Here is a 144,179-nt window from a genome sequence, read left to right on the forward strand (position 1 = left end):
TTGAAAATGTCCTAAAACTAACCATCAAGAGCTGGTAAATAAAAGGGAGAAAGAAATAGGGGTTGGAAGACATGCATCACACACGCGCACGCTTATTACAACAGTTGTGACCTCTCGATGGAGGGTCCGAATAATAAGCTAACTAGCTATGCTAATTAAACTACTTATTACAAATCAACTAATTAACTAACTTAGCTAATTAATTATTACAGAACTTTAACTAATTAATCAAATTAATTAAACTACAAAACCAACTAAGTAAGAAACTAAAATAGGCTGCCACAGCTCTACCTCGGAATGATGAATGATGCATGCTCGGTCGCATTCTCCCGAAAATCCACTACCGTGTCTCGTGATGCCTCTATTTGCACTGTTTTAAACTTCTAAAAATTGTGCCAACCTCCAAGATACTTCTGACCCACCTTATGGACATGTTGAGAAGTGGTCGGCCAAGAGGAGTGGCCATCGGCCAAAGATAATGGTCATCGGCCAACTTTGATAGCCGATCGGCAGATTGGATGGTCGATCGGCCACTGCTTCCTGCAATTTCCTCCTTCTGCTGCAACAGAGCACTAACAGAGGCATGGCAGTGTATTTACAAGAAAATGTGTGTGCAACCACACTCCTTATCATGCCACATGCTCAAAGGAGTGTAGTGCTCGGCTCTCGAGCCATCAATCACACATCTCAATGCATGATGGCCAAAGGAGTCAAGTGTGCACAAATCAATGTCAAATGAATGCACAAAAACACATAAATGCCTTAACCTCCATCATGCTTGATCAAGAGGGTCAGCGACCGAGAATTGAGGCACGTTTCATCACTTCAAGTATGAAACATCCCTCGTTCCTCGTGTTTGGGTTGACACCCTATCCAAACACAATGCAATGCAAGGCATGCACACACAATGCAATGCAATAAGCATGCAAAAATCATGTAATGCAACAACATGCAATGCACCAAAAATGCAACAATATCCAATGCCATAAGCATGCAACCACATGCTATCTAATCAACATGCTAAACATCATGAACATGCAATAACATGCAAATAACAATGTCATGCAACAATATGCAAACAACAATGCAAAGGGCCATGTAATGCAATATTCAATGGACCAAACCAACCTCAAACAAGCCTCATGCATGCCAATACAATGGTCAAAACATGCTAAAGATGAGGTCCAAGAACAAATGCAAGCATGCACACATATTGATTCGCAAACAAGGCATGGAAATAACAACTCTCAAGCACAATGAAAGAGTGGAATATGTGCGAGTGTGACGATGAAATAGGTTCTGAAATCATGCAAGGAATGATGCCAAATCATGCACATGACACAAGCATAGCATGTTAAGAGGCCCAAAGCTTAAGACTAGCAAAGGGGCTTGCACCATGGCCATAACAGGCAAGCCCCAAAGGGCCAAGGTGACTCGAAATAGTCCTAAGGCAAGTCAAAACAAGACCCAAAACATGCTTGAACATAGCCAACACAAGCTAGAATTAAAGGCATGAAGCATGGAGTATACTAGGCCAACAAAGAAGATTACACTACACCCACCAAAACCAAGCATGAGATGACTTCACCCACTAAAATCAGAGTTATGAGATGTCAAAATAGGACCAAAAACCCACTGAGATGGCGTTCCAAAATCTTAGGCAATAAGGCATGCATATACACTCATACTTAAGGCATAAAGCATGACTCACCAAAAGCATTGAAATAGTAAAGCATGAGAGGGTATGGTCACACTATACATACTGAAATCATGGTTGAAATGAGACCAAAGCATGTAAACACCTCAAGTAAGCCATACTAGAGGCCATGAAATTCAAAGCTAACAAGCAAGAATGCACTATGGCTATACAAAGCATGGCATGCATGACCAAAACAATATCAAACAAAGCTTAAGCATGGTAAAACATAAGGAAAAGTTTCTTGGAGTTAAGCCAAAAACATGCTAGAATGATATCCAAAAGCATGATGTATTTTAGGGTAGTGAATGGATTTGCACTACAAGTGCAAGGAGCATGCATGATATGATCAAACCAAGCCAAAACATCGTTATATCATGGAAAAACAAGGCCTAAGGCATGCTGAAATAGAGCCACAAAGAGGTAGAAAAACATGCCAACTTGGTGAGCCATCAACACAAGCATTCAAGAGGAGAGGAGGGGGGACCACCCCCTCCTATTTAAGGCTTCAAGACACACATTCTACCACTGAAAATCCACTGGATTTCAGTGGCTAAAAGGCCAAAAGGAGATGATCTCGAAGGCCTAAAGAGGTGGCTCAAAACAAGGCTAAATAAGGCACAAGGGGGGGTATACCACCCTCCAACACCAAAGAGGCCTTAAACAAACAAGTTAAGCACTTCAAAACAAGACTTTTTTCAGTTGAAAGCAAAGCCTAAAACAATATGCAAGGATGGCCAATATGGTATACAAACACAAGCTTAAAAGGGAAATACACTCACCCTTGAAGCACAATTTTGAAACCAGCAGCTTCTGAGGCAAAAACCAACTTTCAGAGCTCAAATAACACTCCCAAGAATCTCAGGTCAAAGATGGTGGTGTGTTGCTAGGTGTTGTACTGCAAAAGTGAAGACAAAACGCACTTTAGAGCACAAACTCACACAAATATAGAGAGAGAGATAGAGATATATATACATATCTTGTATATCAAATCTTAGAACCTCTGGAAAGGGAGAGGGGGCTCTCTTCTTATAGAAAACCAAGTCCCAAGCTTCTTGAACAAGCTAGGACTTGGTTTCAATCCATCCATAGACGTGTATGGAGGATATACCAAGTGACCAACATCTGGCACCAGGTGGAAGAAAAATATCTACAAAAGCAGAAAAAGAGGTCTCGGCCAAAAAAATGGCCGATCGACCAAAAAGAGTGCCGACCGGCCAACACTGATGGCCGATGGAGAGAATACATGGCCAATAAGCACAAGGCTTGGCCGATGGGTTGTAGGGCTGGCCAACAAGCCACCCTCTTCCCTCAGAAACAAAACCACAAATCGTTGGTCCACAACCAAGCGCACAAAACAGACAAGTTAAGAGGTTCTAAGGCAAGGCGCGCAGCCGAGGCCTTCAGGAACTAAAAACAAACACGAGCATGGATGATCATCGAGTGTTCAAACGATGACATCCAAGTCTTGAGGACGGTCAAAAATGGGGTGTCTACACTAACCATCAAAAGCGGTTAAGTAAAAAGGAGAAAGAAATGGGGGTTGGAAGACATGCATCACACACGTACGCTCATTACAACATTTGTGTCCTCTCGACGGAGGGTCCAAGTAATAAGCTAACTAGCCAATCTAAGCTAATTAAACTAATTATTACAAAACAGAACTAATTAACTAACAAGTTAACTAATTAAGTACAAAACAAAGCTAATTAACTAACAAGTTAACGAACTAGTTATTACAAACGCAAATGAATAGCTAAGTACATTAACTACTTAATTACAGAACCAAAGCATTAGCTAGCCAAGCAAAGTAGCTAAGTAAAGCAGTAAAGAGATGTCATCAGGGTGAAGAGTGCATGCATGCTCGGTCGCCTCGTTCGGAAATCCACCGCAATGCCCCAACTTGCCTCTATTTGCATTTGTTCTCAGAACACTGTACAAACCTCCAGATAGCTTCTGCACCACCATGGAGACCTCCAGGAGGGCTTCCGACCACTTACTGGTGTTGTAGACCACCTGCCGACCACTTACATTTTCTGCAGACTAGAAAATTCTGCACACTTCCAGTTTGCTACAACAGAGAACAAGAAAGGGCACAGTAGTGTATTTGCAAGGTATATGTGCACAACCACCCTCCCTATCATTTCATGAGCTTCAAGGGAGTGCGGTTCTCGACTCTTGCACCACCAACCGAGCATCACAATGCACGATGGCCGAGAAGCCAAGATTGCACAATCAATGTGAATAAATGCACAAACAAAACATAAGGGCCTTAACCTCTATCATGCATGATCAAGAGGGTCGGCGACCGAAAAATGAGGCACGTTTCATCACTTCAAGTATGAAACATCCCTCGTTTCTCATGTTTGGATTAACACCCAATCCAAACACAATGCAATGCAACTTAAGCATGCCAAACACAATGCAATGCAACATGAGCATGTCAAAACAAAGTCCTTAAGCATTGAGGCACACAACACTAAGGCTATATAATGCAAGGCACAATGGACTAAACCAACCCTAAATAGACTTCAAGTATGCCAAGACAATGGCCAAAACACTCTTAAAAGATGGCATGAAAGGCTAGAAAATGCATGCTCATGCATTGACTCACCAATTAAGCATAAGAGCACAACTCTCAAAAGTGCTCAAGGAGTGACAAATGTAAGAGTGTAGCCACACTATAAGCACTGAAATCATGTATGAAATGATGCCAAATCATTCAAACAACATAAGCATAGCATGCTAGAAGGCCTAAGGCACAAGGCCACCAACAGGGACTACACAAGAGGCATGCAAAATATGGCACAAATGAATGAACTAGCCATAGATAGAGCTCAATTAGGTCAAAATAAAAACCAAAACATGCAGAGATGGGGGCTCAAAAGTCTAGGCATGCATGCATACAAATTAGGCCATAAGCGAGGCACAAATGCACAACTCTTGAAAGCATTCAAAGAGTAAAAGAAGTGAGAACATGGCAATGTTATATGCTCTGAAATATCATGTGAAATGATGCCAAATCATGCACATGTCACAAATGAAGCATGCTATGGTGCTCAAAACTCAAGGCTAGCAAGGCCAATTGCACTACAGCTATACAAAACATGAGTCATATGACCAAGGCAGCCTAAAACAGTCCTAGATCATGTCAAAATGATGCTAAAACCTGTATGGACTAGAGCTAACACATGCTAGCATGAAGGGCATGAAGCATGGAGTATGCAAGGCCAATAAGGAGGATTACACTACACCTACCAAAACCAAGCATGAGATGACTTTACCAATAAAACTTAGAGTTATGGCATGCCAAAATAACACCAAAAATGGGCTAATACCAAGTCAACACATGATAGAATAACAAGCTCACTCATTAGGTATGCAAGGTTAGCAAAGAGGACTTACACTACAAGTGTAAGAAGCAAATGAGGGATGCTCTAACCAATCAAAAATAGAGTTGTATCAGGGCAAAATAAGACCCAAAACACACTGAAATGGTGGCCCAAAAGCCTAGGCAAGATGGCATACATAAGGGCTCATATTTAAGGCATAAAGCACAACCCCTCCAAAGCATTGAAAGAGTGACACATGTGAGGGCATGACCACACTACATGCACTGAAATCATGGTAGAAATGAGGCCAAAGCATGCAAATAGGCCAAGCAATGCATGCTAGTGACGTGGAAACTCAAAGCTAGTGAGCTAGAATGCACTATGGCTATAGAAAGCGAGGCATGCATGACCCAAAACACTTAAATCAGACCTAGAGCATGCTAAAACATGGCCATAAACTTGCTGAGATAGGACCAAAACCTACTAGAAAGATGAGCTATCAACACAAGCATGTAAGGCTAGTTTGCAAGGTTTACACTACAAGTGTATATAGCATGCAAGGGTGACCTAAACTAAGCCAAAACAGAGGCATGCCATACTGAAATAAGGTCAAAAATAGGCTGAGGTGGAGCCAACATATACTAGATAAACATGCTCAAACATGAGGCCAATAAAGCAAGCAACCAAGATACAAGGAGAGGGGATGACCCCCTCCTATTTGGGGCCTCAAAACGCACTTTCCATCATTGAAATTCCTCTGAGTTTTAGTGGTGAGAAGGCCCAAAAGAGGTGGTCCCAATAGCTAAAAAGGTTAGCACAAAACAAGGCCAAACAAGGCACAAGAGGAGGTAGACCACCCCTAACACCAACAAAGCCTTAAACAAACATGTTCAATACTCAAAAATAAAGCATTTTGTAGTAGAAAGTTAGGCCTAAATTAGCATGCAAATAGGGCCAAAGACTTAAACAAAAACAAACCTTTAAGGGGTTAGGAACTCACCCTTGTAGAACAATTTCAAAGCTGCAACTCCAGCAACTTTTTTGAACTAAAACCAATCCAAAAACTCCAAAACCAGCCTCAAAGTGCCTCAGCTCCAAGAGTATGGTGTTTCACTATGTGTTTGTGTGCAAAAGTGTGAAGAAATTACACTTTCAAGCACAAATATGGAGCAAAAGAGAAATATAGAGATAGAGATATATTTATAGCTCTCAGCCACTTTTTCTCAACCTGAGACATGAGGGAGGAGGTTCCCTTTTATAGAAAAACATGCAATAAGCTTGTTGAACAAGCTTTAGGCTCCAAGCAATCCCTCCATACACGTGTATGGAGGATGCCTTCTGTGCCCAATAGCTGGCACAGCTAGCAAGAAAATATCTACAGGAAAACTGCCGACCAATTGAAGTGGTCGGCCAACAACTTATACTGGTTGGCCGACCAGCACAAGTGCTCTGTAAGGAAACCAAGTGGTCGGCAATGGGGGAGAGGTGGTTTGCACCAAGAAAGCAAGGTGGTGGCATGGCTGCCGACCACTTTTGGTGGTCCAAAGACCACCAAGACCAGTTGGCCGACCAGAAAACTGGCTGGCGAGGAAGAAAAGTGGTTTTCAGGGAGGGAAAATGGTCTACGACCCTTATTCCACCCTCCAAGCAAGGAAAACAAGGTTTGTGCCAAAAACAAACCAAAAAGGATGAAAAACGAAAGCCCACGAGACAAGGCACGCAGCCGGAAGCCTCGAAAACTAGTCTATGGGCACCAAAAGTGGTTTACGGGAGAGAAAAGTGGTCTACGGCCGCAAAAAGTGGTCTACAAGACCTCTGTGTCCCTCTAGGAAAAGGCAACAAGGCATGGTTTGAAAACCAAGCCAAGAGGAGAATGTTAAGTGGTCTCGAGACAAGGAGCGCAGCCAAAGACTCCGGAAATCGAAAACTAGCCTACAAGAAGGAAAAGTGGTCTACAAACCTCTCTCTCCCTCCAAGAAAAGGAAAACAAGGTTTGGTTCAAAACCAAACCAAAAGGGAAAGAGTTCAAAGGCCCGGAGACAAGGAACTCAGCCGAAAACTCTGGAAACTCGAAACGAGCACAAACATGCACAATCATCGAGCGCTCAAACGATGACGTCTGAGTCTTAAGGCCGGTTAAAAATGGGGTGCCTACAGTTTTCCCTCTTTGACAAAACTCAGAAGTCAAGAAGTGACGGGAGTGAATATCAAAGCCTAGAGACGACCCATTTTTGACAAGGCCGAAGACTTAGACAAATAGGCAAGATAACAATGCACCCGTAAGCAGGGGCAAAATGCAAATGACATGCATAATGCCAAACATAACTTATGATCATGCAAAGAGGACTGATCTCACCTAAAGTTCCTCTGACTGAACTGCACATACAACACTGTCTGGTTGTGCCAGTTTCAAATGAACTGTACATACAATATCGTGCCTGCACAAAAAGAAACTTTGACAGATACAATATAGTAGAAACACATGTAGGTAGAACGCGCATAACAATGCAAGTCAAACGGTTGCATGACAATGCAAGCGAAACAGGCGCATAACAATGCAGGTCGAACGTGCATAACAATGCAAGTAAAAAGGTGCATAACAATGCAACTAGAACGCGTGTGACAACGCAAGTGAAGAAGTGCATAACAATACAAGTGAAAAGGTGCATAACAATGCAACTGGAACGTGCGTGACAACGCAAGTACAGTGTGCATAACAATGCAAGTAACGTGCATGACAACGCAAGTAAAGTGTGCATAACAATGCAAGTAACATGCGAAGTGAAAATTGCAACAAAAATATTTTAACAAGTAAAAGTAGTTGCAAAAGAAGTGCGAAAGTAATTCAACCAAACATGAAAAAAAATAATTGCAAAAGCATGGATCAATTTACATAATTACCCTTTTCATTTTTACCTTAATCCCTCTTTCTTTCCTTTCTTCTTCTTTCTCTCTTTCCACCATCTCCAATTGTCAACCACCCCTTCACACCCCTCCCTATCGGAGCCAACCTCACCACCAGCATTCTTCGTCCTCCTTAGCCTTTTTCCCACCCCTAACCCCTTTTTCCCACTGCCATCCTTCTACACACCCTAACCCTTAGCACCTTTTTCTACTCCTCACTGCCACCGCCACCATCTCCAAACACCCTTTGACCTTCTCTTTACCTTCTCACCCTCTTCATTCCCTCTAACACCCTTTTTCCCTCTTTCCCTTCCTCTCCCCACCTTTTACAAACCCTAATATGATAACTCTATTTTGTATTATGCTAAATGGTCCTTATTATAAATGTGATTATGTGTTTGATATAATTTTCTGTGCCATTATGTGAGAATATGTGGTTTTGAATTTCTATCTGTTCACCGTAGGAATATCTGTTTGATTATCCGCTTTGGAAATTAAATTAAAAGCCTTATCGGCCACGAAACCCAAAATTGATTGTGCCATTGTGATTAGCGTAATATTTAGAGCCTACGGTGAAATTTAATTAGAAATTATTTCAGATCAAAATAATTAGATTCAGAACGATTAATTAAGTGCCAATTATTTAATATTAATAATTTTGACTAGTGGGACTTACATAAGAGGGCACAATGCACTCAATTCCTCTCTTTTATCCATTTGGGCTGAGATTTCTCTAGAGAGGGAGAGAGAGGGCCGGTTCTAGAGAGAGAGGAGGAGGAGTTATGCATTTTGATTCAAGATTGTGAAATTGGAAGTTGAAACTCAAAGAACATTGAGTGTTGGAAGCTCCTAGGTGAGTAATCAATTCTTGATTTATGAATTGGGTATGTAATTTTGTGAAATCAAGTGGTATAGTAGCTCATGGCTAAGATTGAGCTGAATTTGAAGTTAAAATGAACATGCATGTGCATGATTGTTACAATTTTGGGTGTTCTAGCATGTAGCATGTTAAATATGAAGAATGGAGCATCAAACCTTACATGCATGAGTAGTTTTGTGTAGCTTCATGATTTGGAGCATCATTTGTACCATTTGTAACAGAAATGAAGTCAAAATTTGACATGGATGCATGATTGAAGAAGTTATGGAATTGGTATGAAGTTTGAATGTTTGGATTTTGATCATACGAAAGAAATGTCGATCTATTTGGGAATTAAATGATGACTTTGAACAATTTGGGGTCATACTTTTATACTCTCATGTAATGTAATGTGTTTGCATGTTTTTGAACTGAAATCATGTGTTTTGGAACCTTTGAATGTCAAATTTTGGCTCAAGAACATTGCTGGAAAACCCAGAATTTTTGCTGTCCGCTCGAGCGTGGAAACTGTTGCTTGAGCGGGAAATACGTGCTCCTAGAACTTTTTGCAGACTTGGTGTCCGCTCGAGCGGGGAAGTTCGCACTCGAGCAGGGAGCTATGTAGACAGACCTTCAGCTCAAGCGCCAGGCTTCACGCTCGAGCGTAAATTCGATGCATCCAGTACTTTTGCAGACCTCATAGGTCCGCTCGAGCGGGTAAGTCCACGCTCGAGCGGGGACCCTGTTTTCTGAAATTTTGAAAATGCATTATGTGTTCCGTTTTTCGTTCCCTTTCAATTCTAAGCACTCTTAGGCATACATTGAGCATTGTAAATGAGTTAGAAGAATAAGAATTAAGCCTAAAGAGGAATATGTGAATTAAGAACGGATTAAATCGGTTGTGACCCATGTGTGTTATGTGATGTGTAGGGTCAAGCTCCAGGGTAAATCAATCATCCGATCACTGTAAGTAATATCTTAACAAAGATATCTGAAATATGTTATTGTCCAATTGCTTACGTCCATGTAAGTTTTATAAGATTCGTTGATTCGATTGGTGGACAATGTTGTTATACAAGAATGAATGAATGGGCCAGAGACCGTTTTGACAAGAACGAATGGATGGGCCAAAGGCCGTTTTGACAAGAACGAATGGATGAGCCAGAGGCCGTTTTGACAAGAACGAATGGATAGACCAGAGGTCGTTCTAACAAGAATGAATGGATGGGCCAGAGGCTGTTTTGACATGAATGAATGGACCAGAGGCCGTTTTGACATGAATGAATGGGCCAGAGGCCGTTTCGACATGAATAAATGAATGGGCCAAAGGCTAGTTTGACACGAATAACAGTTTGACATGAAAGTACGAACGGGCCAAAGGCCAGTTTGACCTGAATGATACGAATGAATTGGGCCCGAGGCCATATGATGTGTTTGGAACCGCAGTTACTTAACTTACATATGTCTATGTATGTGTGTATTAGTTAGAAATATAAACTGCGCCCAAGGCCGTTTGGGGTATATTGTTCCAATGCATATTCTTTATTTGGTATTATTCACTGGGCTTTCGCTCACGCTCATTCATGTGTTTGTAGGTGAGCCTAGAGAGGTTCAGACCCAGCCTTAGTGAAGTCTGTATGGAACAACCAAAGTTTTGAAGAGTCAGCCCTTGCGTCTCGCGCACGAGACACGTCTTCGCCCTTTTGCCATTCTGTGTATTTCGTCATGTTGGCGAGGACTTCGGTATACGTCTGTGTATAGTTTTGTTTGGCTGACTTAGATTTGAATGATCCTGTCTGTACAGAACCTTATGCTACTATACTTTCTGTTGTGAGTTATTAACATATGTAAATGTGGAATGTTATGAAGTGCATATAAGCACGGCTCTATGGACAAAGTTTTAAATTTGTTTCCGTTTGGCCCTTTTACTCTGATGAGTTTTGTCTAATTTGCTGTGACGTCGTAGGTAATCGTGTGGTTACTGGCCGGTTATGGCCTTAACCCATAGGGGCGGGTCCAGGTCGTGACACCTAATGCCTACCCTTATCACAAACCAGGTCTGGCACGATTGCATCATTGCCTCCATTACCACCACCATCGCAACCCGCAAGCATCGCTTCTCTAAACTAGATCTTCCACGATCTCAATCTCCCTCATCTCTCTTTCACCACAATCTCACTCTCTTTCACCATGCGATCTCATGATAGTGGCAAACGATGATGGCAGTGAAGATGGGGGTAAAAAGAAGTCTAAGATGGTTGGGATGGCAGGACATAGGTAAAGGAACAAGGGGTTAGAGTTTGCAAAATGATAGCAGTGGCAAGAAAAAAGGCTAGAGTTGGGAACAGGTGTATCTGGCACGAATTGAGAAGGATGGCTAGCAACTATAAAAAATGTGGAGAAAGGGTAGTTGTCGCTAAAAGAGATGAGGAAGAAGAGAGGGAATAAGGAGGGATGAATGCAAAAATGTGAGGGGTAATTATGTAAATTGGTCTATGCTTTTGCAATTTCATTTTTTGTTTACATTTTGGTTACATTAATTTAGATTCTCACCTATTTTGCAATTACTTCTACTTCTTCCAAATTTTTCTACAATTTTGCATAGTTTGAACCATTTGAGATTGATTTGCCAGTTAAATTATTCTTTTTAAGCAACCATAAATACACATGTAAACTCTTTAATTGTAGTTTGTCAGAATATGGCCAATAATGGTAGGTTTTTATTTATTTTTCTCAAGACTTTTTTGATCTTGTATTTATTTTTTGTAGACCTTTTGTCCAAGCCTATATCTAGGCTTATAGCCTTTGGTAGAAAGGTGCAAAATTTTGGCTGTATCGGTGTGCTAATTTTCTACAATGTAATAATGTTAGGATAGACTAGGATGACTTTATGGTTTTGTTTGTATATGTAAGATGTCTTCTATAAATTGGCTTTCAAGCCAACATAATAAACAATGTAAATTCTCTCTATCCTTCTGTTTCCTACTTCATCTCTAACTTCTCTTAACTCCATAACTCCATCACAATTTCATAATAAAAATAGTAGAAAGCCTCTTTCTTTTTTTGTTGTGTAATTGGTATTAGAGCTTGGTGAAGAGCTTTTGAAAGTAAGATCAAGCTATGTAAGTATTTCTCTCTACGTCTAAATTTTTGATATATATAAGTGTGTATGGTGTGCTTTATGCTATATAAAAAATAAATAAATAAAATAAAATAAAATAAAATTTTCAAGTTTAATATTTAATTGTGTATCCTTTGTATTTTATATCTTCATAATTATTTGTTTTATTTATAGTTGTTGTAAAAGCTATATGCTTAGTGTATGTCAAAGCTCATATACTCATTAAGATCTTTTGACTATTGGCCATAATTAAGTCTTTAAGATCATAAAGAGATGTTTTAGGCACAAGATAAATACACTAAGAGGGTCATAGGTACCAACAACAATCTATAATGGCAATTAACCCTGAAGATATAATATGCTTTAGAAATACAAAAAATAATGTTAATAATAAATATGACCATAGTTTGCATATTACAAAAGAATCTGCAAATATAAATAGTGTGTGTTCTAATTTAAATAATATTACTGATATTATGTGTTCTTGGTTTTCTAAATTAGATAAAAATCAAAAAATAAATCAAAATTATCTAGAAACCAAAGTTGAGTCTATAGAATCTAAAATAGACAATTTAGGTTCTATAATAAATATGAAGTTAAACAAAGAAGCAAAAAACCAAATAAACAATTTGGTAACAAAATTAGAAACTATATGCTTCATAAACAATGATGGAATGAATAGTCCAGGAGATAACTTCATTCCTAGGCTATTTTATGCTACGAAAGACATTATGTTACTTCAAACCAATACCTATAATAGGACTGAATATGAAAATATTGTTGAAATATTGGTTTATTGGAGAAAATTATCTAAAGACCCAGATTTAGGTATTGATGAAAGAACTAGGTTACTAGATTAGATAAGAGAAACTTATCTAGAATATGAAATCCTTTTACAGCACTTTAATTATGAGATTAATATTTCAACTAATGATGATGATAGTCAATCATCCTCATCTAAAGAAACAATAGATCAAGATGTTTCACCAGAAATAAATAAGGAAAAAAGAAAGACAGAAGAGCCAATTGATCTCGAATTATTAGGCACATGGAGAGATGGAGAATTGGTCGAAGGAAAAATTCCTTGATTGTATTGCAGCAACTCTCCAAGGAAATGTGTTGCAATAGTTCAGGCAGTGGGAAAAATCTGAAATTGGAAAAAGCCAAAAAACAGCTTTGTTGGCAAATTTTCTCACACTTGATACAATCTTATCCAAGTTTGCAAAAATCATAAAAGAAAATTTATGTGGTTTTGCAGGAGATACTAATTTGCAAGCCGATGCAAATTATATTTTGACAAAATTAGAATTACATAATATTTGTCTTTTTGAAAACTATGTTCAAACTTTTAAAAAATATTATTATGTTATTGATCCACCAGCAAATTAACCTTGACTAAATCATTTTTTCCATAAACTCCCTAATCCATAGGATAAGTTATATATTAAAACATATCCTGATTTTCTCAAAAAAATGGGAAAGGAAGAATATGATAATCTTGGTTTTCGTATTAATTATGTTCCAAGACTGATAGCAAATCGGTATCTCGAAGCAAAGGCGAAAAAATAAATAAAAAATCAAATTTCCAACTCACAATATGGTCAAAAATGTTATGATAAAATTTTGAAAGAAAGTCGAAAAATTGGTTGTAATACATTTCCCAAGCGAAAAGGATTTTCCAAGAAACGCAGAAAATATAAATAGAAACCTTGGAAAAAGAACAAAACTTTTTTCAAAAAATAAAAAGTATATTCGAAAAAAGAAATCAACAAGTATTTCAAAAAAGAAAACTTGTAAATGTTACATTTGTAACAAAGAAGGTCACTATGCACCCGAATGTCCAAAAAGGGGAAAAAGTGCCAAGAAAATGATCAAAGTTCGTGAAGAACAAGATTTTGAAATAATATATGGCGAAGAAATTTCTGATGAAAAAGAAATCTTATACGAAATTTCTAGTGATGAAGTAAGTTCAGATGAAGAACTAATCTTCATGATGACTAATATTAATAGTCAAGAAATATCTCAAGAAGCAGATAGTATATCTCCAGAAGAATTACATGCCATTCGACTTGGAGATGTAATCGGAGAAGAAAAAACTTTTACCGAAGAAGAATTAACAAAATTCGAAAAAATACAAGAAGTTGCAATGCCAGAAATTTACAAACTTTCAAAATTCAACTTCTTTTCAGCAAGAGTGTTTGAACAATATAGTGGCAACACCCAAGCAAAATGGTCAAAAGAAGGAGATATTGGCATTTCTTTTTTTGACAAGAACAAGGTTGCAAGATGGAAAAAGAAATATTCTGCAATTCAATATATTTATATTGGATTAATTCAAGTAACCATAACAGTCTTATTTCGCCAAGTGATAGATACCCCTATTTTGGCAGTGATTTTTGATAAAAGATTTGCTGATCCAATGAAAGCAATCATTGGAGGAATTCAATCTAATTTGGCTAATGGAGTAGTTTGGTTTAATGTTAGACCAAATTTCTTTATTTCCATAAATAATCCTAATCTTGAAGACATATGTAGAATAAGAATTAAAATACAAGGATTAGGAATGAAATCTAATTCACATGATTTGGCTATTCGTTGGAAAATAATTCACGAATTGACCAAATTCCTAAAACAAAAACAAGATCAAACCATAATAAAATCGTTGAAATGTTTGAACCACGACCATTTGACACGGTAATCCAACCAGTGATTTAGAAGTCCTTCAACAATGGTTAATCCATTAACTAGTGGAATAAGGAGAATCTTCAAAAACAAAACAAAAAAAATCTGCCAAAATACAAATACAAGCGTTAGGAAAAAATTTATATATTCAAAATACAGTTTCAAAAATTAAAAGATCAACTTCTATATTTGAAAAAGATTTTCCTAACAAATCATTTTCAAATTTAAGCATTGGTGAATCGAGTAATAATTCGAATCAAGAATCTATTACTTCAACAAATGTTCGAATTCCTATTTTTTCAAGAACAAGCAGACAATATGAACATATTAGGTCTGCATATATGTATCATTTTCAAACAAAAAATGATGATATTATGTATTGGGAACATTTAATTTTGCAGGTTATAAAACTTATAGTCTCAGTGTTCTCATAGATACAGGATAAGGATCATTTAAACCCTATAGTCTTAGTTTTCTCATAGATGCAGGTTATAAACCCTATAATTCTTATTCTAACTGTGTCTTCAAGATTAGGATCATTTATGGAATTAAAGAAATTTGGTCTAACATTAAACCAAACTACTCCATTAGTCAAATTAGATTGAATTCCTCCAATGATTTCTTTCATTAGGTTGGCAAATCTTTTAGCAAAAATCACTATCAAAATAAGAGTATCTATCCCTTGGCGAAATAAGACTGTTATGGTTACTTAAATTAATCCAATATGGATATATTGAATTTCAGAATATTTCTTTTTCCATCTTGCAACCTTTTTTTTGTCAAAAAAAGGAATGTTAATATTTCGTTCTTCTGACCATTTTGCTTGAGTGTTGCAACTATATTGTTCAAACACTCTTGTTGAAAAAAAAGTTGAATTTTGAAAGTTTGTAAATTTCTGGCACCGCAACTTCTTGCATTTTTTTGAATTTTGTTAATTCTTCTTCGGTAAAAGTTTTTTCTTCTCCGATTACATCTCCAAGTCGAATGGCTTGTAATTCTTCTGGAGATATACTATCTGCTTCTTGAGATATTTCATGACTATTAATATTAGTCATCATAAAGATTAGTTTTTCATCTGAACTTACTTCATCACTAGAAATTTCGTATAAGATTTCTTTTTTATCAAAAATTTCTTCGCCATATATTATTTCAAAATCTTGTTCTTCAAGAACTTTGATCATTTTCTTGGTAGTTTTTCCCCTTTTTGGATATTCGGGTGCATAGTGACCTTCTTCGTTACAAATATAGCATATACAAGTTTTCTTTTTTGAAATACATGTTGGTTTCTTTTTTCGAATATACTTTTTCTTTTTTGAAAAAGTTTTGTTCTTTTTCCAAGGTTTCTATTTATATTTTCTGCGTTTTTTGGAAAATCCTTTTCGCTTAGGAAATGTATTACAACCAATTTTTCAATTTTCTTTCAAAATTTTATCATAACATTTTTGACTATATTGTGAGTTGGAAATTTGATTTTTTTAATTTGTTTTTTCCCTTTGCTTCTAGATACCGATCTGCTATCAGTCCTGGAACATAATTAATGCGAAAACCAAGATTATCATATTCTTCCTTCCCCATTTTTTTGAGAAAATCAGGATATGTTTTAATATATAACTTATCCCATGGATTAGGGAGTTTATGGAAAAATTGATCTAGCCAGAGTTAATTTGTTGGTGGATCAATAAAATAGTAATATTTTTTAAAAGTTTGAACATAGTCTTCAAAAAGAAAAATATTACGTAATTCTAATTTTGTCAAAATATAATTTGCATCGGCTTGCCAATTAGTATCTCCTGCAAAACTACATAAATTTTCTTGTATGATTTTTGCAAACTTGGATAAGATTGTATCAAGTGTGAGAAAATTTGCCAACAAAGCTGTATTTTGGCTTTTTCCAATTTCATATTTTTCCCACTCTCTTAACTATTGCAACATATCTCCTTGGAGAGTTGCTGCAATATAATCAAGGAATTTTTCTTTTGACCAACTATTTTTATAATTTGTAATAATGATGGACAATGATTGTGCCCAATTATCAATTGCTTGTGGCTTATCCTTAAATGGAACATGTGACAAGTTTAAATAAGTACCATTTTCAGCTATTGGGTACTTATGATTATTATCTTTTCTAGATATTATTGGCTCAGGTGTGGAATTTGAGGTACTTCCAGTGTTAGTATCATTTTTAATTTCATTTGTTTGAATAAAGTCAAAATTTTCTCCATCTCTCAATGTGCCAAATAATTGGGATCAATTGGCTCTTCTGTCTTTTTTTTCCCTTATTTATTTCTGGTGAAACATCTTGATCTATTGTTTCTTCAGATGAGGATGATTGACTCACCATCATTAGTTGACATATTAATCTCATAATTAAAGTGTTGTAAAAGGATTTTATATTCAAGATAAGTTTCTCTTATCTGATCTAGTAACTTATTTCTTTCATCAATACCTAAATCTGGGTCTTTATATAATTTTCTCCAATAATCTAATATTTCAACAATATTTCATATTCAGTCCTATTATAGGTATTAGTTTAAAGTAACATAATATCTTTTGTACCATAAAATAGCCTAGGAATGAAGTTATCTTCTGGACTATTCATTCCATCATTATTTATTAAGGATATAGTTTCTAATTTTGTTACCAAATTGTTTATTTGGTTTTTTGCTTCTTTGTTTAAGTCAATATTTATTATAGAACCCAATTTGTCTATTTTAGATTCTATAGACTCAACTTTGGTTTCTAGATAATTTTGATTTATTTTTTGATTTTTATCTAATTTAGAAAACCAAGAACACATAATATCTGTAATATTATTTAAATTAGAACACACACTATTTATATTTGCAGATTCTTTGTAATATGCAAACTATGGCCATATTTATTATTAACATTATTTTTTGTATTTCCAAAGCATATTATATCTTCAGGGTTAATTGTTATTATAGATTATTGTTGGTACCTAAGACCCTCTTAGTGTATTTATCTGGTGCCTAAAACCTCTCTTTATGATCTTAAAGACTTAAACATGGTCAGTAGTCAAAAGATCTTAATGAGTATATGGGCTTTGACATACACTAAGCATATAAGTTTTACAACAACTATAAATAAAACAAATAATTATGAAGATATAAAATACAAAAGACACACAATTAAATACTAAACTTGATTTTTTATTTTATTTTATTTTATTTATTTTTTATATAGCATAAAGCACACCATACACACTTATATATATCAAAAATTTTGACATAAAGAGAAATACTTACATAGTTTGATCTTGCTTTCAAAAGCCCTTCACCAAGCTCTAATACCAATTACACAACATAAAAGGAAAAAAGCTTTCTACTATTTTTATTATGAAATTATGATGGAGTTATGGAGTTAAGAGATGTTAGAGACGAAGTAGGAAACAAAAGGATTGAGAGAATTTACATTGTTTATTATGTTGACTTAAAAGCCAATTTATAGAATACATCTTACATATACAAACAAAACCATAAAGTCATCCTAGTCTTTCCTAACATTATTACATTGTAGAAAATTAGCATACCAATATGGCCAAAATTTTGCACCTTTCTACCAAAGACTATAAGCCTAGATATAGGCTTGGACAAAAGTTCTACAAAAAATAAATACAAGATCAAAAAAGTCTTGAGAAAAATAAATAAAAACCTACCATTATTGGCCTTATTCTGACAAACTATAATTATATTAGCCATAGTCTGACAAACTACAATTATATACACTGGCTTTGATACCAATTACAAAACAAAGAGGAAAGGAGCTTTCTACTATTTTTATTATGGAATTATGATGGAGTTATGAAGTTAAGAGAAGTTAAAGACGAAGTAGGAAACAAAAAGATGGGGATAATTTACATTTACATTGTTTATTATGTTGGCATTAATGTCATTTTATAGACTACAACTTTGTATATACAAACAAAAAGTCATCAAGCCTAACCGTAGGCTTTTTTGGTTTTCCAATGGCTAGAGGCTAGAAATCAAAAAAGTCCTAACATAATAAATACAATTGACACAAAAAGTTTAAACACTAATAATTATAATGACTTTTCATTTCATATCTTTTGACAATTTCTACAGTTTCTACAATTATATACACTGTCTACCCTGCCCGATTTTCAAAGAGATAGACAGAAATAAATAAGATTTGGCTGATCTTTTCTATCTTGTAGCATCAGCTGAAAGGATTTGTCTGACCACTTTCCGCCAAATAATGCAGGTTGCTCTACGTGTCCTGGACAAGGTTGGAGTCGATCAAGAGACAGTTTTGCATATGATAGTGGGGTCCACTATGCTTCCATCCTTTGATGAGATTGTGATATTCTTTATCAGTCTCTGATGGAAGGAAATCAGGATCCTAGCTATATTGCTCATTCTGAAAATGTTCTACATCATCCGCGGTCATGGCTAGTTCTAACAGAAGATCCAAATTATTTCTCTTTTTGAGATTTAATAGCATGTCAAGAGCCTCATTAATTTGTGTAGGAGACCTTTGATATGTTATGGGAAATTGGGCTACAAATAGTATTCTACCATCTGTGACCATAAATGGCAATTTTGCTGAGCCATGGATGTTGGACACTGCCTGTGAAACAAATATTAGACTGTCTATCCAATATTCTGTCAAAGAAAGTTTTTGAATATTTTCCAATTTCTCTCTCTGGCGATCTTCATCTAAATAATCATCTTCAAATTCAAAATCTTCAGTTTCTTTAAGATACCAAATCCGCTATGGTTGGAAAAAATGTTCATGTTCCCGCCAACCAACAGTGTTGGAGATCCAAAAAGTAAAATATTTACTCCATCGGAAGCCTTCTACTACCCATGAGAGCATTGCTTTGCTGATCATCGGATATTCTATCCATTGGATTGGATCTAAAATTTGGAAAATAGCTTAATTAGTCATTCCCCAATCTATATCTTCAAAATACCACATGTCATTATTAGCCATGATCGTTATTTTGAGAATTCCATTTTTAAAATTTAATTTATCATAAGATCGTTTTAAGATTTGTCTAATCTTATCACCATGATCCTCAACTCGATTTTTGATTAATAGAAAATTTTCTTTTGGGAGCAAAGTTCTTGTTTTTCCAAAAAGACAAAAAAAAAATTATTTGTTAAAAAATTAGATCATAAAACTCATCTGATATGAGGTCTAATAGCTGAAGAAAATTATTTATTTTTTTAAAATTAAAATCTTCATTCCAATTCATTTGTTTAAGGATATTGAAATAAAGATTTTGCAAATCTTTTAATTTAGCTGTTTGCTGAGCTAATTTGTTGGCCAGAACTCCTATGTGTTTTCGAAATTTCACTTTGTTGTCTACAATGTGAGTTTTCCAAACTCTATTGAGTTTGGTATAAATTTCTCTGGATATACCAAGGTTGAAAAAGTCTTTTATTTCAGATTCATCTGCTTTAAATGTCTAAATATTAGTTGAAACTGGGTTAGTTCTCATTTGACAAAAACTCTTTTGATAAACAGGCATAGCTGGTGCACTATAAAAAGCTTTTTTAGCTTTGGTCATACTATCATATGATTTATAACTTGTTCCTAAAAATCTCCAAACTTGCTTATTGCACTCATTCCATTCTGTGTAAATTCCAGGTTGTCTTCCTGTAAACACAACATAAACTTTTTCTTGTTTGGGGATTGGTTTTTTAGCAATTGTCACCCAATCTCCATAAGCAGGTTGTTTACCTTTGTCCATTTTTCCCTCTTGGTCTAGAGGTCTTCTGCAGAAATTAAAATTACTTGTTTAGTAATTTAATTTTTTGAAACAATTTCTATTAAGAAAATCTACAAGAAAATTGTTAATACCTTTAAGATGTTCTACCTCAAAAGTGTATTCAAAAATTTTATTATATTAGGCTAATCTTCTTCCTTGCTCAATAGTTTTTTTTATTGATCAAGAAATCTCTTATTGCCTTATTATCAGTGCGTACAATAAAATTTTCTGGGCATAAATAAATGTGAAAACTTTTTATTGTCAATTTTATTGCCAGTAATTCTTTTTCAAAAATAATATATTTTTGTTCATTTGGTTTAAATGTTCCAGAATTATATCCACAAATTAGTTCTTCTTTTTGTAATTTTATGGGTATTGGATTTTTTCTTTGTCTAATCCCATTTTTTGATAAAGGTATCTCTTTATCATGCCATAAATTACTTGGTATTGCTATAAGAACACATCCCCAGCATGTTTCTGAGGCATCTGTTTCTAAAATTAATTTATCACCTGCTTTAGGAAGATACTTTAAGAAGATGAACATCTGGGAAAGTTTTAACACTTTCCTTAATTTGTTTAATTAAAGCGACATCTTCTACTGTCCTTTCAAAAATAACATTTTTCCTTAATTTGGTTAACTAAGGAATTTCTATTTTTGAAAGATTTTTGATAAAATTTCGTCCATAATTTAAAATACCTAATAAACTCTGTAATTGTGTTATATTTTCAAGAGTATCAGGAAAATCTCGTACTTCGAACAAAAATATGTTCTTGTAATTTTAAACCTTTCTGGTCTAAAATTATTCCCAAAAATTCAATTGATTTTTTTTCTAGTTCAATCTTTTTTGGAGACAAAATAATTCCATGTTTTTGGAATTTTTCACAAAGTAATTTTAAATGTTACTTATGCTCCTCCTTGGTTTTAGAGAAGGTAAGTATATCATCAATATAAACTACACAACAATCTTTAAGATCTTAAAAAATTGTATCCATCCACCGTTGAAATACCTGTGGTGCTATATTTAATCCAAAGGCATAACATTCCAGTGGTAATGTTTCCTAGGTGTACTGAAAGCTATCAATTTTTTTGACTCTTCGGTCAATTGAATTTGCCAAAATCCACTTTTACAATCAAATTTACTAAAGATTTTTGATCTTTTGGTTAAATTAATCAAAACATCTTTTCTTGGAATAAAATATCCATCAAATTCTAAATTTCTATTTAGCCGTTTATAGTTGACTGCCATTACTAGAGCGAAGGCTTCTAGTTTCTTCGATTAACTTTTTGTCTAAAAGTTCCTAAAGTTGAATATCAAATTCATTTATATCTTGTCTAATATAGATCATTGGTCTTACTCTAATGATAACATTAGGGTCTTTTAATTTCAAACTACAATAACGCAGACTACGTTGACATAGTTTTAATGGATTTTCACTAAAATTTTCTTCTAGAATTTTATAAATCCAATGTGATTCATCAATAGTTTTGATGATGGGAGTTAAATCACCACGCGGAACGGGCACAAACTCTTTATCACAAATATATTTATGTTGTTCTAATAAGGGAATATGAATTAAGACAATGTTTATGCTTAATAAAATGGCTTTTTCCTGTATTTGCATTGCAAGGTATTTATAGATAAAATTATTTCCAAGAAGAAAATCGCCATGAATATACGGAAAACATAAAATTTTTGGTATAATAAACTTACTATCATTTAACCAAATAGCTATATTTTTAGCCTTGAATTGTATAGAATTATGGTTGCCATCAATTCTAGTAACCAAAATTGGATGTTTCATTAATGTCCATTTTTCTTTTGGTATGGCATTCCATTTACATGAGCTTATTGTAGCTTTTGTATCTATAAGAATACTGAGGCTCTAGGATTTATAACCTACAAAATTAAATATTCCTAATGCATATGTATATCTTCTTTTTCCTTCGCTAGGAGAAAAAATAATATTATCATTTTTTGTTTGAAAATGGTATATATATGCAGACTTAATATGTTCAGATTGTCTTTTTGTTCCTGGAAAAATAGGAATTTGAACTGGTAGGTTTTTATTCTTGGCAATTCCATGTAACAAAACTCTTTTCAGTTGTAACTATATTCGATCTTTTTATTTCAGTGAGACTATGAGTTTTAGATGCGAATCCAACCCGAGTTGTGCCTTGCAGAGATGTTTCAAAAATTAATTCTTTTATGTTTGCCACTTCACTGACTATGCCAGGGATCAAGCTACCCAGTCAATCCGATCTGTTTTTTATAAATATGTGTTTCGGTCTGATTTTAGGGTACGTCTTCCAGATCTTTTTCTTGGGTATTAGGGTTTTCATCTAGAGCTTCTTTACTTGTTTCCTTTGATATCTGTGAGAGTTTAATTATGAATTGAGTGGATTATATCAAATGGTTTGTTTTATTTGTTTAACTATAAAAGAGAGAATTGTTCTTCAGTAGATTCCGTGGAATTGGGCCTAAAGCTTTTGTGGATTCTAGAGTGGCTCATCTCTGTGGATTCGACATCGACGTTGTGGATTCAACGTTGAGCAAGACAATTCCGAGGTGAAGACCGTGGTGAAGAGGCATATAAGGTCGATTCAATTCGGGTGTGGATTCGCTAGGTAATTGAGAGTACACTTGTGTAATTCCTTTAGTCTTCTTAGTAGATTGTTTTGTGGCTTTGGCCCGTGATTTTTTTATCACAATTGGAGGTGCTCCAATTGTGAGTTTTCCACTTTAAAATCATTGTGTTGATTTGTTTTGATTGTTTGATTGAGATTGTTATTTACTGCTTAAAATTGATACATAATCATAAATCAATATCTAGGGGATTTCTAAATTTTTCATTTGGTATTTGAGAAAGTCGCTCTATTTTTTAAAATATATATATATTTTAGAGCGAGATCTTATTTGATTTGTGATAATGGATTCAATTCGTAGGGAAAATTCTATGGTTCGACCACCCCTACTTGACGGCTCCAATTATTCTTTTTGAAAAACTCGGATGAGATCGTTTTTAAAATCTATTGATGAAAAAGTTTGGCAATCTGTCATGTATGGATGGACCGAACCAACGATTACCGTTGATAGAGTAACCTTCCCAAAACCAATTGATAAGTGGGCTACAATTGATTACCAAAATAGTAGCTGGAATAGTAAAGCTATCAATTCACTTTTTTGAGTCGTCACACCTGAAGAATTTAGTCGTATTTGCAATTGTGAAGTCGTAAAAGAGACTTGGGATATATTACAAACTATTCATGAGGGCATTCCTTCGGTTAAAGGCTCAAAACTTCAAAGGCTTGCGTCTAGTTTCAAAAACCTTTCAATGAAAAATAATGAAACCTTTGATGAATTTTATGCAAAGTTGAGTAACATTGTAAATTCTAGCTTCAATTTAGGTGAAAAAAATACCAGAATCCAAGATTGTAGGAAAAATTTTGAGGTCCTTACCCGATTGCTTCCAACCAAAAGTTAAGGCTATTGAGAAGGCTCAAGATGTTGACAACCTCAAGCTGGATCATTTGGTTGGAAATCTTCAAGCTTATGAGGCACATAGAAATTTCAAAAAGAAAAAAAAAGAAGATGATATTACTTTAAGTAATGCTCATAGAGTTGGAAAGGATTCTGATGAGGATTGTGAGATTGGTTCCAAGATTACAGATGCTTTCGTAAAAAAATTTAAAAAATCTTTTCTGAAAAAGAATCCTAATCTTTTGGAATCAACTCATAAATACAAAGGCAAAGATAAACTCAAAATTAATTCTATAACCAAGAAGGAGAAAGGAAATATACGAGAAAACTCTGAAAGAGTCCAATGCTATGAATGCCAAGAATTTGGCCACTTTGCTCAAGAATGTCCTAATCGTTTGAGGAAGAAGAAATCCTTCGCTATCACATGGGATGATGAATCCGATCTGATATAGATGAAAGTGACAACGAAACACAAGGTGAAGAGGAGCATGAACAATTCCTTACTTTCATGGCGGCTTCTGAAACTGAAGGACAAATAGAGTATCCGAAGAGGCCGGTTAAGAATGCCACCGATAATGAATCCTGGAGGAGTGATGATGAAGAGTTTCAGCAAGCTTATGAAAAGTTGTATAAGGAATTTCTTAATTTATCTAAATTGAATAACAAACTCACTATGAAACTCAAAGCATGTGAAGTTAAGAATGTCAAACTAAAGGATGAGATTTCTGAGGCTAGAAATGATGCCATCAAAATATCTAATGATCGACAAGTCCTTTGTGCAAAACTCTTGACTTGTGAGACAGAGAGGTATGAGCTACAACAAATCTATGCAATATATGAAGAAAAGATCGAAACTCTTGAGATGTCTCAAGGTGACTTAGAAGAGCTAATCATCAAGAAAGAGAAAGAGCTCAAGTGTGCTGAGGCAACCATTGGTCTTTGGAACAAATGATCAAAGACTTTAGACAATATCATTGGGTCTCACCAAATTTGTTCTGACAAGAGTGGCATTAGCTTTGGTGGTAAGAAAGAGCAAACACAGAATGTATCCACATCTCATGATACTGAAACTGAAGGGTAAGGAGAGCAAAAGATTCAATGGGAGGAAGGACATCTCAATCTTCCTAGAGTTGGTAAGGTCAAAGAAAAGAAGGTACACCCTATTTTTATTTGTCATCATTGTGGTATATATGGTCATATTCGCCCTATTGTTATGAGTTGCATGGGAGAGTATCTTATAGAGATAGAAAAAATTCCAACATCTCATGGGGTAGGAAACACTTGATTGGTCGTAATGAGGTTAAGGGTCATAATAGACTTTTCTATTTTGATTTGCTTAAGACCAAACATGGAGCGAGTTTGATTTGCCTAGACCTAGGAATAGGAAGTTGGAAACCACGTCAAGACGGGTTCCCATTGAAAGGGAAGGGAACTACAACATCAAGATACCACCCAAGAACCGCAATTCTCACAACTTTGTTCATACTAAAGTGGTCTAAGTGAGAAAACTTGACTTGTGTTAAGTTGTTTATTCTTTTTTTTTTTTTTTGGGTTTTTGTGTGTTTTTTTTTTCTTTTTGAGTTATTTAATGTGTGGTATCATTTAGTGTGTGCTTGTTCATTTTATGTCTTGCTTTCTTTTAGAAAAACAAAAAAAAAACAAAACAAAATTTCTTAGTATGGTTTTGCAAGCTTGAAATTTTCGAGAAGTTCTTGTGGCATATTGGAATTGATGAGAATATCCATTACATGTTAATATATATGTGTTTTCTGTGGTCATTACTCACTTCGGAGTGTGTATTATTTGATTAGTATGTCTTATTCTGTACACACTCTTGGATTAGAAAATATCGGAGTCTTTCGCCTTAGTGATCATTTTTCTCTATGGACTTCTTGCATTGTGTCTTTTGCTTTTCTAGAGGAATTGACCTATATTAGCATATCATGGGTGATGTTGAGTCTCTTAACCACCTTTCACCTTTTTGCATCTCCACGGCTTTCCCCTCAGTTTTTTGCAGTTAAGGCATGAGGAAAAGGGCTACCTCAGAGTCACCAATCAGGCTTTCCTTATTGTCTCCATGCTTCTCTGGTTCGGTTCCCATACTCTTGGGCGTGTCAGCCGCCAATGAGTGTGCAAAGGAAAGAAAAAAAAATGTGCAAAAGAAAGAAAAAAAAAAAAAAAAAAAAAAGGAAAAAGGAAAGATTCATTGATTGAGGGAGAGCCTTTGCTTTTACTCACCAAATACCCTTTGATTTCTAGTGGTTTGACTTTCCTTAGTTGTGTTTAGATTCTCGTACCGAAGGTCCAGTTATCAGATCACTACTAGGATTTGAATCTAGTATTTGTCGAACTCCAAGAGTCACACACACACTTTTTTCATGGGATTTATGCTTTTCACATAATGCATCACTTTCTTTTATGAGGAATCTTCTAGAGGCTGTGCACATTGTGTTTTCAAGTAATTATGCTTTTTGGATAATCTTGTGTGTTTTAAGGTATAAATTTGAAATTCCTTACTTGCTCCACAATATTATTTTTGTCATTTTCTTCTTATTCATTGTTTTCAGTGTTTGTGGTTGTTTTTAGTGAGGGAGAGTTTGGTTTATCATTGCAAGAGTTTGTTAGCATGAACACTTTGATTTGTTTGGTAAGGGAGATGGGCATTAGTTGGTTTGTATGTTGCTATCCACTACTTGTTTATTGCTTACTTCTCGCAGATTCTTAATTTTTACATCATCAACATCGTCTTGTCCTTGCTTGTGTGGTTTATGCTCTTGCATTCATTGATTGAGCTTCCTTTGACATTTCATGACAAAAAGAGGAAGAAGTTTGAGTCATAATCAAAATGGTTTTTGAGCGTGTTTGCATGTTTCTTAGGATTGTCATCTATTCATGCTACATGTTCTTAAAATCTCCAATTTATGTCGATTCATATTTCCATCTCATGCTTTAAGATAATCTTGTCATATGTCTATTACTTTTTCATATACTCATGTGGCACTAATAGTTGTTTTGGGGATTGTGGCACTAATAGCTGTTTTGCAGATCATTACCGTGAGAAAGAAATTTGTTTTTGTTGGTTGTAATGGGTTGAGGTGATTAGGATTTTATTTGTTAGGTGTGTTTTGTCACGGCATTGCCAAAAGGAAGATTGTTAGGTTTTTATTCTTGGCAATCCCGTTTAACAAAACTTCTTCCAGTTGTAATTGTATTTGATCTTTTTATTTCAGTGAGGGTATGAGTTTTAGATGCGAATTCAACACGAATTGTGCCTTGTAGAGATGTTTCAGAAGTTAATTCTTTCATGTTTGCCACTTCCCTGACTATGTCGGGGATCGAGCTGCCCGGTCAGTCTGATCTGTTTTCTATAAATATGTTCTTAAGTCTGATTTTAGGGTACGTATTCCAGATCTTCTTCTTGGGTATTAAGGTTTTTATCTGGGACTTCTTTGCTTGTTTCCTTTGATATCTGTGAGAGTTTAACCACGAATTGAGTGGATTATATCAAAGGGTTTGTTTGTTTTATTTGTTTAAATACAAAAGAGAGAGTTGTTCTTCGGTAGATTCCCTAGAATTTAGGCCTGAAGCTTTGGTAGATTTTGGAGTGGCTCATCGTCTTGGATTCAACATCGGCGTTGTGGATTCAACGTTGGGCAAGACAATTTCGAGGTGAAGACCGTGGTGAAGAGGCATATAGGGGTCGATTCAATTCGAGCGTGGATTCGCTAAGTAATTAAGAGTACACTTGTGTAATTCCTTTTGTCTTCTTAGTAGATTATTTTGTGGCTTTGGCTCGTGATTTTTTTATCACAATTGGAGGCGCTCCAATTGTGGTTTTTCCACTTTAAAATCATTGTGTTGATTTGTTTTGATTGTTTGATTAAGATTGTTATTTACTGCTTAAAATTGATACATAATCACAAATCAATATTTAGGAAATTTTTAGATTTTTCATAAATATTTGTTGAAGTAACAGATTCTTGATTAGAATTATTACTCGATTCACCAATGCTTAAGTTTGAAAATGATTTCTTCTCTCAAACCTTACAATATAGCAAGGAGGTGATGAACCATCATCTAGGCACGGGCGAGGGACATCTAGGGATGGCAATAGAAACCGTACCCAATGGTTACCGATGGAGATCCTACCCGAAATAAGTGGGTTTCCCCTATTTTTTTATCCATCAGGTTAGTGGGTAATCAAATTTAATTCCCCATCGGGGAATGGGGCGGGGAATGGGTCAGGCTCATCTCTCCGTATGTTTTGACATCCTCTCTTCACAGCTAGGGTTTTCTCACTCTCTCTCACCACTCCCACTCCCACTCCCACTCCAAATCAGAGTTAAGCATCGAAAGCAGCTAGAGTTCCCCGACGGTCTCGTTGGCATTTAACACAGTTCTCTAGCGTGGTGAGTTCTCTCTCTCGTTTCTCTCTCTCTCTCTCTCTCTTTCTCTCTTCTTCGGCTATTTTTGCTTTGTTTTTGGGTCTGGTTGAGAAACCCATATGGGCAAATACCTATTTGATGATTGATTTTTGGGGAAATTTATTTTTAAACTTTTGATTGATTGTCCTGGTTATTTACAAACTTTTGTTCTTCAACCTTTTGTTCTGGTTTTTTGGAACAGGACACTTTGGTTTTCATGTACTATGAGGATTTTGTTGATTATCGTTCTTCATTTCACATCCTCTTCTCTTGTGCAGATCACTCCATTGCATAAACAAGAGAAGTCTGCTCTGCATTTCTCTGGTTGAAGGTATTTCATTTCATATCTTTAAACATGTTCTTTATTTTTGTTTTGTGATTGTTTATTTATTTATATTAAAGGAAAGAATATGGAGGTTTTGAATTAGATTTTTTTTGCGCTTTACCCAGTAAACTGGTCCCATCTGCATTTCTCAGGCTAACTTTTTAACATTATTTGCACAAAGTGGCTACAAAAATTATATTAAATTGGGTATATTGTATGATGAAATTATTATAGTTAACTACTAATGTAAAGATGATCAACAGTTTTACAGGGAGGACGTTATAAACATCATATAATTAGATAAAGTGGTGAGTTTGATTGAGTTGTGATAAACTTTTTGACTGTTTTGGTGAGTTTTGGATGTCCTTAATTAGTATTTTTATTCTCAGAGTTTTAATGCTATTCTTGGTGTGTGGTGGGGGAATTGTACAGAACAGGATTTGTAGGTGTTTTAATGATGTTCTTAAGATGATACATTGCTAAAGTACAAGATGTGTTCAAGTTTTGTGGATGAGTGCCATAATATCCTTTATTATGAGAACTTTCAGTGTTCCAAAGGCTTGTGATTTTGACTAAATTTTGGACATTGAATGGTTCAATGCATTTGACTAAAACAATTTATAATCTCATGGTTATTTGGGAAGTGGAAGCAGGAAACAGAAACATGGCCCAAATTATTATGGAAAATGGGAGACGATTCGTGATATAGACGTTTCTTCATATTATGCTATAGTGTTATGTATATTTTAATTTCTCACTGTTAGATAAGATAACTAGAATGATCATAGGATTGAAACTAATTTACAAATATATAGTTGAAATTATTAATAATTATTAATTATTATAATTATTAATAATTATAATTTTGGATGAGTTAAACCAAAAAGGTGCTCCCTAGATCCAAGGTTGTTCCAGTTTGGTGTGAGATCTGTGTGTGAAGTGTAGTATATAATAATAAATGTTCCCACACATGGAAAAGCCTTGGCTTTTGCCTCACTTTTAATACAATAACCAAGCTATTTGCATCGGTATACTTTGTTTTGCTTATCTATTAAAATGCTCTGTTTAACTGTCTTAATAATTCTTGTTTATTTTTTACATTTCACTATCCCTTTCCCTCTCCCACCTTATGATATAACCAAATCCAGCTCAGTTATTGATATTAAGTGAATAGATCTTCCATTTGTGTCTATGTGAATCCAATTTTAGTTGAATTGAACTTGTTAATATAAATTGTTGGATGTTTGTTCCTTATATGGGTATGAAATCCATGTTCTAATCATTTGGTGTAACTCAATTTCCTAGAATTTGTTATTTCTTCTTCTCTTGTTCTTTCCTTTTTTATGCAAAAATGTTGTTAGGGAATATCAATATGATTGTGTGTGTTCTAATTTATGTTCTTTAGGATTTTTAAGCATTGATAATGTCGGAAGTTGGAGCAAACTCTCAAGCAAACTCCCAACTACCCGTTGATGGTTTACAACCATCAATATCGGTTGAGAGTGAGACCTCTCTACCATCACAGCCTCCCCTCCCCAATCAAAATGTCCTTGATGTAGATGATTCTGATTCTAGTTTAGCTACTAGAAAAAACCCTAGTTTTGTGTGGCAACACTTTAAGAAAGAAAAAATTGATGGCGTGTGGAAAGCCATATGTAATTATTGTAAGAAGCATCTTGGGGGGATTCCGAAGCATGGAACTTCACATTTGCGTGATCACTATAGAAGTTCTCTTAAGAAAAGGGAGGGAGTGGACATGAGACAAAGAGTTTTAACTAGCAACTTTAACAAGGAGAATCCGAAAGTCTCTTATAGTTTTGATGAAGATATTGCTAGGAGAGAGCTTTCAAATGCCATAATCTTGCATGAATACCCTTTGTCTATTGTGGATCATATTGGGTTCAAAAGATATTCGATGGCACTTCAACCATTGTTTAAAGTACCTTCTCGAAACACAATAAAAAGTGATATTTTGAAGATCTATGAGAATGAGAAAGAGAAGATAATGAGATTGGTACAGAGCAATCAAAGTAAAGTAGCAATCACAACTGATATGTGGGCTTCTAGTAATCAAAAGAAAGGGTTCATGGCAGTCACGGCACACTTTATTGATGATTCTTGGTCATTGCAAAGTCGTATTTTGAGGTATATTTTTGCATATAAATTAATTTATGCTTTATTACAGATTGTTGTTGCATCATATATTATATGCATATAAATTAATTTATGTTTTAATTTATGATTTTAGGTTCATTTATGTGCCATGTCCACACACAAAAGAAGTTCTTTGTGATACTTTGCTCAATTGTTTGATGGATTGGGATCCTGATAGAAAAATGTCTGCCATCACTGTTGATAATTGTTCCACCAATGATGCGATGATTAACATTTTGTTTGATAAATTGGATAGTAGTTCTCTTCTTTTGGGTGGGACTTTGTTTCATATGCGTTGTTGCGCACATATTCTCAATTTGATTGTCAAAGATGGATTGGATGTGATAAGAGTAGGTGTAGAGAAAATTCGGGATAGTGTAGCTTATTAGACAGCAACTTCTAAAAGAGTAGAAAAATTTGAAGAAACAGCTCGTCAAGTAAAAAAATTGAATACTAAAAAGATGGAACTTGATTGTGCTACTAGGTGGAATTCAACATATTTGATGCTTCAAACTGCCTTGTTATATAAGGATGTATTTTACCATTTGAAATATAAAGAGACCCAATATACAACATTGCCAAGTGAGGAGGAGTGGGAGTTCGCTCAAGAAATTTGTGGGAGATTTAAAATATTTTATAGAGCAACTGAATTGTTTTCTGGAACTAAATATCCCACAGCTAATGTTGCTTTTCCAAATTTATGTGAGATTAGGATAACTATCTCCCAATGGCTCTCTTGTTCAATTGAGGTTGTTAGATCAATGGCATCAAAAATGTTGGGAAAGTTTGACAAATATTGGGTTATTATACATGGTCTTATAGGGGTTGCTGTTGTACTTGATCCTAGGTACAAACTTAGTGTGTTGAAGTTTTATTTTGATAAACTTTATGGAGATACAGCTGAAGAGGAAATTGCGAAGATTTGCCAACTTTGTTATGATTTGTTGCAAGAGTATCAAGGATGAAAAATCTAGAAATCCCCTAGATGTTGATTTGTGATTATGTATCAATTTTAAGCAGAATATAACAATCCCAATCAAACAATCAAGACACAGAGACACAACGATTTTACGTGGAAAAAAAACCACAATTGGACACCTCCAACTGTGATAAAAAAACCACGGGCAACAGCCACAAAACAATCCACTAAGAAGATTTAAAGGAATTACACAAGTATACTCTCAATTACCTAGCGAATCCACGCCTAATTGAACCAACCTCTATGTGCCTCTTCCAACCCGTCTTCACCTCGGAATTGTCTTTACGATGAGCCACCCCGGAATCCACCAAAGCTTCAGGCTCGAATTCTTCAGAATCCACCGAAGAACAACTCTCTCTTTTATAGAACTTGTAGAACAAACAAAACCTTTGATGTATACTCTTTAAAACATGAGTTGAATACTCAATCAAAACATCAAAGAAAACTCACAAAGTATCCCCAGATATAAACCCTAGAACCCAAAAAGAAGATCTTGAGTAGTAATCCTAAAATTTGACCCAACACGCGAATTTATAGAATCTGTCCCGCGATCTCCGCTCGAGCGCCCAACAGCCCGCTCGAGCGTCTTTAGCAAAATATGCGCGTGATATAACAGAGGTTCGCTCGAGCGCTAGAGAACCCGCTCGAGCGCGAAATCACACATCTCAGTACTTTTGCAGGCGACCAAAACTGCTGGAACCAGGGATTCTCCGCTCGAGCGTGGGTATGTCCGCTCAAGCGGACAGGCAATTTTGAATGCATTTTTGCATTTTGCTTCAGGGGCGCTGCCCCTCGACCCCGCCGTGGCGCTGCCCCATACCCGCCAAGGGGCGCTGCCCCCTGGACCCCCGCGAGCTGACCGGGCAGCTCGATCCCTGTCATAATCAGCGAAGTGGCAATCTTGAAAGCATTATCATCACAAACTTCTCTGAAAGGCACAATTCGAGTTGGATTCGCATCTAAACACTCATAGTCTCACTGAAATAAAAGTGCGAAAATAAATACAACTGAAAGGAGTTTTGTCAAATGGGGTTGCCAAGAATAAAACCTAACAAAGGAAAACTTAGTTTGGGAACTGATGCTAATGTTGAATCTTCTACAAGTTCAAATTTTGGGGATTCAGAGGTAGTTTCAGATTATGATTTGTTTATTAATAGAAAGCGAAGAAAAAAATCAACAATGTAACATCAGAGTTAAACCATTATTTAGAAGAGGATGTTGTAACAAGAACTCCCAATTTTGATGTGTTGACTTGGTGGAAATCAAATGCATCGAAGTATCCAACCTTACAGGCAATAGCTAGGGATTTTTTAGCTATTCCGGTATCCACTGTTGCTTCGGAGTCTGCATTTAGCACTAGTGGTAGGTTGGTGAGCCCATATCGTAGTAGACTTCATCCAGATACTTTGGAAGCATTGATGTGTGCACAGAGTTGGTTGTGGGCTATAGAGATGCAAGTACTTAAATAAATCAATATGTAATTATTTTTAAAATAAATATATTTTCATTGAATAGTCTTAGTACTTAATTTTTTTTCTTATTTTTCAGGTAATTCAACATTGGAATCAGTTGGTTATGCTACTATATATGATGAGATGGATGTGAATTAAAGTTGATCTTTCTTTTGCATTTCTCTTGTTAGACGGCTCAAACTTTCATAGTAGGATCTTTTTACATGTTATACATTGTCTTTCAATATATGAATGTGAATTAGAGTCGAGCAACATTTTTTTCTTTGATCTTTATTATTCTTGTGTAGGTTTTGTTGCTGGAGCGTTGCTGCTGTTGAAATGCTGCTGCTGCTGGAGTGTTGCTATTGTAAGAAACTTGTAAAGACTTAGAGGTGAAATGTCAAAGAATGCACTTTGTTGAATTGGGAGCTGAAATGCCAAAGAATGTGCATTGGGAGTTTAGTGTGTTTTGTTTCTAGTTGAATTAAGCCTTACTATGAACATCTAACTACTTTAATAATTTTGTGCAATTCATTTATGATGTTTACAATTACACAGTTAGATACTTTGACATACATGTGTATTTAGAGTGAAGTTATCCGTATGTGGGTTTTGGTTAGCAAAATGTTTTTTGACATTATTTTGTTGGTACTGTCTTTAAGATCTTTGTTGTGCATTTGGATTTGTTACAATTTTTTTATTTTTTTGTGCGCGCATTAGGATTTGTTACAATTTTTTTATTTTGTTGGTACTTTCTTCAAACAGGTTCTTTCACATTTTATTTCTTCAAACAGGCTCTTATAACATTGTAAACAGGTTCTTATAACATGTAGGGAAGAGAGTGAGAGTGAGAGAGAGAGAGAGATGGTTGTAATTTTTTTTTTAATCTTCCATGTTCTTCTACATTTTTTTTTCAATTACTAAAACTTATTTGATTGTCTCCAAATTATATATTTGATTATTATAAAACAAACTTTTTAACTAATTAATTAATATTTATTTGATTTTGTTGTTGAACCAAATAAAATAAAATAAGATTGAATGTATATTTAGATTTTGTTGTGAACCTTAAAAAAAATAAAAAAAATAAGTTGTTAACATTAAATATATTAAAAAAGAAAGAAAAAAGATTGAAGGTATATTTAGCTAAAACCTTTAAAATAAAAAATAAAAATAAAAAAATTGTTAACATTAAATATATTAAAAAAGAAAGAAAAAAGATTGAAGGTATACTTAGCTTTTATTGTGAACCTTAAAAAAAAAAAAAGGGGGGGGGGGGAATTAAAGTGGGTTGGGAAAAATCCAAACCTATAAAGAAATGGGAAGAGTGGTACCCATGGAAAATGAGAAATGAAAATGGAGAATTAATATCCACCCCCGTTAACTCCCATTGCCATCCCTGTCACCCATTGCCCTTGACATGGATTTCCAAATATGGTTTCTTGGATTTTATTTTTTTATTTTTTTTGGGGTGAACATGGTGCGAAGATGTATGTTAATAAATAGAATCTAGCCACTATTATCAAAATGATTTTGTTTAATTGGGCTCAGAAAAGAGAATGAAATGAATATGCATTTCTCAATTCTTTTTCATTTGATTACTTGTAAAAAAATAAACAAGTTGAATTTTTTCGTCGCTTAATCAAATTCTGATCAAAACATAGCATTAGAAAATAACAAAATTTCCACCTTGATTGCCTACCACAAAATCTCACCAGTGGCCTGGATGAAGCCTGAATATGCATAATTGAAATCAAACAATTTTCTTACAAACTTAATGATAAGAGGAAGATTCCAATATTGGGCATAACATCTTGATGGTGGATAGGAGTGATCCAAAGGAATTTAACAAAAAGGTTACTTACACTTTTTACCCATGTAATTTGATTTAAAGCCAAGTTTGACATCTCAAAAATAATTTAAAAAGTCAAAAAGTTACACAAAAAGTAAAAAAGATATTATTATTCACAAATAAAAAATATTAAAAAAATATTTTATATATTGCAATACAACAAATGGACTGAGCAGCTATTTTCAGCCGTCTTGTAATAGAGACAGGCATTACACACTTTGTTTGGGTCAAAAAAAAAAATTATATGTAAAGTCACAAAAATGTTGGGCCCTTAGGGCCCACTAAGGACTCCCTTTTGATAATCCGAACCGTTCAACATGTAAAACTCGTCTATATTCCTGTAAGCAATCACATTGATCGAATATCGTTAACTATATGATTAAATCAGTTTTGTATAAACAAAACGGATGGTGTGATAATTAACTGTTGAAAAAAAAACTAATCTGATCGTATAGCTATCGATATCCGATCAACGTAATTTTTTACAGACATATAACACTCGATGAATTGTACATATTGAACGGTTCAGATTATTAAAATGGAACCCATGGTGGCCCCACGAACCGACCATCACTGTCCAAAAATTATTTACCCTGAAAGAGTTGATTATTTTTCTGTATAGACATGTTGGGCAGCCGCAGGCAGCTGTACAATCAATCACCTTTCTTCCACTACACATTTTATTTATACAATTTTTTAATACACATTTTTTCATAAAAAGACAAAATTAACCTAAGCATTCATATTTTTTTTCTTAACTTTTTAGTCTAAAAAGACAAAAAGTGTACTTATTGAGGACACCCCAAACAACCCTTCACTTTATTATTTTAACTAAAACAATTTAATCCTTACACTTTAAGTTCAATTTCAATTTGATCTTTCTATGCAAATTATTATTAATTTTTTACGTGTACACGTCTAGAAATTGACACATGCTACAAAATCATTAATTTTAACATCAAATTTGAATGGCAAGACTCAATCGAAACAGAACTTAAAATGTAAAGACTAAGACCTAGTTTGGGAAGACTGCACTTTTTGACTTTTTATGAAATATGGGTTGGATTTGAAGTGATGTGTTAGAGAGGTGATGTGACTTAAATAAGATGATGTGACTTAAATAGGATAGTGACTTTTTGACTTTTTGTCTTTTTTCAATTATGCCAAACTTGGCCTAAATTATTTAAATTGAAACAATTGGTAAGTGAAAATTGGGTCAAAGTATAGGGGTTAAAAAAGTATAATTTACCCTTAGCAAAGTCATCGTAAGGTTTCCTTTGCATTAATTACAAATCCGTCCCCAACCACAAACTCACGCTAAATAAGACAGTAGTCACAGCATGGGTATAGCCGAGGTAACCCACCTTAATGTAGGTTGGTCCTGTTCATCCCTTTCGCACAACTTTATTGAAAAATGGTCAGCATCCAAAATAGAACATAACAAAAACAAAAACAAAAAAAATCAGGAATTCTAAGTTACAAACCCCTAAAAATGAGAAAATTGCTTTTTGTTTCTCAGCAATGTGATTCAATAAAAATTTGCCCTAGAATTTAGGGATACAAGCTAAGATGATCATCGGCATCTAACAATATCTCGACCATTTATATGGCTCTGCATTCTACACAACCTATTAAAGAACTGTACTCGAGACTGAAAATTTGATATCAAATCTAAGTTAAATGAATAATGTAAGAAATGGATCAGACCCTGGTCAGTTCAATGACAGGAGCTGATATAATCGCGCTGCTACAACAAAGACAAGACAACAATGGCCTAATGTTACAGAGATGTAGCAGCATACCTGTGGGGGTGAATCTTCTGTCCTAAATCTTTTTACATCTCTTTCTCGGTCTTTGGTTTTACATTCCCATTTTTGCGGGGGATGAAATCTTTGAAAACGGGTCATTATTTGAAGCAGTGGTTGATGTCATGGGTGTAGGTGGAACAGTAGATTTTGCAACACCGTTCCTAAAGGGTTCTTGTTGATTTCTTGTTTCTGTTCTGGCATTTGCAACGCCGTTACCTAATGGGTCTTTTAGACCTCCTGAATCGGTTCTGGCCAACGAAGAACACTTTGTTTCTGTAATATGTCAAGGACGACCATCATTAGTTTCAGAATATACAAAAGAAATAATAATGTGGATCATGCAGCTAAAATATGTAAGCCTTTAATCCCCTGGCACTGGGAAATAACTAGGTTCAGCTCTTCCGTAATCAGAAAGTCTAAAACAGACCAAGTATCATGAAAGATGCATTGCTGCATCAAGTTACAAACTGACACCACTCTGGTGATGCCAAGTTTTCATGGTGGTAATGACATTGGAGCAATGGAAACTTTCCAATTGCAGAGAAGCCATTGACAGTCTTGTAACCAGGTATTGAGGAAGGCATGATTCATATTTCATAGTACGGGTACAACTATCCTAAACATATGGAAACTTTGTAGCACACCACCATTTATCTCATCACGCACCATTACTCAATAAGGTTGGGCCGGGGGGGGGGGGGGGGGGGGAAGGGTGGCAGTGTGGGGAGGGGCAACAAGGAAGGAAGGGATCACTGTGGTAGTGGTTGTACAGAGGAAGGTGTGTTCCATCGTCCAAAATGGTAATTTGATTGAGACAAAATTATAATTCAAAAAATGGTGTGATCTAAGAGTGTGTGATGTGCAAATAGAAACTTCCACAACATAAACTTGAGAAATTCGGTAATCAACCAAATTGAATGGTCCTAACAATCTGAGTTCTGACTTATCTTCCTTGTTCTAACATCTGACGAATAATGGTCCCAAAGGAAAACTAAAACATTAAACTAAGATTCAAAAGTTTTTTCACATCTTTTAAACAGAGATATTCATAAAAATAATTTTGGTCACAAATGATTTTTTTTCCTGTTCAAGAGTAGCTAAATAGCTTTTTATCTTCACTATCCCATCAATTGGGTTTCAAATTTTCAAATGAGGACAGAGGAGAGGGAGATAGAAACTTACCTTTTATTTCTCCTAAAGTGATGAGCCTGTTGAGACAATCTCGAAACTTTGTCAAAACTATCCTTTCTTGCTCTGCATAAACTTCTGTCATGCCTTGCCCATTAGGCAACTGTGAAGATGCATTAAAACCATGGTTCATTAACCCTTTAGGGGAAGCAGCAGCCATGAACATCGCATCTTGTTCATCACACATCAATGCCAAAGTTCCAGGAGACATTGGCCTTCCTTTTGATATATCCACACCATCTGAATTGGACTCATCAGAACTGATTTTCTCAGCATGGTTTCCACTTGAGCAATCATCAGCTACAGTGTTCTCAGCTTCGGATCCCTTCTGGCTTTGTAACCGGTCTTGAGCTGATGAAGCAACAGAGCTTTCCATCCGATCTTGTGCCTGGCTCTCCATTGCATTTCTTTGGTCTGGAAGTATTAGAATACAGTATTAAAATGAAGCAATTGGGTTGAAGGATGCATTTTTGTTGAGCTCACTGAAAAGGTTGACAAAAATGTTCTCGTCAAGATACTAATCCGATTAGTCATCAGTTTTTAGGTCAATAACCCACTTAGATGAGAAAAATGTCATCTAGGGAAGTTTGCATATCCTGCAGGAGGTGGCAAGCTCCAAACTTTACTTGTAACCAAACTAGCTTGAACATAATCTCCATGATGTTGCAAATTAATTAAAAAAATGAAACGAAAACAGAAGAGGATAAAAGGAAAACTAACAAGATCTTTAGCTTTGCTGCCTTATACTGCCATTTTTGATTCAATCCCTCCCCCTATCCAACTTTCGCCACCTATATCTATTTTATTACATGTCCTTTGCTCTATAAAGCACGCATATGGATACAAATATGGATATGGATATGGATACAGATGTTGGTATGGATACACCAATATAGTAAAACCTTATAAAAAAAAAAATAAATAAAAGGCATGGCTGGGGTACATCCATAAAATAATATTGTTTATAATTTGTAATAATACACGATATATAACAATTAGAAAACCAAATGCAAAAAAGTAGCTAAACCAACGTACAAATTAGAATTTTATGCCAAAATTAGTTCAGGATCTAACCTACAAACCAGAGTTTAATGTGGGAGAGAGAGAGAGTTGGAAAGGACATGAGAACTTGCCATAAGGCGTTAGCGTTGGATGGATGTTACGTTGGAGTGAGATTGTGAGAGTGCGAGATCAAGAAAGAGATTCACTCTGCCGTGATGAAAAAACCCCATAAGTTTTCTATGATTTGAAAATTTGTAGAGATTCCCTTCATTTGTTTTATATAAAATAGACACAAATTATTTTTTCTGCTACCCTTATATTTTTAAGAAAATTATATTTAAGCCTCGCCATACTCATATAAGTACTTGGTGTGTACCCAAGACATACCCGAGCCATACCCTACGATCAAAATTGGATATGTATTTCACATACTCGATACACATGCACCCATATCTAAGCCGCACTCATACCAAATACGTACCCGATAGTCACACGGCATCATTCTCGGAGTATACCCATCCTTCATAACCTTCGTTTAATCATTTTCATGTACCTTTTATTACTTTCTATCAGTTTGGTTTCTATCTGGATTACACATCTAGAGTTTTAAAGCTCTAATTTTACAAAGATCTTGTGATGTGATGGATAACAAATTCATGTCATGGAACTATAAATGTCATAAATACCACTTTTGCTGTTATTTTTGTTGCTGATGCAGCAAAGTTTCTGGGTCTTTTTAAATGTTTTGAGCTAGTAAATTAAAATGTTGCCTTCCAAGTAGCATTCTTGTCTAAATACACCCAACAAGTTTCTATTTACACCTACATTTAGAGAGAAATTAAGTTAGTGTATTTGGAAAACAACGGAGGTCCATGTAATGATCACAAGCAATGGGTACAAGGAGAAAATTCTTGAAATTAAAAGCACTATACATATGAATGAACATTGCAGCTCATTTAGCGCCCAAAAGGACATGCTTTCATACAAAAAGAAATTATTGGTCAATCAGGTACCACAATTAATTTAAGCTTAAAACTCAAGTTTTCTGCATAAATATCTGCATATACCTGTTAGAGTCTTGGCAGCTTCTGCTGAATACACCATCAAAACAGAGCAAAGCTCCCTCAAGTCCTGTTGTTGGATGATGTCTGCTAAAAGTGACCTTTAAACATTGTGCGCCAGTTAGTTCTGTAGTTAAGTACTTAATTAAAATTTCCATGAAGGTAAGAAAATTTACCTGTACGCAAATTTTGAAGGGCCCAACGTTGCACTGCTACCAACACGCAAAATGGGAATGGAAGACAAGGAAGGGGAATGAGAAGAAGCTTTTATGTGGTTTGTCTGTTAAACATATAAAAGACACCGGTAAACTATAATACATTTTGATGGGGGCAAAAATAAGAAAGAACATTAACACTAACCCACAGAATAAAATTACACGACAGGAAAATAAAGATATTGCAAAAAATTTCCACACCAAACAAATGTATTTGTTCCCAGAAGGGGAGGAAAAAAAAAAAAAAAAAACTAGTTATTAATTAATGATTAGTCTACTCATTCGTGTTAAATCATGCAAACAACTAAGCACAGAAGATAAAATGTGAAACAAGATTCAAATAATAATTATCAGTTATTGATTTTGCTTCAACTAACCAGTCGAGAACTTGTCTATAATGGAGGACACAAGTATCCAGTTTACCTGCTGTAATTGTCCAAGCCTATGAATGGATGGATCTTTGGCTGTTGGCCTATAAAAGAACTCTTGACCTTTTCTTTTCTTGGATACTGGAGGGGATCCAAAACCGGAGGAGCCAATAGCACCAGTAATGGCAGCATTTGCTGCCTGCTGGATATATGTCATGTCATTGGCATGGTCTCCATGGAAGAGAGCTTGCCTCTCTTCACTACCTTCAAAATTTTTGCAGTCAATGCACTTACAGTTTTCAGAGCAGAGTATATTGGCTTGGAAGCACTCGCAGTACTTTTTAAGGCACCCTGATTTCTTGCAATGGCATCCCTTGTTGTGCTTTCCCAACACCAACACTTCCCCAGCCTCCTCCTGCATATATTTTAAGCCATTTCAGATGCATGTCAGCAGTAGCACACAATCTCTACACATATATTACTAATAACAAATATTCACATTTATGACAAGACCTCATACTTGATACTACTATCTTAGTTAAACTTGAAATTTTCCTACCCTAGGATTTCTTCCTACCTGTTATAGCATTAAGACTCTCCGACCATCAATGAAATGCTCACTCAAAAGAAAAGGATAATCAAAACACCATCTTAAAATTCTGCAGGTCTAACTTGATTAGAGAAAATGCATCATTTTGTACTGAGATGGTAGCAATTGAATGTATTAATTATTTTGTAACTTGGAGACAAGCAAGCAGCTGTTCATGGACCTCTAACAAACCTTCAATTTTAACAATGATTTTCCAAATACAACATAATAATACTATGGTATGAGAGAATACCACAAAGGTGTCAACACAAACTAGTCCACTTTTCTTTCCCTAAAAAATTTTTTGTGCGTCAGAACCATGCTAAATTCAATGGTGAACAAGTATAACTGATTATATATATGTAAAATCAAAATGCTTAAAGATAACCCTGGCACTCAAAAAAATCTCAAGGGGAAACTGAAAGTGAAATTGTGCATGTCAAAGCCTCTAATCCATACAAAATTTGGATGCTCATTTAATTTAGACTCTTCCTAGTCATAAAGAACTTTAATGTCCTTTTAAATTTGAACAACCCAAAATGGGTGTAGAGGAAAACCTTATTGAACACAATAAGCACGGTAAACAACTGATGATGAGCAAGGAAGAACAAAAATGACAAATCCGAAATTTGACATGGGATACTCTTTGGGATTTATATAATAATTTTCTGGTCAATTTGAGTCTTGTTTTTATGCATATGATAGAACGCTGCAAAACAGATTTATTAACTTTTATTAGGTTTTAGCAGTTAGGTATTTTAATAATTTTGTAAATTGGTGGACATGGGCTGCAAGGGTTGCACATGAATCATCTTTTGGGTCAAATTACACTATTGGAATATTATCTCTAGTTTCTTTTTGGTCTAAAATAGTCTAGTTGTCAAAAAAGTCAAAATTTCCTAATCTTAAGTCATAGGCCTATTAAGAATTAGAAGAACCAACAGCCTATAAACATCTATGCAATTCTTCTATTCTAGAGAGTTGAGTTTATGAGAATTACAAATTGTGTTTATGTGAATTTTTCTAATGCTTGCCAGGATGAATTACTTTTTTCCCTTTCCTTCTCTTCTTATTCTTCTCTTTCTTCCTCTCCTGTGGAATATCCAACCAATAATATCATATTACAATTCACAACCCTAGAAAAGTCAACTTTCATCCCCCAACAAATCAACCTTAAACACTTCCCCTACCTATCGGCCTTTAATATAACCATCAAAATAAATTACTCACTATTTTGGCCTCAAATAGCCTCTATTCTGAAAACCCACAGTTACCACTTTCAAAACCGAGCCAAATTTACCCATTTTTCATCTAGAAACCTGAAATCTTGAAAGCCTTCTTCTACCTTATAGAAAACCCTAACCATAGCCATTTTTCTTAGCCAAAACCCACCATACATCCCATTATTGGTAGCATTAAGCCAAGTTTGCTAAGTTGTCCAACATTAATAAACCTCTCTAGATAAGAGTACTAACCCAACTAAGAAGCACAGACACACAACACACCGACGCGGTAATTTTCAAAAAAATACAAGATATGACACGTGGGAACACTCGCAATATATATTTTTTTTAATTAAAAAAGAAAAGGTACAACTAGTTTAGTCCCCATTGAAACGGGTTTTGAAGGGGCAGATTGGGTACATACAAACCTAACCTTTGGCATTATTTGCACTAAGTGGATGCTCTTGGGGTTCGAAACCACAACCTCAAGGTTGATAGGCCAAATTTTAAACACTGAACCAGAGGTTAATATTTATCCCCAAAAAAATTAAAAAAATACAACATAGCACTAATTACTAAATTTTAAAAGATGAGTGATATATGTGTCTAAATCTATATTATTTTACTTTTATTATTGTACCACAAGTTTTTTTGTTATAATTTTTAATGTGTTAAAAAATAATAGTACGTGTCCATCAAGTGTCAACATCCAACACGTGTCCAACATAGACATGCCACCTTAGAAGTGATGGTGTTTCGTAACTTCCCAAATTTTGACATCTTACAAAAAGCCCTAGAAAAAATTTCTTACCTAAATTATACCAATCATTCAAACTCCAAATAGCGATCATAACAATTTTACCAATCCTAATCACTCCAAGAATCACAAACTAAAAAGAACCGTGATATGGTAACTTTTTCATCATTTAAAACTTTGGATTGTATAATTCTTGTAGCCAATAAATTTACGAAAGCACACAAATACATTGCTAAATTCAAAAAACAATGCCCTTTCTCAGTGAGGCATTGAGGGGGAAGTGTTCATTACAAAAGGGATTTGCTTAGGATGAGAAAAATGTGAGCATATAATCGTATATATTAGGCATTGTATATATTAGGCATGATTGCATATATATTAGGAGAGGTTGTGATGTCAATCTTGTATTTTCCTTTTCGGTTTAGGCATTAGGATTCTTGTATTTCCGTTTTGGTTCATTATTAGGGTTATATAAACTAGTCTTGATGTAATTGATATACACGTTGAATATACAGAACATTCAGAATTTCTTAAATGGTATCAGAGCTTGGTGTAAAACCCTAGTAGCTGTAGTAGGTTTGCTCCGTCTGGCTCTTCGTTTGACTTAAAAGCTTGTCGGTTTTGAAGACTCTTTGCAGTTGACCCAGAGCTCTCTTTGTTTGGTTCGCAGACTATTCAAAGTCGACCTAGAGCTCTCTACCTCTCGATTCAAGCGCGACTCCTTGTCGCGACCCATTTGCTTCGTAATCGTGATCGATCATCGCGTCTCTCTCTGCTCTCGTCGTCTTCATCAGCATCGTCTACCCGGTTCCTTCTCTTTCTATCTCTCTCTATTCGTAACTATGACCATTTGTGCCCTCAATACTTTTATTTGGATTAAAACCTCTTATTTACAGTTTGGCCCACTTAGTTGTTATTATTTATTATATTTCAACCTGTAAATCTTTGGTTTATTACAATGACGGACACCAAAACACAAGCCATTAGATGTAAATTCACTAGTGCCAATTATGCTTGTTGGGCTAGTATTATGAAGAATTTTCTTCTTAGTCAGAAAAAATTGGGCTATATTTTTTGTTCTATTCCTCGTCTATTGGACCCGAAACAAGAAGAATATTTGACTTCTTGTGACACTTGAGATAATGATAATGTCCAAATTCTGACCTGATTTCATAATTCTGTGGATGACCGTATTGGAATGATGTTTTTGAACCTTGAGTAACGAGCTTAGGGTTTGATAGGATATCATCCCCTATTTATAAATGAAGATTAGGGTTTACAAGATGAGACAATTACAAGATGAGCCCCGAGGGCATAGAACAATTACAAACCAATAACTCAGATAATAATATAATATGTAATGCTAACACTCCCCCTCAAGCTGGTGTGAAAATATCTCTCATGCCCAGCTTGCCTAATATGTCATGAAATGGTTTATTCCCAACCCCCTTGGTGAGAATGTCAGCAAGTTGTTCACCAGACTGGACAAAAGGAGTACAAATGGTACCACTAGTGAGTTTCTCCTTAATGAAGTGGCGATCAATCTCAACATGTTTTGTCCGGTCATGTTGAACTGGATTGTGAGCGATGTTGATAGCAGCCTTATTATCACAGTATAACCGCATGGAGTCCGTCTGCTCAATACCAAGATCACTCAACAATAACTTAATCCATAAAAGTTCACACACACCTTGTGCCATAGCTCTAAACTCAGCTTCTGCACTTGACCTGGCAACCACATTCTGATTCTTACTCCTCCAAGTAACTAGGTTGCCTCTAACAAAGGTGCAATACCCTAAAGTCGATCTCCTATCAGTTACTGACCCAGCCCAGTCAGCATCTGTATAGGCTTCCACACAAAGATTATCATACTTTGAAAAATAAAGACCCTTACCAGGAGCAGACTTTAAGTACCTCAAGATTCTCATGACAGCCTCAAAGTGAATCTGATGAGGAGCATGCATAAACTGACTAACCACACTGACAACAACAGCAATATCAGGACAGGAGTGAGATAGGTAAATGAGCTTACCCACTAATCGCTGATAGCTCCCCCTATCAACAACTTCTCCTCCTTCATCATCACCTAATTTCTGATTGGGTTCCAGTGGAGTGATACATGCCTTGCAGCCAAGCATCCCAGTTTCCTTCAACAGGTCAAGCACATATTTTCTCTGTGAGATAAATATCTCATTTTTAGAGCGAGCAACTTCAATTCTCAGAAAATACTTCAAGCTTCCCAAGTCTTTGATTTCAAACTCACTAGCTAAATATTTCTATTGAATATTTCTTCAATAGAGGTATTTTCCCACTATCATTGCCCGTAAGAACTATGTCATCTACATAAACAATAAGTGCTGTAGTCTTACCACGTGAGGAATGTTTCACAAACAAGGTGTGATCTGCCTGACTCTGTTTGAAGCCACATTTAAACATAGCCTGAGTGAATCTCTCAAACCAAGCCCTTAGAGACTGTTTGAGACCATATAATGACTTCTGAAACTTGCATACTTTGCCTTCTGTCTAATGATCCTCAAAACCAGGAAGAATGTCCATATATACCTATATACCTCTTCTTCGAGGTCACCATGGAGAAAGGCATTCTTGACATCAAGCTGATAAAGCGGCCAATCTAGATTAGCTGCTAGAGAGAGAAATACTCTGACTGAATTCATCTTAGCCACAGGTGCGAAGGTCTCCTGACAATCAATGCCATATGTCTGAGTAAACCCTTTTGCCGCAAGTCTTGCCTTGTAACGCTCAATAGACCCATCTGCTTTGTGTTTCACAATATATACCCATTTACATCCCACAGGTCGTTTGCCCGTAGGTAACTCAGTCAATTCCCAAGTGCCATTCTTCCTAAGTGCTTTCATTTCCTCAATCATGGCTAGCTTTCACTCAGAGGTAGCAAGAGCATCCTGAAAATGGTTAGGAATGCTAACAGAGGAAATATTGAACAGAAACGCTCTATATGAGGATGACAAATGAGAGTAGGACACAAAATGTGAGATAGGATGTTGAATACAAGATTTCACACCCTTCTTCTTGGCAATAAGAACATCAAGATCAATGGACTCAAGAGATTCAAATTACCTAGACTCTCATCAGAAGCAAGAGATGGCAGCGGAGGAGCAGAAGTGGTCCTTTGTATCCAGTTAACTTGTTGTCTGTCTATGTCCCGAACATAAACATGCCCGTCCTTATCCTTGGTGACATTGGGTTCTATAGTCCCAGTAGAAGAAGGTGGTGCAAGAACAACTGGTTCTACCATAGGAAGCACAGTAGAAGAGGGTTGTACAAGAACAACTGGATCCACCATAGGAAGCACAGGACTCGGCACAGGACTCATTTCACACCAAGGCTCCCCCGGAAATGAGGATGGTGACACCGGAGAGGACAAGAAATGGGACTGGGACTCAAAGAAAGTAACATCCATGGACACAAACCACTTACGAGAAGAAGGGTGGTAACATTTATACCCCTTTTGAGTAGGAGAGTAACCAAGGAAAACACACTTGAGGGAGCGAGGGTCCAACTTACCACGAAAAGGAGAGTGATTATGAACAAAATAGACACAACCAAATATTTTAGGAGGAATAGAAAACAAGGACTGGGAACCTAGAAGGACGTGAAGAGAAGCTTGGGTTTGCAAGACCTGGATAGGGAGACGATTAATAAAATGGGTAGCAGTGAAAACAGCGTCGCCCCAATAGGGCCGAGGCACACTCATAGAAAAACACATGCACCGAGCCATGTCAAGAAGATGCCGATTCTTGCGTTCCGCCACCTAATTTTGTTGAGGGGTATTGGTGCAAAAGGTCTGATTGATTATGCCACGAGTAGAGAAATATTGTCCTAACCCAGAATCTATGTATTCCCCACCATTATCAGAACGAAATAGTTTGACAGTGGCCCCAAACTGAGTACAAATCATCTTATGAAAATTGCGAAACACAGAAAAAAACCTCACTCTTATCTTTCATGAGATACACCCAAGTAGTACGAGAAAAATCATCAATAAATGTAACAAACCATCGATGACCTTTCACGGACATAACACGAGAGGGACCCCAAACATCAGAATGTATTAATGAAAAAAGAATTAAACTTTTATTCAAACTGGGAGCAAAAGAAGCTCTGTGTTGTTTTCCAAGTTAACAAGACTCACAAAGAAAGTCAGACACATGATGATTTGCAAAACCAGATGGAAATAAATGCTTAAGTAAATAAAATAAAGGATGCCCAAGACGCTGATGCCACAGCCATAAATCAGCGGAGGTAGTATAAGACGTGGTGGAAGAATAAGCAAGTTTGTCCGGTTGATCCAGGAAGTAGAGACCATTTTCTGCACTACCACTGCCAATCGTCCTCTTCGTGACAATGACCTGAAAAAGACAATGATCAGGAAAAAACGTCACACTACAATTCAAATCCTGGGTAAGACGACTCAAGGATAACAGATTAACAGAAAAATTAGGAACATGGAGAACAGAAGATAGATGTATGGTAGGAGTGACTTGGACTAAACATTTTTCAGAAATAGAAAAATCAGTACCATCTACAATCCTAACTTTGTCCTGACCTGAAGAGGACTTATAGACAGAGAAAAGATCAGAGGAGCCAGACATATGATCTGAGGCACCGGAATCAATAATCCAAGGCAAAGACTTATGACACAGGAAAATACAAGGAGAAGATACTAAGTTACCTGAGCGGGCAAAGGACGAGGAAGCTGTACTGAGAGCAGTAGAACACCGGCGGTCCAACAATTGGCGCAAAGCATCCTCCAGCTCAGCATCAGAAGCTTGGCCAACAGAGGCAGAATTAGAATTAAGTGTATCAACGGCACTAGATTGATGAGCCCGGAAATAAGAACCACGTCCTCTAGACTGGCCGGACCAACGTCCTCGAGAATCAAACCGATCACCTCGACCCCCGGATGGAGTCCCATGAAGCTTCCAACACGTCTCACGAGTATGCCGCGGCTTCTTGCAATAATCACAGAATACAGACTCCTTAGCAGCAGACGGCGGGATGGGAGTTAGGCTGAGGCCATCCCGAGGAGTAGACGGTAATGCTGAACTGTCAGTAGAGACAGGGGTCATCATAGCAGACCGGCGACTCTCCTCATTCTGTACATAGGCAAATGCCTCCTGAAGTGAAAGAAAAGTGCCCATACCCAAAACTCGACCCCTAACTGGATCATACTCCACATTTAGGCCTGCCAAAAATTTAAAGACCCGTTCCTGTGCGATGAACTTCTTGTACCCGACAGAATCAGCAGGGCAAACAGGCTTATAGTCTTGCAGGTGGTCAAGGCGTTTCCAGCCGTTGGTGAGGAAAGTGAAGTACTGAAGAACAGTCTGCTCCCCCTGAAGTGAGCTCTCAATAGAGCGGCGTAACTCAAATGCCTGTGAGAAATTCCCTTTGCGGGAATAGGTGGCAGCCACAGCATCCCAAACATCCTGGGCAGTCTCCATAGACAAGTAGCCCTCACCAAGTTCTGGAACCATCAAATGGAGAAGTCAACCTATAAGCAAAGAGTTGGTAATCTCTCATTGGTCATAACCCGAGTCAGTGGTACTAGGTGCCTGTATCCTGCCATCAACATACCCCATCTTCCCTCTGCTCTTCAAAAACATAGTCAAACTTTGAGACCATGCTAGGTAGTTTTAACCATTAAATAGAGAGGTGGTGATTTTCAAACTAGGGTTGGGGTTCTCAGTCATGGTAGTAGGTATAATGGGACTCTCACTCCTCGGTGTTTTGAGAAGAAGGGGACACACTGGTGGAATCTGTCATGGATACTATACTTCCGAACCCGCAACAAAACTAGTGGCAATCACAAACCCGAAAGGTGGTAGTGAAAGAACAGGCACAATAACCACTATAAAGGCATAACAAATTTAAGAAAGCATTTTCATTTTTTTTTTTTTAATATAATTATTTATTTATGTATTGGTACGGTGTTATACACGACATAGGTCATATCATACCAAATAGGGATGAGAGTATGAGAGTATACCAGTGAGATCGACGGTCGACGAAGGCGACAGAGGAGAAGACGAGCGACGAGCTGACGAGATGAAGACGAGCAACGAACTAACGAGCAGAGAAGAAGATCGACGAACTGTTGGAGGAGATCAACGAGCTGAGGACGGCTGAGTGACGAAGGCGACAGGAAGGCAGCTGAGTGACGATCGACCGAGAGGCGGCTGAGTAACGACGGCGACTAAGGATGAAGACGAAGTACAGATCGACGAGCTGAAGATCGACCCAGCAAATGATCCACCTAGGTAAGTTTCGAACCCTAGAGTGAGGGTGTGCCGAAACCCTAGAGGTTCTGCTCTGATACCATGAAGCTTGAGTAACCAGCTTAGGGTTTGATAGGATATCATCCCCTATTTATAAATAAAGATTAGGGTTTACAAGATGAGACAATTACAAGATGAGCCCTGAAGGCATAGAACAATTACAAACCAATAACTCAGATAATAATATAACATGCTATGCTAACAGTTTTCCTAATACAGTACTGCCAAGGAGGTGTGGAACTATTTATTTGGTGTGTATCAACAGTCCAACTTCGTCAAACGATATGAGTTGGAAACAACTATTCAGAGTGCTCGTCAACGGGATCAATCTATTCAGGACTTCTGCATTAAGATGACAGGTTTCTGGGATCAGTTGGCTCACATAAAACCATCTAGCCTCAAGGGACTGACACTTTTGTTGAGTTTCGGGAGCAAGGTCGTTTAGTGCAGTTCTTAACGGCTCTGAGGCTATCCATGGTGGCATCCTTTATCGTTCTACTTTCCCTTCTGTGAATGCTATTGTTCGTGAGCTCCTCTCCAAGGAAACTCGTCTTAAGACAGCCAGTCAAACTCTATCTCCATCTGTCTTCTTAGCTCCTACTCAGCCTCCTCTGTTGTCAATCCCACCACATCATCAGCTTTAGACCACTGCGAAGCCCAAGAAAGGGCCACTAGCCTCTAATAAGTGTGCTTTTTGCCATCAGAAAAGCCATTGGAAGCACAACTGTTCCAATAAGGGACATTAGTCTGCTCAGTCGCCTCAAACACAATTTCGACCTCCTGCTGTTTATACTACATTTGCTCCAGCTTCTAATCCTGACTTGGCTTCCTTGCGTGTCCAAATGGCTCAGCTTCAGCATCTCCTGTCCACCTCCCAGCCATCCTCATCTGCCTCTGCTCTCACCTCTCTTCATTCAGGTTTGTTTGGGTCCCCTTCAGGTATCTCCTCTTCTGTCTGGCTTTTTGACTCTAGTGCCTCTCATCATATGACTCCTCACCTTTCCTTACTTCAAAACTATATCTCCCATCCCTCCCTTATTACTGTTAATACTGCTAATAGGTCCAGTATGCCTGTTCTATCTATTGGGTCTGTCTCTTACCCTCAGCCATGTATGTTGTTACTATTTCCTCTGTTCTTTATGTTCCTCAACTATCTGTCAGTTTATTATCTATCAATCAACTTGATACTTCTGATTTGATGTTATGTTTTCCTCTTCTGTCTGTTGTGTGCAGGATCGGGTGTCCAAAAAGCAGATTGGGACCAGCCATAGAGTTGGAGATCTGTATGTGGTAGAAAGCTTGCATCTCCCCCTATTCACCTCTCCAGTTGCTTTTTCCTCATTTCAATTAGATTTTCAGTCGAGTCAGTTTTACTTATGGCATTCTCGCCTAGGTCATTTGTCTGTTGACCGCTTATGATCTTTAACTCAGTCAGGATTATTGGGTAAAATTTCTCCTAGTCAAATTGATGCATGTCAGGAGTGTAAACTTGCCAAAATGTCAACTTTACCTTTTAATAACAGTACTTCAGTTTCTGTTTCTCTATTTTCTCTTATGCATACTGATGCCTGGGGACCCTCTCATGTTCTCACTAAAGGAGATTCCGCATATTATGTGTCTTTTGTTAATGATTACACCCGTTATACTTGGGTTTGTCTTATGACTCATAAATCTGACTTCTACCAAATATATCGTACATTTCAATCTATGATTACAACGCAGTTTGGGGCTACCATTAAATTGTTACGATCTAACTTGGGTGGGGAATATTTTAAAACTGGGTTATGTGAGTATTTGGCCAATTTGGATACCATTCACCAAACTTCTTGCACTGATACACCTGCCCAAAATGGTCGAGCCGAGCGTAAACACCGCCATCTCCTTAAGACAGCTAGGTCTCTTCTTCTCTCTACCTCAGTTCTAGCTTTATTTTGGGGCGAAGCAGTTCTTACTGCTGCTTTTCTTCTTAATCGCATGCCTACTCCCTTTCTTTCTGGTCGGTCTCTTTATGAGGCTATGTTCTCTCAACTTCCCAATTGCTCCCTCCTTCGTGTGTTTGGGTCTGCTTGTTTTGTCCTTCCCCGTAAAGATCAGACCAAACTTAGTGCCCGATCTGTCCTATGTGTCTTTTTGGGTTATAGTCTTACTCAGAAAGACTATCAATGTTACGGCCCTATTTTCTATCGTCTTTATGTCTCCCGTCATGTTTCTTTTCTCGAACGTCTGCCTTACTTTCAACTTCCTCCTACCACTGCTCCAGTTTCCAAAAAGGATTTGGTTCACATTGATCCATTTCCTTCTGAGGTCCCTCCTGATGAGTACATCTCTACTGTTCCTCATGACCTTACTCCCTTTTCTCCTCCGTCTCCCCAGCCTACTCCTTCTCCTCCTTCTCTTCCTCCTCCTCCTCCTCCTCCTCCATTGTTAGTTTATTCGCGTCACCAGGCTCTCCCTTCATCAGTTGTCTTTGCTCCTACTGATGATCCTCCTGCTTCTGACGCCTCTAATACTCCTGCACACCACTATCCTACTCGAGCATGTCATCCTCCAAACAAATTGGGTTAGTCTAATACATGTTTTTCTACTTCTTATTGTACTTTTTTGTCTGCTATTCATTCTTTTTCAGAACCTCAGTCTTACACAAAGGCCTGTCAGGATCCCCATTAAATTCAAGCTATAGAGGATGAGTTATCTACTTTACAAAAAACTAGTATTTGGGAGTTGGTTCCTTTGCCTGATGGTAAGAATCTGGTTGGTTGCAAATAAATCTACAAAGTCAAGACTCATTTTGATGGTTCTCTTGAGCGCTACAAAGCTCATCTGGTTGCCAAAAGTTTCTCACAGGAGTATGGTATTCATTATGAGGAGACCTTTGCTCCTGTTGCCAAGATGACTACTATCCGTACTTTAATCTCTGTCACTGCTATTCGTTCTTGGCCTCTTTATCAAATAGATGTTAATAATGCTTTTCTTAATGGCCATCTCACCGAGAAGGTTTACATGCGTCCTCCCCCTGGCCTTTCCTCTTCCTCTAGACAGGTTTGTCTCTTTCAGCATGCTCTGTATGGTCTAAAGCAGTCTCCTCGTGCTTGGTATGATCACTTTCAGACTGTTGTTACTGCACTTGGGTTTCATCTTGTGCTCAAGACTCTGCTTTATTTCTTCTTCACACCTCTGCTGGATTTGTTACCTTATTACTGTATGTGGATGATATGATCATTACTGACTCTAACCCTTCTGCTATCTCTGAGGTCAAATAGCATCTCTTCCGCACTTTTGGAATGAAAGATCTGGAACCATTGCGGTATTTTTCTTGGTATTGAGGTAACTTCTTCTCCCAAAGGCTACTTTCTGTTTCAGGCCAAATATGCCAATGAGGTTATTCACCGTGCCAGTCTTACTGACACTAAGATTTCTGATACCCCCATTGTGCTTAATATGAAGCTTAACACTACTGATGGTGTCCCACTGGATAATCCTACTTTGTATCGTGAGCTTGTGGACTGCTTAGTCTATCTAACAGTTATTTGTTCTGATCCTACCTATGTTGTTCATGTGGTTAGCCAGTTCGTTTCTGCTCCTCACTCTCCGCATTGGGCTGCTTTGGTTCGAATTCTTCGTTATCTTTGTGGTACTATCTTCCAAGGTTTGTTGTTGTCTTCTACTTCTTCCTTAGATTTGGTGGCTTATGCTGATGCTAATTGAGCTGGTGATGTGACTGATCGTAAGTCCACTTCTGGTTTCTGTATATTTCTTGGTGATTCCTTGATTTCTTGAAAAAGTAAGAAACAAACCGCTATTGCCCGTTCTACTGCCAAAGCTGAGTACCGTGATATAGCTCATGTTACTGCTGAGTTTGTCTGGCTTCGTTGTCTCCTCTTTGACTTGGGTGTTCCTCGGTCCTCTCCGACCTCTCTCTACTGTGACAACCGAAGTGCTATCCAAATTGCTCATAACACTGTTTTCCATGAACGAACGAAGCACATTGAGATTGATTGTCACTTCGTCTGTCAACACCTACAGTCTGGCTCTATCTCGCTTCCTTTTGTCCTTTCGACTCTACAGCTTACCGACTTCTTCACCAAGACTCACACCACTGCTCGTTTTCAGTTTCTTCTTGACAAACTCTTCGTGTTTTCAACTAAAACACCTTGAATTTGAGTGGGAATGTGAGCATATAATCGTATATATTAGGCATCGTATAAATTAGGCATGATTGCGTAAATATTAGGAAAGGTTGTGATGTCAATCTTGTATTTTCCTTTTTGGTTTAGGCATTAGGATTCTTGTATTTCTTTTTTGTTTTAGGCATTAGGATTCTTGTATTACCTTTTTGGTTCATTGTTAGGGTTATATAAACTTGATGTAATTGATATACATGTTGAATATACTAAACATTCAGAATTTCTTACAAAAAATTCCTTATCTAGATTGCTTCTCTCCCACCAACATACTTAGGCCCATTAACAGCCCAAGTTAAAAGTTATACTGCATTGTTTACGTGCTCAAGAATCTTATTTAAACAACTGGTTCTTCCATTCATTGGAACTTTGACATAGAGGTGCCGCCATAGAAAAACACTTACCAACCATGATCACTTCTTTTTCCTATTTCTTTTTTTTTTTTTTTTTAAAAAAAAATTGATAAGCAACAACATGGAAACAGCCCGTCCAGAAATGGGGGTACAGCTGCATAGATCTTGCCATCCCTAGACCATGCTTTAACAAGAGCCTCATGAACTGTGTTGCCTTTTTGATAAGCACCAACCAAGATAACTCAAAGCATCATTAACCAAAAGCTTGAGTTTTATTTTACAATCTCTTTGTAACTTCCTTGTATTTGGATGTTTACAATTTTTCCTATTTATAATTTGTGAGTGCATGGATTACCATTTACCAAGATTGCAACTTTAAGTTGTGGTGAAGGTTTTCAGGAAATATAGCAGGGAATATTTCCTGGGACACTTCCTTGATTTTCTTCCACTTGGACATTTGCTAATTTCTACAATGATGCAGCACCCTAGAGAAACTTTGAAAGTCCAATCAATGCCGCAAGAATGTTGAGGATAAAAATAACACAATCACCCCTCTCTCTCTCTCTAACCGCTTAGTCTTTTAGATAAGTTGGTGGTCAACAATTCAACATAGTATTAGAGCAGTCAATAAATCATGTATTCAAACTTCACTGTCTACATGATAATTAAATTATTTGCACAAGTTTGGCCACACGTGATGGGGTGTATATAAATAATGTAGTTACCCCCTCTCTCTCTAACAACATGAGCTTTTAGATGAATTGGTAGTTAACAATTCAACAAAGAACTTGAATCATTTTGGTACATGAATTGGGACAAAAGCATGGTACATTGTGTAATAATGTAATAAGTAGGAGAGTTGGATTGTGTTAAGGTACTAGTAGAAGCATAAGTGATTTTGCTTAAGCAAGGGGTACTGGTAGAAGCACAAGTGATTCTGCATTAACAAGTCAAAAATAATGAAACTGTTAAAATTGATGTATTATTGATTGATGTGTATTGATGTTATATATTGTGTATATTACAAGGATTTATATAGGAGAGGATTTGGGAGTAGGTGAAGGTGGTAGTGGAGGTGGTAGGTGGAGTGGGTGGTAGTGGAGGTGGTAGGTAGAGTGGGTGGTAGTATTTACTTTTACAATTTACATTAACAGCCCCCCTCAAACTCAAGGAGGATAGGTACTAGCCAACTTGAGTTTGGAGAGAGTAACAAAACAGAAAAATAAGCTGACAAATAAAATTAAAAATGGGATAGGAGACACTGTATGGTTGTGTCAGACCGTTGTAGAAGACACGGTATGGTCGTGTCGGACCGTTGTAGCAGACAGTTTACGGGGTCATGTCGGACCGTTGTAGCAGGACAGCTTACGAGGTCATGCCAGACCGATGTAGCAGGACAGTTTACGAGGTCATGTCGGACCGATGTAGCAGGACAGTTTACGAGGTCATGTCGGACCGATGTAGCAGGACAGTTTACGGGGTCATGTCGGACCGTTGTAGAAGACAGTTTACGGGGTCATATCGGACCGATGTAGCAGGACACTGTGTGGTCGTGTCAGACCGATGTAGAAGACAGTTTATGGGGTCGTGTCGGACCGTTGTAGCAGACAGTTTACGGGGTCATGTCGGACCGTTGTAGCAGACACTGTGTGGTCGTGTCAGACCGTTGTAGAAGACAGTTTATGGGGTCATGTTGGACCGTTGTAGCAGCTGACCGGAATCAATGTCGGGACAGTTTATGGGGTCATGTCGGACCGTTGTAGCAGACACTGTGTGGTCGTGTCAGACCGATGTAGAAGACAGTTTATGGGGTCATGTCGGACCGGTGTAGCAGAGGTTGTGGTGGTGCACCAAGGGGGCGACTTATACATGATACTGTGTATAACCCCCCCTCAAACTCAAATAGGTGTGAAGATAGAAACCTATTTGAGGTTGAAAAGGGATTGATAAAGCTGACCGGTGTACAAGACACTGTATGAGTGTGTATATAGGCTGCCCAAAAGATATACATGGATATATATATCGAGCCCTCAAAAGTCGCGCCCTCGAAAGGTGTGCCCAATCTGTCAAAAGGCGTGCCATCAAAAGGCGTGCCCAATCCATAAAAAGACGTGCCATCAAAAGGCGTGCCAAGTTGTCGGCGAGCGCCGAGCGGCGCATGATGCGCGTGTCTGCCTCTTCGTCAAGGTCTTTATAAATCGAAGCGGAGGCTGAGGCTGAGGCAGAAAACCCGCTAAAAAACTCTGAAAAACTCTTCGTTGTGCTGAGAGAGAGTGTCTGTAACACTCTATTGCGAGAGATATTCTGTAACACTTTGTTGCCCAGAAAATGGCTTCGTCGTCCCGTGGTCTGCTCACTCTATTTCCCGACCTCAACGAGTCAACAAGAGAGATAACGGGTGCGGTGGCCCCTGAACCTCAACCAAGCGCCCCAGGGTTTGCTCCGTTGAACTTTCCGATGCGGTCTGTGGAGCAAAGAATGGCAGTGCAGTCGGATGTGGAAGCCAATCAGTATACATTGAAGTCATGTGTGGAAACCATGAATGCGGTGACAAACTTGTCGAACCGGCTGCAGAGTAGGGCAAATGAGGTGCAGCAGTTAAACTCCCAGCTGGCTCTGCTCCAACGCATGTATAAGGATGCGCGAGCAGAGATAAGTGTGCTAAAGGCGGAAAACAAGGAGCTGAAGCGGAAGGCCACCGTGATGTTCCGATTTGGAGGTCCACCAGATGCGGGAGTGGAGGAGCAGGGAGGAGGCAACTGGCTTGGTGGTCGAGGAAGCACGGAGGCAGCACCGTCAAGGGCCGCCCAGGACGGAGGCAAGAAGAAGAGACCGGCGGCAGAGTAGAGAAGAAAAATCCCATTATGGGTGTGGTTGGTTTGTTTGTGTTTTTTTTTTTTTTTTTTTTTTTTGTGTGTAAAATTGTGATCGGGGTTGATCCGTGAGAAAAATAAAATATGGTGTGTTATGCAAATGTGTAAATGGTTTGGGGTTTTTTTTTTTTTTTTTTTTTTTTTTTTGGTTTGTTTGTTTGTTTTTTTTTTTTTTTTTTTTTTTGTGAATGGAAAAAAAAAACTAGGGGTAACGCCCAGCAAAAAGAAATGATGTGGGGAAGATGGATGTGGCAAAATAAAGGTGAGTGGAGTAGATGATTAGGTGAAAATGCTTTGAGTCATTAGTGGGAAATATGAGTGGAGTGATTATTGGATATAATAAGAATAATAATAATAAAAAAAAAAAGAAAAAGTTAGACCACGTGGGTTTGCAGATGAGCCTGGTATACGGGAATGGTTTTGGTGTTGTTTAATAATAATAAGAAGAAAAAAAAATAAAATAGAAAAAGAGAACAGAGAATATATTGTGTTGGGGAGGATATTCAGGCGGTGGAACAGAGGTTTTTTTTTTTTTTTTTTTAATAAAAAATAATAATAATAAGATATGAATGGAAAGCATGGGCGCTGCGGATAAAAGATATGAAGGTGGGGAGACATACACTGGCTTTTACTTAAAAACAAAAAATGTAGTGGAAGTGAATAATAAAATAAAAAGAAAGGAAAAGAGAGGCCATCAAAAGAGAGTGGGTGTAAAGTGAGAGAGAGAGAAGTGAATAATAAAATAAAAGAAAACAGCACTAAACACTCAAAAAATAAAAAAATAAAAATTTTGAAACCCGGCCATTTATCAGCGAGCAAAGATCATTTGTCAATTTGGACAATAGCGGCACTGTTCAACTGGTGCATATACCAAGGGAACAAAGGAAGGGCGGTGAGGGCCGGAGTTGTGCCCACGTTGATGCAGTTACTTACAGAACCACAAGGTGGAATGGTTGATGAAGCGCTAGCCATACTAGCAATACTGTCGAGCCACCCCGATGGAAAAGTAGCCATCGAAGCTGCAAAGGCAGTGCCGATTTTGGTAGAGGTTATTGGAAGCGGGTCCCCCAGGAACAAAGAGAATGCTGCTGCCATTGATAAAAGACCACGCTCATCATGCTTTAGCTTGGATGATGGTTCATCTGGAAACTGAGAGAGTGACAGCTTCCTTCTCAGCCCATGTGTGTGTTGTGGTGTCTGTGTGTATGGCAGTGTGTGGATCAATATGTGACGCTTCTGCTAACTTCGAATCAAAACAGCGGGAGAGAAGGTATGTGTAGAAAATTCTAGCGGACTAGGTTGAGGTCCGGCGGGCGGCTAAGGTGAGATTGTCGCCCGCCGGGGAAGTGAAAATACTAGGTTCTAAACCTGCTCTGATACCATGTTAAAATTGATGTATTATTGATTGATGTGTATTGATGTTATATATTGTGTATATTACAAGGATTTATATACGAGAGGATTTGGGAGTAGGTGAAGGTGGTAGTGGAGGTGGTAGGTGGAGTGGGTGGTAGTAGAGGTGGTAGGTGGAGTGGGTGGTAGTATTTACTTTTACAATTTACATTAACAGAAACATTGTTATTGCAACACATAAATTGCATAGATACTTTCAGAAACTAGTTTGTTATGTTGAACTTAATCATGTAAACCGGTAAATCCTATAATAGTTGAGCTAAGAAATGTAATGATTTTTTCCTTAAACCATCTCTTGAAAAACTCTTCTTATCAGATTTCAATCTCTATGCTTCTTATAGATAAAAGAATAATGAAAAATTAGAACAAAGTATAGAAGTTTCATGGGTAATTAATAAAGCGTAGACGAGTCTACCATGTTTCCAAATGTGTATTCCAAATTGTGAATCAATTGGAATTTCTAGTATTTTTGGTTTGTGTTTGATAAATTATGAGCACAAGGATAGGAAACAATTATATTGCGACATTTATGATCTAGACTGACAATGAATACCAACAGTAATTGCATATTTTGCAAACAAGAGCAGGACTACCATCCTAGATATGCAGATAAAATGGGGATGCACTACATCAAACTACCCTGTGAACAAAATAGGGGAATTTGTGAACATCAAGTACAAATATTTATTCATGGCAATGCCTAACCATAAAATCTGTCTTTATTTGAGACACATAGACTTGTACAAAACATTAAAAATTAGGACACAGGCCATAACAGATGCATTGTTAATCGATTCTCAAAGCAAGGAGCCCTGGCTGAACGAAATTGTTGCAGAAGAAAAATGAATTTGGTTACATTACAAAGCTCTGCACAAATTATGATTTAATTTCTCTCTTTACCGCACAAAACAGTTAAAGTGTATAAAGCACTGCTCCCAAAAACCCCAAGCTTAGAACTTTTATTGGGAGTTTTAGCAGAAAGTTGAATAAAAAACTGGAACTGTATCTATATGATAACCCTGCAATGAAACAATAAAGGTAACTTAGAAGATCTAAGAGCTCAAGAGAAGTTAAAGAAATCTCCTTATGGATTACTAACAGCGTCAAAACGACAAACTAGCTAGAATAACTAACATTTATTTTTTCTAATTAACGTTTAAATGCAAGCATAAGGTGATCACAGTATCTATAACTCAAATATTTATAAACACATTTTCATAAAATAGCACATGCAAGCATTATCAGACATACATACCCTACTATCCCTACTTCCATGCGGACTGCTAGCAATTTTTGGCCTGAATGCATTTGGATTACGCTCTAAGGTAGCTCCAACAGCTTCTCGCCTGGCAGCCTCATTTTCAACATTATTATGACAATTTACACAGTTGCATCCATCACAGTATATTCCAGATGCAAAGCACTCACAATACCTGACCAATATATTTTCAGATTTGAAATCATACTGCATACACTTATAAAACTAAACAAAAGACAACTGAGCACATTGAGAATGTCAAACGATCCAAAAATCATCAGTCACTACAAAATTATATAGCTTTAACTTTACATAAGCCTGGAAGGTAATATTTTTTAAAATGCTTAAGAACATAGGGACTAGTCTTCTTGACTGCCTAGGAGCCTAAGTAGCACAAACACGGACATATTGACATGGCAATTTTCAAAAAATGCAAGACACAATACGCCTGAGACACATTAAAACATTTATATTTTTATAAATTTTTTAAATGACAAACGTATGAATAGTTGAGGGTAATTGAAAAAAATAATATAACTCTTAAAATTAAAAGCTCATAAATTCCGTAAGTTAAAACATCAAGATATCATGCATATAACAATTGCATTCTAAAGAATGTAATATAATTGAAGAACATTGAAACGCACGTGATATATTCATCTTTTAAATGTTTGAAAATATCTTTATAATCCTATAAATGGGATGCTGATAATATCGAAGGATTGTTGGAACTGGGATGATAAATTTTAGCCCAACCCTGACCTGAGATTGAAACGGGCTGAAATTGAGATCTTGGTCATCCTGCATACTCAATTGATCACAGTAATACAAGTTTTTATGTATTATACATATACTAGTAGAGACATTATCCTGAAAAGCAATCCACATATTATAGACACAAGATAAATTTTTTAATTGGATTATTGTTCATTACTATTGCTAAGTTAAAAAAAAAAATAAAAACATTTGTCCTTTAAAAACGCTCCTTACATAACATATCAGCTGTTACGAAACGGGTTTCTGAAGACCTAATATGGATACATGATAATATAAAGGTGTTAAAAAAAACATACTCGTATCGGCCATTATAGACCATGACCACACCATAACTGTCCGTATTGAACTTTATAGCTGTTATTGTAACTCACATGGCCAATGCAGCCTCTGTCAACATAAAACACATCCAAACGTGACTGAGTCACATTTTACACCATTTTGCTTCCTTTATTTCTGTTGTTGCTCTTATTTTGTTTGAAATACTTGGATCTACTCAATTGGGGACTTCAATCTTCAAGATTCAAACCTAATCTTAATTTTTAAGACCGTGGTTCTTTTCGGTGTTGAAACTGATCTAGGTGATTTTAGATATTTTTTGTTCGTGTTTGTGATGATTTGGTGTGATGTACCATAAGTTTTCTATGTTGTTGTTATTACTTATTTTATCATTGTACCAATACATATTGGCTCATGTTTGCTTTATTCTTATAAATTATCTATAATAGTAGCAATTATTCTAGATACTGAAATTCCATTATCAGATGAAATTATCCACTTTTTTGACGTAAAAAAAAACATAAAATTCAACATCATTTATAAAACATGTTTTTAGGTGTGACAATGTTGACCAAAAATCATTACAAGCATTCAAATTATAATAAATAAGGTCAGAACATGCTTTTAAATGAGTTTTTTGTCATTTGCTTGTACTTGAAAAAAAATTACAAGTTTGACTTACAATTCCTATCACACATTTGCCGATACTTCCAATATGGTTACACCACAACTTAGACCATTGTAAAACTATGGCATAAAACCTTAACCCTAAATGAAATAAAACTTTTCCGTTTTCATATCAATTTCATTATATGACTTGCCTTTGCGAGTATTTCTATTCCTACTATAAGAGGATATTTCAAATTTCTTCTTTTTACTATTTTTTTTTTTTTTCAAAACATTCTCCAAGAAGTTTCATCTAAAAAGCATGGACACGGGCACACGACACGACACCAATACGACACAGGCACGCCGACAAGCCAATTTTCAAAAAATACAGGACATGACACATGGAAAACACGCATAAAATATATAATTTTATATGTTTATCATATGTTCTATATATGAATACATTATTCAAAGGTAATAAAAAATGCAATATGATACTGATTCCTATAACTTTATATGATTTTGTTTATTATTATATCTTAAGTTGTTTTGTTCAAGCTTATAATTAGTTTCATCTGTATTTAATCGATAAACACGTGTGTTTAAGCGATAGACATGTGTGTAAGTGTCCAAAGAGTGTCCGGGTCTTTAAAAAAATTAAATAATAGGACACATTTTGAATAGTGTCGGACACGTGTCGGGGAAGTGTCCAAACAGTGTCGGTATCCGACATGGACACAACACGGATACGTCACTCCTTAGAAGTGTCTGTGCTTCTTAGAGTTTCATCAATGGAATCAATTAGTGTTCTTGTCACTGCATCAAAAAGGAGTGTGTATGCAGAACCAACATATGCTTGGTTAGTGTTAAAACCTATCACCTACTTCACCCACTAAACCTAACCCACTACACCACTACCACCTCACCTACTCCACTAAACCCACTACACCACTACCACCTCCACATCACCTACTCCACCTACCACCTCCACTTTACCTACTCCATCTACCACCTACTACCACCTACTCTTCTATATATAGGAATCATTGTAGCATTCAATAATTCAACAATTACAAATATATCAATCAATAATAATACATACAATTTATTCTCTCTCTTTCTCTATACATTATTTCTTACATGGTATCAGAGCTGGTTTAAAACCTAGTATTTTCGCTTCTTCGGCGGGCGGCAACCTCACCTTAGCCGCCCGCCGGACCTCAACCTATTCCGCTGATAAAATCAACAAAGATTTGTGCAACTGTAGTCATGTGTGAGGCTGATGGAGAAGAATTCTTCACCTCATATGACGAGACAGTCTGGAACTGGAAACATTGCAACATTCTGCTCTGGAATTCTGCAGCAGCTAGATTATAGCTTGGTTGAGTGCCAAGCTTTGGTTCTTCCACCCACTCTTGAACTTGCCCAGCAAAGTGTGAAGGTTCATGCTTGTGTTGGAGGGACTAGTGTGCGCGAAGATCAGCGCATTCTCTCCAGTGGGGTTCATGTTGTTGTTGGTACTCCTGGTCGTGTGTTTGACATGTTGCGGAGACAATCACTTCGCCCTGTTTACATCAAAATGTTTGTCTTGGATGAAGCTGATGAAATGCTGTCACGAGGTTTTTAAAAATCAGATCTATGATATTTTCCAGTTGCTGCCACCCAAAATCCAGGTTGGGGTGTTCTCAGTTGCTGTCACCCAAAATCCAGGTTGGGGTGTTCTCTGCCACAATGCCACCAGAGGCTCTTGAAATCACCAGGAAATTCATGAATAAGCCTGGAAAGAGAAAAAGCTCATGCTAGGATTTGCGAAGTGATTCGCTGCAGGAATTTTGGCTTTGGATGAAACCCTTACCATACTCCACTCATTCTCTCCAACTGTTCTAACTTTTTATTTTTATTATTATTATTATTATATCAAATAATCAATGCACTCATGTTCCCCACTAACAGTGTCCACTTTTGACCCAAACCATTTTCAATCCATCATTTCTCCTTCACCTTTTGCACCCCACTCACCGACTCTCTCTCCACTTTATCACATGGGTTTGTCCCTCTCTCTCCTCCATTTGATTTCAAAAATCACTTATTTTTATTTATTTTTTCCAAGTCACTTTTCCTCTTTTTTAAATACCCCACTTTATTTTGAAACAATCGCACTGATGTTTTTCATATAATCCATCTATAAATATTTTTTATCTATTTTCTTTCTCCCTTGTTTTCTTTCATTTTATTTTTATTTTTTCAACAAAACACTCCCAAAACAAAAAAAAAAAAAAAAAAAACAACAACATTTTACAAACTTGTTATTTCTTCATGCCGGGGATCAACCCCGATCAGCATTTTACACCATAAAAAAAAAAATAAAAATAAAAAAAATAAAAATAAAAAAACACAAAACAAAACAAAACACAACCAACACAAATCGGAACAGTGGGATTTTTCTTCTCGCCTATTCTGCCGGTCTTTTCTTCTTGCCTCCGTCCTGGGCGGTCCTTGACGGTGTTGCCTCCGTGCTTCCTCGACCACCAAGCAAGTTGCCTCCTCCCTGCTCCTCCACTGCAGCATATGGTGGACCTCCAAATCGGAACATCACGGTGGCCTTCCGCTTCAGCTCCTTGTTTTCTGCCTTTAGCACACTTATCTCTGCTCGCGCATCCTTATACATGCGTTGGAGCAGAGCCAGTTGGGCGTTTAGCTGCTGCACCTCATTTGTCCTACTCTGCAGCCGGTTCGACAAATTTGTGACCGCCGTCATGCTTTCCACACATGCCTTCAGAGTATACTGATTGGCCTCCACATCCGACTGCGCTGCCATTCTTTGCTCCACCGACCGCATCGGAAAGTTCAACGGAGCAAACTCCGGGGCGCTTGGTTGAGGTTCCAGTGCCACCGCACCAGTTCTCTCTCTTGTTGACTCGTTGAGGTCGGGAAAGAGGGTGAGCAGTCCACGGGAAGACGAAGACGAAGCCATTTTCTGGGCCACAGAGTGTTATACAGAATCTCTCTCAGAAATCTCTCTCAGAATATCTCTCACAGGTGTTTTTGCCTCAGCCTCAGCCTCTGTCTTATAGCCGAGGCAGCCACGCGCATCGCGCGCCTCTTACCGACAGACGACAAACGGGCGCGCAAGCCAAGGCGCCCACGTGCCTCGCCATCATCATGTCCGGCACACCTTTTTATGGATTGGGCACGCCTTTTGATGGCACGCCTTTTGAAAAATTGGGCACACCTTTTGAGGGTGCATTTTTTAAGGGTCCGACAAGACTCTGTAGACTGTCCCGACATTGATTCCGGTTAGCTCCTTCATGGGTCCGACAAGACTCTGTAAACTGTCCCGACATTGATTCCGGTTAGTTTCTACATGGGTCCGACAAGACTCTGTAAACTGTCCCGACATTGATTCCGGTTAGCTCCTTCATGGGTCCGACAAGACTCTGTAAACTGTCCCGACATTGATTCCGGTTAGCTCCTTTATGGGTCCGACAAGACTCTGTAAACTGTCCCGACATTGATTCCGGTTAGCTCCTTCATGGGTCCGACAAGACTCTGTAAACTGCCCCTACATTGATTCCGGTTAGCTCCTTTATGGGTCCGACAAGACTCGGTAAACTGTCCCGACATTGATTCCGGTTAGTTTCTACAAGGGTCCAGCAAGACTCCGTAAACTGTCTTCTACAACAGTCCGACATGACCCCATAAACTGTCTTCTACATCGGTCCGACACGAGCCAGTGTCTTCTACATCGGTCTTCTACAACGGTCTGATACGACCATACAGTGTCTCCTATCCTCTTTTATTTTTTATGTATTTTCTTGTTTTGTTACTCTCTCCAAACTCAAGTTGGTTAGTTCCTATCCCCCTTGAGTTTGCGGGGGGCTGTTAAAACCTATCACCTACTTCACCCACTAAACCTAACCCACTACACCACTACCACCTCACCTACTCCACTAAACCCACTACACCACTACCACCTCCACATCACCTACTCCACCTACCACCTCCACTTTACCTACTCCATCTACCACCTACTACCACCTACTCTTCTATATATAGGAATCATTGTAGCATTCAATAATTCAACAATTACAAATATATCAATCAATAATAATACATACAATTTATTCTCTCTCTTTCTCTATACATTATTTCTTACAGTTAGCCTTCAGCCATTGCACCGTTAGGCCTTAGGATGGTTTGTCAACCCTACCTAGCCTACCCAACATAGCAAACCTCTATTTTATTGTTTTGTTAAAAAATTTAAAACAAAAGATCATGTTCAAACAAAGAAGGATGACACATAAACACACAGAAGTGGAGAGAGAGAGAGAAAAGTGAGGGTGCCATACTTCAATCTCACAAGTATAATAATTTCAAAGCATTAAAAAAATTCCGGAGTATCTAACTTTTAGCAAAATAGTACTTCATTAATCCAAGCCAGGCATATAAAATTGCAGCTTTGCATCTATCCTTAGAAACATGAAACTCCTTCATAATTATAACGAAAAAGGAAATAACTATATTTCGTGATTTTTCTTCCATGCAGAAGATTTATGATAGAACAATACAAAAAATTACATAAATATTTTACAACAGAAACTCTAAAGCAAGACAACATGGCTCTATGATAAAGTCTTTCATCATACCAAACGTGCATATAAAGAGGAATGTACTTACAATTTCAAGCATTTTGAGTGTTTGCAGTTACACTGCTTTTGCTTCTTCGGAGTACCCTCTTTTACTTCGACATTTGTTTTCGACCGCGTTTTAGGGGACTCTGGTTTTCTGAAGAAAGAAATCCATTTTAATTAGTACTAGAATGTATAGATATTTAGCTTTCACATCAAGTCTTGCAGACAATATTACATTCCTTAATTACTTATATGTGTGCATTCGTGTACAAGGAATCACAAATATTAAAGTTTGTGCCAAAAATATCTTAACGTATTAGGGAAACAAAATATAAATCAGCATTCAGAATAATAGGGTATCACTTGCTCCAATATTATTAACAATAAGGAGAGAGAGAGAGAGAGAGAGAGTAGCTAATTCACTTCTTGTAGCTCATTTTCTTGTGAAAGGAATGTAAAGTATGAGGTTGAAAACCTAAACGCTAATGCATGTCTGTTAGAGAATGAGAAAGCAAATGCAAAATCGAGATTTATAGAGCAGGGTTATGTAGAGGAAAATTACTTTAACAGGTGTTTATTATACTAGACAAACTGAATAAAAAAGAAAATTGGAACCAAAAATACAAAATATGGCAAAAAAATTCAAAAAAAAAAATTCAAATATAAGAAAAGGAAAACTCCAGATGTGAATTGCGAAGCCCTCGTGAATCCTCCTATGGGGCTGCTTCCTATCCTGATTCCCTGAAGGGAAGACATAACTGGTATCACCCACCATTAGTTCTTGGTCTTATGGCCTCCCATGGGCCAAAAAATAAAAAACGAAGGAAACACTCCGGGGTTGAAAAATCAGTATTTCATCTGATTTACTATACATGGAAAAAAAAACACAATTTAAAACTATGGAAATTTGAGAAAAAAATATCCCACAAATACTCACCTCCATCAGAGATTCTCTATTGTTGGGTTTGGATCATGGATTCATCGAAAAAGTGAATGAAGGAGAAGCTAAATTTTCTTTTCTTTTCCTTTCCCTCCACAAATCCAAGGTCCAAGTCCAAACACAACCTAAGTTTCCTGTCAACGGACTATGAGATACACAAATACAACCAAATTCTGAACAAAAGTCATTAAGTTTTCTGGTTTAACATATGAAAAAAGGACTGATCAAACCATCAAGGAAAAAATAAACAAAATCAACCTCAACATAAGTTCAGAACAACGACTATAAATCATCTAGTTCAGAACAACGACTATAAATCATCTAGTTCAGTCTATAAATTAGTCAATTGTGCAAACCCAACTCGTATGAAGAAAAAAATAATGTGTATGGAGTTTAACTGCGAGATCCTTCACATTATAATCAAAACGAGACATTCTAAACCACCCATCGCATCTCGAAAATGGGCAATGCACAATGATGATTGATCTTACAAAATTAAAACTAAATAACCAAATTTGACAGAAACAACCAGAACATCAAAAACCCTTGATCCTTTCACAAATTAGAGAACTTCAGCTTCCAAGGACCAATTTTTTTAAACAAATTTGAAACTTCATGAATGAAAAGAGCAAGAAAAATAGATAATTGAAGACTTACACAGGCCGAATTGAAGGAAGAGGCGACTGAGATTGCATCGGCATCGCCAGTAGCTGTTGCTGTGGCGGCGGCAGTGGCTGAGCCGCCGCCGGCTGTTGAGGGTGCTCCGGCAACACCACCGCCGTCGATGTGCCACCAAAACCCGTAAAATCCAGCTGCCTTGCAAGCTTCTTCGCCGGAAAATCCGACGTCGGTGCGGCTACCAACACGGGCGTGTGCGATTGAGACTTTTTTGGAGGGAAATCCCCTCCTCCTTCGCCTTTCTCCATCAACTTCAAATTCAAAATCAAAATCCAACACTCACAAATTTTCAAACTCTCAACCCAAAAAAAACAAAAAATTTACTCGAATTCACTGATTTCTGTCCAATAATCACACAAATTCCACAAATCCCCTTCAAATTCAACAGCTTTGAAATCGAGTTTTCGCTCAAAACACAATTGGAAAATCCGAAACTCCGTCATTTCATAGCTAAGATTCGAGTCGAAATCAGACTAAAAATGTTGGTGAAGAACAGTCTTGGATTGACCTGAATCATTGAAACCTCGATCCCTACACGTATATACATAGGAGTATATGTATGTATAGGTAGAGAGAGAGAGAGAGGAGAGATAAGAGTTTTCGAAGATGTAGAGAGAGAAATCGAAAGGGGTACGAGACGAGAGAAGAGGAGAGAGAGAGAGAGAGAGGAGCAAATACGCTTGTGTCTGTCGCTCCTCCCTCTCGAGCTTTTGAAATTCAATTTTGTAAATATTGGACGGTAGGATTCGCCTGATGACACCATCGTACGGTGAATGTTGTAAGTTTCAATCCAACTGTTCAAATTCATAGATGTGTCGGAGGTCATTGATTGACCGTCTGATCGTGAGACTTTTGTGTATCTTCCAGGAAGCTCGAGTGAGCCAAGCCTTTCTTAACTTTTAATTTCTTTTATATGATATTATTTTTTTATTTTTTTTACACATTTTGTTTAAAAAAAATTAAAAATTAAAATTAATTTTTAACATACTTCTCAAATAACCCAAAGAAAACCTATCAAACACAAAATATTATTGCAAGAATATAATTTTCATATTGAATTTTTATTTAATAGTTTGGTAATTATAAGTTCAATGTTGTTTCTAATTTTTTTAATATTTTAAGAATTTTTTAATTTTTAGACACAACTAATATAAATACACTTAAAAAGTATAATTTTCGTAAAAAAAATCCTATCAAAATTCACTAAATACCAAAATATATATATATATATATATGCAAATTCAGTATATTTTTTTTATTTTTATATATTTATTAATTTTTTAAAATATTTTTTCACAAATATTTTACTTTTTAGATACATCTAACCAAGGTGCATCTAAAAAATTAAAAAAAAATATTTAAAATTTTAAAAATTTAAAAATATTTACTAAAAACAAAAAAAATACGAAAAATAAAAAACTCAATCTGTGTTTGGAAAAGTTCGCCAAACACATTTCTACCCTTTTGTTTTGAGTGTACCGTTTGTTTAGAGTTTTCAAAAATTAATTTCACACTCACTTTTGAAAACTTTCTCCAAGACGAAAAATTTTGGGTTAACCGGTCATCCTCCCGATTGACCGGAACAGTTTTATCTTTATTTTTATTTTTTAGTTTTTACAATTGGCACCTATTATTTTTTATATTTTAAATAAAAAAAATTTGAAAATTTTTAAAAAAATTTATGAGTTTTGAATGAAATTTTGAATTGTATGTTTGATTATGAGTTGCGTATTGTTATTCCTAGAAGAGATATTTGTGTGCTAAAAAAACATTGATTTTTAGCCGAAGTAAAATTTGAAATAGTTAAAGAAATTTAAACTCTTGTGGGCCAATACATGAATATACCATGAAGTGGTGTTTTGAGAAGTTGGTAAAAATTTAATTTTTTTACTTTTTGTCTTTATTGGTGACTTTTTTTACAAAAAAAAATTGAATTATTTTTGATAAAAAAAAATTAATTTTTTTATTAAAAAAAACTGAAAAGTCAAAAAAACTGACTTTTTACTGATCTTCTCAAAGTGTCCCGAAGTTGTAAAAAGTTGTGCCAACTTCGTGTTAGCAAGCCAAACTGAGGAATACGAATTTTAGAGTTAGCTCGTCTTCATGAGATTGCAATTCCTCTTATATTTGATGTCAGTAATTTCAATGACCAAAATTTTTAGGAGAAAAGATAAGACACGTATTTACACTTGTAAGCATGCAAGTTTTTTTTAAGAAGTGACTTAAAAGTTGTTTTTTAATTTTTAATTTTTAATTTATTTTGAGTTCGTATGAGCTTGTTTGATTTGTTTTTAGAAGAGTTGTTTTTGAAAAAAAAAATTAAAATTTTGTTTGGTTTGTGATTTTTTTCAAAAAAAATTCAGAATTACTTTTTCTCTCACATCTCTCATTCCCAATCACTTTTTCCCTCACACACATATATTCAATTATAACAAAATATCAAATCATCTCAAACTTTCAAATTTTAAAACTATTTTCAAAATATACAACCAAACAAATCAAAAAAATTTCTAAATTCTCTCCCCAATTTTTTTTTTGAAAATCACTCTCTCAAAAACAAACCAAATACACCAGATCATCTCTCACATTTTTTATACGTTTTTTCAAAAAATTAAAAAAAAATAATATTTAACCATCTTCTCAAAACACTCCACAATAAATATGTGGACTTTATATATGTGGAGTCTATAATTCTCTTTATGAGTAAATTTAAAAATATAAATAAGTGTGTACTCAAATAGATTACACATATATTGGATTCGTAGAGAGAATAAGAGTCATTTCGAAAAGTAGAAAAAAAGTTAATTTATAAATTATTTTTGTTATATGAGATATTTACGTATAGGTCTTAATAAGCAGATTTATTGTCTAATAGATTCTATGAGAAAAATTTGTCATAAAAAAAAAGTCATTAATTATAAGTTTTAACGATAATTTATAAAAATCATGATAAAAAGTCACTAATTATCAATTTTTAGTGACATATATAAAAAATTGTCACAAAAAAAATTATTTTTAGCAATAATTTTACCAAAACTTATTTTCAATAAAATTTGATGAGAATTAAGTCTAATTATTAAGACCTATTGATAGTTTAATACTACTCTCTATTTTTTGATTCATTTTTTCAAAAAAAAAAATAATAAATTAATTTTTTTTCATACTTCCCAAAATAAACCCAATTGTGCGGGCCCTAATATGAGTGTTTGTTTAGAAGTGTAAATGATTGTGAATGTAATCTTTTTATGAGTGTGTGTTTGAAAGAATAAATGAGTAATAATTATAATAAAGTTAAATTTTTAGTGGGTGTTTGGAATAGGGGTGAGCAGCGGATATACCGATCCGTCAAAACCGATCGAACCGAACCGATCCGCCACATTTTGGACGGATGCGTGATGATGAGCGGACGGTTGCGGATTGATTTTCTCCAATCCGCCAATTTGGCGGACGGATGGCGGATTTGAGATTTTTTGGCCGCAACCGAACCGCCAAACCGCCAAATCGCGAGCACCTGTAGTAATTTATAAGACTTTGTATTTTCAATTTGTTTAAATATTATGTTTGTGTTTTCAATTGAAAAAGAGTTTAAATATTTTGTTGAAAAAAAGTTTTCAACTTGAATATATTTTTGAATTGAAAAAAATAAACATATTATTCATCTATATTTTTTAGTTTTTAAATCTAACTCTAAAAATAATAAATAAAAAATATGATATATGCTGGTTGGTTTTTGTTTTCAAAAACATATGTAGATGTAACAATATAGAGACATTCAATCTCTACTACTGCTCTGTTTATGGTTTTGGTGGTTTGAATTGTTATTATATTTTAAGAATCACAGATTGTAATACTTTATAGGGATGAATCATGCTGTAATTGTAATATGTGGATGAAGCATACAGTGATCGTGATATTCTAAAGTTTCAAACTTTCTTTCTTTGGATAAGGCATACAGTGATTGTAATACTTTTTTAAGTCATTGACTGTAATATTTTTTTTTTTCTTTTTTTTTAAGGAAGTGCACAAGTTGAATTATGTTGAAAATTTATAAAATTTTAAACCGCCAAACCGATTCGCATCCATCCGCCAAACCGCCAATCCGCTCAATCCACATCCGCCGGATTGGCGGACGGATGCGGATTGATTTTCTTCAATCCGCCAATCTGGCGGACGGATGGCGGATTGGAGGTTTCGTGGCCGCAACCGACCCGCGCCCACCCCTATTTGGAATATGTGTGCGCGTTTTTTTTTTTTAAAAAAAAAAACCTTTTGTTGGGTTTTTTACTCTAGTAATTGTTTAATAAAAAATTTTATTAAAAAAAAAGTTTGTTTTGCCTCATTTTTTTTATTTTACTCCGTGAGACGAATTTAAAAATTTTAAAAATTTGAAAAAAAAGTTAAAAAAACAAAAATAAGTAAAATATAGTTGACTTTTTGTTTTGTTTTGTTTTGTCTTATATATATATTTAAATTTTTTATAAAAAAATAATTTTTAAATTTGTTCACGCAAAACGGTTAAAAAAATAAAAAATATTCACATAATTTAAAATATATATAATAAAAAAATAGTATATATAGTGGTGTTTTTAAAAGTTGGTAAAAAATTAATTTTTTAGATTTTTAGTCAATTTTATCTTTTTATAGATAAAAAATATAAAAGATAATGTAATTCAAAATTGATAAAAAAACTAAAAATTAGCTTTATTTTTGTTTCTCAAAAGACTCCATAATATATAACTTATGTGGCAAAATGTTTTGACATCTTGCGTGGCATTAACTTACAGTGGAGTGGCGGGTATGTGAAAAATTCTCAGTGGTGGAGGGTATTTTCATAAGATTCTGCTTCGTTAAAAGAAAAAATTCTTGTTGGGTATGGCTTTTGTCCGGTCCGGGATCGGACTGGACCATATTGTTGGATCTGTGGGGGTCATCACGGGTCCCGTTTTGATAATTTGAACTTTTTAATGTGTAAAACTCGTTGAGTATTATATGCTTATAAAAACTCACGTTAATCGGATATCGATAGCTATATGATTAAATCAAATTCATATTAAAAAAATTAGACGGTGAACAATTTAACGGTTGACAAAAAATTATTTTGATCACATAGCTATCAATATTCGATCAACGTGATTTTTTACAGGCATATAATACTCAACGAATTCTATACATTGACAATTCAAATTATCAAAACGAAACCCGTAGTGGAGCTCTACGGCCCCAACAATACGGCACAGAAGCCATATCCATAAAATAAATATTGGCGCTAAAGAGCGTACGAAGTTGTTGACTTGTGAGGGAAAAGGAAAATAAGTGAGAACACTAATTAGTGTTATCGCTAATGATGTGGCAGTGAGCCCCACCAGGAATGATTTGATGTTTTGGCCTTGGTGTTGTATTTTTTTTCTTTTTTTATTGAGTGTCATGTCATTAGTGGTCTTTTTAGAGCTCCAAAATTAGTGGTCTCTATCATTGTTGGAGGGAAAAATTGTAGTTGTTCGATGTACGTTGCAGATTTTCTATTGTTAAAAATACTAGCGGTAACCAATGAACGGATGAGATTTGACGTTCCGAAGATTGCATAGACAACCGTGTATGTCAGGAGTGGTCACGATTTGGTTTGGATCGAATAACCTCAAATTCGCCATTCATTTGTCGAATTAGTGGATTAAAAATACAATAGTCTTAGGTGGTCACAAATTTTGTGACTTGAACAGTTTGAAACTATCAAAACGATATTATTTTTAGTGCAAAACAAGTTAAAACGACGTCGTTTTAACAGTTTTGGGTTATTTGAGCCAAATAAATTGTGGCCACCAAACATTTTTCTTAAAAATATTAATTTGTATCTGTTCATCGGATTGACGGATGCGAATTGAATAAGTTGACAAATTAATGGATGGATATTAATTAATTTGACGGTTTAAATTTTTATAAATTTTGAACATAATATAATAACTTATCAACATTTTTTTTTATAACAATCCAGCTCGATATAATTAAAAGATTATTAAGTAAATTATCAAATATTAATAATAAGTACATTTAAAAAAATCATGAATTATCAAAATTATTTCATTACCTTTTTTATATTAAAAAATTATTTAATTTGATTTTGAAAAAAAAAATGAAAAAATTAAACTTTAAATTTTTTACACAAAAATACTAAATATTAACATTTGTCATTTGATTAAAGGATTTTCAAATTGAAAATAAATTGAAAACACAACAGAATATTTAAACTCTTTTCCAATTGAAAATGTAAACAAAATATCTAAACAAATTGAAAATACAAAATCTTACAAATTATTAAGGGTACTCGCGATTTGGGTTCGGTTGCTGTCAAAAAAATCTCAAATCAGTCATTCGTCTAAAACTAGGCGGATTGAAAAAAGAAACAATCCGTAACCGTCTACTCGTCATCACGCATCCATTTAAAATATGACAGATCGGTTCAGTTCAATTCAGCTGGTTTAGGCAGATCGAAATATCCGCTGCTCACCCTTAGTGTATATGACCCCAAATGTTTTATATGGGTGTAGAACCCACACCATATACGTTTCACGTAATTTCACACTCATATAAAACATTTGATAAAACATTAAATAAAATATTTAGGTCTCTAGTATTATTCTATAATTATCAATCCATAATTTACTTGGATATATTTGTGAGGTGGAATTATTGAAATGCTAGGATTTATAAATATAATAAATTTGAATCATTATTATTATTATTATTATTATTATTATTATTATTATTTGAATAAATTTTAAATTCACAAGTTTAAATTTGTAATGTTGATAATTCACAAGGAAAATTACAAATTAACGGTAAGATTAAAAAAATTGTAAAATTATGAAAAACTTGATCACTTTAATCATTAAAAGTGATAAATTTTTTCATTGATTTGTAATTCTTTTTTAAAACTTACACTGAATAATTTTTTCTAATATATAAGTGATTGATATGTTTATAAAAAATAAATAATTAATTAATTAAAAAAAAAAAAGGGGAGAGAAGAAATATAAGACCCTGTACATTTCACCTAGCACATACTGTACGTTCTTCTCGACAAAATAGGAAGGTAAATTACTAGTAAGGCTTTTTTTTGGGAAAGATTTTTTTGAAAAAGAGATTAAAAGTAATTTTTTAATCTTTTCAAATCATATTATTTTTCTATTTTTTTATATATATATTTAAAAAAATAAAAAATTAATCTTTAACCTATTTCCTAAAACAACCATAAGTAATTACTAGTAAGACTAGTAATGTTAAGGTTTCATAAACTTTAGAGTAAATTACACTGATACCCCTCTATTTTTTTGAAATTGCACTGACATCCTTTTTATTCCTTGAAATATCATTGACTTCCTTTACTTTTAAAATATGTGTATCACTTAAGTCTATCTCTTACGATGTGTTTGGTTAGGAGATATGGCAATGGATTTAGAAAGGAAAAGAGAAAAAATAAGTAGAATGAGAATAAAATATATCTATATTTCACCTAGTATCACAAACATTTTCTTTTTTTGTATCTAAATCTCTTCCTAAATCCTCCAACCATACACAGGATTAATAAATCACCGACTAACCAAATAGAAAAGGATGACATCAACATAAAAAATATTGAAAATACCAAAATTACCATTCTATTTCTCATTCTTCCCTTATTATTTCCCATTAAATAACCTGCATATATACACCTATATATATGAATTTTAGTTAGAAATATTAATATACGATTTATATTTATTTCATGCACAGACTACAACAATTTAATTTCTAACATATAAATATTTTATTTGCAAAAACTTGGGACAAAGAATCCAGACCAATAACATATTTGAGTAAATTACAGGCTCTTTAAAATATAGGAAGAAAAAAATATTATATTAATTTTTTTGTTAGTAAAGTTAAAAAAAAAATTAAAATTGATATAAATGGTGTGAAAAAAAAATTAAAGTATATATTTCATTTTAAAATATATGATAATATTATTTTTTCCTCCATATAATTAAAAAATTAGAAATACATATAACGAACACCCCTAGACCATTACCAAGCATCACCTCAACAAGTTTGGGGATGCTGCTGCGCCAGGTGTGCAGCAGCATCTATTATGCCCAGAAATAAGCCTATTTTAGGGCTCATTTTGATAATTCGAACCGTTCACATTTTAGAATACATCAAGTAGAGTATACCTGTAAAAAATCAAGTTAATTGGATATCGTTTACCTATTCATCCACCCATATTTGTATTCATTTTAATACTTTAAATCACAATTATTATTTATTTTTGTAGATAGAAATATAAGTGGATGAATGTGTAAATGATATTTGATTAACTTAATTTTTTATAGACGTGTTCTACTTGATATATTCTAAAATGTGAACGATTCGGATTATCAAAATAGACCAAAAAATGGGCCCATTTCTGCAGCGCAGTAGCGTCCCCAAATCCCACTTTTCAACTACATGAACTAAAATTATAGATTGAGCAAGTGAAGCAATGAACCCCACCCTGCCTCCGTTGTTTATCACCATCATTATTTCTGTAGATAAAAAATTGGTCACTGAAAAATACAAAAGGATGTTTTGAAAAGATTGTTAAAAGTTAATTTTTTAATTTTTTTTAATTTTTTATGTAAAAATTAATATAACTTAAAATGAGTTAAAAATTGACTTTTGACTTTTTATTCATGTTTCCAAATTGACTCAAGCAATAGCTCCTATGTACTGAAATATCATGTATAATAATATTATAAAATAATTCAAATTAGTCAAATTACACAACAATATTTAAGTATACTAATATATATTTTTTCAATAAAATTAAAGGCAACAAGATTGTCATTTCCAATCAATCAAATAGAGAGAAGAAACCGTGTTAAAAATAAATAAATAAAAAATAGAGAAAAGACAAAATAATTGTACTTGAAAAACAAAAAATCTTTATAAGCAATTAAGAATCTCGTGTTTTAAAAGAAATTTGCTTTTCATTTAATATATTGCATGTTTTTCTACTTAAAAAAAAAAATTCCATACTTCAAAAGAAATCTATTTTTCTTTCTTTGTTTTTATAAACTATTTACATATAAAATTTATATTAAAAAATCAAAAAAGTGATGCTATAAATAAAAAACATAAAAATGGATGGTTTATTTTAAAATGAAAAGTCCGCTTTAAATTACATCATTTTATCCAAAAAAATATGTATATATAATTTTTAATTTCAATTTCAATTTCAATTTCTATTTTTATTTTTATACCATTCTTAAAAACAACATAATATTATAATATTTATTATGTCAATAAAAATACACTCACCACATTTTTACATCATGTTTTATTTATTATCAAATGTCACATACACAATAATTAATTGTTATAATGATTATCCGTACATGTCTCACTCATATCTATATATTCATATTCATATTTAACCATTAATAGTCCTACGTGCTAATTAAAATAGTATAAAATTATTTTTTTTTAAACAGCTTTTTTTTTTTTGTTGTTGATAAAATCTATTTTTTTGAACAATTTTAAAGATGTCAAGTTATGAAAACCTCTCAAAAAATTTATATAATACTTACATAATTCTATTATAAAAAATAAATAAAAAAAACGAAGTAAGTTGAACCCACTACTTTAAGCATAGCTTCGCCCATGGTGAGAAGTCCTCTCTAAGCTGTTCACAAGTCTACATATCATATATCTAAACTAAAGACACACACAACTATTTGAACCAAAATTCTCTTCCCAGTCACCACCGACAGCTAATATGCATCGCCGATCCGATCTCGCCCCATACCACCACGCCGCTCATCTCGTCCCTGTTCCATGTACATATCCCGACGATAGTCCTTAGATGGTGCTGGCCCACCACCCCTAATTGGAGACCGGCTCCTGTCTCTCACATCATGTGCCCATCGGCCACGAGGCGGAGGCAATGGCGGCGGTGGCAGTGGTGGAGATGGTGGGCGCCTTTCAAATCCTTTTCTCTCGTTGAAGAAGTTATCCCTTCCACCGCGGTCCTTGTTTCCCCAATCCATTGGCGGCATTGGTCTATCAAACTTGCTCCTCTCTCTATAATCTTCTTCAGGGTAGTCCAATCGATCTCTGCGCATTTGGTGATCAGTAAACCTGCCTCCATCATACCGTGGATGTGGAGGACCACCAGCCCCAAATTCTCTTGGACCGTCTCTGGCCCAACCACGAGGAGAGGATCTATAGCCATTCATAGACCTGCCCGAAGGACGATCCAACGGAGGACCAGGGAATCGGCGTGGGGGACCATGAGGAGGGGGTGGACCAGGATATCCCCTCCGTGGTGGTGGACTTCCTCCAGGTGCATAACGAGACTTGTTGCAATTGTTACAATACTCACGCCTCGCAAAGTTCAAGTTGTTGCATCTGAGGCATGGTAAAGAGAATGAGATATTGAAGGAAGATATGCGACTAGATGAGGTATATAACAAAAATGCCAAATAGAAAAGAGACAGCAGCATCAATTCAAACTCTCCAAAGTATAATCAAAATACTATTACCATGTAAAACTAACCTCTTAAAAGTGCAAAGAAAAACACAACTAATCTTCAAAAAGGACAATCACACACACAACACACCCCATCAGCCAAAGATCAAGTCTGAAGATCCCAAATCTAGAAATCACCTTGATTCATGACTGATTACATCACAATAATTGTGGGCATAGGGTCGGTTTCCAATAAGCAACGAAATAAATAACTATATTTGTGTTCCTTCATGGTTACATAACATTACCTTTTGTTCTCACCGACATCATCTAGACCTGTTTTTTCTCTTTAAGAGAAGAACAAGTCTACCGTCTCTTATAATACCCTCAAAGTTGTTCTCACCAACATCATCTAGACCTGTTTTTTCTCTTTAAGAGAAGAACAATTCTACCGTCTCTTATAATACCCTCAAAGTTCTAAGTAAACTACTCATGTTGACAGAACCCAAACAAATTGCAAACACATAATCACATAAATGGAAACTGGAAGATAAGTGCACACAGCACCCATAGATTATAGTCTGCTAACATACTGTACTCCTCACTCTACATACAAATTTCCACCAGAATCCTAAGATTTATTAATAACTTGAAATCAAAATACTTACAGTCCAATACTAGTCAATTACTGATGGGCAATCAAGGATGTTCACAAGGGCAGAACTGAACATAAGTGGCAGTTTTACAGAATCAAGCTTGCCTCCTAAACACGTCTACACAAGTGTGTTTGTGCTTAAGCACAAGGTTCTATTGGCAACATCTATCTATATCAACACATGCCTCCAAACTCCCTACCAAAATAGATGAGCTCATTGTTCTACAAAGTATCAAGTTCTCCAAGCGATCACAGCTGTACTGCATTAAACTACGAGATGGTAGTATCAGGGATATGCAGTCCTATCTTCACTTAGCAAAAGGCGTAAGAATAAACTCCAATATACCAATTTAAATAATCAAAGGCAGAAATGGCAAACCAATTCAAGAACATTGAAATACAGGGCAAAGATAACCACGCAAAAGCACATTAGATTGCCTAATTGTACAAACATAAATGAATGAATGAAAATAGAAGTATGCTACTTACAAGGGATCTGGGCATATCCAATCTCCTTCTCTTGGCCGTACATTAGGATTATTTCTGGGCATTCCTTCTCCTCTAAATGCCCCAGGACCAAATCCAGGGCCATCAAATCCTCTATTCATAAACCTGCCACCACCTCCTCTCCCACGACCATAAGGGGGTGAATAGTCTCGATATCTACCAGGAGATCTCATACTGCCGTACCCGCGATTGCGTGGTGGCCCACCTGGATGATCAAAATCAGGACTGTAGCGGTGATCTGCATTCCTGCGGCGCACAGGAGAACCAGAACCTGCACGAATTCTATACCCTGAAAAAAACCCAGTGATGTCCAAAGATAAGCAAACCCCTAGGCAAATCAGGAAAAAAAAACTATTAAGCATAAGGTCCATACGATATCCAATGGTACAAGACCCATGAATATGCCAATGACAAATTCAACTAAGTCCGCAAAAACAGAGTTACCATCATCCATGGTGTCTCGTCACGAGATACAAAAACAACACACTAAAATTGAAGACAGTATGAAGCTCACCCAATGAAACAGCCCTTACCATCACTCTTCAAGCTTCTAGATCAAGTTGCCAGAAATTATAACCGAAGGTATGAGCAAGTTAAACCATCGTTGTCCATACTTACCACATGACGAATGATCAAAATTCTCAAAACCCAACAGCCCTAAATTTGAGAGCCATGTCCATCTATCTTGTGAAGCATAATACGTTTAAAATTTACTTTTTTGCTTAAAGACATGAAAGTTCAACCCAATAATTACTGGATTCTGGAGCAACAAAACCAAAACCTAACGAGGCACCTTGGTTATTATCAACAACTTCACTCATATCTGCTACCTGCAGAACTTTACGGCGCATAGATCCCTAACAAATAAGAACGTATTACCAACATCAAGAATCCAGCAAATTTCATCCCAAAACTTCAGTTGAGAAGTGCCTGCCGATCATCAGAGCAGCAAAACAAAAGGACCAAAGCCCACAGTAACAAACAACCGACAAACCAACTGAATTGTTAATATTTGAAAACTCACACCTACCAATTTATCCACTTCACTTGGAAACAACCTCAGCCTTTTGCAAGAAGAGATACAAGTGAACATCCCAAAAGTTGCCCTTAGACTAGCATAAATAAACAACTCCACATAAGCCATACCGAGAACAAAACCACATTAATGGAATAGTTGGCAAATTCATAACATCAAAACCCCCCGCAAATTTATTCCTCAATCCTTGTTAATGTTCTGTTAGTGAAGATCCCACTTAACTAGGAAACATTGCAAATATTCATCTGAAAGTATATATATCTGTAGTGATGTTTATTAATTCACCACCAATTGAACAAAAAAATACAAAAACCCACTGAGAAACGAGTAAAAGACATGCAAGAACATGGGTTACAAGTTCCCAATCTTCCATGTGCCCATACTAGAAATATTTTTTACCACCCAATTATACCCTATTTAACCCATCCTAAGAAAATATAAAAAATTGAAGGAAAATACAACCCCAAAAAACCAATCACCCTTGTATTAACACCTTGAAACCAAAAATCACCACACAAACACCTGTCAGTCATTGAGATCTAACAATGGCATCTCCACACATTAATGAAACTGACAGACCAAAAATCAAGCATTACTATCTTCAACAGCGAAGTGTCCTCTGCCATGCAAATTCCAGCTTCTGTTGAAGCGCATCCTGTAGCACTGGCACTATACTGAAATTTCCAACTAACAAGAGTCAATTCAGTGTAGGCATGCCTTACTTTAATACAACTATGAATTATGCCATCATACCATTACACTTATCCAGCAATTACCCATTAAAAGATGGCACATGTCCCAACACTTTTCCAGCGACCATCTCAAATTTCAAAGCAAGTTCCTCATAACATGTCCCTGATGGCAGGCAGCCAAATTAAAAGCCCACATGCAACTTGAAGCCTATACCAAAGTCCCTATTTCCAGAACATTTCCAAATAAAAAACCCCAACTATAGCCTGCAGTGAAATGATAGGTACACACTAATTTCAAGAGATATTGCACCACATCACTACATACATGATGCACAAATATCCATCGATGATATTTTCCACAAAAAAAATTTACCACTCAAAACCCAAAAATATTTCCCCCAAACCATTTCAAATACCAGCACTCACACTGACATGCCTTCCTCAAGACCCAAGTTCTTGCACCAGGCAACATTCAAAGCTGTAAAACACAATAGCAAATTTCATTCACAATTTAACACTCCATAAGCGGCAGTAGAACCACATGCTCAACAATCGACATGCAACACATAGTAAAGGGGTGTACAAAACCATGTGCAACATAAATCATTAGATGTTACAGATATACTAAATAATGGGAATACAAATCTGTCACTAAGAAGCACGACTAAAGAAATTCACATTCTAACTTTATATATATATATATATATATATTAAAATAAAATAAAAAATAAAAACTAAGGTAAAAATCACAAACACCACTGACATTTGATGAAAATACACTAACATCCTGACATTTTCAATATATCAATGAGACCCCTTGACATTTGAATGTATCACCAACACCCCTGACATTTAGCAAAAATACACGGACACCCCTTCACATTTGGCAAAAAGATCATAGACACCTTATCATTTGTATAATTTAACATCATATATATTTATTTAAATTACATTTTTATAGTATTATTATCCTGCATTGCATACATCACAATATTTTTTTAAAATAACTTATACAAATAAATAAACTCATTTAAATTACACATATATTCATTTAAATTACATTTTCATAGCACGATAAGGCTAAAATTATTCTTTTACATTGCAAACGTCACACCATACTTTTAAAATCATTTTATATGCACGTACACATAGAAATATTATCACATACACACAGATATACATAAATAATTTAATTAATATTATCACATATATTTATTTAAGTTAAAGAAGGTGTCTATGATCTTTTCATCAAATTTAACTAAATGTCAAGGGATGTCCATGATTCTTCTTCTAAATGTCAGGTGTGTTTGTGATATATTAAAAATATCAGGGGATGTCCATGAGTTTTCTTCAAACGTTAGGGGGTGTTTGTGATTTTTACCCAAAAATCTATTTTTCTAAAGGTCATGTAAAGGGGTAAGGTAAGGTCTCAAATTCAATACCATAGCTAAGCAATTAAATTCCATATAAAACACAACATAACCACAAATCACAAACAGTTACCAAAAAGAATGTGACCAATCAAGTATTCATCAAATTTAAAAGGTTTAGTTTTGTTTCACATTGTGATCAAAGGTGAACTGTTGAAAAAAGTAGATCCACCACAAATAATGACATACAATCACTTCCAGGCTAGAAGAAATGCACTACCCAATTTTCTACAATCATTTGTGATGAAGAAAACAATTTGATGTAATAGCACATTCAAAATGATGGACTTGCAGAAGCCCATTGCATAATTCTGTCACAATAGCATGAGCCCCCCATTGTAAACATTATGTCACCCCTAGCATGAGCCCATTGCCCTATTCTCAAGCAATCATTGACTTGATAAATTATTGACCATATAATGACCATTCCAAAAATATTTTCTACCAATTCCCTCAACAAAAGTAAAATGAGAGGAAACAAAGCTCTAAGAAAACCACGTTTAATGCTAAGTCACATAATTTGCTGGACAGGAAGCAAAATTGAAGAGAGATGTGTAGATTATTTGCTAGTAAATTCACATTAAGTTTGAGGATTCAAATTTTAAAGTCATGAATTTTGTTATGATGATGAATCGCATCAAACTCAACTTTCCAAACTAATAGCAGCCATTGTGGTTGCACGCTACGCTGCCCTCCCATTTCTACCCATGTATTTGTATACAATTCTTCTTGACTCCCATTACTTGTTTGCATCATAGTTGTCAAATCGGGATTCGTAGCGTGAATCGAAATGGTCTCGTACCGAATCGCGAATTGAATCGAATCATGAATCGTAAAGATTCGGTCACTTTTTCTAAATCACTTAAAAACATATATCTACAAATTTAGATGTTAAATGTATCTTATGAATATAAAATATTTAGACTTAAATCAACAAAAATGTTATTTTGAATGATAATCACGTAATTTAATAAGTAAGAAATTGACAAAGGCTCCTATGTAAAATCACCATCTTACCCTTTTTTCTTTTTTTTTTATAGATTTTTTTATCAACCATTCTTAATAAAGGTGATAACCAAATAGAAACTATTAATTTCTAAAGTAACAATAGTTAACAACGATATTGATATTTGGACAATAAGCATATATACTTTTTTAAGTAAGAGTGAGCAAATAATAAGAAAGAATTATTTGGGATATTTTATTTTAAAGCCTAAAACATTTTAACTGGTATAACTGACCTCACACATGTAGTATTCAATTTAATAAAATAGTAATAAATAATTCATAGTGTAACTCTAATCTTAAACATCTTTAGAAGATATATTACAATTTTTTGAAGGGGACAAAAATGAGAAGAAAGGTTAAAAATATGTTAGGTCTGACTGAATCTGATTGGATCCTATAAAAAATTTCATGATCACTAAAACAATAACAAATCATATATATATGTTGGTTATTTTGATATTAACTACTATTAGAAGTTGTATTATGTCATTTTCACTAAAAAGATGGAAAAAAAATGAGTCGAAAATATGTCGAACACAATAATTTCAAAAATTGCATGAATCGTAAAAAGTGAATCGAATCGTGAATCGATTGTGAATCGTGCGATTCACTAAAGATTCACTTCTAAAATATATTCACTCACAGATTCGTATCGATTTTGCAAAAATTGCGTATCGAATCGTGAATCGAATCACGAATCGTAAGATTCTGATAACAGAGGTTTGCATATATAAGCATCACATGTTGTTACATATGTTGACAACAGTCCATAAGTATACACGGGATACATGGCTACTACATATACACAATAGCTAGGTAGAATAAATAAACACATAGATGCTACAAGCACTCCGAACTCCAAAAAAAACTTTAAAAATTGCATCATTAGGCTCTTGCACACCTCATACTTTGAGTTGGATTAAAACATGGAGTTACCCTCGAAATACATAACTACATGAGCCAAACACAATAAATCACAAAAAATGGGCATCTAGACTTGCAGAATTATTTTCCCCCATGCTTTGGAGAAAATGACAAAACTACCATCTATTACATGTTCTATAGACCAACAGTTTCTATGGACCAACAGTTCAGCTAGATTTTATGTCACATCAATCAGTCTTCCAATATTGTGCCCCTGTTTGGTTTTGATTAAAATAGCCACGTTTTGGCTATTTCAAAAAAAAAGAAAAAAGAAAAAAGAAGCTCGTTTGGCAATTGACAACAGTGTTGAAGAAAGGAACAAAAAAAGGAAAGAACTTTCCCACTAATAAAGAAGCAGATTTTTTAGCATTTGCCAAAATGCATCACCCTTTTTTAAAAACTATTTTTTCCTCAAAAAGCAAGAAAGCTACTAAAAAAAGTTTGCCAAACCCCCTCCTAAATATGGTTGTCCCGAAGGTCAAAATTCATGGCAATCAGTAAAATGAGTTTATAATGCATAGCAAGGAACCATGAGAGGAATGAAACATTTATAAATGTATGTCTTGGCGTGCATACAGAAAAAGTGCCTTCAAAGGTTCAACCCTTTAAACAAAACCAATTTTGAGGAGAAATATACATGAACAAGGGACGCATCCAATTCCAACACAGCTTGAAACAAGACACCCAACTCCACATTCACCTTAGGAAAATCAAGAAAGCTGAAATAAGAACATGACTATTTCCAAACTCCTCTACACATCACACACCATACCTACATATCTATTTGCTTGCGATTTTGTATCAATAGTAGGTGTTTACACACACATATATGTATATAAATATATGAGCTACAACGAATCTACCAATCTCGGATTCATGTTACCCTAGAATTATGGATATAGGGTTTACCAAAATGCTAAGAAGCTAAACACACACAGATACGGAAACGATTCAGAAGCAGAGATGAGTTAGGGAAAAGATAATAATAATACATATATAAGATGTAGAAGCAAAGACAGACCAGGGTTATCGGAGAATCGATCGGAGCGAGAATACGGAGGCGGATCCCGACGAACCTCGCCGGGCTCGTAATCGCTACCACCACCAGCTCCGCCGCCGCCGCTGTCCGACGGCCGTACCACCAGGCTGCTCAATAGAGGCTGATGCGGCGTCGTCTGATCCTTCTCTCTCGTCCCCATTCTCTCTCTCTCTCTCTCTCTCTCTTGTCTCCCGTAGTTTCGAGTATACAAAAATGTCGAATGTGTAAACCCTAATAACTGGGTTGTGGTTGGGCGTAAATGTTTATTTCACTTTGCGCACTCCAAAGGTCGTTAATTTTACCAGTTAATGACGGTATGTTATAGGCGAAACGAACACGGAATAGTAAAAATTTTACTGTCATTAGTACCATTTTTTTCAAAATTTCAACTTGTATGGTTGCAGTTTTCAGAAAATTTTTATTTTTTTATTTTTTATATTTTAATATTTTCAAAGATTTTTTTTAATTTTTTCAACATTTTTTTAAAAAATTTTAAACACACCTAATATAAATATACTTAAAAAATATAATAATTGTGAAAAAAATATTTTAAAAATCACTAAATGCCAAAAAATATTAAAAAAATACAAAATTTTAATATACTTTTGTATATTTATTAATTGAGAAAATTATTTATAAGTCCTATTAAGGAGACTTATGCTACATATGGTCTTATTAAAAAACTTAGCCTGCGTTTGGTTGTATTTTGTAAATGTGATTTGAGAGTATGAGTTGTATTTTGAGTTTGTGAGTTGTAGAATTATGATTTGAGTGTAGAAAATTTGTTTGGTTATGGTTTTTAAATAGAGTGTTGAATTGTGTTTTGAAGATGTATTTTGAATTAAGTTTTGAAAGTTTGATGTGACATGTGAAAGGTGAAAATTTGTTTGGTGATGTGTTTTGAAAATAATTTTCAAAACTTAATTCAACCAATAATTTATCATCAAACACACAACTCATATATCGATATCCATATTTTTTATCAACAATAATAACCAAACTATTTTTAAAATACTGAAATTAAAAATTGATTTTTTTTATCAATTATTTTTTTTAGTAATTTTTTTGAATAATTGTTGTTTCGAAATAATTTTTTCATTTTAAAATAAACCGATGTCAATCTTTTTCTGCCAATTAATTTTTCTATTGATATCCATATTTTTTATCAACAATAATAACCAAACTATTTTTAAAATACTGACATTAAAAATACCATTTTTTTGTCAATTAATTTTTTTTCAAATCTTTTTTTTGAATAATTTTTTTTTCAAATAATTTTATCATTTTAAAATAAACCTATGTAAATTATTTTGTGTCAATTAATTTTTCTATCAATTTATTTTTTACGCCTGTACAAACATCTTATAAAATACGTTTTTAATTTTTTTCTAAAATAATTGATAGAAAATCTGAATAAAATCTCACCTTTCTGAACCTTTTGAACCTTACCTTTCTATAAAATAATTGATGCCAGTTCATCTTCAGAGAGGAGGACAACCGGCCGGTCATCCCCAAGGTCTACCGCCCGGTCATCCCCAAGGTCTACCGCTCGGTCATCCCCAAGGTTTGATACACAGATGAGGTTTACGTGAAACAGAGACGATGGAAGAGAAGGACATGGAAGCTTTTCAGAAACGTTGAAAGTGGAGATACAAGCTGCCAAACGGATTTTCAAAATCTAATTTGAATTAACACGCTGAATCAACTTTTGAACATCCTATCCAAACGTGAAACGGGAGTTCACGTGTAGAATCACGTTTTGAATTCACAACCAAACACAGCCTTATATTCTCATAAGTCCTGTGAAAAGTTTGTTGACACATTTACCCTCAATATTAGTTGTTAATATCATAAATAATAATAAAACCATATATAGAAAATTGAATGTTACCATAGATCATATCTATATAAACGTAGCGTAACGTGACACCTACATAAACGTAATGTGACATATTTACATAAACGTAACGTAACATGACACCTACATAAACGTAACGTGACACCTATGATCTATGATAACATTCAATTTCCTATATAAAAAATTGAATGTTATCATAGATCATATCTACATAAACGTAACGTAACGTGACACCTACATAAACGTAACGTGACACCTATGATCTATAGGAAATTGAATGTTATCATAGATCATATCTACATAAACGTAACGTGACACCAATATAAGCCAGCAACATTTTCACATTCAATTTAAAAAAATAAAAAACTCATTAAGTTTGCAAAACGTAACGTGACACGTTACGTTACGTTTATATAGGTGTTACGTTACGTTCATGTAGGTGTCACGTTACGTTACGTTTATATAGGTGTCACGTTACGCTACGTATATATAGGTGTCACGTTGCGTTACGTTTATGTAAGTGTCACGTCACGTTATATTTATGTAGGATCTTGTGAAATACATTCCTATTTAAATAGGATTTGAGACTCTATAAGAAATTACACAGGACTTAGCCTAGCATAAGTGACTGAAAAATGACTTATAAATAAGTCTACCTTATTAATTTTTTAAAATATTTTTTCACAAATATTTTACTATTTAGATACATCTAAGTAAGGTACATCTAAAAAAATAAATAAAAAATTACTTAAAATTTTAAAAATATTAACTAAAAACTAAAAAGTACGAAAAAAAACTCAATTTTCAGAAAACTGAATTTAGAAAATTAAAACCAAACAACTGAAGACCTTTTTTTTTTATGAATCATTATCCTTAAATATGCACTTTATAATTAAAAAAATAAAATAGTATGATTTTATATTTTTTGAGTAATAATTAAAAAAATTATAATTAAATATAACATGAGATATAATTACAGATCTCATAAGTCATAACTAAAATAATGTTATAACTAAATAAAAAAATTTATCATAACTAAAAATAAAATAACATAACTAGAGAGGCATGGTATACCCTTTTTACAGGTGTACATATTGGATTTTTCCTCTATTTATAAAAACATTATTGGGTAAATTATAAGTGTGATTTCTTAAGAATTAATTACTGGTTTATGAAATTTTTTATATTTTTAATTGTTAAAATTTATAACGTTTCTGATTAATTTGAGATTTTTTTACAATCAAATATTGAACTATTATTTTTCCAACATTATTATAAGGAAAATGATATACAAATCTACTTTTTAAACTAATTTTATAGACCCAATAATATAGGGAAAATTATTTATAAGTCCTATTAGGGAGACTTATGCTACATACGGTCCTACTAAAAAATTTATATTCTCATAAGTCCTTTGGGAAGTTTGTTGACACATATACTCTCAATATTAGTTGTTAATATCATAAATAATAGTAAAACCATATATAGGAAATTGAATGTTACCATAGATCATATCTATATAAACGTAACGTAACGTGACACCTATATAAACGTAATATGACACTTATACATAACGTGACATCTATATAAACGTAACGTGACATCTATGATCTATGGTAACATGAAATTGCATGTTACCATAGATCATATCTATATAAACGTAACGTAACGTGACACCTACATAAACGTAACGTAACGTGACACCTACATAAACGTAACGTGACACCTATGATTTATGGCAACATTCAATTTCCTATAACTTTAGGTAATTTATATTTAATATACATTTGACTACCATTAGTAGAAGTTAATTTCTCATGACATTTTTCATAATATTTAGTAGGAAGTAATCCTTCTTGTATACAATTTAAATTAGCATCAGTATCAATTAAAGCAATTAAGTCTAATTCAAAGTCTTCAACAACGATTTTAATTTTTGAATACCACTTTTGGATGTAAATTTTATTGATTAGATTTAATCGTTTTTCTTCAAGGTTATGAGAGCGATTGTCAAATAAAAGTTTATCTCGATTAGTATGATCAGAATTATGGTCAGATTCATGAGGTGATCTATTAGGATTAGGTTGGAAATTATCTAAACTTAAGTTTTAGAGTAATAATTTCATTTTCTAATTTTTTGTCTTTTGGGTGTAAATCTCTGATAGTTTGTTTAATTTGGTTGATTTCAGATTGTAAATCTTAAAGTGTAATGTCTTTATTTTTATTTTTAAATCTTTCTAAAGTCTTAGATAGACTAATAATAGGTTTATCAAACTTAGGTTTATTATCTGAATGAATTAATAAAGATCTTAATTTATCAATGTATTTTTGTTTTAAATTAGGATCATCTAACTTGCTAATTAATTCAATTAGAGCAGATTCTTCTTGATTTTGTTTGTAAGAACAGTAATTTGCTTAACTGGCTTGCAGCAGACATCATTACATCCTAATGTTATATTATTATTATCAGAGTCAGAATCAGTATTGGTTGAATGATCATCAGAGGAAGTTTCCGGATTATCAGAAAAGGAATTACTAACAGAGTGGTTTAATTGAAAGATTTCAAATATTTGAATCTTAGATTCATCAGTTATTTGTAATTGATTAAACTTGTCTTTTAATTTTTGTTTTTCTTTACATTTATTCGAATAATGACCTTTTTGTCTACAATTATAACATGTTATATCTTTAGTAGATTTAGATTTTGGATGTGATTTTTTGTAATATTTCTTTTTGGGTTTAGTATAAAATTTATCATTGGATTTGGAAGGTGAATAATTCTTTTTATATTTATTAGAATATTTAGATTTATATTTGTTCTTAGAATATTTATGTGATTTCCTACGAGAGGGTGCTACTGGAGGTAAACCATATTGTTCACAGAAATTGCCTAACTCATATTTAGCCTTATGTTTATCTTTAGTGGCTTTTTGACTAAGTTTAAGATCAATACACATTTTTAATCCTTCTTTTTGAATAGTGCTAATTATATCGCCATAGGTCAAATTATCATATTCAACAACACCAGTACGTTGACCAAGAACATCTCTAATTTTGTGTGCAAATAAGCTAGGTAATCTATTAATAAATTTTTCTTTCCAAAATGATTTAGTACAGTCTTCTTGTAACATAACTCTAGAGGTAAAGACATCTTTATACCATCTAAAATCACTTAAGGTTGGACAAGTAAGATTACTAAGTTGATCATGTATGCGAGAATAAATATTAGTAGGAGTACCAATAAAATGACTAACAATCGTATAGATTAATGCATTAATACCATCAGGGTGACAACATCCAATATTTTCATCAAAGATAGGCAGACCATTATCATCAGTTTGATTAGCATAAATTATGGATTCTCGTTGATCTTCAGTTAAATATTTTTCCCACCAAGATTTAAGCATACCAGTGAAACCAGAGGTAATTAAAGTAATAATTTCAGGTTGAGAATATTGGGGATAATTGGAGAGATAACTATTGGAAACCATAGATAAATTGTTTAATTTTTTGAGAATTTGATCTTCACTAAGACCATCAATATTCCATTCGTATAATCTTTTAGCAGAAACAGAAAATTGATTATTAAGGTTAGTTTCTTCGAATTAGAGATCAGGAGGAGTAGGTCGAGAATACCAATTTTTGGTAGTTTGTGGATTAACTTTGGGATAATGAATTTTATTAAGAGTAGAAGATTGGAATTGTTGAGCTAATTGATTTATGTCATTATCAATGGTTTCAGTGTCAGATTGGGTAAAAACAGTTTCAGTATGAGGTTGTTGATTTAAAACAGTAAGACCTTTATCTTTAGAGGGTGAAGCATTATCAGAGGTAGATAGTTTAGTAAATAATTTTTCAATAGCTTTGACAGTGGATTGATCATTAGAAACTGTTGCACGTCCCCGAACGCCCCGGGAGGATGAGTCCCGTTCTGTTCATTTGGGGTTACTACAGTTCGGACTCGACTTGTGTCACGGTTCTTAATCTGAACCAAAGAGTCCAAATCCGGCAAATCGTTTTGAGAAACAGATTTTTGAAAAAGTAGTGCCAAACATGGACTGCTTTGCCAGATACAGAGTCGCCACCTAAATATTTTAAAATGGGAAAATTTAGGAAACCCTGACTCGGTGCCGAAGGCCACATGTCCGTCATCACCGGAGTTGTCTCGGCTCGGGAGCTTGGGTACGATCGGGGAAGGTCAGCTATGAGCACCCCCTTTCGCCCGGTCCGAAGACCGGCCTCTACTAACCGTGATATCCGTATTTGAAAACTTTATGTGTTCTTATTCCATTTATTAGCCTAGAATTACTATGTTATGCGCGCAGCAAACAAGTATAAACTAGATTGCCTAATTTGGAAACAAGCATTGCATATCCGTTTGTTTTGGAAAATGTTTTGAATTTGCTACTCGCAAGTAGGTTAAAACACGGATTTCAATGAGTTCTTCCAACTCAAACAATCCAACCTTCACCCACAGGCATCCAACCAGTTTAACACATAAGCATCTAGCCGCATGGCAAGCATACTGTCATGTTAACATTCACACACATGCGATATACTAAAGCGGAAATACTTACATCGTACTCCGTGCCAAAACAAAGAACTCGTTAGCAAACATGCATGATCCAAGTCCATGTTAAGTGCCTAATGCATCGCATACAAAGTGTTGTTAAAATAGGCTCGGCTATCCTAAACATGTCATGTGAAAATGCACAATTATCACGTATTCAGTTTGGGAATTTAAGTATTGATGCAGTTAGCGTGATGTACCGAGCCTAATGCATGCAATACAAATGCATGGATGCACACATGCATAGCATGAGGTATGCTAAATTAAACGTGCCCTAATACTAACCATCAAAGCAGGTAAGTAAAAGGGAAGGAAGAAGTGGGGATTGGGAGACATACACACCACCCACACACACTTATTACAGACTTGCCCTCGCTCGGAGGGACCGAATAAATATTACAAATTAATTAACTACGCAAGCTAGTTAATATTACAAATTGCCTAATTTAATTAACAAATTAAATAGACTAATTAAAACAGGAAAACGCCTCGGGAAGCGCGCCACCATGCGCAAGCTGCCTCTGTTTTCCTTCTTTCACTCCTCTGGAGGCTGTCAAAACCTCAGGGTTGCATTCCTAGGCACTGGGGAGTACCACCGGCTGAGTGGAATCACCACCGGCACTGGTATATGTCCATCGGCACAAAATTGAATCTGTCGGCAGAGAAAAGGTTGCCGGCCGGCACCTTACACTGCTGGTCGGCAAAGAAAGTCTGCTGGACCTGCAACTCACAGCAACAGAGGGCAAAACAAGGCATGGCAGCACAATTCAAGGCATGTATGCATCAACCATATCCCTTATCATTGTAATGACTCAAAGGGACATGTGTCTCGGTTCCCGGACCACCAATCACGCATTTTCATGCATGATGGCCCAAAGAACCAAGTATGCAACTTTGATTTCAAATGTATGCAAACCAATCAAACAAAACTCCCAATCCCTATCACCCAAGTCAAAGGACAAGGAACGCATGCAAGATGCAAGGCAACCTAGGCATACAAGCTAAGGATGCAACATGGCATGGCAAGGCACTCATGCAAGCATACAAGCATACATATGGCAATGCAAATAGATGGAAAGGTGGTCTTATACATGAATTAGGCAGCTCTAAAATAGGCCTAAAACAGTAGCCATAGTGCTAAAAAGTGAGGGCTAAATGGCATGCACACACATATGCACATAAGGGCCAACACTTAAGCACAAATCAAGCAACATTCAAGCATACTTGAAAGAGACAAACATGAACAATTAGCATGCATTATAAGCTTTGAAATCATGCGAATACATGGTGCCAAACCAAGCAACAAATCAAGCCAAGCATGCACCAAATGGCCCAAGTGTTCAAAGCGAATCAACGAGGCATTGAACTACACTTAACAAGACCAAACATGGCATGAAAGGAAGGACCAAAATCAGAGGTTTAGCATGTTAAAACAAAGCTAAAGGACTACTTAGATGGCATCTAAGTGACTCAAAAACAAAGGCATGCATAAACACCAAAACATGGAGCAATGCTACACAAGCTTCCAAAGCATTAAAGAGGCATACAAGGCAATCAAACAAGCATGGAAATGGGACTGAAATGGCATATAGAATGATCCCAAATCACCAAAACAATGCAAAGATGCCATGCTACACATGCACATACTCGAGGCTAACAAGCCCAAATACAAAGGAGCTATATCAAGCATGCAAAGATCAACCCAAACGACTACGGACAGAGCTAAAACATGGCAAGATATGCACAAAATCTTCACAAGACTAAGCCTAGAACATGCTCCAACAAAGGCTAACAACCTAAGGCACATTAAGGCAAAAATAAGACATTACATGGCAACTATGCTAAGCATGCATGGAGTTCCAAAACCAACTTGAAATCATGTTATATTATGGATATATAAGCATGAAAAACAAACCAAACATGCTCAACACACACTCAAGCATAGGCTTCCTTAAGAGGCCAAAATGTGTCCTTTTCAAGGACAACAAGGAGAGGGGGTGGCCCTCTCCTTCTTGGGACTTCAAAACATCATCTTCACCACTGAAATCCCTCAAGATTTCAGTGGTGAAGAGATCTCAACACCAAAATCCCGGAGCTAACACAAAATGGCTCAAAATGAGGCCTTTTGAGGCCTAAGGGTGGTCAACAACCCTCAAACAACAAAACACTCTTAATAAACAATAAAGAGGGCCTAAAAATAGAACTTTTTTATGTTATACAATAATCACAAAAATAGCTCTAAGGTAGGTATAAAATCAATGCAAAAATGGGGAAAAAATGACTAGAATCTCACCCTTGAAGACCCCTTCACAAATGGTGCTCCAATGGCTTCCTTGAGCTTGAATCCAACACCAAAACTTCAAAACAAACTCTTTAGAACCTCAACTCCAAAAGGAAGGTGAAACACTAGGTGTTTGTGTGCAATAGTAAGACACAAAGCACCTAGTGAACAAAATGAGAGGGAAAGAGAGATAGAATGTATATCTCACCCAAACCCTAGAACAAGAGCTCAACAATGGCTGTTCTTGCTCTCAAAATATCCTAAGTCTTCTAACCTAGCCTCTCCTTTTTGCCTTAGAGAGAGCTTCTCTCTATATTGTCTTGTAAAGCTTACAAGACAAGCTTTGCAAGAGGAAGATCCCTCCATACACGTGTATGGAGGGGAGCAAAAGCAAGACAGCTGTCTAAAAATATCTGCAAAAGCAGATGAACAGCAATCGGCCGCCCAAAAATGCTATCTTGGCCAAAAGGAGTGCCGGTCGGCAACAAATAGTGCTGACCGGCAACAAAAAGTGCCGGTCGGCAAACTACATTGCCGGTGGCAGCAAAAACTAGCCGGTGGCAGCAAAAACCAGCCGGTGATGGGTGGGGATGGTCTACAAGCCCCACCTTGCCTCTCAAAGGCAAGATGCAAGTGTTTGGTGCAAAACCAGACACTAAACGGTCGAGTTCGGGGATCCTGAGGCAAGGCGCGCGAGCCGAGGCCTCCGGGAACTCCAAACGAACACAAACATGGAAGATCACCGCGTGTTCAAACAGTGACGTCCAAGTCTTGAGGTCGGTCAAAAATGGGGTGTCTACAGTAACTAAGCTGGTTCGTCTGGAACGATTACTGGGTAGATTAAGTAAAGGTGGATCTAAAGGTTGTTTAGTGGATGTGTTTTGAACAGATTCTAAATTGGTTTCTATCTTGTCTAATTGTTTACCAATTGTGTTTAAATATTGATTAGTATAATTATTTTGTTCAATAACTTTTTTAATTTCATTATCATTACCAGGTAATTTGAAAGGTGAAGCAGGGATTTCAGAACCTTATTGAGTAAGAAGTATTTTTTCTAAAGGAGGATGACTAGAACTAACAGAAGTAGTGTCAGAAGTTTTCCATTTATGTTTTGTGATTGTATTAATCTTTTTTTAATATTTGTTAACATATTCTAATAGAGGTAATTCAAAACCATATTCAATCATAAAATCATGCCATTGTCCAGTAATTTGGGACATTTGAGTAGAATTATATTTAGCATAGTAAGCATGTCGGAGTGTTTTATTTTTAGAAGATTTAAATTCAATAAGTAATTTATCTAAGTCAGTTTTAAAATCTTTTTTGATTGTCATTAATTGGGGATTGACTGGAGGCACAAATTCGTCAAAAATCAGTTTGAGTTGGAGAATTATTAGAAGCAGTTTATTCTTCAGGTAAATGTGTGTGTGTAGAATAAACAGGTTTACTAATTTAAGAAGAAGTTGTATTATCAATGCCTTTCAATTTACTAGTGGAAGTTTGACCAAGATGGATTTGACTATTTTTACGAAATAAAGGAGTATTAAATATTTCATCTTCAGTTTCAATTTCAGTCGGAACATTAGATGTACTATGTCGAGAGGATTGACTACGATTAAATTTAATTCGGACAGAACCATCATTGTATTGTTAAATATCTTGGATATCTTGAATTGATGAATGTTGTTGATTATGTTTGTAATTTTCATTGACAGTAACCTATTGATCAAGTAGATTTACATTTTTCCATTCAATCATTTGAGGAACATTAATATGTGATTCACGATTACTACTGCTTTGAATTAATAGAGTTTTATCTTTAGGACTCTTGTGTAAAGCATGAACATTTAAATTGGTTTGCATGCATTTATAATGGACACGATATATTAAAACAATATTATGAACTTTTTCTTTCATGTTAGTAAATGAACCATGCAATTGAATGTTTAATGTCAATGCATCTAAAATATGTGGATCACATAAACTAAGTGTGAAATTAGGAAAACAATTAAAATGTACTAGACCCTTATGAAGACCAGTTTCCATCATACCCATTAAACTATTATTGTAATTAAGAAAGCGAGCATCTCTTAAGCATAAATAAAACAGAGGTATTTTTTCCTACCATGGTTAATGGATTAACACCAACTTGAATTAAATCAATATGCATAAAATTGTAACCATTATTTAAATGTCTTTTGATTAATTTAGTATCAAATAACCTACAGGTTTTTCTAAGGCATAAACTTGTTCAGTGGTTTTAACATGCAGAGCAACTTTAAACACATTCTGTATAAAAGTAGTTTTATAAATTTCTTTGATTGGTAGTTTAGGTATATTCCATCCTACATCAATTTTATCATTTTGTATTTCAACATCTTCTTCATTTATTACTAATCCGTGATTAGGTATTGAGGGCAAAGTTATTGACTTAGAACTGACCGATGAGTTACTTCTAAATAATCGATTCATTGTTTTTGTTAATTAATCAATTTCACAGATACCTTAATACATACCCTATTCTAGTCATGTTATCACATACCAAAATGGTTTGAGTACAAACCGTATTCGGGAAACCCCTATGTCCTACACTGCCTAACCCTACGGACTTACTCTGGACAGGGAACGAAAATGGGTGACTTAAACCAGGTGGATAAACACAGATCGATCTCTTGGGTGATTAAGATGAACTAAAAACTAGATCAATTAACCAAACAACAGAATGGATTAATTGGAAGAAACAAAGCAGTTAGAAACAGGATACAACATAACTTTGGCTCTGATACCTACAGGAAATTGAATGTTGCCATAGATCATATCTACATAAACGTAACGTAACGTGACACCTACATAAATGTAATGTGACACCTATGATTTATAGTAAATGTTGATATTTGGTTCAAACTATTTGATTCCTTCCGCATAATCAATCTCTGTTTTGTGTTGTATCTGCTTACAGTCATCTTAATCTGTCCAAATATTATCTGTGTCTTTCCACTGTGTAATTAGCCACCCAATCTTCATTCTAGTAAGTCCTTTGGTTAGGCAGTGTTAGGGGTCTTCCGAAATGGGTATGTATGAAAACATAGTATGTAAAAACATGATAAATTTCGACAATGTATTAAGATTCTTGTAAGTCATTTCCTTCGACAAAATAATGAGTCGATTATTTAGAAGTAATTCTTCAGTTAGTTCTAGGTCAACAACTTTTGTCACGACCCGCTCCTCGTACCCAAGGGTTAAGAATCGTGATGGCCAGTAATTGAGGTTACCTCCGGCCAATTCTTAAACAAATCAAATAACGCGAGCGGAAGTGATATTTAAGTAAGGGTACCAAAATAATCATTGGAGTTTATATTTTTATTATAAAATTTATTGACAAAAAGACCGATATTTACACATAAACACATCCATAAAAGTGTTGTGTGTGTCTATTTCGCAGCCTCGCATCTAAGACTTTCCAAAACTATTTCTCAATTGCATGTTTCCTGAAAATTGGTAAACAACTATAAGCACATGGCAGAGTGAAAAACATTATACCAAGAGTATAAGGGACACGAAATAACCATGGATAGTTAGTTAGGCCAAAACATTTAAGATAACTTAGTCGGAACAAATAATCTTTTAAGTAGCAAAACTGAGATTATGTTAATAAATAACCATAACCATGGTAATTTGGTAAACAAATCATTTAAGTGACAGAAATTGAAATACAGAAATTATGTAAGTATATAACCATAACTACGGTACAGAACAGAACAGAACAGAACAGAGGTCACAGGTGTGACAATTAGAACAAAGGTACGGATTCAAGAGGTGGCTCGTACGGATTCTAGAGGTGGCTCCTACAATAGTGTAGCACTTAGCTCCGCACAGCACTTTGCTCCGCACAAAACAGAGGTTAATGGATCCATGACAAACAGAGGACCACAAAATGATCAAACAGAGACCAATGGTTATTTAAGTCTCCCAAGGTGTGGGACCCCGCGGTGGTACTTACAAAACATAATTGTATATAAAGTCATAGCCAAATATTCTCTAAAAGTAAAACAAACATATCCATGGATTTCATTTTCACAAATAGGGTTCAGATAATAATCCACGTAACTGAAATATTTATAAAACATAATTTTTATTAATATACTAATAAAACATAATTTGTATAAAATAGATTTTGGTAAGTCAAAACATATGTAAAATATATTTTAGTGACTGAAAGTATAATATAACTTACCTTAATTTTAATACCTCACTCTTTCTTTCCACTACTAAAGACCCTTTCGACTTCCCTTATTTTTTCTTCCTTTCCACTCTTTCTTTCTTTCCTTCTTTCTTTTCCTTTTCTTTCTCTCTCTTACACTGAAATCTTCTCCCATTTATAGGAAGGCAAGCCTTCTCATTAACCACCACGTGTCCACGCTAAGATTTGGGTTTAAATCTCTCAAGATTTATACATATCTAATTAATTTTCTATAATTACATTTTGACCCTAATTCTATTATAACTATATACATAAATTAATCTCTAATTAAATTACACTCTCTCATATACCAACAAAAAATTAATTATTTATTTTACCACCACACCCATTATTATTATTATTATTATTATTATTATTATTGTTATTATTATTATTATTATTATATTTTGACCCCTGAACTTTTAATAATTATATTATTTTACAAAATTACGCATAATAATATATAATAAATTATATATTTTCCAAACTGAGATTAAATAATATTAGTATAAATTCTACAGAATAATTAAAAATCTGGATTATTACAACTTTGCCCTCAATATCTGATCAAGGATTAGTAATTAATGAAGAAGATGGTGAAATCCAGAATAATAAAATTGATTTAAGTTGGAATATACCAAAATTATCTGTTAAAGAAATTTATAAAACTACTTTTTTACAATCTACTTTTGAAGTTAATCTGCATGTTAAAACATTAGAACAAGTTTATGCTTTATCAAAACCCCGAGAAACCTGTCAATTATTTGATGCTAATACTATTAAACTTCATTTACAAACTGGTCACAATTTTATTCATTTAGGGTTAACTCAAGTTGGAATAAAACCTTTAACTCCACAAGGTAAAAATACTTCTTTTCTTTTATGTTTAACAGATGCTCGTTTTCTTAATTGTAATGATAGTTTAATGGGTATGATGGAAACTGGACTCCATAAAGGTCCTGTTCATTTTAATTGTTTCCCTGATTTTACTCTTAGTCTTAGAGACCCACACATATTAGATGCATTAACTTTGAATATTCAATTAGATGGTTCATTTACAAATATGAAAGATAAAGTCCATAATATTGCTTTAATTTATCGTGTTCATTATAAATGTATTAAAACTAACTTAAATGTTCAAGCTTTACATAAAAGTCCTAAAGATAAAACCTTACTTATTCAAAGTAGTAGTAATGATACTAATATCAATATTCTTCAAATGATTGAATGGAAAGATATTACTCTCCCTGATCAATGGGTTACTGTTAATGAAAATTATAAACATAATCAAAGAAATTCTACTAGTTAAGATATCCAAGATATTCAACAATTTACTGATGGATTTGTTCGTATTAAATTTAATCGTAGCCAATCTTCTAGACATAGTACTTCTAGTATACCTACTGATACTGAAACTGAAAGTGAAATATTTAATACTCCTTTATTTCGAGAAAACAGTCAAATCAATCTTGGTCAAACCTCTCATAGTAAAATGAAAGGAGTGGACAACTACACCATTTCTCAAATTAGTAAACCTGTTTATTCAACTCACACACATCTTCCTGATGATGACATTGAATCCCAAGATTCCCCTACTCAAACTGATTTTGAAGTAATCCTTCCAATCAATCCCCAATTAATGACAATTAGTAAATCTTTTGCTCCTGATCTTGATAAATTACATGTTGAATTTCAATCTAAAAGAAATAGGACTAAACGACACGCTTATCGTTCTCAATATAATTCTAATCAACAATCTAAAATTACTCGAAAATGGCATGATTTTATGATTGAATATAGTAGTGAAATTCCTTTCTTTGAATATTTAGAAAACTATTATAAAGAGGTCAAAACGATTGCAAAACATAAATGGAAAACTTCCCTAAACACAACTGTTAGCTCTAGTCATCCTCATTTATCTACTATAATTATTGACCACCAAAGATCTGATGTTCCAGCTTCTCCTTTTAAGTTGCCTGGCACTGATCGTGAGATTAAAAAAGTAATTGAACAAAATAATTATACTAATCAATGTTTAAAAACAATTGGTAAACAATTAGATAAAATTGAAACTAATTTAGATGACCATTCGACTAACCATTCTAAATAATCTTTAGATCAACCTTTGCTTAATCTTCCTAGTAATCGTTCCAAACGACATAGCTTAGTAACCGAAGATAATTCTACCGTTAAAGCTATTGAACTCTTACTTACCAAATTAACCACCTCTGAAAAGGCTTCACCTTTTACTGACAAAGGTCTTACTGTTTTAAACCAACAACCTATTGACGAAAATGATTCTCATTACTTTGACACTACTACACTGATAATGAACTTAATCAATTAGTTCAACAATTTCAATCTTCTAATCTTAATAAAATTCATTATCGCAAACCTAATCTTACTACTCTTACAAAAAACTGGTATTCTAGACCTACTCCATTTGATCTCCAATATGAAGAAACAAATCTTAATAATCAATTTTCTATCTCTGCTAAAAAATTATACGAATGAAATATTGATGGTCTTAGTGAAGATCAAATACTTCAAAAATTAAGTCATTTATCTATGGTTGCAAATAGTTATTTTAGTAACTACCCTGACTATACCCAACCTGAAATTGCTTCTTTAATCACTTCTGATTTTACTGGTATGCTCAAATCTTGGTGGGAAAAATACCTTACTGAAGATCAAAGAGAATCTATTTTACATGCTAATCAAAAAGAAGAACATGATTTACCTATATTTGATGAAACTATTGGCTATTATAAACCTGATGGTGTTAATACTTTAATTTATACCATAGTTAGACATTTCATAGAAACTCTTACCAATATTTATTCTCGTATACATGATCAACTTAGTAATCTTACTTGCCCAACATTAAGTGATTTCAGATGGTATAAAGATATTTTTACCTCTAGAGTTATGTTAAGAGAAGATTGTACTAAATCCTTTTGGAAAGAAAAGTTTATAAATAGATTACCCAGTCTTTTTGCTCATAAAATCAGGGATGTACTTAGTCAACTTACAGGTATTATTGAATATGATAATTTAACTTATGGTGATATAATTAGTACTATTCAAAAAGAAGGCCTAAGAATGTGTATTGATCTTAAACTTAGTCAAAAAGCTACTAAAGATAAACATAAGGCTAAATATGAATTAGGTAACTTCTGTGAACAATATAGTTTATCTCCTGTAGCACCCTCTCGCCGCAACAAACAAAAATACACTAAGCATAAGTCATCGTACAAATATTCTAATAAATATAAAAAGAAATATACACCTTCTAAATCCACTGATAAATTCTATACTAAACCAAAAAAGAAATATTATAAGAAATCACATCAAAAATCTAAATCTAATAAAGATGTTACTTGTTATAATTGTGGTAAAAAATGTCATTATTTTAATAAATGTAAAGAAAAATAAAAATTAAAAGATAAAGTTAATCAATTACAAATTAATGATGAATCAAAAAATCAATTATATGAAATCTTTCAATAAACCAATATGTTAGTAATTCATCTTCTGATAATCCTGATACTTCATCTGATTACCATTCACCTAGTGATACTTCTGATAATAATATTGAATTAGGATGTAATGATATTTGTTGTAAACCAGTTAAACAAATCACCGTTCTTACTAAACAACATCAAGAAGAAACTGCTCTTATTGAATTAATTAGTCGTTTAGAAGATCCAGAGTTAATACAAAAATATACTGATAAATTAAAATATTTACTGACCAATCATGATAAAAAAACCTAAGTTTGATAAACCAATTATTAGTTTATCCAAAACCTTATAAAGATTTAAAACTAAACAAAAAGAAATTACATTACAGGATTTATAACATGAAATTAATCAGATTAAACAAACCATCAAAGATTTACAAAATAAAGATAAATTATTAGAAGATGAGATTACTATTTTAAAAATAAATAAAAGTTTAGATAATTTCCAAACTAATGATGCCATTTCCCTAGAAGAATCTGATAATGAATCTGAACATACTAATCCTGATAATCTTTTATTTGATAATCGATCACATCAATCTCATAATCATGAAAACAGAAGATTAAATCTTCTCAATAAAATACATATTCAAAAAATGGTACTCCAAAATTAAACTAGTAATTAATGATTTTGAATTAGAAGTCATTACTCTTATTGATACTGGTGCTGATTTTAATTGTATTCAAGAAGGATTAATCCCTACTAAATATTACGAAAAAACAAATGAAAAATTAACTTTTGCTAATGGTAGTAAAATGCGTATTAAATATAAATTACCTAATGTCCATATATGTCAACATAATGTCTGTTTCAAAACCTCCTTTGTTTTAGTTAGAAATATGACTGATAAAGTTATTTTAGGAACACCATTTATATTCTTATTATATCCATTTACCACATCTAGTGAAGGAGTAACAACTCAAGCTTTTGGTCAAGCAATTACTTTTAAGTTCTTATCACCACCTTAAGTATTGGAATTAAATCAATTAAAAGATTATTCTATTTCCCAATCTATTAATCGATTAACTCGTCAGTTACGTTTTCTCAAAGAAGAAGTCCATTATAAACGTATTGAATAACAATTAACTGATCCTCTTGTTATATCTCAAATTGAATAATTTAAATTAAAATTAGAAACAACTGTTTGTTCTACTTTACCAATTGCCTTTGGTATAGGAAAAAACATGTAGTCACTTTACCATACATTAAGAATTTTAATGAAAGACAAATTCCTACTAAATCTCGACCTATTCAAATGAATCATGAATTAGTTGAAATGTGTAAAAAGGAAATCAATGAACTATTAAAAAATTGAATTATTAGTCCTAGTAAATCACCATGGTCTTGTCCTGCTTTTTATGTGAATAAAAATGCTGAATTAGAACGAGGTGTCCCTCGCTTAGTCATCAATTATAAACCATTAAATAAAGTTTTAGAATGGATTCGATATCCTATTCCTAATAAAAAAAGACTTAATCAAAAGACTTAGTCAAGCTGTCATTTTTAGCAAATTTGATTTAAAAAGTGATTTTTGACAAATACAAATTCATCCTAAAGATAGATATAAAACTGCTTTTACTACACCCTTTGGTCACTATGAATGGAATGTCATGCCTTTTGGATTAAAAAATGCACCTAGTGAATTTCAAAATATAATGAATGATATTTTCAATCCATTAGTCATTTTTCCATAATTTATATAGATGATATTCTTATTTTTTCAAAATCAGTTAGTGAACATTGGAAACATCTTATCGCTTTCTTTTATACTATTAAAAGCCATGGTCTAGTCATATTTGCTCTTAAGATTAAATTGTTCCAAACTAAAGTCAGATTTTTAGGATATGATATTTACCATAATACAATTCTACCAATTAGTTGCTTTGTTGAATTTACTTCTAAATTTCCCGATGAAATCTTAGATAAAACCCAGTTACAACGTTTTTTAGGATCACTGAATTATATTGCTGAATATTACAAAGACCTTAGGAAAACTTGTCAACCTCTGTTTGATCGGTTAAAAAACAATCCTCCTCCTTGGTCTTCTACTCATACTGCTATTGTTAAACAAGTCAAACAATATGTCAAGTCTCTTCCTTGTCTTGGTATTCCTTCTGAAAATTCATTTAAAATTATTCAAACTAATGCCTCTGATATTGATTATGGTGGCATCCTTCTCCAGAAAATTACTCCTCAGTCCTCTGAACAAATTGTTCGTTATCATTCTGGTGTCTGGAATTATAGTACTATTAAACAAGAAATTTTATCTACTGTTTTATGTATTATTAAATTTCAAGATGATGTTTTAAATCAAAAATTTTTACTTTGTGTTGATTGTAAATCTGCTAAGTATGTTTTAGAAAAAGATATTCAAAATCTTGCTACTAAGCAAAATTTTGCCCGATGGCAATCTATATTAAGTATTTTTGATTTTGACATTGAATATATTCCTGGTTGTCAAAATTCTATTCCTGATTTTCTTACCCGAGAATTTTTACAGGGTGGATAATAATGCCTATTCCCTCTATTTCATCCCATAAACAGAAAATTAAACACTACAAATCCCTGATTAAGCATTCTGCTCGTCACCTTGCCTTTCTTAAATCAACCCATTTACCTACTAAACGAGCCCAGTACATACAATTTCATCGAATTAAAACTCAGAAACAACTTGCTCATTATATTAACTGTTTACATGAACATACTGATCAATTAGATATCCTCAGTGGATGCTAATTTATCTCCTTTATTTCACAGATGTCTCGTCCACGGCCTCCTTCCAAAGCCTTGGTCCCATCTAGTCAACCGTTTGTTCCTCTTCCATTGGAGTTAGTCACCAAATACCATCCTGCTGAATTGGTTAACTATTACCAAATTCTTGGTAACATTCCTAAACCTAGTTATACATCTGCTTTGGCTACTGATCATTTTGCTTCATCTAGTCAAGCAGTTACTCCATACCCTCCAAATCCTATTAAAACAGCTCGATCTGATTATGTTAAATCCACCACTACTAATCTATTTTTCAAAGAACCTAGTCACCCAAAGAGTCATACTGTTCATGATCTGGTTAAATCTTATTTCCCTTCTGGATGGCATTTTATTCCTCTTCGTCCAGAAAAAACAATTACTTTCTATAAAGACATCATGTTCAACCATCAGTCAATTGTGAGTAAACTCATTTATGATCGCACTTACAAAAGTAAAATTGTGTACCATTCACTCTATATTCATAACTTTGTTTCTCTGGTTGATTGGGGTTCTCCTTATCAACTACGAGATCTGCCTGGTTATTCAATTCAATACAGTTACTATGATTACATTGATGCTTGGTTCAAAGTTCTCTTGTATCAAAATGAGTCAAATAGTCACTCCTGGTTTCTCCAGTTTGATCAAAAGTTCAAATTTGAATTACCTACTTGGTTTCTACGATGGTGGACTCAGTATGACGCCATCCCAGAAATCTTCCCATCTTTAATTATGGATCAAGTCAACTATTTCTCCACTGTTTTCTTATTCACTCCACAGCAAAGGAAATTTCTTCCATTGCTTATTTTTATATCCAAATACAAAATCCCTTGGATATTCAAATGGCAATATGGTATTTCTGATGATGTTATTTACCGGCAACACATGGTTAAATGGTGGGATAATTTCAAGATTCCACATATTGTTGAAATTGTTCAAACTGAATTTCCAATCAACATTCATGCCCCTACACTTGCCATGATTAAAGCCCAGCAGAACCCAACTGCTCCATTAACATAAGGAAGCCAAATTCCTCCAGTCAATCTTGGAAGCCTAACATCCAGTTCTTCCAAGCCCAAGTCATCCAAATCAAAGATTAAATCCAAGTCAGCAAAGCCCAATACTGACCAGCCCAAGTCAAAGGATAAGTCCAAATCAAATGTTAAGCCCAAGTCCAAGTCATCTAAAGATGAGCTCCTCCAAATGGCTTGTCTCCTCATGGCCCAAGCCAAGTCAGACTCGGATAACAGCAGTTCAAAAGATGGTTCAAACAGTTCAAACTCTTCTGAAGGTTCAACTACTCAAAATCCATATGGACCTGAGTTTCAAGATGCTCAGGACCCATATGCTTAATTCAGTCATTGGATTCTATATAACTATAATTATCAGCTTCAATCAATACTCGTCTTTTGAGAAAAACTGCTGATATATATATCTATATTGATTTCCTCAGTCACATGCCTCCAAGCAATGAATAGTAAAAAAGTCAACTTTACTGTTCATTATTCATCAAAAAGTCAACATTACTATTCATCATTCATCATGATTCATTCCACCGACAAATTCAGCACAGTAAAAGGCGGCCATCAACTTTAGTCACTCACCGAAAGCAGCAGACAACTCCCATGTGCTCCTGATGCTCCTTTCAAGTCAAGATTATCCGCTCACAAGGATAACAGTAGTCCCTTTTTTATTATAAAAGGGCCTCTTCAGTCAAGAATAAGGCAAAGTTAGAAAAATTGAGAGCCTTCCTTCCTCAAGAAAATAGCTTTTTTTGTAATTTTATATTTTTCATAAATTGTTTTCAAATTATGTATTTTGAAGAACTGCTTGCTTCATTCCAGTAAACAATTGTAAGTTTTATTAATGTTTATTTGAATTGTTTTATTATTATATTTAAAACTGTTATGTTTATGATTATTTTAGTCTATTTTAGTGTTATTTCCTGCTATTCTTCTCCTCCTTCTTGCTTCCGTTCCCTTTTGGTATAGGAAATTGAATGTTGCCATAGATCATATCTACATAAACGTAACGTAACGTGACACCTGCATAAACATAACGTGACACCTATGATATATAGGAAATTGAATGTTACCATAGATCATATTTATATGAAACGTAACGTGATACCAACATAAACCAGCAACATTTTCACATTCAATTTAAAAAAATAAAAACTCATTAAGTTTGCGAAACGTAACGTGACACGTTACGTTACTTTATGTAGGTGTCACGTTACGTTATGTTTATGTAAGTGTCACGTCACGTTACGTTTATGTAGGATCTTATGGAATACAGTCCTATCTAAATAGGACTTGAGACTCTATAAGAAATTACACAAGACTTAGCCTACCATAAGTGTCTGAAAAAGGACTTATAAATAAGTCTCCCAATAACATATAAATGATATAATTTGTTGATTATTAGATAAAATATGAGAATTAATATTACTTTTAATATCCTAATTTATTATCACATCACTAAATTAAAAAATTTAATCTAATTTTTTGACTTCAATAATAATGCTCTAAACGTAAAATATGTTTGAATGATAGCAATATTAATGGGATGAGAATGTGATTTCATAATCGAAACATTTGGCATATACATGTTATAACGAGGAGTTGAATAATGGGCCGTTGTATGTAGTTGATAGGTTTGGGTTGGGAATGTATACATAGGTTTGGGCTGGGAATGTATAGTGGAGGGGGGGTGTAGGGTTTGTATATATATATATAAATATTTGTTGATTCAAAAGAAATAGAACAAAACAGGAAAGAAACAACAAAATAAAAACAAGGGACACTAAGTCCTTACACATGATGCCCCCACCATGTCTGCTATCAACAGACTTACAATGGCACTTTGTGGGTCATCAAGCACGACCAGATTGTCTTGGTGGTTAGCTCCTAAATTTGTTAGTCCATTTGCACATTTGTTGGCCTCTTTAGGTGTGTAACTAATAGAGCAATTACACCTTTGCATGAGAAATTTGTGTCTTCAAGAAGAGCTTTTTGCGCAAAATTTGGAGGAGTGTCTCCTTTGATGAACAACACCACTTGCTCAGAATCTGTTTCTATGAAAATGTCTGTCATGCCCTTCTCTAGGATAATGGAGAGACCTTTGTAAACTCCCCACAATTTAGCAACCTCACTGGTTGCATTTTCCAGCTTTCCATGATAACCATGCAGCCACGTCCCTCTCTCATCTTTGAATAAACCTCTGTATCTCATTGGTACAGGATTTCCTTTAGATCATCCATCTGTGTTAAGCTTAATTTTACTTGCAAGAGGACAACACCAATTAGAAACTTGAGGTATTTTCCTCCCCGTGAAATGATAAGTTAGAAAAGCTTCCTGAATTTTAGTGGCTTGCAAGTGTATAAATATGGCAGCCTTTTGTGCATTACAATCTTCTTAGTGAAAAACCATATTATTCCTATCTTTCCAAAGAGTTAGGATAAAAATAGTTCCCCATGGTATATTCTAGATTTTAGAGCTCTTATTTTTCAAATTTGATAGCAACCATTGATCAAAAGGAATGTTCAAACTTATAGTCAGCCATCTATGATCCCTGATGTTTCTCCAAACTTCTGTAGCTTTGATACACTCTCTTAAAAGGTGATGTACATTTTCTCTATAAAGATTACATCTTGGGCAAATGTCAAAAGATGAGAGCCCTCTGATTCTTCTAAAGTGGTTAGTGATAAGCCGCCTATTAAGAAGAAGCCAAATAAAGCCCTTTATCTTCTAAGGGATTTTGAGTTTCCAAATCCAACTCCAGTTAATAGAATGAATCTCTTACTCTTGAGCTGTAATCAGGTCATAAGCTGCCCCAGCAGAAAACCCTACACTAGAGGAGCCTTTCCAGTGAGGATTATCTGAAAGTGACACATGCTGGGGAAGATGGATCTGGAGGATTTGTTGTAAAGCTTGTTGAAAGATAATGTTTTCCACACTTTCCAGATTCCACCTGCCCTCCTTATCTATCATGTCTTCCACTGACACCTCTTCTTTAGTATGAGGTCCTGGAAATCTAGTTGCAAAGGTGCATTCACCACACCACCAATCATTCCAAAAGGAGATGTTCTTTCCATCGCCAATTGTCCACTTCAGGCCTTTATTGAGAATATCTCTAGTTTTCATAATATTTTTCCAAGTCTGAGAGGCTTTCCTGTGAGTGGGCCAAGTAGAGAAAGTGTTTCTGTTCTAAAAATTTTGCATCGGGTAAGATTTTTATCACAATTGATCTTCCAACCTAGCTTGGTCAAGAGGGCCAGGTTTTGATTATCAGCTTTCCTTAACCCCAGTCCACCTTCTCGTTTGCTTCGGCATACCTGATCCCAATTCACCAAATGAATAGATCTCTTGTTATTTTGTTCACTCTACAAGAAACTTCTATGTATCTTGTCAATGTTCTCGCACACGCCTTAAGGTAATTTTGAAGTCTGCATAAGATAAGAGAGGATATATGAGGATACTAACTGGATTATAGTAGCTCTCCCAGCAAGTGATAAAGTTCTGGCTTTCCAAGCAGATAGTTTTTTCTGAACCCTGTCCACAACATTATTGTAAAGGTTTCTACTAACCCGATTGTGGATAGGGGGTACTTCAAGATATTTCCCTAGGTCTTGAGTCAAAGAAATACCACAAAATAGACTAAGGCTAGAGGCTTTATTCCTATCCACATTAGGAGAAATGAACGTTTTGGATTTAAGGAGATTAATTTTCTAGCCCGAGATAGCACAGAATTCTTCTATGGTTTCCATAAGAGTCTCACAATTCTCTTGTTCAGCTTTGGCAAACAGAAGTAGATTATTTGCAAAAAAAGAGGAAGATGAGAGACAGATGGGCTTTTCCTAGATGCTTTGATTCATTTCCATTCTTTGTTCTCAACTTTATCTTTAATCATATTTGAGAGCCTTTCCATACATAGAACAAACAAATAAGGTGAAAGAGGATCTTCTTGTCAGAGATCTCTTCCAACAGAAAAATCTTGCATAGTTTCCCCATTCTACAAGATAGAGAAATTCACATTAGAAACACATCTCATGATGAGATCCACTCAATGGGTGTTAAGATTGAATTCAGTCAAAGTTTCTCTGATAAAGTTCCAAGAAATTCTATCATAGGATTTTTCTAAATCAAGTTTAATGATTAAACTCGGGGGTTGTATATAGTTGTTGGGTCTGGACTTGAGCTTGGGTTTGAGCTTGACAGATTTGATTATTTGGTTTTGTTGACTTTTTTAACTATTATGAGTTAGTGATTTGTTTAATTATGTAAATTTTTATTATGATTGTAAGTACTATCATATCGATTGACCCAAAAAAAAAGTGATTTTTGGTCATCATAATTTAAATGTTTGAAATGAATTAGAATAGAAAAGTGATTTACCAAGCTAGGTAGGAAACTAATGATTATGTAAATATTTATTATAATTGTAATTACCACCATATCAATTGACTAAAAAAAAAGAGAACGCAATTTTTGATCTTCATAATTTTAACGTTTGAAATGAATTGAAATAGAAAAATGATTTGTGATTGTTTATTTCAATACCTAACGCATTACCGACATAGGTAGGAATCTAATTTGCCACTATATCATGAAAGTGTTAGGAATGTTTACAAAAGTGATTTCTAAATTGTTTATCTCAATATTAAACACATTATCGAGGTAGGTATTTTCCACTTTCTCATGAAAATGTTGGGGATGCTAGCTATTTGAGTGTAAAAGATGATAATTTAACCTACAATATTTAAAATTTGATTTGATTTATTTATTTATTGAGATTTCCTAATGAAACCAAACTCTTAAATAATATTGACGTAAGAATCTTATTACCTCATTATTATTATCTTCAAAATTCTTTTCATTCAAATATAGCCTTAAGGTTATGTCTTAATTAAGGTCATTTTGAGGGCAAATTAAATTGTATATAGCATGTATATTTTCGGGTCATTATTTAACATGTATATATGAATTACATTGTTAAATTTGTTTTAAGTGCCTTGAAATACAATTGAATTTCTCATGCTGGTGGATGGGCGCTCAAATTTTCATGTCCATCTATATAAACTTCCATCAAAATTTTAATGTCTTTTCGGATCAGCCTTGTATAAATGAAATTTAAAAGTAAAATATTTTAAAAATTACTTAGAGGTACAAAAAAAAAATTGAAGTCAACTATTTTTTATTTTATTTTCGTTGTCTTTTCTAAACTTTTTTTTATTATTATTTTTGTAAAAACCAAAAGTGTAAAAAAAAAAAATTAAAAATAAAATCACTAAAAACAAAAAAAATAATCATTAAATATTTGGCCAAAAATCCATCATTGATCTTCTTTAAAGCGAAAATGACGATCCAAATTTTTTTAATTTGTAAGTCCCGTCAAGAAGAAGCGACTCTTTCATTAATGACAAACAAATTTGTTTCAATTGTTTTGGGACAAATTACATCAGGTCCAATAATTTGGGATTCGTGTCGTTTTGGTTCTTAATTTTTTTATTGTAATATATTTGACTATGAATTTTGAATCTTATTCCAAATAAGGATAATTAAAGATATCATTATTTAATTTCAAAGGTAAAATCGTCAATTTAATAAAATATAAACTAATTTGACAAAAATAAATATCAAAAAATATTTTTAATTTTTTAAAAATTATTTTTATCTACCAATGATAAAATTATGTAAAATTGATAAAAATTGATAAAAATTACATGATTAATTTTTTAAAATTAATTTTACATGATTATCATCCAAACACATAATAAAAATTAATTTGGTAAACAAAATAAATAAATTTTTAAAAGATTTATCAATTTTACATAATTTTATTTTTAGTGGGTAAAAATAATTTTTAAAAATTCAGAAATATTTGTTTGACATTTATTTTTGTCAAATTAGTTTATATTTTATCAAATTGATGATTTTACCCTTAAAAAATCTAATGATATTTTTAATTGTCGTTATTTGTAACAAGATTCAAAATTTAGGGTCAAATGCGTCACAATTGAAAAGTCAGGAACTAAAGTGACACAAACCCCAAACTATAGGGACTATTAGTGTAATTCACCCATTTTTTTTATAATTCAAATTTTAAAACAATATAACTAAGAAAATCACGAAGGACAAACTGTCATTGAAAATTATCAATTAGTATTTTTTTAATAATATTTAATAAAAAACGTTATTAATTATCATATGATATATATGTAACTGGCTAATCCTAAGTCAAAGAGTCGAGAAACTCAACGCCACTATTCTTGAACAACTTGGAGCCGGGCCTTCTTTTCGCACTATTACGGATATGAAAATAATGGGAAAAATTGGATTCAATTTCTGGATTATCATATGATAATTTTTAAACTTTCCACAGAAAGAGATAGACTAGAAACGACATCTGATACAAGTACTTCCCTTCTGAATCAGATAGATTCATATCTGAAAGAGGTTGACAATAAGTTCTTTTAAAATTGACTATTTGTCTCTCTGTTAAAGGTGTTCAGAATTCACTTATTAAGATCTACATACAAATTCTCCAAATTCAAAAACCAAAAAATTACACTTAAGTATTCATTTCACTCATTTATTATAGGAAAAAGTGTGGTAGCTTGAATTGGAGGGGCTCGAATGGGTGTTGGCTGAATGTTCACCCGGAAGATCGGGTGAAAGATTGTCTATCACGATTGTCATATTTGTCGACTGCGGCTGTCAGCCTCCCCGCTGAACGACTGGCCGGACGTCCGGCCAAATGAATTTCAAGTCATTCGAGTCAATCTCATATTTAGGCTACCAAACATTACTCAGGCTACCAAACATTACTCTTTATTATATTACATCTTTTAATTTTCTTTAATAATAAATTACTATACATAATATACTAACATATCATATATTACTTTTATTAATATTTAGACTTTTAAATTTGTAAAATTAAACGGTCACCTGTCATGTCATACTCCTGTTTTCACTGCCCAACCTGATTTGTTCTGCTCCTAATCTAATACGAGATGGGAAACTATAAACCTATCAAAAATCTAACTCATGACCTTTTATATTATAAACATTTAGGTTGCATTTGGTAGAATTTTATAATTATGATTTGAGAATATGAGTTATATTTTAAATTTATGAATTTTAAAATTATGATTTGAGTGTAAAATATTTGTTTGGTAAAAGAGTTTTGAAAAGAATTTTAAATTGAGTGGGGAATTTTTGATGTAACATTTGATATTTGATACAAAAACTTACAACTCATACCCAAACATACAACTAAAATTTTATTAAAGCACATAATATTTTTTAAAAAATTCGGAAAATATTTTTTTCGAATATATCAAAATTAACATATGAATTGCAAAAAATAAAAAAAATAAAAAAATTGCACTGTTCTGATCAACTGGTGGGACGTCCGGTTAGGCCAAATTTTGAATTTTTTTTTGGACATCGCGCCTGAGACAGAGTTTTCTGCAGAGTTTTGTCTTGGTTGTGGAAATACAATTTGAAAGGCGCTACCAAACGTGAAGTTAGAATGTGTGGGTAAAAAATTATTTCCAAAATCGTTCCAAACCGAGCCTTTTCTGAATTCAATTTTTGAAAATTATGTTTTTTGTTTTTTATGTTTTTATTTTTATTTTTAGTGAATATTTTTTAAATTTTAAATAATTTTTTTAGTTTTTTAGATGCACATTACTCAGATATATCTAAATAGTAAAATATTTGTGAAAAAATATTTTTAAAAAATTAATAAATACACAAAAATATAAAAAAATGTACTAAAATTTTCATATATATATATTTTTTTGTATTTTTTGGTGTTTAGTGTATTTTTTAAAGATTTTTTTTCAAAAATATTATAATTTTTAAGTGTATTTATGTTACGTTGTGTCTAAAATTTTTTTTAAAAAATGCTTAAACTATTAAAAAAATTCATTGAAAATATTAAAATACGAAAAATAAAAAATAAGATTTTCTAAAAACTGTTTTATAAAAATTAGAACCAAACAACCTTTATTTTAATTCTTTGAATTATCAAAATGTATCACTTTGTCTTCTTCAAAAACGTGTATATATACAATTTTGATATAACTGAAGAGTTAAAATATATTTATCCATTAATAAAACAAAATGAGTTATTTGTTAATAGTCAAGGGTATGGATTAATTTGTTTGGTACTGTCAGTATTTATGTAGAATTTTTCACTGAAATGATAATGTCAGTTTTATTATTTTAAGTATCGATACAGACTGTTTTTTAGATTTTGAGTGGTTGTTGTGTGGCGGTGCACAACAGCCACTGTTGTGCAGCTAAATAGGCCCATTTCGGAGACTATTTTGATAATCTGAACCGTTCACATTTTAGAATACATCAAGTAGAACATACCTGCAAAAAATTAAAAACCAAACAGATTGAAACGGTTTGGTTCGGTGCTATTTAATCAATTTAAAATCTTTCAAATTTGAGCCACTTTTTAATATAGTCACCAATTTATGTAAAAATATTGAATTAGTTATTTGTCCACTATTTCAAATATATCAAATCTATTTATTTAATACAAAGTTAATTACCTGAAAGTTCTATTTACAAATTTTATAATAGCTTAGGTCCTATCTAATTTTTTTTAAACCAATAAGTCTTATTTAGTAAAATTGATAATATTATCATTTTTTTTCTCAATTTTTAAAATTAAGAACATGATCAAATTTGCATAGTAATGTTTTCGATAATTGTTTCACTAACTGATAAAAAAAGAGAGTATGAGATTAAACATTTTTGCCTTTCTACTTATTAGTTTGATTCAACTATCCAATAAATCCGAAAACATTATCAATTTTTTTTAGTTTTAAAACTGAGAATATTATCAGTTTTTTCATATTTAAATTTTTTTTCATTTTTGCACATCAATGTTCTATCATCATGTTCCTTTATAGACACAAAATTTTCAGTCTTACACAAAAAAAAAAAATCAATTTTTTCAATTATATATATATATATATATATTTTTAATTTTTTTAATTTGAAAGTTGATATTTTAAAGTTTTGAAAATCAAAATAAATGTTAAATCATCATTTTTTTTATAGATAATCATAAAAAATACAGTATTTTTTTAATTTTGTATAATTTTATGTGTTTATTCATATTTTTTGTGTTTTTATATAAATTGATATAAATTATATTATATATATATATATATAAAATAAAATAATAAAAAGTTATATTATTATATTATATGTTTAATATTATTATATTATATGCTTAGTATTTTATGTATAGTTATATTATTATATTATATGTTTAGTATTTTGATATAAATTATATATTTTAGATATTTTAGATATTATATTATAAAAGAAAAATAATAAAAAATTATTTTGATGTCAGTTTAGCTCTCGGTCGCCGACATCTAAATCTCAGCATAACATATATATAGTATATTAAATATAATCTTTATATAATATCTATATTATTATATTATATGCCTATACATTTTTATATTATTATATTATACTTTGTTGTCTATATAAAGTCAAAAAGGGAAAGGCTCAGTGGAGCCAAAAAAAAAAAAAAGAACATAAGAATGCTTGGCTTTATATATGCAACAAAGTATAATATAATAATATAAAAAACTATAGGCATATAATATAATAATATAGATATTATATAAAGATTATATTTAATATACTATATATATGTTATGCTGAGATTTGGACGTCATCGACATAAAAATAATTTTTTATTATTTTTCTTTTATAATATATATATATATATATATATATATAAAATATAATATATAAAATATCTAAAATTTAACTATATATAAAATACTAAACATATAATATAATAATATAACTATACATAAAATACTAAACATATAATATAATAATATTAAACATATAATATAATAATATAACTTTTTATTATTTTATTTTATATATATAAAATACATAATTGATACCAATTTATATAAAAATACCAAAAATATGAACAAACACATAAAATTATACAAAATTATAAAAATACTAAACTAATGAAATATTTATGCTGTGTTTGGTTGGGGATTTGAGGAAGAATTTGGAAAGGGAAATAGAAAAGGTAGGTGAAATAAGAATAAAATATGCCTAAATTTAACATAGTTTCACACATCTTTTCCCTTTCCCTTTCCAAATCCCTCCCCAAATCCTCTAACCAAACACAACATTAGTATTTTAAAAAAAATTGGCTATAATGGTGAAGGTTGAGATTAAAATTCAAACTTCATCTCTCTTACTGAGGATTATTTGAGAAACACATTCTACTTGTCATCATTGGGTAATCAAAAGAAAGCGCACAAGTTTTAGGGCCGATCAAAATGGGGTATTTACAGTTACCCTTCTTTGATAGTGCTCAAAGTCATTTTCATGACGTGAGTGAATGTCAAACCCCGAAGACGACCCTTTTGGCAAGGTCGAAAGACTTGGGCAAACAAACAAATGTGTAAACAATTGGTTGAACCCGAGGGTTTCCTACGTATCCCTTTGAGGACTCAAACCTGCGTAGTTCAGGGGTAAGATGCAAATGATATGCACGATGCAACTTTGAAAGACAGATTGACACGCTTTGCAAAGTCGACTATTTTGAAAATGATCATGCAAAATGATACAATAAGCAATAATAAATACAATACGCAAGATAGCGAACAACACATGAACTAACAACACTCTACCTACACCAAAACACAGGACGAGGAAAGAAAACATCGCCCAGGACTGCATTTCCCGCATCTTGAGAAACAAGAAGACGAAAATCGCTAGGAGTCGTGTTTCACATGTCCCGAGGTGAAAGCAAAACAGCTTAGGGCCACACTTTGTGTGTCTGAAGATAGAAATAAAACCGTTTGGGATAGCGTTTCCCGTATCCCAAGAGCAAACACACCCAATGCCGCGTTTTATGCATCTTGAGATAAAAGAAGAACCGATCAGAATCATGTTTCACATGTCCCAAGATAAAATCTGCCCAGGACCGCGTTTTACGTGTCTTGAGAAACAAAAACCGCTTGGGGTTGTGTTTCACACGTCTTGAGATAAAACTCGCCCAGGGCCACATTTCACATGCCCTGAGAAATAATAAAGAGGTGTGCGATACATGCACAAAGTGAACGAGTACAATAGATGCACAAAGTGATCGAGTGTGATAGATGCACAAAGTGAACGAGTGCAATAGATACACAAAGTGAACGTGTACGATAGATGCACAAAACGATCGAGTGCGATAGATGCACAAAGTGAACGAGTGTGATAGATGCACAAAGTGATCGCAACTACAAAGTCGTGCAGGTTCTCTGTAACAACCCTCATACTATCTACCGATTAATGACTGATTGATTACCAATAACCATCGATTACCGTTAAACGGAATTGATCATGACTGATAATTGAACTGATTAAAAGTACTGAACTGACTGACTGATCGAAATTGAAACTGAATGGAATGAATACATCTGTTTGAATTGCATTTTATCTGTTGACTGTTTGTTTGATCTGTTCATGTTTTATGTTTAAACTGCTAATTGAAGGCCTTATCGGCGGCCGAATCCGGAATTGATTGATGTTTAATGATCATCATAATTAATGTGATTTTATGGTATAATTACCTGAAAACTGATTAGGTATGATTAAATTAGATTAAATAAGCTAATTAAAGAGTTAGGCTTAATTACCAAATTGCCACCCTTAGTGGCCCACTCAATACACACACTTGAGCCTTATGTACACACTTGAAGAACATTTCATCAGCCATTTCTTCTTGTTCTAGCCGACCTTAGAGAGAGAGAGACTTGAGGAGTTGATTTCATCTCAATTTTGCTTGTGAATTGTTTGGAAATTGAAGAAATTGTTGAAGAGATTGCATGTTTGAGCTCCCTTCTTGAACTACAAGACTTAAGGTAGCTCCATTGTCTTCTTGTTCATGTTTTGGGTTGATTGTTGCATGGTCCATGTTAGATTGTAGAGCTAGGTCATGAATTGGGTCATTAATGGTGAATTGAAGCTCATTTCATGCATGCATGTTTGAATTGATGAGTTGAGTTGAATTCATGGCAAATTGTCACATGCATGTCCATGTTTTAAGAGTAGTCCATGTTTTCATCATGTTTTGGAATCAATTGGCTCACTAGAGCATGTTTTGAAGCTTCAAAATGATTTGAATTCATGCATGTTTGCATGTTCTTCATATTCTTGAAAAGTGGTTTGAAATTGAGTTTGAATTAAACACCCTTGGGCCTTGATTTCTCAAATCGAGCTTTGAACCATGTTATTCTATGTGTTTATAAATGTTTTCCAGAAAATGGGCCCAAGAGGATCGGTTTTAATGCTTTTGAACTTGGTTTTTGGCTTGGAGGTGCAATCTGGAATTTCCAGATTCTGCACTTCCGCTCGAGCGGAGGAAGTGCCGCTCGAGCGTATAATTCGAGCATCCAGTATCTCTGCACTATTTTACAGTCCGCTCGAGTGGAGTATTGGGCGCTCGAGCGGAGTCAGGTCTCACGCTCGAGCGGGCATCGAGCGGAGATTTCACCCATCCAGTACTTTTACAGTACGCTCGAGCGGGGAAGTTTACGCTCGAGCGTGTACCTTTGTTGCATGACCGCTCGAGCGGGGAAACCTGAGCTCGAGCGGGACTCTGTTTTTCTGAAAATGCTTTTAAATGTACATCTTTGCATCCTCATCCCATTCTAGGCATTCTTAGGCCTAGTTTAAGGCATCTTGTTGAGGATATAGATGTAGAACACACCAAGGCAAATTAGGGATTAAGTTGTTATATTTCCCAACTACGTAGCTTAGTGTGTTCAATCTGTTAACTGTATAGGGTTGGCGACTGGGGAGACGCGCTCTAGCCTACTGTAGCCCAAACTCTGTGAGTAACAATTGTGTAAAGATATGTTCAAATGATTATCTTCTGAATACTGAACTGAACTGTTTACTGAACTGATATTGTTTACTGAATGAATGTATGTCCTATCTTCTGAACTGTATTGTGGCATCCTTAGCACCTACTGTTTACTGTTACTGTTACTGTTATAGAGATCTCTGTCGGTTCCCTCGTGGAACCACTACTGTTTACTGACTGATGGCCATCATTACTGCTCGGTCTTTAAGACCTACTGTTTACTGCTATGCTAATGGATGTACCACATATGACTGAACAACTGTACTGACTGAATGACTGAAATACTGTTTAAATGAACTGTTTTCATACTGTAAGGACATTCATTCATAACCTCTTTACGCTTTATGTTATTCACTGGGCTTTAGCTCACTGCTCATATAAATATGTAGGTGTACAGGCACCAGACCGCGGCTAGAGGCGTCAGGGTTACTCCAGTTTTGTCAAGCCAGCCTATGTGCCTCACTGCGAGGTTCCGAGCCTATCGTGTTAAGGCTTAGGGGTGTTTTACAATTCCCCCTTCTGTACTGTTTCACTGTTTTGTATAGACTGAATGTTTACCGTACTGTTGTTAAGGGATTAGGTCCCTGTACTGTGTGATTGTAAATTTTGTATAGACTGTACTGTTTATATATGTGAATGCATGAAAAGTCTTTTTGCATGCAGACTGTCACAGCTCATTGGGCATTGTTTATTTACTGTATTGGCTTCCGCCAGGCCCTGTACTCTGTTTTACTGTGTTACTGTTCTGCAGGCCTTTGGTAATCTCGGATTACTGGCCGGTTACGGTGCTAAACCCATAGGGCCGGGTTTGGGTCGTGACATTCTCCTACAGAGACACGAGACACGAATAACTTATCCGGAACTCCTCTGAATGAACTGTACATACAATATTGTTTGGTTACAATATAACTAACAGACATACCTAATCGTATCTCATACGAAGAGAGGGGGCTTTTAACCAGGTAAACATCAAATCCTAACACATTTCACGTGGAAAGAACAAAGGTGGTATAACCAACATGCATACCTAGCCGTATCTCATACGGACAGGGAAAGGATTTTAATCGAGTAAGTATCAAATCCTAACACGTTTCACGTGAAGAGAACAAAGGTGAATTTGAAGTCCAAACGCGTCTCACGCAAGTAGAAGAAGGTATTTTTTTTCTTCTTGTTTTCAAAAAAATGTCAAAAAGAATTTTTTTTTATAAATACCAAATATCGTATACAAAATACACAGATATATACATACGGTATACATATACATATTCGAGGAATATTCTGTTTGCTTGAATATTCTATTTGTGGCCGTCAGCGGGAAGATGCCATTACTGAGAAGGCATATTCCGTTTGCTGATGTCAGCGTACGTACGCAAAACACGCAAAAAGAAAGGAAAAACACAAATGCATGGATATGGGGGTTCGAACCTCTAACTCAGGCTTCTCCGAGTCCTCAACCATTGAGCTAAACCACTTTTGTGACAAAAAATTCAAATAAATATATATATATATATATATATATAGGTATATGAGACATATATACATAAAATCAAAACAAAACAAAAGAAGCACTCATTGCTATGGGGGCTCGAACCTCTGACCTTAAGCTCAGCCCCTCAATCCTTAACCACTGAGCTGAACTACTGAGCCCAAGCCACTCTTGTGACCAAATATCTTGTGACCAAATATTCAAACAAATATATATAATACATAGATGTACAATACATATACACACATATATATATATACAACTCTCCCGCATCTCTCTCTGTTTTTGTCTTACTCTCTCTTCTTTCATCTTCTTCGAGCGTTGTGTCTAGCACGCGATTTCAACAATCGCGGCACCTGACCGACAGGCTATCCAATCCTACCCCGATTGTCAATGATCGTCTCGACCTTTCTTTCTCTTTGTCTTCTTCTTCGTTCTATTCTTAAGTTGAGGCCTGCGAGAGAGAGAGGTAGAGCAAAAGCCTGCAAACTTTCTCTGCCACCACTTTGCAACCTCTTTCTTTTGCATTACTCTCCTCTGCCATGGCTTCTTTACATGGTTCTCTCACTCTTTTTTCAAACCTGAATGAGTCCACGATAGAGATGACCGATTCTGACTCCCCTGAACCTCAACCACGGGCTCCTTCTTCTTCCCCCGTTTTCAGCTTTCCAGCGAAGTCAGTTGAACAAATAATGGCAGCATAGTCTGACATCGAAGCAAACTCGTATATGCTGAGGTCATGTGTGGAGATCGTGACTGCGGTCTCCAACTTGTCCCGTCGACTGCAGAACATGACGTGCGAGGTACATCAGTTAAATGCACAACTCTCCTTCCTCCAACATATGTACAAAGACGCTCGAGTAGAAATTAGTGCGCTAAAAAAGCAGAACAAAGAGCTGAAACGACAAGCCACCTCTGTGGCTCGATTCGGAGTTTCTTCGCACAACCAATTTGATGGCTGTGTAGACACCCCATTTTTGACCGTCCTCAAGACTTGGACGTCACCGTTTGAACACTCGGTGATCATCCATGTTTGTGTTCGTTTGGAGTTCCCGGAGGTCTCGGCTCGCGCGCCTTGCCTCAAGATCTCCGAACTCGACTGTTTAGTGTCTGGTTTTGCACCAAACACTTGTGTTTTGCCTTGGAAGGGCAGGGAATGCCTTGTGAGGCATCCCCACACACCACCGGCAGTGGCTAGAGGTCACCGGCTGGTTTTTGTTGCCATCGGCACATTTTGTTGTCGGTCGGCACTATTTGTTGCCGGTCGGCACTAACTTTTGCCAAAATGGCATCTTTGGCCGGCCGACTACTGTGCATCTGCTTTTGCAGATATTTTATCACAGCTGTCTTGCTTTTGGCTCCCCTCTATACACGTGTATGGAGGGATCTCTCTCTTGGAAGCTTGTCTTGTAAGCTTTACAAGACAAGAAGCTCTATAAGAGAGAGCCTTCTCTCTTGGCTTTAGGGTTAGACACTTGAGAGACTTAGGATATTTTTAGACAGCCATTTTTAGGGTTTTGAGTTCTAGGGTTAGAAACCATACACTTTCTATCTCTATATCTCCCTCTTGTGTGTGTTTAAGTGCATTTGTGTCTTACTATTGCACATAAACACATAGTGTTTCACCTTTACTTAGCTACTGAGGTTCTAAGAGGTTGGTTTTGAAGTTTTGAAGCTGTTTTCAAGCCAAGGAGGGCTGTTGGAGCATCATTTGTGAAGGGGTCTTCAAGGGTAAGAAACTTGCCTCTTTATTCCCCAATCTTGCATTGTATTTCTACCTGTCTTAAAATCGTTTTTGAGCTTAGTGTATAATACAAAAAAGTTCTGTTTTTAGGCCTTCTAAATAGTTTGTTTAGAGTGTTTTTTGGTTTGGAGGTGTTTGACCTCTCTTAGGCCTTGAAAGGCCCCATTTTGTGCTATTTTGAGTGAGCTCCGAGACTTTGGTGTTTGGGCCTCTTCACCACTGAAATCTTGAGGGATTTCAGTGGTAAGGATGGTGCCTTGAAGTCCCAAGAAGGAGAGGGCCACCCCCTCTCCTTATTGTCCTTGAAAAGGACCATTTTTGGCCTCTTGAGGGAGCACCTAGCTAAGCTTTACGTTGATCATGCCTTGGCTGTTTTTTGTGCCTATTATGTCATAATATGCCTCTGTTTTTCGTTGGTTTTGGTACACCATGCATGCTTAGCATACCTACCATGTAATGCCATGTTATTGCCTTAATATGCCTTAGGTTGTTAGCCTTTGTTCTAGCATGTTTTAGGCTTAGCTTTGTGAAGCTTTTGTGCTTATTTTGCCATGTTTTAGGTCTGTCCTAGGTTGTTTGGGTCGGCCATGGCATGCATCATATACCCCCTTTGCATTTTGGCTTGTTGGCCTCAAGTGTGTGAGTATATAGCATGCATTACTTGCTTTATTCTAATGATTTGACATCATTTATAGCATAATTTCAGACCTTATAGCATGCTTGCATGCTTACTTTGGATACCTCTTTGAAGCTTTGAAAACTTGTGTAGCATGTTCCATGTTTTGGCCATTGTACATGCCTTTGATTTTGAGCCGCTTAGATGCCATCTAGGGGTCCCTTTTGCATGGTCTAGGTCTGCCTTGAGCCTATTTTAAGTCCTCTTAGCCTTGTGAGGCTTGGTTGGCTTAGCCATGGTTCAAGTCTCTTTGACTTGCTTCAAGTACTTGGGCCATCCATTGCATGCTTGGTCTATTTTGTTTGCTTGGTTTGACACCATTCTAACATGAGTTTCAATGCTTACCTTGCATGCCATATGCCCATGATTGCCTCATTCAAATGTGCTTAGAAGTAGCCCTTTGAGGCTTGAGCATTTGTGCCTAAGCGTTGGTCCAACTTACTTGCATGTGTGTATGTATGTTTGATTCCAATTCCTTGACTTTTGGCCACTATTTTGGCCCTTTTTAGAGCTGCCCAAATCATGTTTAAGTCCAATCTTTACATGTTGTTACATGTCTCACACTTCGCATGCTTTGATTGCACCGTGTCTTGCATGACCATTAGCTTGTATGCTTGTTCATTGCTTGCTTGCTTGCATTGCCATGTTGCATCCCTAGCTAACATGCCTAGGTTTTATTGAACATGCATGTCTTGTCCCTTGATTTAGTGATAGGGATTGGACCCCTTTGGTTTGTTGGTTTGCATTACACTTAACATCAAAATGTGCACACTTGGTCACTTGGACCATCACGCATGGAAATGCGCAATTGATGGTCCGAGAACCAAGGAGTATGTCCCTTTGAGTCACAAATATGATAAGGGACATGATTGGTGCATATATGCCTTGAATTGTGTTGCCATGCTCTGCCTTGCCCTCTGTTGCTGTCAATTGCAGATTCTGCAGGAACACTCTGCCGACCGGCAGTGCCAAGTGCCGACCGGCACTCCTATCTCTGCCGATAGCTTCACCAATGGCCGGTAGCTATATATCACTGCCGGTGGTAATCCCACTCGGCCGGTGATGTCTTCCAGTATCCAGAGAAGCAATCCAGAGGTTTTTGCAGCCTCCAGAGGAGTAAAAGAAGGAAAACAGAGGCAGCCTATGCATGGCCGTGCACTTCCGAGCGGGATCCGAGCATGCGCTGCATTTGGCTTTCCTCCTGAGGCGGTTTACTGTTTTTCTTAGCTTAGTTAATTTGTTAATTAATTAGGCAATTTGTAATATTTAATTAGCTTGTGTAGTTAATTAAATTGTATTATTTATTCAGTCCCTCCGAGCGAGGGCAAATCTGTAATAAGTGTGGGTGAGTGTGTGTATGTCTTCCAATCCCCACTTATTTCTTCTCTTTTATTTACCTGCTTTGATGGTTAGTATTAGAGCACGTTTAATTTAGCATACCTTATGCTATGCATGCGTGCATTCATGCATTTGTATTGCATGCATTAGGCTCGGTACATCATGCTAATTGCATTTGTATTTCAATCCCAAATTGAATACGTGCATTAATTGGTTGCATTTCACATGCCATGTTTAGGTTAGCCGAGCCTACTCTAATTGCATCTTGCATGTGCTGCATTAGCCAACTTGACATGAACTAGGATCACGCATGTTTGCTAACTAGTTTATTGTTTTGGCACGGAGTACGATGTAAGTATTTATGCTTTAGCATCTCGCATGCGTGTGAATGTTAACCTGATAGCATGCTTACCATGTGGCTAAGTGCTTATATGAGATAAACTGTTTGAATGCCCGTGGGTGGAGGTTGGATTGTTTGAGTTGGAAAAACTCGTTGAAATCCGTATTTTAGCCTACTTGCGAGTAGCAAATTCCAAAGCGCTTTTCAAAACAAACGGATATGCAATGCTTATTTCCAAATTAGACAATCTAGTCTATACTTGTTTGCTGCGCGCATAACATAGTAACGCTAGGCTAAATAATTGGAATAAGAACATATAAAGTTTTCAAAAACGGATATCACGGTTAGTAGAGGCCGATCTTCGGATCGGGCGAGAGGGGGTGCTCATAGCTGACCTTCCCCGATCGTACCCTAGCTCCCGAGCCGAGACAACTCCGGTGATGACGGACATGTGGCCTTCGGCACCGAGTCAGGGTTTCCTAAATTCTCCATAAAAAATATTTAGGTGGCGACTCTGTATCTGGCAAAGCAGTCCATGTTTGGCACTTCTTTTCAAAAAATCTGTTTCTCAAAACGATTTGCCGGATTTGGACTCTTTGGTTCAAGATTAAGAACCGTGACACAAATTGAGTCCGAACTGTAGCACGGGGCCCCACGCGGGCGCGTCTACAGGCCGTCGAGGAATAATCTCCTTCGGAAGCTCTGCCAAAGTCGAGGCAGAGCCTTCAAGAGTTTCGAAGGAGTAAAGATGAAGCGAGGCAACTGATGGTAAAGTCGGGCAACGAAGCTGTGTACAATTGAAGCCGGTTGTAATCTTCGTCACTGGACTGCTGTCGGAGAAGAAAGAAGATCCCTCTCTCTTTTTTTTTTTGTTTTTTTTTTTGTTGCTTTTGTTTTGTTTTTTTTTCCTTTTATTTTTGTATGTATGTTTGTACAAATTTGATCGAGGTTAATCCCTATTAATAAAATGAGTTTTTTTTTTTCTTTTCTTTTTTTGCAAATCCGAATGGTAATCAGTTCCGAACTAAAAATTAAGCCTCTCACTGATTATAACACAAATCAAAACTTGATGAAATGATAATGTAATAACCCGACCCTCGTACATGCTTTCTGGTATGCTTTTAGTCCCTTATTCTGTGCATTTATATGCCTATTGTGAAATTTTGTATGAAATTAAGTTTGATTAAGTGGATCCTATGAATATAGGTTCATATCTGTTGAATAAGAAAAGTATCTGTCACCATTATAATGTTTGAATCAGAAATTGGAAGCCTTAGAGACTTAATTATCTGAAATTGATTTTAAATTTGCGATCGGCATAATTTTTAAGTAATAATAAGCATTTCCATGAAATTTCAATTTGGGATGATTAAACGAATGAGTTTTGTCTTATTCACCTATTATGTATATCCTTATATCCATGCCTTTAACACTTGACTTTGGGGAGATGCAATTCGTAAATATCTCCTAGGAGAGGAGAAGAGAATAAGAAAAAGAAGGAAAGGGAAAGTTCAACAAGGAAGAGCTTTGGGTCAAAATTAGGAGGGTTTGTAGATATTTGAAGCTCAAGGTATGTAGAAACTGTAACAAGTCCGCGAGGGAGGGACCTCGCTACTACAGTTCGGACTCGCGATTTTTGTTGTCGCGGTTCTTAATCTGAACCAAAGAGTCCAAATCTGGCAAATCGTTTTGAGAAACAGATTTTTGAAAAAGTAGTGCCAAACATGGACTGCTTTGCCATATACAGAGTCGCCACCTAAATATTTTTAAAATGGGAAAATTTAGGAAACCCTGACTCGGTGCCGAAGGCCACATGTCCGTCATCACCGGAGTTATCTCGGCTCGGGAGCTTGGGTACGATCGGGGAAGGTCAGCTATGAGCACCCCCTTTCGCCCGGTCCGAAGACCGGCCTCTACTAACCATGATATCCGATTTTGAAAACGTTATGCGTTCTTATTCCAATTATTAGCCTAGAATTACTATGTTATGCGCGCAACAAACAAGTATAGACTAGATTGCCTAATTTGGAAAGAAACATTGCATATCCGTTTGTTTTGAAAATGCTTTAAATTTTGCTACTCGCAAGTAGGCTAAAACACGGATTTCAATGAGTTTTTCCAACTCAAACAATCCAACCTTCACCCACAGGCATTTCAAACAGTTTATCATATAAGCATTTAGCCGCATGGCAAGCATACTGTCATGGCAACACTTACATGCATGCAGGATGCTAAAGCATAAATACTTACATTGTACTCCGTGCCAAAACAGTAAACTAGTTAGCAAACATGTATGTCCTAGTTCATGTTAAAAATGGCTAATGCATCACATGCAAAAATGCAATCTAGGCAGGCTCGGCTAACCTAAGCATGGCATATGAAATGCGATCAACTATCACATAGTCAATTTTTGAATTGAAGTACAAATGCAGTTAGCGTGATGTACCGAGCCTAATGCATGCAATACAAATGGATGCACACATGCATAGCATAAGGTATGCTAAATTAAACGTGCCCTAATCTACCATCGTAAGCAGGTAAATAAAAGGGAAGAAAGACGTGAGGTTGGAAGACATACACACACTCACGCACACTTATTACATATTTGCCCTTACTTGGAGGGACCAAATAAATATTACAAATTAATTAACTACGCAAGCTAATTAAATATTAAAAATTAATTAATTTAATTAACAAATTAAATTAAGCTTAGAAAATAGATAAACCGCCTCGGGAAACGCGCCGCCATGCATAGGCTGCCTCTGTTTTCCTTCCTTCACTCCTCTGGAGGCTGTCAAAACCTCAGGACTGCATCCCTGGACACTGGGGAGTGCCACCGGCTGAGTGGAATTACCACCGGCAGTGGTGTGTGGCCATCGGCACAAAATGAAACTATCGGCAGAGGAATTGTTGCCGGTCGGCACTTTACACTGCGGTCGGCAGAGTGTTCCTGCAGAATCTGCAAATGACAGCAACAGAGGGCAAGGCAAAGCATGGCAGCACAATTCAAGGCATATATGCACCAACCATGTCCCTTATCATGATAATGACTTAAAGGGGCATGTGCCTCGATTCTCGGACCACCAATCACGCATTTCCATGCATGATGGCCCAAAGAACCAAGTATGCAACTTTGATTTCAAATGAAATGCAAACCAAATCAAACCAAAGTCCTAATCCCTATCACCAAATCAAGGGGCAAGGAATGCATGCAAAATGCAATGCAACCTAAGCATACAAGCTAAGGATGCAACATGGCATGGCAACTAACTTATGCAAGCATACAAGCATACATATGGCAATGCAAATGGGTGCAAAGATGGACTTAAACATGAATTAGGCAACTCTAAATAGGCCTAAAACAGTAGCCATAATGCTAAAATGAGGGGCCAAATACACATGCACACATACACATGTTGAAAGGCCAACACTTGGGCACAAGTTGAACAACCCTCAAACACATTTGAAAAGGGGGAACATGGACTAATTAGCATGCAACATGAGCTCTAAAAATGCATGTTAGGATGGTGCCAAACCAAGCAACAAAATCAAGCCAAACATGCAACAAATAGTCCAAGTGTTCAAAGCAAACCAATGGGGCATTGAACTACACTTAGTAAGACCAAACATGGCATGGACTAAATGACTAAAAACAGAGTTTTAGCACATAACATAAGGCCCAAAAGACCACTTAGATGGCATCTAAATGGCTCAAAACAAAGGCATGCACAAATGGTCAAAACAAGGAGCATGCAACACATGCTTCCAAAGCATCAAAGGGGCATGCAAGGCAATCAAGCAAGCATGAAAATGGGACTGAAATAGCTTATAGGGTGGCCCCAAATCACCAAAACAATACAAGCAACGCATGCTACACATCCACATACTTGAGGCCAACAAGCCCGAATGCAAAGGGGCTACATGATGCATGCAAAGTTCGACCCAAACAATCTAGGACAGACCTAGAACATGGCAAAACATGCACAAAATCTTCACAAGACCAAGCCTAAAACATGCTCCAACAAAGGCTAACAACTTAAGACATGTTAAGGCATAACAAGGCATTACAAGGCAACTATGCTAAACATGCATGGAGTACCAAAACCAACTTAAAATCATGTTATATTATGGATATATAAGCATGAAAAACAGCCTAAACATGCTCAACACACACTCAAGCATAGTGCTCTCTCAAGAGGCCAAAACATGCCATTTTCAAGGACAACAAGGAGAGGGGGTGGCCCTCTCCTTCTTGGGACTTCAAGGCATCATCTTCACCACTGGAATCCCTCAAGATTTCAGTGGTGAAGAGACCCCAACACCAAAATCCCGGAGCTAGCACAAAATGGCTCAAAATGAGGCCTTTCAAGGCCTAAGGGGAGTCAACCACCCTCAAACAACAAAACACTCTTAATAAAAAATAAAGAGGGTCCTAAAACAGAACTTTTTTATGTTATACAATAAGCACAAAAACAGCTCTAAGACAGGTAGGAAATCAATGCAAAAATGGGGAATAAAGGTGTAAGTTTCTTACCCTTGATGATCCCTTCACAAATGGTGCTCCAATGGCCTTCCTTAGCTTGAATCCAACACCAAAACTTCAAAACCAGTCCCTTAGAACCTCAAGAGCCAAAGGAAGGTGAAACACTATGTGTTTGTGTGCAATAGTATGGACTAAACACACTAAAACACACACAAGAGGGAAAAAGAGAGAGATAAGGTGTAACAAACCCTAACCCTAGATCTCAAACCCTAACAATGGCTGTCTAAGCTCTCAAAATATCTCAAAATGTCTAACCCCTCCATCCAAGAGACCTCTCTCTCTCTATATGGCACTCCTTGTCTTGTAAAGCTTACAAGACAAGCTTCATAAGAGGGAGATCCCTCTATACACGTGTATGGAGGGGAGCAAAAGCAAGACAGCTGTCTTAAAATATCTGCAAAAGCAGATGCACAGTAATCGGCCGGCCAAAAATACCATCTTGGCCAAAAAGAGTGCCGGCCGGCACTAAAAAGTGCTGACCGGCAACAAATAGTGCCGGCCGGCAATATAAATTGCCGGTGGCAGCAAAAACCAGCCGGTGGCCTCTAGCCACTGCTGGTGGTGGGTGGGGATGGTCTACAAGCCCTATCCTGCCCATCCAAGGCACAACACAAGTGTTTGGTGCAAAACCAGACACTAAACGGTCGAGTTCGGAGATCCTGAGACAAGGCGCGTAGCCGAGGCCTCTGGGAACTCCAAACGAACACAAACATGGATAATCACCGAGTGTTCAAACGGTGACGTCCAAGTCTTGAGGACGGTCAAAAATGGGGTGTCTACAGTAATATATTTTATTTATTGTTGACAAAGAATACTAACGTTATGTGCAAGATATCTATAGTAATTCATGACGAACCAAGAGAACGTATAAGCACTATGGAGTCATGGTATTCACGTATCTCTGATATCATTCAATCTGTACAACATGCTTACCTTTTGTTAATATTTATCAGGAATGTCCTGTTAGACTTAAGTTAACTAAGTTAACTCATGTGACTGGTGTAACGATTACCATTAGTACTTTGTTAATTACAGGTCAACTATGTTAACATAGACGAACGATCAAACAAAGGTGTATGCTTCTATGTGCTACTGATTAATAGATCAAGTGAACTACGCCGTTTCTTAAAGAATAAAGAGAAATTATGTTCATTCTTGAAGAACGGATTTTGAGTAAATATGAGACAGTTATAGGTTATCAAGGGTAGACACCTTCGATGAATCAGAATAATTGGAAAGCTATGTGTATTTGCGTGAGTGGGAAATTATTCAGAAACCACGACACAAGGACAAAAGTTTAACATGTTTATGTAACCCTCATGAGAATGTGAATTATTTCTATCTTTGTTAAGCGTACGATAATAACATGATATGACAAGAAATGCCCTATTTCCTAACATGTTACGTTTTGAATCACTGAATGATTGTTCATTTATATAAAGGTATTTAAGGTATCCTTAGCGCAAGGCCCTTACCCGGGGGTAATAATATCGTGGTTCAAATATGTTACAAGTTCACGTATGTTACAAGTTTACGCATCTTACTAGTTCACGTATGTTACAAGTTTAAGTCTGTTACAAGCTTATGTCTATTACAAGTTTATGTTGTTACAAGTTTATGTATGTTACAAGTTTAAGTCTGTTACAAGTTCACGTATGTTACAAGTTCAAGGATGTTACAAGTTCTTTGTACCACGGGCTTTCATGCCACATGTTTCAAGGGCTTTCATGCCAAACGTTTCAAGGGCTTTCATGCCATGTGTTTCAAGGGCATTATGCCACTCTATTCAAGGGCTTCAAGCCATTATGGTTTAAGATGTGATGTTTCAAGCTTTTATGTTCAAGACTGGGCCTAAGGCCATTATGAAATGAATACAGAATCAGGTTAACTATGTGAACTCTGCATTTTCATACGCTTTAATATTATGTTCAAGTTAAGCATTGTTTTATTTATGTATTACTATTCACTGAGCCCGGCTCACTTTCTGTTATGTCTGTTTCTGTAGGTAACCAACCAGGTAGTCAGTCCTAGCCCATGACGCCCGGTTTCTTTTGTCAACCTTCGTGTGTCCAGGCACTATACGAGGCCACTTATTTTGTGGAGTCTGTTAAGATGATTGGCTTACTTTTGGCTGGCCATCTAAGGTTGAATGTATATAACTTCAATGGTTTTGTACATGCCCGATTATAGGGCTGGGTTTGTATATGTGTTTGTGTATAAATACTGTTAAGGGATATTTTCAGACCCTATCTGCCTATTATGATGCATGTGATGTATGAGATCCTGGCATATTAGAAGTAGCTCAATGGAGTTTGTTTGTATCACTATACTTTTAATGTTTTGTGCTTCCGGCAAGGCCCCATATGTTATAGATACCAGGATATATGTCTGTTTCTGAATGGGTCATGCCCAAACTTTTAGGGGCGGGTTTGGGGTGTGACAGATAAAACTTGATAAAATAGACACAAAATGGATGCAAGACAGAGTAATACCAGTCGATCACCTGGTCGGTCTTTCATCAGAAATGCATTCCTGCGATAAAAACTCAATAGTACGGGTATATGACAGAATACCAACACACAATATAACAGAACAACTTACGAATTATTAGAACAAAACAAAAAAGAAAGTTCCTCTTTTTTTTTTTTGTTTTTTGGTTTTATTATTTTTTCCTTTGTAGTTTAAACACTAGCTTCAGATAGACTCGCTGTATTAGAAGACTTTTCTTTTGTTTTATAGCTTTGTAAAACAATGATCGGGGTTGGACCCACCAGTTTGGATGGTCTCCTCGCATAATGTGTGATGAGTGGCATGTGATGAATGGTAGCATTGTACAGGACTTAAAACTGTAAATACCTGCTCTTGCATTCGCTCTTGAATCGAATAACGACCCACAACCAGAAAAATATGTAAAATGCAACTCGATAACAGGAAAATGAAATGAAAACAACTCGAAAATACTAAAAGACACTTGGTACAAACAGTACTCAAAACATAGCCGCAACATGCCAGGACAAAGGGCCAGCTTTTGCTGCATCTGCACTGGTCTGGGCCACCACCTAGACCCGGCCGGGCTTCAAAAAGAGGTCTGTCAGTGCTGTCTAGCTATCATGCACTACTCTTTCTATGCCACTAGTTTATTGCTTCGACCTTTCTTTTCAAGTTTTTTTTTTGTTGATTGTAATAAAAGCAACTTTGATTTGTATCAGAGATTTGGAGAACTTTAAGTTTGAAATCAATGAAATTAAAGTTGTGAGCATTGAAAATTTTCCTTTTAGTCTAAAAATGGTTTAAGTTGTAAAAGATAAAATTTGAACAAAATCAACTTTTATCAAAACTTCTCAAAAACCATTTTTGAAGAGGATCACCACTTGACACGCATGGAATCAATCCTCAAGATGTATAATGCTGGATCAAAAGATCATAACTGCCCCTTGATTGAATACCACTACTCTGCATTGTACCCAGCTTTTCTCTCAGAGTAAAGATCACAACCAAATCCTCAGGTAAATAACAGATAAAGATGACTTTATCAACAAAATGGACAGGACAGTTGAGTTGGAATTGATTACAACTGAACTTCAGGATGAAGTTGCCTACGTATCCCAAAGATAAGAATCACGCCTTACGTAGTTCGGTTCAGGTTCACTCGAGTATTAACTCTCTCCTTTTGCGCTCTAACTTTTGCTAAGGTCACCTTTTAGGGTTTTTAACCTTGCGAGCTCTGTTTTTCTTCATTTCTAATTTTTTATGCTCTAACTTTTGCCTAGGTCGGCCTTCTGGGTTTTCGGCCTAGCGAGCCTCTTAGGGATAGTATTTCTTCAACTTGTCCATATTGATCGGCTGGGAAAATTTCAGACCATCTAAGTCTATGAGAATGACTGCTCCTCCTAACCAGATAGACTTGATGATGTAAGGACCAGTCCAATTGGGTCTGAACTTGCCCCTAGGGTCATGGATGGGAGCTTGGTTGTCTTTAAGCACCAGATCTCTTTCTTTGAGATTCCTAGAATTAACCTTCTTGTCAAAAGCCTTAGCAATTCTGCGTTGGTAGCCCTGTACATGATACAATGCCTTTAGGCTTCTTTCATGAAATAACATTAACTTCTCAAATATACTCTGTTGCCAGTCGGCCTCTGCTATTTGACACTCAGCCATAACTCGCAGTGATGGTATTTCAATTTCAATTGGCAGAATAGCTTCCATACCATAAACAAGAGAATAAGGAGTTGCCCCTGTAGACGTCCGGATTGAAGTTCTATAGCCCCAAAGTGTGAATGACAATTTATCTGGCTAGTCCTTGTAGGTCTTAACCATCTTCTGCAAAATATGTTTGATGTTCTTATTGGCGGCCTCAACAGCTCCATTGGTTTACAGTCGATATGTAGATGACTTATGAAAAGTCACATTGTATTTCTCCAACAAGTCTATCAGCTCCTTCTTGAAGTGGGAGCCATTATCTGATATAATCTCGTTTGGGACTTCGTATCGACAAATGATGTTGTTTTTGATGAACTTAGCCATGGGCTGCTTTCAACACTGCATAGGACTGGGCTTCCACCCAATTTGTAAAGTAATCAATTGCCACTAGAATGTATTCATGCCCGTTCGACCCTTTCGGTGTGACTGTGCCGATGACATCAATTCCCCAGATTGAGAAAGGACATGGCAAAGTCATGTTACATAGTTTTGACGTTGGGATATTCATGTGATTAGTATGAATTTGGCATTTGTGGCATCGCCAAACAAAACCAATGCATTTTTCCTCCATGTTGGACCAGTAGTAACCTTGCCTGAGAATCTTCCAGGCTAACATTACTCCGTTCATGTACGCTCCGCACGCTCCCCCATGGATGGCCTCCATTAGGCGTTTCAATTCATCTTTCTTGACATACAACTTATGCATTCCTAGATGTCCTCTTTTGTACAGTTTACCTTCGCAGATGATAAATTGAACGGCCATTCGCCGTATTCCCCGTTTGTCCTTGGCATTTGCCCTCGGTGGATACGCCTCATTTTCCAAGAAGTTCCAGATATCGAAGTACCAAGGATTTTTGTCTTGCGCTTCATCTATTACGGTGATAGTTTCATAGGCCGGCATGTATTTCTGCTCAATGAGGATCGGACGCATCTGGACTCTAAGCGAGATGTCTACCATGCAAGATAGAGTTGCTAAAACATCAGCAAACCTGTTGTTCTCTCTCAGTAGATGCGTGAAAGTCAGCTTTTCAAACCTAGGAATTAGAACGTATAGGGTCTGGTAATAGACCTTTATCTTTTCTTCATTGACTTTCCAGTCTCCATTTGCTTGAGAAACAACTAAGTTCGAGTCCCTGATAACATCCAACCTTTTTGCCCCTAGTTTCAGGGCAGCTTCTAAACCAGCAATATACGCTTCATATTTTGCTTTGTTGTTGGACACTTTGAACCGGAGTTTAAAAGCTAAAGGTATGTAGGAGTCGTTAGGTGCTATTAACAACACACCAATCCTATAGTCGTACTAATTTGATGCTTCGTCAAAGTACATTGTCCAAGTCTCCTCCTCAACTTGTAGAATGGCTTTATCTGGGAAGAGGTATTCTACCGCTTCGTCCCCTTCTACTGGGTGATCTGTCAGGAACTCCGCTACTACTCTCTCTTTGACCGACTTGTGAGTAACATACTTCAGATCAAATTCAGAGAGAAGAAGCAACCAACGAGCTAGCCTATCCGTAAGCGCTGGTTTGTCAAAGAGATATTTGATAGGATCTAATCTCAAAATCAGAATTACGAAGTGAGCTAACAAGTAGTGCCTCAATTTCCTGGTAGCCCATACTAAGGCTAAGTAAGCTTTCTCTAGTGGGGTGTAGTGGGTTTCGTAATCCAACATTTTCTTGCTCAAGTAATAGATGGCTTTCTCTACACTATCCTCAGATTCCTGAGCAAGCATGCATCCCATTGTGGTGTCTGTTATTGACAGATACAAAAGCAAGGGCTTCCCCAGCTCTGGCGGTGACAACATAGGCGGATTCTGGAGGTACTGCTTGACTTGCTCAAAAATGAATTGACATCGATCATCCCATTGAAATTTCTTCCCTTTCTTCAGGAGACCAAATAGTGGTTCACAAGTCAAGGTTAATTCAAAGATAAACCATCTTATGAATTGTACTTTACCTAGAAAGCCTCGCACCTCCTTTTCAGTTCTTGGCGGTGGCATTTCTAGGATGTCCTTGATTTTTGAAAGATCTACCTCGATGCCTCTCTGTGTGATCAAAAAGCCCAACATTTTCTTTGCCGTTATGCCAAAGGTGCACTTCTGCGGGTTTAACCTCAATCTGTATTCCCTGATCCATTGAAAGAAATTTTCCAGAGTAGTGTAGTGGCCCTCTCGGTCTTTGGACTTGACTATCATGTCGTCCACGTACACTTCGACCTTTTTGTGGATCATATCATACAGAGTGGTGGTTGCAGCCTTCTGATAAGTAGCCCCAGCATTTTCAAGCCAAATAGCATGACTAGGTAGCAACACGTTCCCCACGGCATAGTAAATGTACTTTTCTCTCTGTCTTCGGGAGCCATCAGAATCTGATTATACCCGGAAAACCCATCCATGAAAGAACGCAATGCATGGCCTGCGGTGAAGTCTACCAACTCATCAATATACAGTAGAGGAAAGCTATCCTTCGGACTGGCTTTGTTTAAGTCCCGGAAGTCTACACAAACCCGAATTCTGCCATCTTTTTTCGACACTGGAACGATGTTGGCCAACCAGGTTGGATACTTGGATACTAACAAGAAACCTACCTCGATCTGTTTGGTGACCTCCTTTTTGATCTTTAATGCCCAATCTGGGCGAATTCTACGCAACTTTTGCTTGACTGGTCGGACATCATGGTCAAGAGGGATCCGGTGCTATATGATCTCAGGATCGATTCCAGGCATGTCTTCGTAGGACCACGCGAAAACATCTTTGATGTCTTTTAATAAAGTGACTAAGTGTTCGCGCTCCTTCAAAGACAACGTGGACCTGATCTGGACCATGCGTGGTTCCTTCTCAGTAACCACATTAATGGCAATGATTTTATCAATACAGGGTTTAATATACCTCTCATCCTCTTGATTAATTAAGTTTTTCAAAGCTAGAGGAATTTCTTTCTTTTCGTTTTCATTAAAAGTTTAAAAATATTGGTCAATGTAATAAATAAGCGGCATGGAAAAGTACTCAAAATTTGCAGAGTTCTCATTCAACAGGTCCACCTCTTCAGTTACAACAGACTCAAAAGCAAAAGAAAAAAAAGATCTAGATAAGACCTTGGCATCTGGGTTACCACCCCCGAGAATGCCAGACTCAGACCCCTCAGACTGACTTAAATTTGATCCCGACCCCACAGACTCTGTGGAGTCAGATTCTGGCTTATCATTCAATTCAGAACTGGAAAGATAGCCTTTCTCCAGTTGCCAAGTAAGAGATGGTGCCCCTGATGCTTCCAAAATGCCACTGGTTAGGTTCATACCTAGTTTTTCCCCGATCATGGAGATGGTAAGGTTATCCCCCAAGCTCTCTAAGTTGGCCGAAGGATCTAAAAAGAGACATGCTAGTGCTGTCCCAACTTCAAGCTCGCTGTTGTCAGAGTCACTTTCTATTCCCTGTTCAGCTTTAGCACTCAGTTTAACCTTTTCCTTGGCGTCACTCTTTTGCAACTGCAGGTCGAAGAAGATTTTGAAGTCGGGGACAAGCTACTTTGCAAAATTCATCCAGGGCTCGGGAAAACTGCAAAAGGGAAAATCCTTTCCCTTTCGAACAAAGTGACCATTTAGTGTTCCGCGGATTGGCTTGTGAGCTCCGCTTATCATCTCTTTCCTTTTCCTGACCCAATTCTCTTTGGTGGGCATGCAGATCATGCGTCACATCGGCCAATCGCCAATGCTGTGATGCCCTTCCAGCCACTTCTTCCAAGTCCTGTTCCTGGCATATGTTGTAGTTTGTTCATGAGATAAACAGACTGGGCGCTGACATATATCCCCTCATCTGCTGCTAAGATGGTTTGCACTACCCGAGCCTTAGCCAGACTAAACCCTGAGAGGAATACATCTTCCTCGCCATGGTCGATTTCCAGCACTGGTGTGGTTACCTTTGGTGGCGGATGGAAAAATGAGTTCCTGAAGACAATTGCTATCCCTTTCCCGTGAGGGTATTTTAGCATTTGGTGGAGGATAGAAGAGACTACTTTCACAAGGTGCAGCCAAAGTCTTCTTAGCAGTAAGTTGAAGATGGTCGGGACCTCCAGGACATGAAACTCGACGTCCTGCTGAGCTGGGCCAAGCTGAACTCAGGTTTGTACTTCCCTGCTCATGTTATCATATGCCCATATCACTTGGGCTATAGGTACAAAATCTGTTGGTTTCATGCCAATGGTATAAGCTGTGCGAGACGGACAAACATTGATAGCCGAACCAGTGTCTATCAACACCACCATCGGTACCTATTTTTCTCTGCACTATGTACAGGGGTTTGTTATGTGTTGAGATTTTCGGCGGCAGTTCTCTGTCAGAAAAGGTTAGGGTTGGGCTGGTGCCACCTGGGAAGACCAATCCCACAAGCTGTTCAGGGGTGGTGTCAATGAACAATTTAGCTTTGTCCATTGCTAACAATACAGCCTGTTGATGTACTCGGGAGGCCATAAAAAGACCCCAGATTGAAATATCGGCTTGGTGTTTCTTTAGTTGTTTTAGCACTACCTCCTCTTCCAGTTGTTTTTCTTTCTACTTTTCAACCTCTCCATCTTTTCTAGAGGCCTCAGCTTGGTCTAAGTACAGTGGTTTGAAATACCGCCCACTTCTTGTCATGTGATCAATCTCCTCAGTGTACTACGTGTTGTCTGGAACGTACTCACCCCAACCTTCATCGGCGTGAGCCAGGTATAGATCGTCATCCTCCCACCATACGTCTTCGACAGCCGACAAACAGTTGTCTAGTTCCCTTGCAAGGTGTTGAGTCATTACAGCTTTTTGCTTGTCTTCTACAATTTCTCGTTCAAACATAGCTTCGTGTTTTGTGTCCGCAATACGCACAGTGCCCAGTCCATAAGCTGAATTTTCGTCATCGTTACTTTTCAGCGATTTCCCTTTTTTATTGGCCATTCCAGCTAGTGCAACAATTCTTGCTCCATTTTTCTCCGATTTTGTTTCAGTTCCTTCCTCCCTGTCGGGTTCATCGCTTAACTACCCAAAGTTATCCATTGACCTATTGAAATCGAACTAGTCAATCTGTACATCTCCTTGATCTTGTTCGTCGAAGAACTGTAGGTTGTCTAAGTCCTCCTCAAACTCTGCCAGATCATCCAAACCTTGGCTGGGGCCATCCTCCTTAACCACATTGACCTCTACTATAATTGGCAATACCACATCCGACTTAGCTTGATCAACTGGCACAATGTAGCGACACAGATCATACCCTTCCTCAAACAAGTTCTTAGAGTACTCATGCAATGAATTTGTACTCTCCTATAAGGTCGGCCTCCCTTCTACTGTGCCTGTCACCACCACAGGTCTAGGTTGAAGTGTGGATGTGTTTATCATGCACAAGTCCGTGCTTTTAGGAATGAACACCGTTGGTCAAGGTAGGTGAGAAGGGGTAATATATACACTAGGGTCATAGGGAAGGGCTAGTGTATGGATTAGGTTTAGGTTCCGAGGTGGGGGAACTTGATTGTGGGCCGGGAGAGGGTTTGTAATTGTATTTGGTTTCTCAGATGTGCGATTACCTTGTTGTCAATGAGGTTTTGAATCTCATGATGCAGTCGGAAGCATTAGTCAGTATCATGACCGAGTTATTAGTAAAACACACAATATTTTGCTGGGTTATGTTTAGGTGGAAGAGAATCAGGCAGTGGGTGAGGTTCTAACGGTCTAAGGTGCCCCTTTTTAATCAGCACTTTCATGGCTTGGGATTGGGTCATGTAGTGTGGGGTAAAGGTCCTTTAGGATTGGACAGGGTTGGCTGAAGGTTGTGGAGCTGTATTGGCAAAGGGATTGGCGGTATTGGTTGTGGTGACAACACTTACATCTGACAGCCTCGTAACTGTGCTACCACTAGCAGTATTGAAACTGCGAACAAACGTCCTTTTGGTGGGCTCTTTATTATCAATAACGAGCCCTTGCTTCATAGCATCTTCAATCTGAACCCCTATTTCATAGGGCTCTGAGAACGTAGATAACGGGAGAACAATCATTTTCTATAATAGCTTGCCTTGGAGATTTCGGACGACCATCCTTATCTGATCATTCTCAGAAGGCCTCGTGGTCATCATCGAGGCTTTAGCTCTCCACCTTGTTACAAAATCATAGAAACCCTCTTTCGGTTCTTGACATGTTGCTTCGAGATCACGAGTTGTGACCTTGATTTGGGTATTGTAAGAGTCCTGAGCTATGAAGGCTTCGGCCAATTCCTCCAAATTCTGTTTCACTGAATCTTCAAACTTGGCATACCAGATGGCCGTTATACCTGACATAGTGCGACCGAAAAGGGATAGCTTCTGCAATCAGGTCAAGCCCATGGATCGCAAAATATTCGAGAACAAACGCAAATGCACCATTGAGTCGCCGGAACCATCAAAGCGATCAATGTGCGGCATTTTAAACCACTCTAGTAAGGTAACTGCAAACTCTGCGTACCCGTCCTCTATGTTTGGAATGGAATTGACTCCTTGTGTTTTTTTGGACAATTTCTCCAGTTCGTTGACTTTAAGCACAGTCGGGTCAACCTCAAATTCAAATGGAGCCTCAGTTTGGTATACAGGTGCTTTGGAGGACTGTGGTAGGATCGGTTCCGCTAGATTGCCCTGATTGCCCTGATTTTCCTGGACATTAGCGGTGTGGGTAGTGGCTCCAGGTGTTGGGATACCCGTAGGAGGTGCATGAGCAGAAGATACATGAGATGCAAAGGCCGCTACCGGTTGTGGTTGTTGTTGTTGCAGCCTGTTTAAAACCTCAGCCTGACGGGCTGTGACTTCGGCCTGTCGAGCAGCGTCTTGCTACATGGTTTCAACTATTTGCTGAAAATGATGAATCAAGTCTTCCATACTGACCGAGGAATACTGTGCCATTGGAATGGGCGAATGATCTCATACTAGACTAGATGTAGAAAGCTGAGCCTGGCTAGATGCAGGTGAAATGAGGGGTGATTACTGTAGAAACTGAACTAGTGAATTATGCCTAACTCTTCTCCGTCTAGTAACCGGTGGGAGTGAAGCAAACACAGGCTGTTCGTTAACAAGATCTCCGATTCTGTAAAGCCTTCTGACACGGGTCCAGAGTACTTGAGGGATATCAGGTCTTTTTGAAGCTATGTTGGTAAACTACCTAGCAAAAAGAAAGAATAAAATCAAAATTGGACAGCACTTCGACCCTAATTCACAACAATCATAACACATAGCTGAACTGTAATCCCTACTGAACTCTGTTCTCAAACTCATGCTGATATGAACCATTTTGTACAGTCTCACTTTAAAAGCACATATCACGTAAAAGCACCAAAACACCCCTATGAGGGGGTAGGTTACCCTGTCCTAGATTTTTGGCATGATCTAAGCTATACTATTTCAAACAACAAGTTTCACAACATCCTACAAATGGGTGGCATCCTGTCCTAAGTTGGAATAGTCACTATAGCTTCATTATATGCAACTAAGTCGAATGGTCAAAAGGGTACCTCGGCAAGATTACCTAATATACCTCTCACACCTAACACCGAGAAGTGAAATGTAGATCAAGTGGTACGGCGGTAAACTAGATCCAAGGGTTGTGTTCCCATCGTGGCAGAGCCTGCGACTGATCAGTCTTTTGGCAAGGCTTTTAGGCAAGCCTCCGACAAACCGTCTAGGAATAGCAGATGGCAAACATAGTGACTTAGGTGCACCAATGCAAATGTAATGCAAAGAACATATATAAGTAGATAAAATTTCACATCATGAGTTTTAAGTTAAGTTCTCTAATTATCCCCAGCAGAGTCGCCAGAAACTGTAGCTCGACTTTTTCGCGCTTCCTTTCAGAAGTCAAAATAGCCCTGCAGTATCGGACTTCTGCGGTTCTGAATCTGATTCCACAAGTGCAATGTGAAATAAATAAACACCAAAGAGTCCAAATTTGGCGAATCATTTGAAAAATCAATTTTGAATCAAATTGCCAAAAATGGACTGCTTTGCCAGATACAGAGTCGCCACCTAAATGTTTTATTTTGGAAAAATTTAGGAAACCCATGACTCGTGCCAAAGGCCACATGTCCGTCATCACCAAGATTGTCTCAACTTGGGAACTTAGGTACGAGAGGGGAAGGTCATGAATTGAGCACCTCTGCTTGCCCGATCAAAGATCAGCCTCTACTAATCATGATATAAATCTTACTTTGCATTATACGTTCTTGTTTCGATTATTAATCTAGCATTACTATGTGATGTGCACATACAAGTATAGACTAACTTGCAAAAATTGAAACACTTGAGTCATGTTTGTTTTCTGAAAAGAGTTTGAATTTGCCACTTGAAAAGTGGACTTAAATGTGCATGGCTCAAATTATTTCAATTCAAGCAATTAGCCTTTATCCACAGGCATACAAGCAGGTATATCAATTAAGCACTTAGCCTCATGGTAAGCATGGTAGACATGGCAACAATCACACTCATGCAATATGCTAAAGCAAGTAAAGGCTCACCTCGTACTCCAAGCCAAAAAGACATAAGAGAGTTAGAAAAAATACATGATTCGTAACTATGCAATATGACTAATGCAACACATGCGATATGCAATCTAAAATAGGCTCGGCTACTTAACATGGCATGTGAATCAATTGATAGCATGTGGTTTAAGCACGTATTCAAATAAGTATTAAACTAACAATGCAGTTGGAATGATGAACCGAGCCTCGGTGCATGCAATACAAGTGGATGCAAACATAAAGAATGCTAATTTAAACGTGATGTCCCTATGCTAATCATCATAAGTAGTTAAATAAAAGAGAGAAAGACGTGGAGTTGGAAGACATACACATTATTACAACATTATGCTCTCACGAAAGAGAGTCCGAATGAATAAACTAACTAGCTAACTATTTAAGCTAAGCTAATTAATTAACTATTACAAACCAAATGAAATAAATTAACTCACAACTAATTAACTACTTTAGCTAATTAAATAATTACAACACAAGTATAATTAAAAGAAGTAAGTAAGCTAAACAACTTATTACTCTGCCTCAGGAAGTGAGGAATGCTCATGCGCATGCTCGATTTCCACCCAAAAAGCCATTATTTTGCTTCTAGAGAGCCTCTGTTGCACAATAGAACACATACACTGTTGCCTACTTCCAAAATGGCTCTACTCCGCCAAAGGAATACACTGCTGAATTTTGCATTAGTGGCTGGACGACCACTAGTGAGAGATGCCGACCATCAAAGGTGGTCTGCCGGCCACTGCTGGCCGTGGAAAGTGGCTTGCCGGCCACTGCTGCCCAGTTCACCTTGTTGCAACAGAGGACAAATAGAGCATGCACAAGGTATTCTCGAGGGTTGTCTGCACAACTCACCCCTCATTTTCATGAACGAATCAAAGGAGAAGTAAACTTAAGCCACAAACCACTAACTTAAGCAATTTCATTGTATAATGGCTTGTGAATTAAAGTGTGCAAGTTTAATAAATGCAACAAAATATGATTCTAAGGGAAGTGGTGACCTTGGAAACTTGAATCATTTCATCACTAATGAGTATAAACTGCCTCAAGGGTCCACAACTTTCCATCAACCATACCTGGGAAGGGATAAAAAATAAGAGAGATTAAAGAATAGAGAGATGTGCACTAAGAGAAAAAAAGTAAGGAAATGAATTTTTAGAGAAAAATAGAGATTGAGTGCTAAAGTGACGTGAGAATCACAAATAAGAAAGGGTGGGAAACAATACCTGGAGAAGTAGGCTCCCCGTGAATTTTGAGGTCTCTTACCGGCGGTAAACATCCAAGTGTTGTGTTTATGGTTTTTGTTTTGTGTCTTGTTTTGAGTCGTTTTGATTTCGGTAGGTGTAAATAGACGTGTTTAGATTGTTTTTACTTTGTTGTTCCTTTGTTTAGTTGTGGTGTATTGTGGTCAGTTGTAGGCTCAATACCCAATTAAGAATTCATTCTTGGTTTCAATTTCAAAAAATAAATTGTTTTGTGTAGCTTGCTTTTCATGTTCATTTCGGATACGACTAGCCCTATAGTTCGGACTCTCATGGTTCTGAATTTGATTCCACAAGTGCAATGTGAAATAGATAAACACAAATGAGTCAAAATCTGACAAATCTTTTGGAAAATCGATTTTGAATCAAAATGCCAAAAATGGACTGTTTTGCCAAATATAGAGTCGCCACCTAAATATTTTTGAAAAATTTAGGAAACCCGCGACTCGTGCCAAAGGCCACGTGTCCGTCATCACCAAGACTGTCTCGAATCGAAAACTTAGGTACAAGAGGGGAAGGTCATGAAATGAGCACTCCACTCGCCCGATCAAAGATTGACCTCTACTAATCATGATGTGATTTTTATTTACATTATATGCTCTTGTTCTGATTATTAGGCTAACTTTACTAGGTGATGCACGCAAGTATAGACTAATTTGCAAAAGTTGAAACATTTGATTTCATGTTTGTTTGAAAAAAAAGTGCTTTGAATATGCGTCACTTGAAAAAGCGAGCTCGTATTGACATTGATCAAATTATTCTAAGTCAAGCAATTAGCCTTCATCCACCGGCATTCAAACAGATATATCACTTAAGCACTTAGCCTCATGGAAGGTATGCTTGACATGGTAACATTTGCATGCATGCAAGATGCTAAAGCAAAACCGCTCACTTAGTACTCTGAGGCAAGCCAAAGGAAACAAAAGAATTAGCAAAATGCATGCTCTAATATGCAAGTGACTAATGCAACACATACGAAATGCAACTAATAGGCTCGGTTACTAACATGGTATTTGAATCAATTTGATAGCATCCAAGCACGTATTCAAAGAGTTAAGCAATGATAATGCTTTGTTAGAATGATGAACCGAGCTTTGATGCGTGCCAGACAAATGGATACTTTGGACATGAAAAATGCTAATTAAAATGTGATGCTCTATTCTACCATCATAAGTAAAGAAATAAAAGGGAGAAAGAAATGGGGGGTTGGAAGACATACACTTATTACAATTTTGCCCTCATGCAAGAGGTTCTGAATGAATGTCCAAGTGTCCGAAATAAACTAGGTAATACAAAACCGAACGAATGAATTAAGCTAATGAATACTAAATAACTAACAAGCTATCTAATTTATTACAACAAGGATGAACAATAAAACTAACTAGCTAAGTTAACTAATTATGACAATTATGAACAAACATTAATAATAATTACAACAATAATGGGAACATTAATTTACGATGTTGACATAAACAAAGATGCACAAGGATTGCATGCACGTGACTGTTTTCAAAAGCAGCTCTGTCTGCCTCTCTGGGAATCTACCTTGTTTCACTTTCAGCCACTGCACTCTGTTTCTACAAAGACACACTGTTTACCAAACATTGGGGCCCGACTGGCTCCCAATGAGGCC

At 35.7% G+C, this 144,179-nt stretch overlaps 1 protein-coding gene, 1 long non-coding RNA gene, 1 other non-coding gene and 1 pseudogene across 4 annotated transcripts; 2 read left to right on the top strand and 2 right to left on the bottom strand.

The window, feature by feature from the left end:
* The first annotated feature begins 28,528 nt into the window (after nucleotides 1-28,528).
* Nucleotides 28,529-33,837, top strand: LOC114273796 (uncharacterized). Its single transcript, XR_014330475.1, has 3 exons — nucleotides 28,529-28,583; nucleotides 33,259-33,370; nucleotides 33,470-33,837. It is a non-coding gene; the product is annotated as an uncharacterized LOC114273796 (transcript).
* A 2,834-nt stretch (nucleotides 33,838-36,671) lies between these two features.
* Nucleotides 36,672-68,232, bottom strand: LOC114271286 (protein tesmin/TSO1-like CXC 5; annotated as a pseudogene). Its single transcript, XR_014330476.1, has 8 exons — nucleotides 67,510-68,232; nucleotides 65,959-66,066; nucleotides 59,617-59,794; nucleotides 40,711-41,070; nucleotides 40,249-40,352; nucleotides 40,079-40,173; nucleotides 38,004-38,423; nucleotides 36,672-37,094 (listed from the first exon to the last, which is right to left on the bottom strand). The product of XR_014330476.1 is annotated as a protein tesmin/TSO1-like CXC 5 (transcript).
* An 8,863-nt stretch (nucleotides 68,233-77,095) lies between these two features.
* LOC114271285 (RNA-binding protein-like protein) lies at nucleotides 77,096-85,690 on the bottom strand. The gene is made up of 3 exons (XM_028212910.2): nucleotides 85,284-85,690; nucleotides 79,155-79,461; nucleotides 77,096-77,949 (listed from the first exon to the last, which is right to left on the bottom strand). Exons 1-3 carry the CDS (start codon nucleotides 85,459-85,461, stop codon nucleotides 77,313-77,315), a joined length of 1,122 nt encoding a protein of 373 aa, XP_028068711.2. The 5' UTR covers nucleotides 85,462-85,690; the 3' UTR covers nucleotides 77,096-77,312.
* On the top strand, nucleotides 79,291-85,508 carry LOC145790975 (uncharacterized). Its single transcript, XR_014330477.1, has 2 exons — nucleotides 79,291-83,075; nucleotides 84,059-85,508. It is a non-coding gene; the product is annotated as an uncharacterized LOC145790975 (long non-coding RNA).
* Nucleotides 85,691-144,179: the final 58,489 nt, after the last annotated feature.

Source organism: Camellia sinensis, chromosome 5 (genome assembly GCF_055761805.1).
Source record: "Camellia sinensis isolate YWXY chromosome 5, ASM5576180v1, whole genome shotgun sequence".
Lineage (NCBI taxonomy): Eukaryota > Viridiplantae > Streptophyta > Magnoliopsida > Ericales > Theaceae > Camellia > Camellia sinensis.

Coding starts and splice junctions, on each gene's coding strand:
- LOC114271285 (XM_028212910.2), bottom strand. CDS start 85,461: ATGGGGACGAGAGAGAAGGATCAGACGACGCCGCATCAGCCTCTATTG. Junction 79,462..85,283: donor TCGATTCTCCGATAACCCTG/GTCTGTCTTTGC, acceptor GGTTTTTTTCAG/GGTATAGAATTCGTGCAGGT. Junction 77,950..79,154: donor TGGATATGCCCAGATCCCTT/GTAAGTAGCATA, acceptor ACCATGCCTCAG/ATGCAACAACTTGAACTTTG.